Raw genomic sequence first — 144,179 nt, forward strand, 5'->3', positions numbered from 1 at the left:
CTGTACCGTTCCAATTTTAGTATATGTGCATGTGGAAGCGCGCACTATTTATAACTTTTAAGAAGCTAGACCAAAGGGTTTTAATTCAATGTGTCACCTTATAAAATTAACATTTAAGTCAGTAGACTTTGAATAAAGCAGATTACTACCATAATATAGGTGAGTCTTAATCTATTGATGCCTTCCGACCCAAACTGCCACTCTTCTCTTTATTCTGCAACTACTATAAGCCAAACTCCTAAAATCTCTCTATATATACACAGATGGTCCCTAACTTGTGATAGCTCAACTTTAGAAATTTTCAGCTTTACAAAGGTGTCAAAGTGTAGCTGTACAACTATTCTATTTTTCTCTTTCAGTACAGTATTCAATAAGATACAGGAAATATTCCATACTTGTGTAAAACAGGCTTTGTGTTCATTGATTGGGCCTAACCATAGGCTTATAAGATTGGATGGCTTGCTGTGATGTTTGATGGGTTTTTGTGCCTTCGGGCTTTGGATATTTTCAAGGTTCATTGAGACCATTATCACTTGAAGGGCATCAGTACATGTCACTAGTTATGTTTCTGAAAGCCAGGCTAAAATAGACTTGAAGCAGATTGCTCACATGTTCCAGGGCCTTGAAGGCATCAGAAGCTCCCAAGATGGGATATTCAGACACAGCCCAAGGCCCATGCTGCTATGAGAGAGCAGGTGGGGCCAGGGAAGCCAGGTCTTAAAGGCTGCCAAGGAATCTGGCTTCCTCTGCGAACTGTGGGAGCTGCCTGCTGTCTTGCACCTCCTCACTTTTTGCTGGGGTATAACATCACACTTCTCTGGGAACGGAGCCTCCACCCCCTCCACCCCACTCTAACCAAAGGACTTGCACAAAAAATATGTTTCTCTCATTCTTCTCCCCGAACACTGGTGATGACCCAAGACAAGCCAATTGGAGCTCTTCATGGAATTTTTCAATGACACTTGAACCAATGAATGGGACAGTTATCAATCTTCTACACAATAGGAGAAGGGCCTAGAATTTGTGATCTGCCACATGTGCAAAAAAACATCAGACTGTAAACCACCTGTACAACTCAGTGGGGAAGGAGGGAACTGGGGAGGGGAAGGTGGGAGCAAAATGAGGGAGGAGGTAACAAGTTTGATGAGAAATGCACTCACTGCCTTACGTATGAAACTGTAACCCCTCTGTACATCACTTTGACAATTTAAAATATATAAATAAATACAAAAATAATCAATAGACTGATGAGAGAGAGTAAAGTTGATAACAGAGGAAAGCATCAAGGATAGAAAGCACTGATAGCCTTTGAACACCTGGTTCCATTTGATCCTGAAGTCCTGCTGCATCCCAACTCATCTCATACTTTACTTATCCAGCCTTTCCGTAGATTCTTTGATGCCCAGACTCCAGATCTGCCTGCATCAACTGGGTTTCTGTGGTTGAGATAAAGGGTCAAGACTAACATAGGACTTCCTATGAGGTTCATGAAAACACAGAAGCGTGTTTTTGAAAGTTTCTGGTGGCTTTGGTTTAGAAAATGAAGAGAACTGGACACACAGGGGCATTTTAGCTTTTGCAGCAAGCCAGACAAGGAAACAGTGACTTGCATTAGGAAAGTGACAGTAGCTGGCATCTGAGCACACAAAATACTTCTTGCACTTAGTGTGGACAGAAGCCCTGCTAGGCACCAGGTAGGCAGTGGTCTTAATGTAGTAGAAGGACAAAATAACAAACAATGCATGGCCTATTTCCTGAAAGCAAATGGTATGGCAATAACATCAAGTGAAAGACAATGTGTACTGTTTTAGATTGGATGGCAGAACAAGGAATATATGAGCAGAGACCCAAGAAGGAAGGAAGAGTAAGTCATCTACTATGTGCAAGGCAGGTATTGGGAGCATCAAGAAACTCTATCTTGGGCTGGGAATATGGCCTAGTGGCAAGAGTGCTTGCCTCCTACACATGAAGCTCTTGGTTTGATTCCCCAGCACCACATATATGGAAAGTGGCCAGAAGGCCACTTTCCATGCTGTGGCTCAGGTGGCAGAGTGTTAGCCTTGAGCGGGAAGAAGCCAGGGACAGTGCTCAGGCCCTGAATCCAAGGCCCAGGACTGGCCAAAAAAAAGAAAGAAACTCCATCTCTCTCTCTCTCTCTCTCTCTCTCTCTCTCTCTCTCTCTCTCTCTCTCTCTCTCTCTCTCTCTCTATGCTGGTTCTGGGGATGCTTGAAGTCAATGCCTGAGTGCTGTCCCTAAGCTTCTTTTGCTCATGGCTAGTGCTCTACCACTTGAGTCACAGCACCACTTCTAGCTTTTTCTGAGTGGATAAGAGTCTCATGAACTTTTTTTTGCCATGGCTGGCTTCAAACTATGATCCTCATATTTTAGTCTCCTGAATAGCTAATATTTCAGGCATTAGACACCAGTACTCAGGGTTCAGTCTTCTCTTTGCACATAGCAAGCTCGAGCTGTTGATTAGATACCTACTGACAATTTCCAATATGAAATACAAAATACAAATTCTGAAACTCAGGAGAGAGATCTGGTTAGACAGAAATTGGGGGTTCATCAGCAAATCTAGACTCTCAAGTGCCTCTGAACTGAATAAAGCCAATCAAGGAATGAGAGTAGAAAAAAAGAGGACTGAAATCTGATCCCAGAGGCCTGAAAGCTCTAGAGATGGAATACAAGAGTATTGCTCTGGCCTCTCCACTAGAGAGAGACACTAAGTGGAGTTTGAGAGAGATGCTAAAAGAGCCTTTCCATAAAATAGAGGTGATTTATGGGGAAAGGTGGTTGAAGCTAAGGTCAAGCAGCGGAGGCTACCTTGTTGGATTTTAGTGCCTCCAGTGGTACTTGGAGTGTAAAGATTTACTAGGATTTCTCGGCAGCAGATAGATCCAGACATCTAGTATATATTTATAAGAAGAAAATTAGGCCAATGTGAAAATGGAAAGAAAACCTCAGGGGAGAGCTTTCAGAAGAACATACAATTGTCTCTAAATAGCTATGGGAGATTGCTTCCAAGATCTCTCAAAGGTCCTCAGATCCAAGGCTGCTCAAGTCCCATACAGAATATACCATGCTGTTTTCATACGACCTATGCATATCTCCTAGACATTTAAAAGTATCTCTAGATTGCTCAGAATAACTAGTACAATGGAAAGGCTGTGTCATTTGTTGTTTTCCTGTGCTATTTAGGGAATTCCAACAAGGAGAAAAGTCTGTTGTACATGTTCAGAACAATTTTACTTTTCTTTCAACATTTCCGGTTTAAAGATGTGGAGCTAATATACAGAGAGGGCTGTACATGAAATATAGTGGTCAGAAAATGAGAGGAAATCAGTGCAGAGTCCAGGAAAGTATGCCTACAAAACAAAAGGGGGGTGGGGGCGGATATACATTGAGATTTAGTGTATGCAAAGATGCTATGCCTATGGCTAGGTGGAGTAAGGTTGGTGTTATAAGATGGTAGGCTGTAAGTTTAGCCCCACCATTTCATAATGGTATGTTTGTCTGAACTGCTGGTCACCCCCACTGAGAATACCTGTTAAAAGTCTTCCCACTGAATCTGCAAGCCTATGAGGAAACTCACCTGCAGCCAGGCCTAGGGTGTCAAGCCTCCTGGCTCTTCTATGCTGAGTGTTTCTGCCATCTGGTGGTGATAATTGGGAACTACACTCAATAATGTAACATGGTTGTCTTGCCTGGACCCATCAACTCAGGATGCACTACTTCTCTTTAAATCCCAGTGCTTCACATTGAGTAATGCAGAAGCAACTGCCTGGACTTGTAAAAATGTATGCCAAATGATCTTTGTGGCAAGGAAATTAATAAAACCCAGAACTTGTGCCTGTGGGTAAGGCTTGAAGTATAAAAGAAGGGGCATAGTATAAAATGCAGGATGAAAAAGGGAAAAGGAGATCATTTTCAAGGCATAATAAATTCACTTAGCCCATAGGTTCTGTAGAGCTCAGTTGAAGCCAGAGTTTGGGATTCCATATACACTATTAGGGAGCATGGCTGGATTCTAACCACACAACTCACCGGCCTAATTTCTCTAATTGACATCATTGTGAGTATTTTAGTTTGTGTTGTTCTGAAACAAAAGCAGCCATCTTAGTGACTCACAGGCAGCATGTGCTGTTATTGGTGGCTTTACTTAATGTTACTGTAGAATAAATGACTCAGAGTATCAGAATTGTTTTCTTAAAACTAAGCAAAAGCTCACCACCTCCTTGGTTTATGGAAAGAGAGAGAGAGATGATGATGAAATTTTAGGAAGGCTCAGATATGCAGAGGAATCTAAAAGAAAAGTTGGAAGTGTAACTTCATATTTATGTTCAGCATAATTTTGAGATTGTGTGTGTGCGTGTGTGTGTGTGTGTGTGTGTGTGTGTGTGTGTGTGTGTGTGTGTGTGTTGGTCTTGAGGTTAGAACTGAGGACCTGGGCACTGTCCCTGAGTTTATTTTTACGCAAGGTGTTCTACCACTTAATCCACAGCTCTACTTTTGGCATTTTGCTGGATAATTAGAGATGAGAGTCCCAAGGACTTTCTGGCCTGGATTGGCTTCAAATAATGATCCTCAGATCTCGGTCTCCTAAATAGGATTGCAGGTATGAGCCACCAGCACCTGGCTAAAAAATGTTCTCTTGATTGTGGTGAAATACACAAAAGTCCTTTTATGATTAGCTTGTTTCACTTAACATAATATCCTCTAGGTTCAGCATGTTATACCACATGCCAAAATTTCCTTCCTTTATAAAATTGAATCATATATTATTGTATCCATCTATTTATGAAAGGACTGGAGATTTGGTTCCAGAGTAGGGTACTTTCCTAGCCAGCATAAAACCCTGATCTCAAACCACATCATCATAAGTATGGGACAATGGAAACCCTTCCTTCTTGAGTAAAGAATGACACAGGGCATCCACTGTTGCCAAGATAATTCAAGAAGCAAAAACATGGGAGGGCAGCATGTCAGAGCTCCCGAGCAAGCATCCTCTTTCGACACTGCCACTTCTGCTCTGATCCTGGCATGGTTTCCAGGCCAGGGGTGCTTCTTTCCCTCAGGAAGAGCTGTGGCCTCTGCCCACTGGGGGTGGGGGAGGAGGACAGAGCAACAAGGCAGACAGGAAACAAATAGGAAAGGAAGAAATGATCCTTATTCACAGATGATGTGACTCTATATTTAAAAGACCTTGAACTCCACTAAAAAACTTTGATCTTGATAAATACTGTTAGTAAATAGTAGGAGTTAAAAAAAACATTAAAAAATCAGCAGTTTTTCTATATACCAATAATGAACAAAACTGAGAAAGAAATCAGAAAACTAATGTCATTCACAAGAGTTCCAAAAAATTAAATATAAATAAACCAAACTAAGAAGTTGTAAACCTTCTACAATACAAAATATAAAGCATTAAAGAAAGAAATTAAGGAATACACTAGCAAATGGAACAACCTCTCATCTTCATGTATGGGTAGACTTGATATTGTGAAGTTCTATATTATAATTTGCAATATACAAATTCATTGAAATCACCATAAAAACCCTAATGTCATTCATCAGGGAAATAGAAACATCAATCTTAAAATTTATTTGGAAACATAAGAGATCCCAAGTAGCCAGAGCAATCCTGAGCAAAAAGAGTAAAACTGGAGTTATCACCATACCTGAAGTCAAATTATACTACAGAGCCACAGTAACAAAGTCAGCATGGTACTGACACAGAAACAGATGGACCAAAGTAATAGAATAATAGATAAAAAATAAGCTCACACAGATAGAGCTATTTTATTTATTTATTTATTTTTGTCATTTGTGGGGCTTCACCTTAGGGCCTAGAGGCTGTCCCTGAGCTCTTTTGCTTAAGGCTAGCACTCTACCACTTCGAGCCACAGTGCTACTTCCAGGTTTCTGGTGGTTAATTGGAGATTAGAGTTTTACAGACTTTCTGACTAGGACTGGCTTGGAACCACAATCCTCAGATCTCAGCCTCCTGAGTAGCTAGGATTACAGGCATGAACCCCCAGAGCCTGCCCAGTATAAGCTATCTGATTTTTTACAAAGGCACCAAAAGCTTAGATTGAGAAAACAGTCTCTTCAACAAATGGGTTGTGAAAACTGGATGTTCTCATGTAAAAATTTGCTTGTAAAACAGAACAATGCCCGCCACAGTAAGTGCTTGGTATGATTGTAATTACTACATTACTATTATCCCTGAGCCCCTACAATCATTTGAATATGATATTGTTTGACTATGGCTCCCCTCAGAAAGTCCTGTTGGAATTTAGAGTCTACTATGAGATACTAAGAATTGGGATCAAATGGAAACTAGAAGTGATGACTACAATTCTGCTCTTTGAATTAATGGGTTAATGGGTTTTGTGTGTTTCAGTTCCAGTGCTTGAACTCAGGGACCTAGCACTTGTTCAACTTGTTTGTTTGCCTCTTGAGCCATGCCTTCTGCTCTGTTTTCAGGCTGGTTATTTTGGGAAATGGAGGAGCACAGAGTTTCCTGCTTGGGCTAGCTTCTTACCATCATCTTTCAGCTCTCAGCCACCTTAATAATAAAGATTACAGTTGCAAGCACTGTAATTAGCACCCAGCTAATGGGGTACTTGGCTTTGGGTCTGCTGAGGAAGGCAGAGGACTCTGCTATCAAGGATGGCACAAAATGTGGTCTGTCAACCTTAGGCCTGAACAGTGAACCAAATACACTTAATATACCATGTCTGGAGTATTGCATTCCTAGGAACAGTAAACAGATTCAGATAGCCCCTAGGACCAGATCAACTTCTGCTACATATAACAATTCACAAAGTAACACACACACACACACACACACACACACACACACACACACACACACACACACATCATAGACTTGGCCACTTGAAGATTTAAGTTGGAGGCTGCTTGGGCCCTTACTGAGGGGTCTTTGGATCCACCACCTAACTTTTCTGTGTTTTATTTTCTTTGACTTTAAGTACTAATGACCTCACTATAGGTTGAAAGGACTGAGTAAGTAATATCAGTTGCATATATGTATGTAGCTTAACTTGGATCATTGACCTGTTTGATGGCAGTCCCTTGTCCTTGGAATAAAAGCTGAACTCCTCATCACAGATTTTGCTTGGGAGATGTTGTCCCACGACTTTCCTTTCACTCCCTCTACATACACTGACCTCATTCTGTCCATCAAGCAACTGAGTGTGCTCATAGCTCAAGAATTCTACACTTTTGTTTTCATCTTCTTCCTTCAGATATTCTCAAAATTAGTCAGTTAGCTGGTTGATTGGTTTGTTGGATTGATTAATTGCCTGGACTAGCTGGCTGATTGGTAGATTGATTCACTCATTCATTGGTTAGTCCATTAGTTGTCATGTGGTTGTTCATCTGGCTAATTAGTGGGCTGGCTGGTTGGTTGTCTGGTGGTTTGGTTGTTTGGTTGAGTGCTTGATTAGTTGGTTAGTTGTCTAGCTGGTTGGTTGGAGGGGTAGGTGGTTGATTCATGGGTTAGTTGGCTAGTTGTCTGGCTGGTCAGTTGACCGATTAGTTGGGTGGCTGGCTGGTTGGTTGTTTCATTGGCTAGTTGGTTAGTTGTCTGGCTGGTCAGTTGTCTGTCTGATTAGTTGTCTGTCTGGTTGGTTGGTCTTGGTCATTGAGGTCTCCAGTGACTCTGCTTACATACATGGAGCTGCCTCTACTTTCTCTGTATCATCTGCTCTCCTTTTTTATTTTCACTGTAGTTATCATCATCTAAAGTTGTTTTATTCACTTACTTCCCTTAACTATTTTCTCTGAAGTCAAGGACCATGGGTGTTTCTTTCACTGCTCTCCCTTGTGTCCAGGGAGTGCTTGAACTATGGGAGGTACTCACTAAACATTCGTGTTTACATGCATATTTTGTAACGAACATGCTGAACTAGGAGATGGGGATCCTGGAGGGTGCATTACAGTAGCTGCGATGGCCAGGAAAGAGCAGCTCCATTAGTGAGCGATCTTCTTAGCGATGCTAAGTACCACTTCAGATAAAATCAAATGAGTGCCAGGGCAAGAGGACATGGTTTTTATAAAGATTGCTGTGAACCCTCCCCCTCTCAGGAAAAAAGGGAAGGAGTTTCACATAGTACCCATAAAAACCAGAAATCACTGGATAGGGAAGTAACATCCAAGGGACACCACATGAATATGTCAAGCATAGGACCAGAGGAGGAGCAAAGATGTGTGGCAAACTGAACCTTTAATGGTGACCACATGGTGGGGGTCTGGCTGTGGGACTGGGGATCTCTCTAACCCCAACAAGAAGGTCTATTTGCTCACTAGCATTGTGTACAAGCATTAGCCCATGGTGCTAAAAATAGCAGACTGACTTTTAGTCAGCTTTATCATGGCTATCAAATTCTTTACAGATGACACAGCCCCTTATTGCTTGCATCTAGATTAGGGAACACATTTTCATAAACCCCTAGCTTAAAAATAAAACATTCCCTGGCATTTGTCAACTAAAACATTGACTCTTTCTGGGCCTCGCACTTCTTTTGTCTGCTGGCACTGAGGCTTGAATTCAGTCTAGGCACTGTTTTCTGAGCTTTCTCAATCAAGGCTGGTGCTCTACCACTTAAGTCACAACTCCACTCCTGGAAGACTCTGACTTTTCTTCCCAGGCTTTGAATCTCCATCTTCGGATCTCATCCATATACACATATATTCCAGAACTGGATTTTTGCCAGTGATATACAGCATTAGTGACATTTTAATGTGGTTCTTACAAAGTTACTCTGGATAAAACATTATGACAAGTCTCCAGGAAGTAGAAGCCAGGCTGTATGCTATCTGGCTTTGACTTTTTTAGAGAACGTTGATGATGCTATTTAGTGAGGATGCTTGATTTCACCCCCAAAGTCATCCACAATTATACTTGATTTCATTTCAACACTGGGCATAGTGTCAGCAGCATGAACAAAAGGATTCAAAACAGTAATAATCTGCTCTCTCAGTCAACATGATTGTTGACTCCCTGTTGTAGCACAGAAGCAGCCCGGGTTTAGATTCTTCACTTGTAGAAACTTGTTTGAGAACAGATGGATCTGAGGTCAGACCCCTTCAGTGGTTTCTGCTGGTTGTTCCCACCAGTATTCCTAGCCTCCAGGCCTGTGTGCTGGCTCTTCCTTCCTTTTGACAGGTCAGACTGCTCCGAAGTCTTCATATGTCTGAGCCTCATCATTGCCCAGGGCTTGGCTCAAATGTTATCTCCTCACTCAGATCACAGTAAATTCCTGGGGAGTGACAATCTACCTGTCTTACTCATCCCCTTGGCCTATCCCACCCCCCACCCCCCAGTAAAAGCCTTTCCCACCATGGCTTTTCAAAAAGTATCAACATGTCCATTAAATGCCATGTAAGTTCTTAGCTGGATGTAGTGGTACATGCCAGTAAGCAAACAATAGGGAAGGAAAGACAGGAGAATGGAGAGTTTGAGACCAGCCTGGGCTATAGAAAAATCAAGACCAGCCTGCTCTCTTTTTGAGACCCTGTCTTGATAAATAACAAATAAACCCAACCAAAAAAAAGTTATGATATTTTTGTTGGGTTATTTATAGTTGCAAGTCTCTGTCGCAAAGATCTCCACTAACTACATGATCAAAATTTTCTACTTAGTTTCAAATTAAGAGCATTGACTTTAGAGTAAATGAGCAGGTTAGCACTGACTGACATTTCTTCTGTGATCTTGAGCAAATTATTTAAACCTTGTTTTCTTTCCATTTCTCATTTAATTGCCTTTAAAACTCAAGATACTCTATCTAAAAGCTTTATTGCAAGGCTTGGTTCACACCATGTTCTCAAGCAATTCAATCATTAATGTTGTAAAGTAATAACTGTAATTGATTGTGCCTCCCAGTTTTTTTAAATTATGCACTTTGTCCTCGGGTCAATTTGACCTATTGAACTCTCCAGGTGATGACAGCTCACTCCAGTGCTCATTCAATACTCTTCAGCTCCCCCCAACTTGATTATGAGGCTATCCCACCATGAGAGTGTCTGAAAGGACCGGTGGGGTTTTGAGAAGCTGGAGTTGGGCATTTCATAGTGAAAGGAACTTCCTGAAGGAAGGACAGAGTTAGGAAGTTGCAGGAATGGCAAGATTATGATTTCTATACAGTCATATGTTCATTTGAGAAAACATTTTTTCAAACGTGTCTTTATAGAGGCACTGTGCAAGAGACTGGAATCAGAAGGGATGGAATGTGGCCCTTGTCCTTGAGTAGCTCTGTGTAGACCAAGGGCACACCTGTGAGTAGGCACATTGCTGTCTGCTGTTTCTGTTCATGAGCAGCCTGAACAGAGAAGGAATCGGTAGTACCTTCCCGTGTGGGGAGGACATAGAGCCACGACGGAGAAGCAGCCCTGCCTTCCATGCAGACACTGAAGACAAGACATTCCAATGGAGAACCACTGAGAGGTTTTGCATCCTAACTGCAAGAAGTAGCATGGACCAGTAAATACTCGTTTTAGAGTACCCTCATTTTCACCCATATGGAAATATTGGTCTTGGAAAGCCAATCACGATATCCTTTAATGTGTTCAACCTGGAACCTCCCAAGTTGACCATCACAGAGGTCTTAGAAATGTGGACTTTCTGGCCTTTGTGCTCCATGGGTGTTTGGATGGCACGGCCTCCAGAGGGCGCTGTGGCCTGCCGTTCTCCCAATGGAGCTGTGGTCCTCCATCCGGCACCGCATTCATCCCTGGGCCCCATCTCATATACTAGGTTTCTCATCTACTAAGTTCCGATGAGACCCAAGACTGTACATTACTAATACATACCCAGGAATCTAAAACTTTACTCAGAAACATGGGTGAGATGGAGCCAGCATTTTGAAAGGGAACCTCCTCAAAAATCTCTAGAGAGAGCACAATACATAAAATAACAAAACTAGGGGTTGAGAGTGCAATTCAATGGTAAGAGCACACACTTAGCATGTCAGAGGCCTTGGGTTTAGTCACCAGCACCAAAACAAGACAAAGACAACAGAGTGTGAAACAACCCAAGCAGACAATGTGACTTATACTTAGTGGCTCCAGCATCTTTCTTCAGGGTGTCTGTACACTCCTATAAAAATAATAAGAGGTTTAACCCATAGTGTTAACAGGAACAAAGCCAACAAGACAAAGCACAGAATACAACACCAGAATTGTATTATCTGATCAAACAATGTACACATAAAGCAGAAGGCAGCTGCCATTTCCTTAGTAGCCTCTTATTTGCGTTGTAGCTTCCTCCAGTTCCTAAAGCCCAGCTTTTTGCCTTGCATGAGTTTAATAAGTAGCCAAAATTACTGGAGTCAGTGTATTAACATCTCTGTGTGCACAATCTGTTTTCCCAATATTACTCATATTATATTTATCCAATGAACTTTGAATCATTTATTATTTTTAACATAGCTACAGCTTCCCAGATAGTGCCCAGGCTCAATAAATACACATTTTGACTTCCTTATCCTGGTACTGTGTCTTCATTGGGTTGGTACCTTGCCAAAGATTGAGAAATACCACTCTGAACCCTGTGCTCAATGACCACTCTTGGGTTTATATCAGTGTCAGAGCTTATCATGGCTATAGATTTTTCTTGAAAGAAAAAAAAATTATGCTTACTACTTCTCCTCTGCTTACCCTCAAGTTACATAGCTCAATTTTTACATAATGTACATCAAATACTGCATTTGCCAATCTTTCCTCCCTCCTTTCATACATCCCTCCCATATTCTCTCCCCTGAACATATTTCCACTTCTTGGTATTTATATTCTTAAGCAATTTATTAGTTGTTCAGAAGAGTTTAACCATTGGACTCCTCCTCTAAGTACATCATCATTTAGTCATCATTTGTTTGTGCATTTACACATAAAAACCTGTATATGTTATCATGTAGGTTTGTACTTTAGATCTAGCAAATTGGTCTCTCTGAGCCTAACTTACTTAATGTAACAGTTTCTAGGTCTATCCACTTCCCTGCAAATGACATAGAATTATTCTTCTGATAGATGAGTAAAATTCTATGATGTATATATACCACATTTTCTTGATCCATTCATCCATTGTAGGACATCTGGGCTGTTATCATAACTTTGCTATCCTGAGTAGTCCAACAATGAACATGGATGTGCAAGTGTCACTCTTGGAATGTAAATTAGTGCAATCACTCTGGAAGGTGGTTTGGAGATTCCTCAAAAATCTGAATATAGAACTAGCCTATGATCCAGCCATACCACTCTTGGATATTTAATCAGAACATTACAGGAAATACAGGACAGAGAATCTCAAAGACAAGTCATCCCTGAAGAGACTAAAGATTATGGTTATGAATCAAAGTATAGCCCCGTGTTCTAGCACCAGTAAATTCCAAAAGCAATTCACGACTGACTGAATTGAGAGGCCTGAGGCTATCTAGGAATAGCTTGGCCACACGGACCTCTTTCCTCTTACCTTTCCTCCCATTGGCACATCTCTCTCGTCTTTCCTCTCCCCACACTGAGCCATGGCCAGCAAAGGCTTTTGAGCCCAATATAAAAACTCAATTGTTCTCTAACCCAAAGTTACATAAAACTACAGTCTGGGCTGGCTGCATTGGATGTACAGCATCAAGCTCACAGGTGTGTATTTTGTTGGTAGATTGACTGACTGATTGATTGATTGGCAGTGCTAGGATTTGAAATTGGAGTCTCTAGCTTGCCAGGCAGGCGATCTACTTCTGGGCAGTACTTCTAGCCCTTTATGGTCATATTTTGTTTGACCTGAAAAGCACTTAACAACCCTTTTTTAATAAAAATCCCTTTTAAAACAAACCACTAAGGATGGGTGCCCTGGCCTGTCATTCCTGAATGACATCTTCTGGATTTGGTTTATGCTTGTAAGGGGCTGAAATTGTCAGCTTCTGTTGTCTGCCCGTCTGGCCCATGGGTGCTTTAAGTTTTGGGTTGTTTTTTTTTTACCGTAAGATCCAGATTCCCAGATTTTTTTCCCCCAGGGCTTGATAAATAATCAGTTTTCCAGACTTTTCACTTGGATATTCTCATTTGGTAGTACTATGAATTGAAGGTGTGTTCCCCACACCCTAAATTTATATTTAAGGTTTTAATCCTAGCACCTCCAAACACCACCTTATTTACAAATGGAGTTATTGAAGTAATCAAATTAAATTCTAAGATATGGAAACAAGAGGTTCCTACTAGGTTCTGTATATAGTTTTGGGTTTTTTCATTTCTCTTGGTTTTCTGCTCCTTGTGTCTTGTATATAAGATTATTCGATCTGGGGAAGGGAAAGAGAATCATAGAAACAGCAGGAAAAGAGATGTAGTAATGCAAGAGTGATACTTAGCACTGTTGGATATAAACCTTTCAGCTTGGGGAAGAGGGGAGGCAGAGGGGTAAGCAGGAAAAAATGAGGGAGGGGGTAACTGTTTAAAAAAATGTATTAGTTGCCTTACGTATGTACTGTAAACCCCATGCTCATCACCTTTCAATAAAAATGTAAAAACGAAAGTCACGGGAGAGGCCTAGGATGGATCTTTCCCTCACAATTCACAGAAGGAACTAGGCCCTGGTGGTTCACGCCTGTGATCCTACTTAATCAGGAGGCTGAGCTCTCAGGATCACAGTTTGAAGCCAGTCCAAATAGAAAAATCCCCACGAGACTCGTTTCTACAATTAACCACTCAAAACCCACAAGTGGACCTGTGGCTCTAAGTGGTAGAGCCACTAGCCTTGTGCAAAAGAGCTCAGGGACAGAGCCCAGGCCTTGAATTCAGGCCTCACAACCAGCCCCCTTCCCCCAACAACAACAAGAAAAAAAAAATCATAGAACTAATCCACTCTGAATTAATCCACCTTTAGTTTGGACTTGTGGTCTCCAGAGAGAGCTGTGAGACAATCAATTGCTATTATTTAAGCTAGCTATTTAGAGCAGTTCATTATGGCAGCTTAAGAAAACTAATTGAGTGTGTTTAGTACCAAATCTGGAAATTTGTACTTTTTGTAACCACAGCAACCAATATGGCTGTGCAACAGTAATGACCTACACGATGGTAGAACTGTATTGAAAACAGAAATGCCTGTGTCCTGGCTTCTAAGAATCTGACCTAATTCACCTTGGGTGAGACCTCAACATCAATATTTTTTATGTACCCTCCGGTGATTCTTTGACCACAGGCAGCCATGGTCAGAAACTACCAGTTGAGGAATACAAGATATCAGTTAACATTTTACATTTCTTAGTTGTCTCACCTCTAAATAATTTTAGTAGCTACCACTCATGGAGCTTTAACAAAGTATTGAAGGCCACATAGGCTCCTAAGTAGCTGTCTCTATATATGAGTGTTTCTCTCCATTTTGAAATTTAGCCTTCCAATAAAAAAGGGGATAAGCCAAAAGATTCCTATACATGTATTTAGCTAAAAAACACTTTAACATCAAGATTCTTTAAAATGTTTTATTGATGTCTCTGTCAATAGAAACTGTGTCCAGAATGTCTTAACTATAAGTGATAAAATACATTATTTATTGTTCATTTTCAAGCATTAGCAATTCACTAAAATCTATTTCAGAGATAAGGAAAAGTAAAAGCATATTATAGCAAATGAACCAGAGATGAGGCAATACTAGGTTGAAGCTCCTGAGATTTATTCTTTCCAACATGCTTAGTTAGATGTAATGGTTTCAGTACCATTTCTCTTAGTGGGGCCTGAGGTTGTTCTCTGCCATATACAGAAATTTTACCAAAGCCATTTGTTTAAAAAAGTTTTCATTAAGGGGCTGGGAATATGGCCTAGTGGTAAACTGCTCACCTCCTATACATGAAGCCCTGGGTTCAACTCCTCAACACCACATATACAGAAAAAGCCAGAAGTGGCGCTGTGGCTCAAGTAGTAGAGTGCTAGCCTTGAGCAAAAAGAAGTCAGAGACTGTGCTCAGGCCCGGAGTTCAAGCCCCAGGACTGGCAAAAAAAAAAAAAAAAAAAAAAAAGAACAAAACAAAAAGTTTTCTTTTTTTTTTTTGGCCAGTCCTGGGCCTTGAACTCAGGGCCTGAGCACTGTCCCTGGCTTCTTCCCGCTCAAGGCTAGCACTCTGCCACTTGAGCCACAGCGCCGCTTCTGGCCGTTTTCTGTATATGTGGTGCTGGGGAATCGAACCCAGGGCCTCGTGTATCCGAGGCAGGCACTCTTGCCACTAGGCTATATCCCCAGCCCCAAAAAGTTTTCATTAAAACTTAATTATATCTTTCTTCAGTTTCTTGCCACTCAGTTTCCAAAAGAACCATGATATATCTTTGATAGTTTATTCATCCTGCCTCATATTTATTGTATGCCAGACACTCAGGTTCTGAGACGCAACAAGGAAATCAACTGTTAAGTAAAGGCCCTAATTTTGAGGAATTGTAGAAAAAATAAAAATGAGATACCAAAAACTAGGAGGGGACACTTTAGGTAGGGTAGTTAGGGACAAGCTCTTCCAGCAGGGGATATTGAAAATAAAAACTGAAAATTCAAAGAAGCTGAGAACCAAGCCGCATGCCTATAATTCTAGCTACTCAGGAGGCTGAGACCCAAAGGATCAGTTCAAAGTCAGCCTAGGCAGGAAAGTCTGTGAGAGTCCATTTCCAAAACTATCTAGCAAAAAAAAAAAAAAAAAAAAAAAAAAGCTACGCAGGAGGCATGACTCAAGGTGTAGAGTATGAACTGAACAATACACTAAGCAATGCTAGGAAGCTGGTTATGGTGTTTCATACCTGTGATTTTAGCACTGGGAAGGCTGTTTCAGAATCTCAAGGGCTGGAGATGTAGCTCAACAGTAGACTACTTGCCTTGTCTACCTTTAGGCCTATATTTGACCGCCCCCAAACCATGAAAAATATCCCCCCTAACAATATATTTAGCAACCGTGTAAGTATAAAGCTGGATATAATCTAGGACAAATTCATTTTAAATATTATTATTAATCACTTTGTTTTCATTTTTGAGACAAATTAAAGTTAAAACCTTTTGTGGGGGCTAGGATGTAGTTCAATGGCAAAACATTTGCCTAGCAAGTACAATGTCCTAGGTTCAATCCCCAGTACCAAAAAAGAAAAGACAAAAAAAATTACAGTAAAAAAAAAAGTGTCCTGGGCCCTAGGTACCGCACTTACTCTGCCTAATGGGAAGTCCGTCCACTGATTGCCTGTCAGACCAAGTGCTAACTTTCTGTCATGAAATTTCTAGACTCTCACAAGATGACCTCTGACTTCTTTCCACTGTACATCTCTCTGACCTGCTTTTCCCAAAGGATGTTTTTTGTCTGTCACCATTCTTACAGTCGCTTCTTTCCTTTAAACCTCCTTTACAAGAAATCTTTACTGTAATTTGTACCTGTCATACATATGAAGCCCAATTCTATTTCTGGCAAGGGTGGGGTTGAGGGGTAAGAGAAGGAGAGAGTAAGGAGGGAATATGGTAGGGGCAATAGAATATTAAATAGATTAATATAGGTTGGATTCTAACTCAGCCCTGAGCTAAACTTTCCTTAATTCTAATAGGATAATGCATACCATCTCTTACAATTACATGAGCTAAAGAATAAAACAAAATACTTTGGTAAGGTATCTGACAGAGAACCATTCTTTTCCCATTCCCACTCATCTTCCTTCTAATTGTGTAAGCTTTCAATGATTTATTTCCCTGTGGAAATATCTCCTTTCTTCTCCATCCTGCCTCTAGTACTGTCAAAAGAGAGCAGGTAGCATCCTAGCTATGTAACTATCATGATTACAATGCTAATACTACAGTGCTCAGTCTCTTCCATGTTCTGTTCTCTTCCTTCAGGTCCTATCAAATTCTCACATTCATAATCTAAATAATCAGAATGGTGTCATATGCCAAGGACAACGTGTGCCTCATTACTTATGAGTAAGAAGATATCATTGTAATCTTTAAATCATGACATTCCAAACCCAGAAACCCACCCTACTGGCTTTCTCTTAAAATCATTTATAGGAGCAAATTTTGTCAATGTTCAGAAAGAAACAGATGATAGGAAGTAAATAGTTTTTTCAAAAAAACTTGATAAAGGTACTAATTTTCGAGGATGTGGGTAGAGTACAGGCAATCCACAAAGCACAGTATACAGGAATACCACGAAGTGATTGGCAACAATACCATTAGCAACCCAGAAGACTGAGAGGTCATTATATGGAGGATAAGCTAAACACCCATCCACTCACCATCCACCCATAATATTGACCTGTGATTTTAATCCCACAGGAAGGGAGCAGGGGGCTCTTCTTTGCAAAGGTCCCAGGGACTGAATTCAATTAGTAGTCAAAAGACAAGGATATCCATCAATACCCCCCATGTAGGTCAAGCTCTTGGATATACAGCAGAGTAAAGCAGGGTCAATAGAGGATCTGAAGGGAGGAATAAAAAAGTGATTTGTGGTTTTCATCTACAAAGATACAAAAATATATCCTTTAATATACAGAGTTTTCTTACGTTAATACTGGAGATTTGAGCCCAAGGGTCCACACATGCTAGGCAAGCACTCGACCACTGAGCTGCATGCCCAGCCCTCAAAGAGCTTGTTTCACTGCAATTACAGTATTACTCAGACGCTCCATGTTTTATTTATTCTCCTCTTGTTAGATATTTGAGCTGCTTTCCACTATTTGGCTATTCTCAATTGCCATTTCCATGATAATACAGCAAGACATAGGAAATGGGTTAAATAATGGCTTCAACAACTTCCAGAGAAGTAATAGCACCATTTCCAGGGAAAGCACTGCCCTGGTTCACTATTTATGTCCTGAGGCTTAAAAAAAAATAACTTCTATGTTTCAGTGTTGGATCTCTCCCACTAATGACAATTTTTTTATGGGAAGCCTTCAGATGGGACAGCCTAAATGAGTGAATGAAGTTATTTTTAGACTCCGAGCTATGCCATAGCATGACAAACCTACATATAAAGTAAACAAAATTCTCATTTCCCTAAATGGTTTATCCAGGTCCAACAGAAAGACCACAGTAACTGGTAAACAATGGCACACCACACAACATCTCAAAAGGACTAGATCAGGTGACACTGACAGTTTCATACAGTCACCAGCAAACGAAGAGTCTGGTTCCTCTTGAATGATTTCCTAGGTAGATATCAGCCAGCCTAGGCCCCTGCTTTTGATTTAACAGCACTTAAGATGTGCTCCTTGAAATCAAATCACCCAGCTTCAGCTTTAAAGTGATCACTAAATAATGGATGGCAATTTCCCATCTATTATAATGACTCCTTTGCCAACAAGATTTTTGTGCATTCTGCTAAGTGACTCTGCTTTTCATTTTCCTAACACATTTTTCTTCCCTAGGTGTCCTTCAAATATGCCTTGTTTTGGTGGTGAATGACTGTACAATTTGCAGGGATGCTACAGGTAGAATCTTCTTATCTCACTTGATGTTTTTGATAGAATGCTTTTGACCTCCTGTCTCTGATAAGAAAGGCAAGGTCTCCACCAGCAGGTAATTAAGACTTATTACAAGATGTAAGGAAGTGCTAGCAGAGGGTTTCTGCAGGATATGTAACTTCTAGAGTACTGTGTGCCCAGACACCTTCAAATATTCAAAACAGATTGAGGCGTTAAAAAGAGGCCTTTCACAAACATAAAGGGGATCAAAGTAGGGAAAGATAAAGTAAAACTCTCCCTCTTTGCAGATGACAGGATCCTGTATTTAAAGAACCCATGGACTCCACTCCCAAGTTATTCGAGCTAATCTAAAACTTTGGCAAAATACCAGGGCATAAAATTAACTCTCAAAAATCAATGGCTTTCTGTCCACAATGAGAAGAGTGAGGCTGAAAACAGGAAAGAAACTCCTTTTATAATAGACAAAAAAAAAAAAAAAAGAAACCTAGGAATTAAGTGAAAGACCTCAATGATGAAAACTTTAAAAACCTGAAAAGGGAAATTAAAGCAGAACTAAGGAAATAGAAAACCCTCCCATGGGCTGGGAATGAGGCATGCATGAAGCTCTGGGTTTGATTCCTTAGCACCATATACACAGAAAAAGACAGAAGTGGTGCTGTGGCTCAAGAGGTAGAGTGGTAGCCTTGAAAAAAAGAAGCCAGGGACAGTGCTCAGGCTCTGAGACCCAAGCCCTAGCACTGGAAAAAAAAAAAAAGACAGAAAGACAGAAAGAAAGGAAGAAAGGAAGAAAGAAAGAAAGAAAGAAAGAAAGAAAGAAAGAAAGAAAGAAAGAAAGAAAGAAAGAGAGAGCAAAGAAAAAAGAAAAACCTCCCATGCTCCAAGATTGAATTAACATTGGGAAAATGGCAACACTGCCAAAGGCTGTAATACCCATCAATAACTGCATCATTCTTTAATGAAATAGAGGAATCAATCCAAAAGTTCATATGGAGCAATAAAAGACCCTGAATAGCAACAACAACAAAAAATCCTTAGCAGCAAGAACAGTGCTGGATGAATAGCAATACCAAACTTCAAACTCTATTATAATATTATAAGGCGGTAGTAATAAAACAGCTTGGTACTGGCATAAGAACAGGCCTGAGGAAGAACAGAATAGAACCGAAGACCCAGAAATGAACCCACCTAATCTTCGATAAGGGAGCTAAAAAAAAAAAAAAAAAGGATGGAAGAAAGACAGCCTATTCAACAAATGGTCCTGGCAGAATTGGTTAAACACCTGTAGGAAACTAAAGTTAGATTCTAACATATCACCCTGTGCCAGAATCAATTCCAAATGGATCAAAAACCTCAAGATAAAAGCAGATATCCTCAAAACATTACAGGAAGGAATAGGAGAAACACTAAGGGCTCCTTGGCACAGGTAGAAACTTTCCTAATAAAGACTCAGAAATATAACAAATCAAAGAAAGGTTAGACAAATGGGATTGCATGAAACTTCAGAGCTTCTGCATGGCAAAGGCCATAGCCAGCAAGATATATAGAAAGACCACAGATTGGGAGAAGATCTTCACTAGCCGTACAACAGACAGAAGGCCTCATATCTAAAATATCCTTATAACTCAAAAACTTAAATCCCTCAAAAAAATCCTCAAAGAAAAATATACCCATTAATAACTGGGCTAAAACTTAAAGAGAGACTTCTCTGAAGAAGAAATAAGAATGGCCAATAGACACATGAAGAAATATTCAAGATCTCTGGCCATAAAAGAAATGCAAATCAAAACATTGAGATTCACCTCACCCCAGTTAGAATGGCCATTATCAAGAAAACTAATAATAACAGATGCTGACAGGGATGTGGCCCAAAGGGAATGCTAATACACTGTTGGTGAGAGTGTAAACTGGTTCAACCACTCTGGAAAATAGTGTGGATGTTCATTAAAAGACTCAACATAGAGCTCCCCCATGACTAACCCATCCCAATTCTGGACATTTACACAAATGACCACAAACAAGGGCACACTTAAGCTGCCACCACAACCATGTTCACTGCAGAATTATTTACCATAGCTAAGATATGGAACCAACTCAGTTGCCACTCAGTAGATGAATGGATCAAGAAAATGTGAGATATATACACAATGGAAGTCTATGCTTCTATCAGAAAGAATGACCTGGCTCCATTTGTAAGGATATGGAAAGTCTTGGAAAAAATAATTTTAAGTAAAGTAAGCGAGGCCCAAAGAAACAGAGTCCATGCTTTCTTTCACTGTCTAGGATAGTCCTAGCAGAGGATCATAGTAGCTCAATAGCTATGCTATGTACATACAATCATATAAGATGATGCTAATTGAAATGAACTCCAAGATATAGAAACGGAGGATTTTTCATTGTTGTTGTTCACATAATGTACTATGTGAAATTATTTCTTTTTTCCTTTGTTTTTCTTTCCTATAGTTTATGCTATGTTGTCATTGTATTTGATTTTGTTACCCTGTGTATTTTATATAGGTTTATCTGAATTAGGGAAGGGAGGGGAACAACAAAATGGTGAGACAAAGGACAAATGGTGAAACAATGAAACAGTGATACAAGAAAATAAGTTGGAAATAAACTTTACAACTTGGGGGAGAGATGGGGCAGGAAAGTGAGAGAAAATGAGAGTGGGGATGAGAGTGTTCAATAAGAAATATCTTCACTACCTTATGCATGCAACTGCAACCCCTCTCTACATCACCTTCACAATAGAATTAAATTTTAAAAAAGAGGCTTTTGAGCCATTCTGATCCTCTGCTAAGAATATCCTAGACATACTAGTTATTACAAATGAGGAAACACATGCAGCCTATGTTTCTTTGGGTCTGGCTTCACTTAAAATGATTTTTTTCCAAGTCTTTCCAAATCCTTATGAATGGGGTAATGTCATTCTTTCTGAGGGAAATATAGAATTTCATTGTGAATATATACCCGCATTTTCTTGATCCATTCATCTATTGAGGGGCATCTCGATTGATTCCATATTTTAGCTATGGTAAATATTGCTGCAATAAACATTGTGCTGGTAGCTTTAGTCAGGATGGGATTTCTGGGTCATAGGGGATCTCTATGTTTAGTCTTTTAATGAAACTCCATACTGCTATCCAAAGTGGTTGAACCAGTTTACATTCCCACCAACAGTGCAATAGCATTCCCTTTTGGCTGTCAGCATCTGTTATTATTTTTCTTGATTATGGCCATTCTAACTGGGGTGGGATAGAATCTCAATGTTGTTTTGAATTGCATTTCTTTTATGGCCAGAGAACTTGAACATTTCTTCATGTGTTTATTGGTCATTCTTATTTCTTCTTCAGAGAAGTTTCTCTTTAAGTCTTTAGCCCGGTTATTAATGGGTATATTTTTCTTTGAGGATTTGTTTTTGAGGGGTTTAAGTTTTTGAGTTCTAAGTATATTTTAATGACACCTTTTGAAATGAACTCCAAGAAATGAAAACAAGAGATTTTTTAGTGTACTGTTTGTAGTTATTTCTTTTTTTCTCTTTTCCCCCCCTTTGGCTTATTCTCTACTGACACTTTTGAAAATTTCTGTACCTATTGTCTTGTATATAAGTTTATCAATTTTGGAGAATGGCAAAGGAATCACAGAAATGGTGAGATAAAGGGTGAACCAATACAACAGTGATATTCACTATACTCTATGTTGGAAATGAGCATTACAACTTGTGGGGGAGATGAGTGGGGGGGAAATGAGGGAGGGGGTAACATTGTTCAAAATGAAATATACTTGTTACCTTACTTATGTAACTGTAACCTCTCTGTACACCACCTTTACAATATTTTTAAGAGGTCTTTGAGCTGTGGATGTGGATTAGTGGGAGAATAGTTGCCCAGCATGTACAAGGATTCCTAGCACTGCGAAAAGTCTAATTCATTAAATAAATACCATGCCATTACTTTCACAACTTGAGCCACAGACATTGATATAAACATTTTAACTTATTTTTAATATGAAATTCAAGTGCTATGTTCATCTCTTAATTACCACAGATGTCACATGTCACAAAATAATTGTCTACCTAGTGGTAGTGGGATATATGCCAGTTATTTCCCATGAGGATTACATTTCAATTTCTGTAAATATTTATCAGTGAAAAGTAACATACATGGTAAAGTATATATACAATTTGAGAGTGTAGCTCAGTATAACATATACACACATATACATGCATATACATATATACACATATATACATATATAGTGTATTTTTTTTTTTTTTGGCCAGTCCTGGGCCTTGGACTCAGGGCCTGAGCACTGTCCCTGGCTTCTTTTTTCTCAAGGCTAGCACTCTGCCATTTGAGCCACAGAGCCACTTCTGGCCATTTTCTGTATATGTGGTGCTGGGGAATTGAACCCAGGGCCTCATGTATATGAGGCAGGCACTCTTGCCACTAGGCCATATCCCCAGCCCCTATATAGTGTATTTTTGTGTATCTGTATATCTATAACCTGAGAATCATGGTTCAAAGCCAGCCTAGGTAGAAAAGTCTTTGAGACTCTTATATTTAATTTACTAGAAAAAAGCTGGAAACAGAGGTGTGACTCGAATAGTAGAGTACTAGCCATGAGTAGAAAAAACTGAGTGAGAGTTCAGGATCCTGAGTTCAAGTTCAAATACATATGTCCGCATGTGCACACACAAATGAACATACACACAAGGAACCACACCCATACTATATTACATTTTTAATGCTATATATCAAACCTATACCCTTCTCACACTTAGCAAGCATTCTATCACTGAGTTATATCCTCAATCCATGTCCAGTTGTTAGTTCATAATTATATTTTGATATTCATGTCATCATACATAAGTTTCTTTCTTTTTAGTGAATATTTGATAAATAGCACTCAAGATATAAAACACATCATATCCTCTTAAAATACATTTTCCTCTTCCATGTACATTTCCAAAGGCAGAGTTCTGAAAGTGTCTTTTCTTCTCTATTATAGCAACACCTAGTGGCTTTTAAGCCAGCTACAAGTCTGGGTATATGCATTCAAAGCTCAAACCCTGACTTTCAGTCTGGAGAGACTTCACATAGCATCTTCATGTCCATTAGAACCACATAACAGTGTCTGGACTCCACCTCAAGCCATTTCAATCAGAATTTGGAGAGTGGACCCAGATTTGGTAGGTTATAAAAGCTGCACAGGTGATTTTTAACATGCAGCCAAGTGAAAAATCTAGAAGAGCAGTTTTTCACCTTCTATAGAGCACCAGAATCACCAGCAATGCTGGGTCCCCACTCCATAGTGAGGGGTCTTGAACAAACCCCCAAATTTCCATGTTTAACAAGTTCCCAGAGGTGCTGATGTAGCCATTCTGGGAACCATATCATGAGAAACACTAATGGAAAAACTGATGTCACACAGCTGAAGTAATCTGTAGGTCAGAAAGAATTCGAACAGAGACTCCACACTTTCATCAGATTTAACAAGGGTTATGGCTGAATGTTGTGTCATCTGAAGCTTTGTGGACACCATGCCCCCCCCCCCAAGCCCCAATGGTTTTAAGGGATTGGAGAGGTTATGCTCCCACAAACCTTCATAACTTGCAATACCTTGGCCACTGGAGGTTGTGGAAACAGATCATGTACACTTAGGATGAGAGATGTGGGAGCAGTGGCCCTGGTGTTCCTTCTGGCATCCTGAATGCTAATTAATGCTGAGGAAGGGGTGTCCCTGTCTTATGGTACCCCTCTATCTCCTTCAGCCACCTCACAGAGACTGAGCTGAACCTGGCACATGTAGACAGGGGCAATATGAAAGTCAACAGGTTATCTCTCTGTTCCCCAAGTCTTGAAAATGAGTTATCACAATGGGAATGAGTTATTGCATTATGTGGCTTCTTTTGTCCACTCTACCCAGCACCAGTCCATTCCACACTCCTTACTCTTCCCATACTGTAAGGTCAGCTGATGTATTTTCTGCCATGAGGGCCTCACTAGAAAGCAAGCAGATGTTAGCACTATGCTTTTGGTCCTCCAGAACCATGAGTTAGAATAAATCAATTTCTTTCAATTATTCTATCTGCAGTTTATTTGTTTTGGTGGTACTATGGCTGGAAACTGGGATCTACCCATGTCAAGCATTTGCTTTACCATTGAGCTACATGGGCACTTGGCTGTTGCCTTAGCAACAGAAAATGGACCACAGTGCAGTATAATCTTATTTTTAATTTATAGCCTAAAAATTGTTTCTCACTGCAAAGGAAGTGATTTGCATCATTATGATTTACACTATCTTTCTCTATGGCACCTAAGTCTCACATTTACCTCTTACGGTAGGATTTTCCCATAGGTTAGCCTTGACCCTGACAGCTGTATCCCACAATTGACACTGTGACAGCCTTGTGCCTAAGGGACTGTGAAGCAACAGCTGTCAAGCTGGGCATGAGTCCATTCTCCCAGCTGTGGCATAGGACACAATACACTGACAGCTTGAATGCTGGACTTGGATGCCAACTCAGCCATTGGAGCTGCAGAGCCTATAACAGGGCCTTGCCTTGGTGGTGTCCCAAAGGGCATCAACACACAGCATAGGGGAAAGCCTTGCTAAAGGGCAGGGAAATTTATATTTTAAATTCATGTCACAGGTGATTATACTGGACATTTAATGAGTCATCATTATCCCTTTAGTTGCTGCGTTGAAGAGTTGTGTGTGGTGTTTTTTGTTTGTTTGTTTGTTTGTTTTTTGTCCCTGGCTTCTTTTTGCTCAAGGATAGCACTCTGCCACTTGAGCCATAGTGCCACTTCTGGCCGTTTTCTGTATATGTGGTGCTGGGGAATTGAACCAAGGGCTTCATATATACGAGGCAAGCACTCTTGCCACTAGGCCATATTCTCAGCCCCTAAAGCTGCTTTTTTAATTGTCAAAGAATGTGGCTCACCATCCTTCCCCATAGTCATGCTGGTGATACCCAAAAGGGAAGAGAAAAATTCTTAAAATTATATGCTACCTTATCTATTGAGGCAATGATATCATGCACATATTATATTACATGATATGTACTTCAATTTTGATAACTGTATTTGAAACTTAAAAATCTCCTTAATAAACCAAACCTGTACATGTAACCAGCTGTGGCAATACACATCAGGAAGCTGAAGAAGGAGAGGATCACAAGCTAAAGACAAGCCTTGAGCTATTTATTTCTGTTGCAAAGCAAATAAGCCAAGAATGATGGCTCATGCCTGTAATCCCAGTTACTCAGAAGGTAGAGATTAGGAGGTCACAGTTCAAGGCCAGCCTAGGGCAAAAAGTGAGACTTTATCACAACTGAAAAATCTGGGAATAGTGATGGGCACCTTTAATCAAAGTTAAAAAGACAAATAGGTAGGAGAAGAGTGGTCTAAGGCCTGATCTGGGGCACAAAGGCACAGAGTCTATTTTTTAAAAACAACAAAAAACAAACAACCAAACAACAACAACAAAATCAAAGTAAAAATGGACTGGGAGTGTGGTTCAGATCATAGCCCATAGTTCAAACTCTAGTAACAGACTCCAAATCTACAAATGATGGTGGATCTACATTTTTCATGCAGCATGTTGCAAGAAGGGATAGATGGTGCTGTCAGGTTTCAGAACACCAATCCTCCACCAGTATTACTCATAGGAATATTGCAACATGTGGAGGATCTTTTAAAATTGGTATATAGCAAGCCTCAGACTGGTAGAAAATATTTTCAAGTCCTATCTGATAAGGCACTTATATCTAAATTGTACATAAATAAATCCTGTAATAGTAATAAAAAAGAAACAGTCCAATTCCTTAAATGGGTAATATAATCTGAATACACATTTCAGATCCATGATTAACTGGTAGACACAAGAAAATGAGCAGAGTCATTAGAACATGCAACATAGAACATCAGTGAGGTGCTGCGCATGTCTAGCATGGTAATAATCAAGATGGACCAGTGGCAACCATCGTTGAGACTATAGAAGCTCCTCCTGGGGGACTTTACACATAATGGATTGTAAAATGGTACAGCAACTTTGGAAACTAGTCTTGTGGTTTCTTAAAAAGTAAACAAATTTATTATATCAAGTAGTCTCCCTTTTTGGAGTACGTATCAAGAAAAATTAAAATGTGTCCAGAAAAAGACTTGGTGAACAAATGTTCACACTGCTACTTTCATAATAGCTCAAAGAGGAAAAAAACACCAAAATATGAATAGGCGAACAAAACAACTGGCACATTATAAAAGAAACTACCTTAAATGTAGGTTAAATGAAAGCATCCAGACTCAAAGGTAACATGCTTTAGATGAAAATTTTGTGGTTTTTTATAGACTCAGAAAGTAGATTTGTTGCTTGAGGCAAAGATTTGGGAATGAGGAGTGAATATAAGCAGGCATGATGGAACTTTGTGAGGGGAGGTTTTAAAACTCGACTGTGGTGATAATTGCCTACCACTGTAAGTCTACCAAGTTCCTACATGACACACTTACATGGGTGGGTTCTATGTTAGGTAAATTATGCCTCAATAAACCATTTCAAAACTATGGAGACAATTATCACTACATTACAGGAAAAGCTTTTATAGCAACTTACAGATTGCATAGCACAACAAAGACTTATATTCTCCATCAGTGGTTCCCAACTGTTCCCAGACCAAGAATCCCTTTCTAGCAGGAAAAACAGTCTTGCAACAGTTGAACTGTACCTTAAGTATACATTGAGGAAATACATAATTTCAGGAACACTGTGAACTTAGTAAAATAATGTTTACTTGACTTTACATTTAACTAGCCACAATCACCATGTATAAAAATACCAGACATGTAAGACACAGACTCTGAACAATGCCAAGTACATGTGTGGAGAGAGGTGAGGTCACTCAAGGGACAAAACCTTGAGTTTTAACTTGCCTCAAAAAAAAAAAGTTTTATTGCTCCCTTAATGCAGTATTGAACAAAGGAAAGCAACCTTTCTACCTTCCCCTCTATGATAGGCTTAGTCATCTGTGCAGTCAGCTTGCAACTGGGAAAAACATGATTCAGGACCAAGGCATAGCCCAGTGTTTAAGCAAACGATTCCTTGACAAGGTCACAGAGAAAGAGGAAACTTTATGACTGGAGAAAGATTTGAAGGTTGACTGCCCAGATGCTTGTTCAAACATACTGTGGAGCTGCTTTGTGGATTCCTGTTCTGTCTCTGGTCTTGCCCCTAGGGTCAATTGGATGTCTCACCATATCTGTAATGGAATGCTCATGACGCTGCAGGGACAGGCTGCCCCTTCCTCTAGGATTTTCATTTCCTGTGGGATATCCTCTCAAGTTCATACAGTAGCTTAAGTATTTCCAGCAGTCTGAACAGAGGACTTCCCATACATCCATCAATCCCTTAGGAGGATCTGAAAGGTACCATTTCCATTGCCAAGAAATAAATTAAAAAATCCTCTCCTAATTAATTATAAGGAACACAGAGTCAGTCTAGTTTTTGTTATTGTCCACTGGCAGCGCATCACCCTGCATCTGCCTGTCAGCTGCTGGCAGCCACAGTGTTGTGAAGGCAAGAAATGGAAGAAACTTATTTTTAAAAAGCTTGTCATTGTTCTGTTATACTTCCAAGTTCTACATTAGAGGGCTGGAGGTACGGCTCAAGTGGAGAAGCACCATATAGTATGTTTGGTATGTTTTTCAGGTAAAGAATAATGAATACAGTAGTGTCTCTGTGCTTCAGATTTTGGGAACTCATTGTACTGTATTACAGTTCCTCCCCCCCCCCCCCCATAACAATTGGACCTTTTGTTTACTACTTTACCAGAAAACATATATGGCTATACAAATAACAGTTGAAAATTCTTTTTATGTTTCCTGACTTTGCAGGAATATCCTCTACTAGGGAACATCACAGCTGACTTGCAGTAAATCAGTTTTCCCAACCTTAAGTGGTGCAGGCAATTCCCACAGGGCCAATTCCTTTCTTAGATCATTAGGGTTATTCTTCTCATGTTACCATGATTTTCCTTAATAAAGGCTAAAATAAAAAAGGGGTAGACTAAAAAATTAAAGAAAACACAATCTACAAAGAAATTTGTGACTAAGCAAAGAAGGGAACTAAATAAGATCATAACCAATTAGCCAAAACATTTAATAGGCAAATTAATAATTTAAATAAAAAATAGTATAGTAGACTGCTTTTCTAATTCATTTTGTGTTTTTTATTTATCACTATTTAAAAACTGCTGTCAGAAATACTTTTTCTAAAGCTTACTGGTACACTCATTTGTGTAAGTGGTATTAGTGGAGAGTCCACATCTCACAAATATTAAAAATAGCCCCTAGCAGGCTTGACACATCCTATTTAAGTGTTCCCATTGGAAGGCTTCACTTCCTCTTTGCGTGTAACAGGAATTCTGTATCAGGTCCGCAGGGCAAGAGTTCACAGTTGACCTGCATCTCACACTCACAAAACCTGAGTGTCACCTGAAATAAAATGTCTAAACCAAAATTTAACAAGTAATATTTCCCATGTGGAATATTAAAACAAAAACAAAAACAACCTGAACTCATATTGAGGTCATCAGATGCTAGGAAAGTAGTGAGCCAGGAAGGAAGAGAAAGGTTAACCCAAGAATACTAAGTTATAGTTAGATATTACAAGGTGAGGGGCTTATAGATAATGCTAAAAACTGTGTATACCAGAAAACTAGAAGGGTTTGAATGCTCTTATTATAAAGATACAGCAAACATTTAAGGAGACATTTAACTGGATTGAAACATTACAAAAATGTACATTTATCAAAAGGCATGGAATTTCAAAAATATGTAGATTTTTAAAAGTTTTTATTAACCAGTTAAAATTCGTTACTTAAATTTCAAACATTTAAAAGAACCAGCGTCCCAGAGGCTGGGGTAGGAGGGCCTGGAGTTCTACCCTGGAATGCATGAACAGATCTCCCTCTCTCTCTCAAAAAAAAAAAATATATACATTAAAAAAAAATTGAATAAAGCATCTCTCTATATGCCAGGAGTTTTCTTTGCATTTATTCCTACAGTAACTTCCCACAACAGTTACCAGAGTCCTTATTTGACCAACTGGGCACAGACCAAGTAACTCCACAAAGGCTAAGGAAATTCTCAGGCTAGTCACAGACAGTAAGAGGCAGTAGTGGGGCATGGACATCTTTTTGATTGTCTCTGCGCCAGTCATTTCACCACCTGCTCTTGCTCCAGGCAACATCTGAGGAACAGATTTGACAAACAGATATTGTATTTTAATTGAAGTAAAGTTGACAGCTGACCTGCTTTCCACACCCACAAAATCTCAAGAGAGCTTGTAATAAAATGTAAACCAAAAGCCATACTTGACCTAAACAAATATAATATTGTATAGTAATATACTTTCCTACATGGATATATTTTTTAAAATGGAGCCTGAATTGCTGAATTCATTACAAGTATTCTGTCACTTTTTTATGACGAGAAGTTTTCAGTAAACTTTTCACACATACAAAGTGAACTCATGGAAGTTGAGATAACCAGATGCTCAGAAGAATGGGATGGTGGGAGAAGAGAGAATGACGAAAGGGTGGTCAAAGTGTTAAATTTTATAATTCTGTACCGGTTATGTATCTGAACTAAGAAGCAGGTGTTTCCAGAATTCTAGAAGCCTCCCTCAGGTCTTTTCTTGTCTGTTTCAAATCTCTAAAAGGAGTCACTATTCTGACATCTGTCATCATGTTACTTAGAACTATTGTTGACCTTGAGTTTCACATAATGGATTCATAAAGTGTGTCATTTCTTATGTCTGGATTCTTTCAGTTGTAGTGTCTGTGAAGTCACCCGAGAAAAAAATGTTACATTTGAAAATGCTGACTACAACTTAACGTTGAGTTAGAAGACATTTGAGAAAAAAAAATTTAACATAAAATTGATTTTGAAATATTAGTTCACACATTTTATATTAAAATTTTAATTTATGCACTCAATGTTGCTATACATCACAATCTTACAAGTTAGGTTTGAATGTAATACTGTCATTCAATCAGCCAATGTCTGAACACCTAGGGTACTATTTCTTTTCCTTTGTTTTAGTTTTTTGAGACAGTCTCCTATGTTGACCCGTCTGGCTTGGGACTCCTGGATCAACCAATCCCCCATCTTAGTTTCTTTAGACAGACATGCACTATACTAGCTGTTGTTTTTGTTTGTATTTCCATAATGAGGTTATTCAAAACTTCACTGGAGCTGGATGTTAGTGGCTCACACCTATAATTCTAGATACTCAGGAAGCTGTGATCTGAGGATCTTGGTTCAAAGCCAGCATAGACAACTACAAGTAAGTCTTATGTTCAATAAACCAGCAAAACAGTGGAAGTGGAGGCATGACTCTAGTGGTAGAGCACCAGCCTTGACCAAAAAAGTTTAGAGATAGGGTAAGGCCCTGAGTTCAAGCTCCAGTACTGGCAGAAAAATAAATAAGATCTCATCAGTACCAACAAAATGGTAGTAAAAATGATTTCTTCTGTGAAATACATTACTTTTTTGATGATTTTTAGGATTATTACCATATGATCCATTTTTTATTGCTCTAACACCTGAGGGCTGAGATGTGGTTCCGCAGTAGCGAGAATGCTTGTGTAGGATGCACCAGGTCCTGGGTTCCATTCACACTTCCACAACAAAGTACCATGAGGTAGTTTTTTGAAACAATAAGTTTATGAGGCTTATAGTTCCAAGCACGACACTGGCACCATGATTTCTGGTGAGGGCAGAAAACATAACAGCTGGTATCACATGGCAGGAGAGTAAGGAAGAGAGGCCCCCAGGTTAATGCATGCACAAGTCAGGAGATGGCAAAGGGAACCAGACATATGTTATAGCCACTCCATCCCATGAGGATTCATCCACACTCAAGAAAAATAAGTATCATGAGAAAGACATGAATCCTTCTGAAATGCCCACTTTCCAACATACCTTGGCAAACACATCTCAATGTGAGCTTTGGTGGGGACAAACTACATCTAAACCATAGTATATAAGAAGGTGAGATGCAACCTTCTGTGTAAATTTGTAACACATTTTTGAAGTCTGGTTTTTTAATTCCTTCAAAAGTCTTAAGTATGAAGTTGGGGGGAATACAATTTTTTCTCATATGCATAATGGCTGATAGAATGTGGGACACAACTGTAGCACAGAGCTGAGTAAATAATCTCTATGTATTTCTTCAAAGCCATAGGTTGGTCAACATTGTGTAAAGTGGTCCTGAAACATTCAGCTGCTAAATATGAACAAAACGAGTAATGACACTTGACAGATACCATAATTATAGCAAGATATGTTTTAATGTTTCAAAAATGCAAGAGCAATCATTCAGTACAGAAGTATTATAAGGCATAAAAATATATTTTTCTGTTTACCTTTAGAAATCTTTGAGATGTGATAGGGTAATAACATAGTACAATAGTTAAAAAGCAGACTATAAACAGTGTGATTCTAAATCCTAGTATTGTCACTTATTAGCTTATGACTTGATCTAATTAATCTTTCTATGCTTTGATTCTCATTAGGCTGATATAGGATTAAATGTGCTTACATTAATGCATGCAAAATGCTTGAGAGTACTACACTTGATAGTATCATCATTTCTGTGTAGTGAGTTTTTCTGAATTCTTCTGCAGAATGAAATCACACAACTAAACTGGTAAATCTTCATGGCCAATTAATAACTTTTAATGTGTTAATTATCTAGTTGCCACAGCACATAAAAAGTTCTATAGGAACAGAGGTTACCAAACGTGCTGGAATTTTCGGCTGGAATGCATCTGGCTGCAAGTAACAGGCGTGTTGATGGGCAGCAGTGGCTTTTATTTATGTAATGAGAACTGGAGGGGTAGCTGGGCCCATAGTTCATTAGGTTAACAGCTTCACAAGGTCAAGGCTTTGGATTACTGTCTCTGAAGATTATTTAAATTTCCCATTTTTCCTGTAAGTCCTAGACATCATGTCTTCTCAGAACCATATCAGGCAGGAAGAGCCTGGCAGGGGAAAAAAAAATGCTTTCTTTTTTTTGCTGGTGAGCTAATTCTTTCCCCGAACCCTCCAGTGAGTCTGCTCATATGGCTGGCTACCACTAGTTGCAAGCCTGGCTGAGAAGGGTAAACTGTCACAGAGGTCCTGTGTTCTGATAGATAAAAAGAGGTGAGGGGGTGTGAAAATGGCTTTTTGCAACATTCAACTAATACTTTGTTGTAGCTGATGACTAGAATCACAGAGGTTTTGAAGGAAGAAATTCTGGGCTGTACTCCAGAACAAATGAATCACAATATTCTAGAAGTTAAGAATTTTCTTAAAGTACATCACAAGAATTATTTTAGAATATTTTAGAATAACTGTTGCAGTCTTGATAATTTGCTATCAAGGTAGAATAAGCAAATCCACTACATTAAATTAAGACGATTAGAATAAAACAATCCTTCATTTCATTTCTACATACTGAGTCCTAATAACAACTAGTTTTCAGATTAGAAAAAAATAATTACTAAAGAAATATACAGGAATGAAATAAAACAAAGTCTGCTTAAAATAAACCAATTTTCTTAGTACTAAACAATGAAATGGGGGGGGGGGGGGAAGATGGGAAAACTGCAATTCATCTTCAATGGACTGAGATTTTTTTGTGACCTGCCTGATATACACTGCCAATAAAAGATGATTTGGGCTGAGAATGTGGCTTAGTGGTAAGAGTGTATGCAAATAAACAGAAAGCTGGAAGTCACACTGTGGTCAAGAGGTACTGTGCTAGCCTTGAGCAAAAGAAGCCAAGGACAGTGCTTGGGACCTGAGTCCAAGACCCAGGACTGGCAAAAAAAAAAAAAAAAAAAAAAAAAGATGATTTGAAGGCAAAGATGCTGGCAATGAATTTGACATCTGCTTTACCTCAGTGCAGAAAAAAAAGCAATTAGGACCCTCGGACAGTGCTGGAAGCCATTGACCAGAAGTGGTTGCAGGGGGCAAGGACTTGGCACCTCCATGAGCCACACTACGGGGGCTTGACTGACTTCAATAAAGCAGAAACTGCAGTTAAGCATGGTGAAGCTCAGATGAAGATCTTGAGGCGCTCCTATGAGGTCCAACACCTCTAAGAGAGCCTGACACCCCCTCCCCCGCTTTTTTTTTTTGCCAGTCCTGGGTGGGGCTTGGACTCAGCCTGAACACTGTCCCTGGCTTCTTTTTGCTCAAGGCTAACATTCTACCTCTCCAGCCACAGCGCCACTTCTGGCTTTTTCTGTTTATGTGGTGCTGAGGAAGTGAACCCAGGGCTTCATGTATGGGAGGCAAGCACTCTACCAATAGGCCATATTAGCCCTGTGACCACGCCTTCTGCAGCAACAGCAGTAAATCACAGGTATAAAGATCTCACCAAGAGTCTGAAAGATACCCTCTGGAATGAAGAAATTGTCTCCCAGATCAAAGAAGAGTTCTGATTGTAGCCCAGGGCAACAGCCTCTGGAAGGTCTCTCTGAAGTGATCATCATGGAGCAGAACCTGCCAACTGGCATTTCCATTGTGATTCCAATTCATAATTGGATAGGAACCTGAAGCCCAACAAGCCCATGCAGTTCCTGGGGGATGAAGAGACCATTCATAAAGCCATGGAAGCTGGGGCTGTCCAGCGTTAGGCCAAGAAGGGAGGCAAGCAGGCTGCTACCCCATGGAACACCTTCCCTGCCCACTCCTTCCCCTGCAGCTCACACTGACCACTCTGTACATCTTAAGTTGCCAGTAGCTACAGATAGGGACCAGTGGCTCCTGTTTTCATTCTTAGCATTGTCTCTTGTACCTACTTCCTTCATAGAATCTGGTCAGAGTGGCACTTTTGGGGTGCATGTTTGCAGTCTGAGCCCAGGGAAGGCTCCTCTTTCAGGAGGGTTCAGAGATAGTATTTCCAGGTTTCTCTAGTGTTTTGTTTACTAAGGACCCGTTTGAATAGTGGCTAAGGAGGAACCAAGCCATGGCATGGCAGTGAGAAGCCAGAGTTCATTGTGAGCCAGGACCCAGTCCTCAGCTCTGATTATGATAAGCCACCCCTCACACCAGAGGCTCCTTCTCAGAGGCTCCTTAGCACAGGAGTGTTTCCTTTTCTACTTAAACCCCTCCTGCCTTGTTCTGCAGCAGTGAAACACCTCTTGATCATGTGCAAGTGTTTCATTGTTTCTGGTTTCTGAGTCATGTTCCAGTTGCTTGGCTCTTGTCACATGGACTCTATACTCACTGCAAGTATCACTTCTAAATCTTCTTCCAGATCACTGTAATAAAGGAGTGATGTGCAATTAGGAAAAAAAGAATGTTACTGATACATATCCTTAGGTGATGCTCTGTTACAATTTTCTCCTGGTAGTCTAAGGAATTACAATACATTCACAAGGGAAAGATATATGCTAGATCTAATAATAACTTTAGCTTTTTAATCACAAAAGTTAAACTTACATAAGAAAATGAATATGTAAAAATAACTTTGTATATAAAAACAGAAGTCACATAAATTAATGGGAGAGAAATGAGGACTGGAGGCTTAAATACTGAGATTTTTGCATTATGAGCATGATACCTGTCTCCACTTTTGTCTCCATTTTTCTTTAATGTCTTAAGATTTTATATGCTTTATTGACAGAATTCTTGAGTACTTTTTAAAAATTTAATCCTAGCTAGCATTTTTGATGGCTTTGAAATATTCTCCTTTACTTTCATATGTTCAAATATTTTAATGAAAACTGACACTAAGCTCTTAAATATTTCAGTATGTGATTCTAAAAGCAACACTATTAAAAACAGCAAAAGTTATTTCTTAGTATTATGTATTACCAAAGCTAAATAACCAGTAAACATAGATTAGGTTGATTAATAGATTCGTAAGGGCAGGAAATACTGCTGTTTACATATTAAACTAATGTAAATCTAAAATTCTAATTATTAGAAAGGATTAAGAACCCTGTAACTTTATGCTGCTGTAGAAAAGGGGTAAAAATTCCTCTGAAAAAGGGTTATATACTGCATAGTAAGAGTGAATATCTATCTATCTATCTATCTATCTATCTATCTATCTATCTATCTATCTATCTGTATCTTATTCCCTCTACCCCTGGTAGAGTCTACATTCCTACAGAAATGCATACCTGTACCAGGAAACTCACCAGTATTACCAGCATTGTTTGAAACAGGAAAAAAAAATCAAAATAATTCAAATGTACCAACATTGGACTGTATTAACAAAGTATACTATGCAAAAACATAGAACAACACATAATAATGTAAAATTGAACAAATTTCAGCTTTTCTAGCATGGATCACTTCCAAATTTTGTAACAATGAAAAACCGAAAAGATACAAAATACCACATACAGTCTAAATATGTTTAGAACCCTAGCTTGGCTTATTTTAAATGGTTGAGCAACCACTGTGACGTAAAGAAAACATGTCAAAATGCTAACAACTGGGGATCCAAGTGAAGAGAATGCAAAGATTCATTACACAACTTTGCTACTTTTCAGTAGTTCTGAGGTTTTCTAAAACAAAGGTGAAAGAATAATCAGAGAAAAACTACTTGATATTGTTAAGAAGTACAAGGAAGGTAGTCATGATATAGAAAACAATCATCAAAATTCAGGATGATGTCACTTCTGAGAACACTTGAGCTTGTGGGAAGAAAGACTTGTAGGGAAACTTTTGATACTAGAAGCTTTCACTGATGTGTGTGTACACATACACATATACATATATGAATATACATATAGTCATATTCTGGGTTCTTGATTTTTCTGGATGGATATTTCACAAGAGGCAAAAGGGAAAACATTGTAAAGAGGAATACAGAGATATGTTCAAAGAGCAATTGCTAGACATTTGCTGAACATTATTGAAATTTTTTTGTAACAGGTAAATTTATGTAAAGGAGAGGCTTTGCTATAAAAGGCACTAATGTGATATTGACCTATCAAAAGGCACTCACCATGATTAATTTTAAGACTAGCTATCAAGTGTCATTTTATAAAACGGTTCTGATATAAACAATTCGGAATCATTTGGCTTGATATTCAATAGTACATAATTTTAAGTAATACTCATTTATTCAATATTCATTTTAGCTAACTTTCTAGTATTTGCTACAAGAAAATCTGGATAAAAGTTTCCTAATTATTCAAACTTTATATATACAATTGATATAGTTGATAGATAAATTTGGCTTATTTAGGTAGTTTAATTTCTACTTCCTCATTAGGACTTCACAGTATTTTTGTTGAAAGCCTAATTACTAGTGGGCTGGAATTTCCCACTCTCAACGTTACTTGGTAGTTACATTAGTTCACTGTGGGGTGAGCAGCTGTGTCATCTAAGTCTCCAGTAAAATCTGAATCATCATCACTTTCATCATTTCTTTTGCAGTTTCTTCTATGAGAGCTTTGATCATTTTCACCATTCTCTGTCCTTTCTGGTTCTTTATTAAACCTAGAGATAGAAGAAAAAGTGTCTGATTACTTCACAGACCTTCATTATTTAACCACAACAGTAAAGAAGGCCTTTCCCACTGAAAGATCCCACTGAAAGATTAAAGACTACCGAAGAACTAACCAAGAAATCTACTGTCCCCAAAGTAGGCTTGGAATTAATAAAAAGGTACCCATTGAAGGGAAATAGTTACACAATGCGTAATTATTATGAATGTAAAACTCATGGCCAATTAGTTGATGTTCTTAAAAATAGCAAGTGTCACTTTAACTGCAATAAAGTTTAAAAATTAAGATTTTCTTGTTATGTAGAAAATTGTCTCCATTAGTGTGAATACTATACCTTCAGAGTTACTAAATGTTTCATTAAAAGAAAGCCCAAGTACCTTATGCAAAAGGAAATACTTACGGAATAACAATGTCTTCTTTCTTTCCACATTTTGCACAAACTTCTAGTTCACAAGCACATGGTCTACAAATTATGTGGTAAGAATCTTTCACAGTCTTCTGTAAACATTTAACGCTAAAAATGGAAGGGGAAAACAAATATGTATTTTTACTAATTGCTTAAGACTTATTTGATGAAATAAGGGGATAGAGCTAAATATCAAAGTGAAAAGCCCTCAAATCAAAACTCCTGGATTTCAATCTCAGATTTAGGTTGGGAATAGTGGTGCACAGCCTGTAATCTTGACACCTGAGTCACTGAAGCAGGAATATTGAGTGTCTGAAGCCAGTCTAGGCTACCTAGGAGATTCTGTTTTGAAAACCAAAAAAAAGGAAAGATGCTACAACTATTGTTAACTATAACATGACATAAAGAAACATCCTGGGGTAATGAAAATTTTGTATCTTTATTGTGACATTGGTCTCACATTTTATACCTATGTTAAACTGTATACTATAAAGGGTAAATTTTATCCTGTATATAAAATTTATTTTAAGATCTCCAATTAGGACAAATAAATTATAATTAAAAATTAAAACAAAATCCCTCTTTAAAAATAATTGAAAAGATGATGAGCAGGGAGTTTACAGTTACAAAAGGTAATGAATACATTTAAAAAATAATTATTTATTGTCAAAGTAATGTACAGAGGGATAACAGTTTCATACATAAGGCACTGAGTACATTTCTTATCAAACTTGTTACCTCCTCCCTCGTTTTCTCCCACCTTCCTGCCTCCCCAATTCCATCCCCCCACCCTGAGTTTTACAGTTGGTTTACAGTATATTGTCTTAGAAGTATTGCTGTTACATTGATTCACCTTTTGCCCTTTGTCTCAGCATTTTGATGTTCCCCTTCCCTTCCCTGGTTCTGATAATTGGACATACAATACTCAGGGTGCCAAAATAAGTTACAGTGACATGAGGGGTAAAACCATAGGGAAGAAAAACAAAAGAGAAAAGGGCATTATTTCACATAGGGTGTTGAAAAATAACAGTAACAGTGATAAATCACCTATTTCCATAACTTGGAGTTCATTTCTCTTAGCATCATCTCATGTGTTCATATGTACATAGCTACTGAGCTATTGTTATCCTCTGCTAGGACTATCCTAGACATTTACTAATTATTACCAATGAGGGAAACCTCAAGTCTATGTTTTTCTGGGTCTAGCTCACTTCACTTAGTATGATTTTTTCCCCCAAGTATTTCCATTTCCTCACAAATGGGGCAATGTCATTATTTTTGATAGAAGCATAGAATCCCATTGTATATATGTACCACATTTGCTTGATCCATTCATGTACTGAGGGGCATCTGGGTTGATTCCATATTTTAGCAATGGTAAATAATACTGTGTTGGTAGCTTTGGTGTGGTCTTGCTTATGATCCTTTGGGTACATGCCCAAAGGTGGGGTTGCTGGATCATAGGGGAGCTAAATGGCTTTTCTGTATGCCAACAATGGGAAGAGTGAGGTTGAAATCAGGAAAGCAAATCCTTTTGCAATAGCCTCAAAAAACAAACAAACAAACAAAAAAACCTAGGAATAACCTTAACCAAAGAAGTAAAATACCTCTATGATAAAACCTTTTAAAAACCTGAAAAAGGAAATTAAAGCAGAACAAAGGAAATAGAAAAACCTCCCATGTTCCTGGATTGGAAGGATTAACATAATGAAAATAGCAATACTGCCAGACTATCTACAAATTCAATGCAACAGCCATCAATATCCCAACATCATTCTTTAATGAAACAGAGGAAGCAATCCATAAATTCATATGCAACAATTAAAGATCCCGAACAGCAAAAACAATCCTTAGCAGGAAGAACAGTCCTGGACGAATATCAATACCAAACTTCAATCTCTATTACAAAGCTATAGTAATAAAAACAGCTTGGTATTGACACAAGAACAGGCCTGAGGGACAATGGAATAGAACTGAAGAACCAGAAATGAACCCACAGACCTATGGCCACTTAATTCTTGATAAAGGAGCTAAAAAAATAGGATGGAAGAAAGATAGCCTCTTCAACAAATAGTGTTGGTTAAACACCTGTAACAAATTAAATCTAGATCCTTATATTTCACTCTGCAACAGAATCAATTCCAAAGGGATCAAAGACCTCGAGGTAAAAACAGATACATTTGTTTTTAAACACTGTTATCCTATCCCTCATTTTCTCCAGCTTACCCCTCCATACTGCCCCCTCCCCAAGTTGTAAGGTTCATATCCAACATGGTGACATGGAATATCAATGTTTCATTGATTCATCATTTGTCCTGCTGTTTCTGCGATTCCTTTTCCCTTTCACATATCGAATAATCTTAATATAAAAGACACAAGGTACAGAAAATTAAGAAAAAATAACTACATGCAGGACGTAATAAGAACCTCTTGTTTTCAATTCATGTAGCTCATGTTGATAGGCTTTACTATATATGGCTCTATGCACAAAACAACTAGGTTATTGAAATCCTCTGTTAAGAATATCATAGACATATTCTAGTTCTTACAAATGAGAGAAACTATGCAACCTATTTTTCTTTGGGTCTGGCTTACTTTGGTTAATAAAATTTTTCCAGGTCTTTCCATTTCCTATGAATGGGGCAATGCTACTCTTTCTGATGGAAGAATAGAACTCCACGGTGCACGTATACAACATCTTATTCATCCATTCATCTATCTACTGAGGGGCATCTGGGTTGGTTCCATATCTTAGCTATGGTAAATAATACTGTAATGAACATGATAGCTTTGGTGGAGCCTTGTTTGTGGTCATTTGGGTAAATACCCAGGAGTGGGATTACTGGATCATGGGGGAGCTCTATTTTTTCCTTGGAGGTTTGTCTTTGGGGTATTTAATTTCTTTATCTATAAGTATTTTAGATATAAGCCCCTTTTCTGTTGTATGGCTAGTGAAGATCTTCAAGTCTGTGAATGTATCTTACTAGCTATGTCCTTTGCTGTGCAAAAACTCTGCATGCAATCCCATTTGTCGAACCTTTCTTTGAGTTGTGTTTCTGGGTCTTTATTAAGAAAGTTTTGACCTGTGCCAAAGAGCCCTAGTGTTTCTCCTATTCTTTCCTGTAATATTTTCGGGATATCTGCTTTTTCCTCAAGGTCTTTGATCCATTTAGAATTTATTCTGGTGTAGGATGATATATAAGGATCTGCCTTTAGTTTTCAACACGTGTTTAGCCAATTCTGCCAGCACCATTTGTTGAAGAGGCTGTCCTTCCATGCCACATTTTTTGGCTCCCTTGTCAAAGATTAGGTGGCCAAAGGTCTGGAGGTTCATTTCTCGGAAAAATCCCTCTTTGATGTTAAGCTTAGTGAAGATAATTATTAAAATTTCTAGTTACATTATCTTGGTATGTTTGTGCTTTAACATTCCCTAAAACTTTACTAAATCACTCTGTAACAAAAGGGTAGGTTAGGGCTGGGAATATGGCCTAGTGGCAAGAGTGCTTGCCTCGTATACATGAGGCCCTGGGTTCAATTCCCCAGCACCACATATACAGAAAATGGCCAGAAGTGGCGCTGTGGCTCAAGTGGCAGAGTGCTAGCCTTGAGCAAAAAGAAGCCAGGGACACTGCTCAGGCCCTGAGTCCAAGGCCCAGGACTGGCAAAAAAAAACCCACAAAAAACAAAAAAACAAAAGGGTAGGTTAAATAGGTTAAATTTTTATATACCACCATAATTTACATACATTAAAGTTCCAGTAACTCATGGGTTAGATAATTTTCACAGTTCTTTTTTGCCTTAAAAATTAAGACCTCAAGGAAACTAGAATATAATGTCTCATAAATATTTTGAGGGTCTCATGCTTGAGGTCCTTGGTGTACACAAATCTTTAAATATTTAAATTACAAATTTGGGGAACTGTTACTGTTAAAATTTACATGTAAAGTAAGTTTAAAATGGATAGTTTTGTTTTGGTGTTTGGAATCAAAAGGAAGCATGGTTTCTTAAGACTCAAACACCTGTACAACTTGTTGAACTCAGACTCTTGGGCAATGTGTATTATTTACACAACCAAAACCTAAGAAATGTATACCAAGAATATGTTAAACACTACAAGAAATTTTTATGATTAGAACCATGCGCAACTTCTTGACCTACAACAAAATAATACTGTCTTAATACGTTAGAGGAAAATTTCTGTGTTCCCATGCCTGCTGACACTAAAGGGACAACCTCTGAAAACAGAATGAATTTTACTGCTAAAAGCAATTATGGACTTTCAAATTTAAATTACTTTTGAAAACCAAGTTTCCCTAAGGTAGTAGCTCTATATAAAAAGATCTATCTTGGGGCTGGGAATGTGGCTTAGAATGGTAGAGTGCTTGCCTAGAATGCATGAAGCCCTGGGCTCCATTCTTCAGTAGCACATGTACAGACAAAGCCAGAAGTGGCACTGTGGCTCAAGTGGTAGAGTGCTAGCCCGGAACAAAAGAAAAGCCAGGGACAGTGCTCAAGCCCTCAGTTAAAGCCCTAGGACTGGAAAAAAAAAAAAAAAAAAACAACCTATCTTACAGCACAGCAAAGATACACATACCCTGAAAATGACTTTTTTTTCCTTTTATAAAGGTGACATGTTTGTGAAAATATGTATGATAACATACATAGATATGTATGTATTTTTAGATATTTATAAACCTCTACTTTAAATAAGTGGGACCTTGTTAAGTATGCCTTAAAAAAAAAACCAACTCTTAATTAATCCGGGCTTTTGGTGGTCTGCAATCAATAAAGGTTGGTACATATGTAATATATGTGTATATGTTATATACATATGTTTATAGTATATATGCTATATATTATACTATATATGTATATGTAGTATATATGATATATATTATACTATATAGTATGTGATACTATATATAGCATATATATGTGTGCATATATTTTAATATATATATTTTTTAACTCAGAACAATATTCACCAATCCAAAGAATCTTAAGTATGAGTACAGTCTGGGTATCATTGAAAAAATATCTTTAAAACATCTTTAAAATATCTTTAAGCCATATATATGTCTTAAATAGTACTTTTTCTTACAAAGTTTATATAATTAAGAAATAAATTCAAATTCACTTAAATATAAGTGCTCCTCAGTTTTCCTTGAAAACTGCTATATTTTCTGTACATTGTGCTAAGAAATTGCCAGAGATATTAAGTAATAGTTTTAACCTCTTTTCATTGCTCTAAAGAATACAGTTTCCAGAAACAATGGCTCAAAGAACCTTGGCTATACAGTTATAAAAACACAAGATTATGCCACAAGTCATGTTTATTGACAAAGGAGGCAGTACAACGCATATCTTTAAAATAGTGCTGGATTATTTCTACAATGCAAAAAAAAAAAAAGGAGAGAACAGTTGAATAAAGCTAATAAATGTCTACTATATACTTAAAGAGCCCCTGAATTTATGTACAGGAGGTAAACTTTCCCTAGTACTCTCTTAAGTTTCCCACTAGGACTCATATAAAACAGGTTAGTACTGGATCGGCCCTGAAATTGCTTTCTTTCCTGGCTACAGCACTTTAACCTTTACCATAATTCATGCCCATGTGTGGTATTCTCATATGTATGATGACTAGTTGTTTTGGTAAACAGTGACTTGTAGTGCTCCACCCTCTTGATATACAAATAGAAACTCAGCATGGATTAAAGTATCAGTCACATTTCCTGCAGTGGCTCTAAGCATACCCATGCTCAAAACAGGAAGCTTCTAAAATCACACTGTAAGATTACATCACATGCTACTCATATAAAGTGCTTTTTAAGGAAACAATATCCTCCATTCCAAATACCCAGGAGTACCAGTAGTTACAATTCACTTCTTTGTATCTCTAGATTGTGTATGTGGAAGTGAAGGGAAACACTACCTTCCTCTTATTGTAGTAGTAGGTTGGACTAAATTATTTTTCATTTTTTATTAATGTACCCTAATTGTACAAAATGATAGATTTCATTATGACATTTTCATATATGTATAAAATGTACTTTGACCAGATTCTAGAAAATTTCCTTTATAAAAAAGAGTACAAAATATTTGCCTCTGACCAAGAATTGTTTATCAAAATAAAAGGAAAACTATTTAGGCTAAGGAATTTTTTTTTTTTTTTGCCATTTGTGAGCCTTGGACTCAGGGCCTGAGCACTGTCCCTGGCTTCTTCCCGCTCAAGGCAAGCACTCTGCCACCTGAGCCACAGCGCCCCTTCTGGCCATTTTCCATATACGTGGTGCTGGGGAATCGAACCGAGAGCTTCATTTGTAGGAGGCACACGCTCTTGCCACTAGACCATATTCCCAGCCCATAGGCTAAGGAATTTTAAATCAAAGGTTGTTGCACCAATGTAAAAAAAAAAAAAAGGTAGATTCTATGTCCAATTGAGCGATGGATCAAAGTAATCAAAACTCCACTTTAACTTTGGTGTGTGTGTGTGTGTGTGTGTGTGTGTGTGTGTGTGTGTGTGTATGTGTGCGATGTTCCTGGGGTTTGAACTCGGGGCCTGGGCACTGCCCCTAAGCTTTTTTGTGCCAGGCTAGCACTCTACTACTTGAGCTACAGCTCTACATCCAGCTTTCTTTGGTGATTAAATGAAGAGTCTATAGACTTTCCTGCCCAGGCTGGCTTTGAACCGCAATCCTCAGATCTCAGCCACATAAATAGCTAGGATTACAGGTATGAGGTACCAGTATCCAGATCTGCTTTTACCTTTTAAGGCCATGAGGAGCAGAGATCCAGAATAGAGCTGGAACTTAAAGTCACCGTACAATACAAAGTGACATAAAGAGCTATCTATGACTAAAACTCTACTGTAGGACATTTTAATACTCCTGGAATGCAGTGACACAACTCTCTCATCACTGAGCCTTAGCCTATTATAAGAAATGGTGGAACTGAACAAACACAGCTAACGAGGCCAACCTAGATAACTTATTGCCACATATTGGTAAGGTAAGAGGTGCTTAAAGGTTGCTTTTGCTAGGCCTACAAACAAATTCAAAGCAGGGGATAGGTTGGCATTTCTGCCTCTACTTTATGTGTCTTTACTCTCAGTCATTCTCTCTGTAGTTACTTTACCTTAGAATATGGGAAGCACAGGACCTTCTACTGATCAATGACATCTTCAGGGGAACCTGATAGGTCACAGCACCTACCAGGAAATGATTTGTTTATCTTGACCAATGATGACAAAAATAATAACTTCTCTGGATCTTATCCAAAAATAAGGACTGCAATAATGATCAACCAGGCCATATTTTGACCAGGACTGTTGCACAATTATGTTTACCACCCCTCCTGCCCTCAGTTTATAGCTCACAGCTATACCCTGAAGATATACTAAAGTGTTGTCTTCTTGTAGATACCTGTACCACATAATAAATCCTTCTCTGCTCTTCACTATGTCTCTTTATTAGGCATACAGAGGTGAGTGGCTTGATTAGACAGGTGTATCTCCTGGAGTTTGGGCCTGGGGTCTACGACTGTGGTGAAGGGACTGATAGATCTGCAACATAAAACACTTCGATATATGCATCAACTGAAACATGTTTACTTTAGTTTTTTTAAAAAAACCACAAATTTAAAGGCTCTTCCGCTATACATTTTCTGGGAAACTAAATATAGTCATGTATTACATCATGATATTTTAATGAATGGTGAACTATATATATATACCAGAATGCAATTATATTGCTTAGACACATCTTAGAAGGCTTAGCTTATATTAAGTATACTTGATGGAGTACACAAAGTCACTTTGTGATACATCTCTGAATTTATTCTTATGGTCAGGTGATATACAATTATACAAATATTCCCTACTGTTTCCTTCTACTTTAGTTGGTAAATAAATCTTTCTGTCTTTCCCTTTTAAAGAATGGAAGTTAAAGGAAGTAAGTTTTTCTGGTCATAAAAATATTAAGAACTGAACTGGGCATCAATGGCTCAAGCCTGTAATCCTAGCCACTCAGAAGGCTGAGATCTGAGGATCATTTGAAGATAGCTTGGCCAGGAAAGTCCATAAGACTCTTATCTCCAATTAACAAGCAAACAGCTAAAAGTGGCACTGTGGCTCAAATGGTAGAGCACTAGCCTTGAGCACAAAAGCTCAGGTATAGTGCCCAGGCCATGAGTTCAAGCTCCAGAACCAGCATAAAAAGTTTTCAACTTCTAATTTGGGCTACTGAGCATAAAACTGTTTACTAGTGTTTGCTTCTTTGCTATAGTGCTGGGGATTGAATTTAGACCCAGACATAGTAGGCACATGGCTCTACCACAAAAACTATGCCACTAGTCACCAAAGGTTTGTTGTTTTTTTTTGTTGGGGAGGGGGATATATGGTAAAGTACAGGAAGAAAACACTGTAAGATCGACACAAGAAACCTATCAAGGGCTTGGAATATGGCCTAGTGCCAAGAGTGCTTGCCTTGTATACATGAAGCCCTAGGTTTGATTCCCCAGCACAACATATATAGAAAACAGCCAGAAGTGGCACTGTGGCTCAAGTGGCCAAGTGCTAGCCTTGAGCAAAAAGAAGCCAGGGACAGTGCTCAGGCCCTGAGTTCAAGGCCCAGGACTGGCAAAAACAATAACAACAACAACAACAACAAACCTATCAAGTTGTCTAAATGGAAGTCAACAATACTTAAAATAAAGAACATGCAATGAAATTCTATTAAAACAATATAGCATGATACATATGCCATTACAAAACAACAAAATGTGGTATATATACCACCAGTAAAGTAAGTAAGAAGCTGAACTCACCATTTCTTAGGTTTTGATAGTGGTTTGTATTTGCTGTATTTTACACGCCATTCAAGAACTTCTTTACAGTGCTGACATACTCCATCATGAAGTTTTGCATTAATTTTCTAAAACAAATACAATGCCACATTGAGAATTGCACCCAGGAGCCTGAATACCTCATAAAAGGTACATGATAATTTCAAGAGTTAAACAAAAATCCTGGCTTAAAATAAGACAATATATATTTTATGTATATTACCCAATTTGGTTCTTTACAAATACAATAGATCTTAAACCACTTTATCTCAGAACCAACTAGAGAGTTTCTTTAATCTCCTAGCATATTTGAAAAAGTCTTCACTGATCCTGATGCATATTATATTCTAAAGGAGCAAAACTCAGTATACTGTTAAGATGCTTTTAATTTTATTGCATGCAAAGCATACCTCAATAAAAATGTAATAATAAGAAAACCTAGTTTTAAGGATAATTTTAAACCTACTTTTAAGATTTTGGGGGGAGGGGGTAGTCCTAGAGCCTAGGCGCTATCCCTGATCTTTGATGCTCAAGGATAATGTTCTGTCATTTGAGCCACAGCTCTACTTCTGGTATTTTGGGTCGTTAACTGGAGATAAGAATCTTCAGAATTTTCCTGCCTGGGATGGCTTTGAACCATGATTCTCAGATCTCAGCCTCCTGAATAGCAAGGATTACAAGTATGAGCCACTGTGCACCTAGCATAGTTTTTTGGTGTGTTTTTTTAATGTGTGTTTTGTTTTTGTTTTCTGATTGGAGGGGCTTGAATTCTGGGCCTGGGTGTTATCCCTGAGCTGTTCAGCTCAAGGCTAGTACTCTATCACTTGAGCCACAGTGCCACTTCCAGTTTCTGGTGGTTAACTGGAGATAAGAGTCTCAGAGACTTTCCTGCCTGCGCTAGCTTTGAACCACATCCTCACGTCTCAGCTTCCTAAGTAGCTAGGATTACAGGCATGAGCCACAGGTGCCTAGCGCCTGGCACGGTTTTAAGACTTATTTCAACAATTCTAGCCTCATCAGTTAGATAAATCATAAGTTCTAAATTATCTGCTGGGAGACCACAAATGAACAACTTTTAAAAGTGTAGGAGAGGGCTGGGGATATAGCCTAGTGGCAAGAGTGCCTGCCTCGGATACACGAGGCCCTAGGTTCGATTCCCCAGCACCACATATACAGAAAACGGCCAGAAGCGGCGCTGTGGCTCAAGTGGCGGAGTGCTAGCCTTGAGCGGGAAGAAGCCAGGGACAGTGCTCAGGCCTGGAATCCAAGGCCCAGGACTGGCCAAAAAAAAAAAAAGTGTAGGAGAGGAGCGAAGTGGGCTAGAAGCCCTTTTATTAACCAGTTTAATCTTCTAGCATTCCCATGAAAGGGAAAATGTTGTACAAAAGCTCCTTCCCCCAATTACTTCCATTAAAGTAGAAATTAGATATGTGCATGCCACTAGCTTGGTGAATAAAGGGCTGAAAGAGAGAAAAAAACATTTTTAATTATAACCTTATTCTCAAAAAGTGCTGGATTTTTAAAAAAGCAATGGCAAAATTTTAAATTACTACATAGTCTCTGTAATAGTATTATGTTGTGTAGCAGATTAATTTGACTCAGGATTTAGAAAACACACATACATACACACACACTACTCGACTTCTTTTGGCTAAGGATTGTTTGTCTTTTGCCCAGTGTTGGAAACAATAAGTAGAGGGCATTTTAATATTTTAAGACATTTTAATATTTTTCTTATCTTTATTCTCTTTCTATTTGTAAATTTCTCTAGGCGAGAAAAACATATCACAAAGATGCAGATTCACCGGAAGGCTATTTGATAGCGAGTTAAAAGCCTAAATTTAGACTACATCATTTGAGAAGTGCTTGATATTCTTGAAAGCTCTCAATAAGAAGGTGAACTAATTTGATAAAACACTTATTCAAAGAAAACACAATTCAAGGATACTTTCAAAAACCATAATTTAAGCTGTTGAACACATTAGAGTTTAACTCAATCTTAAACCATATTGTATTACCTATTAATAATGTATGCGTATTTTCCTTTCTGACCTGAAGAGTTCCTGGGAAAGCAAGTTTTGCACCCAGCAGATCTGCTTACTTCACTGTGGTTAACTATAACTCTGCCAGAAAAAAAGGGAAATGAATGCAAATACACAGACTTGTCTTCCTTTCAACCTTGATACTCAGTCATCATAAAAGGCTGGCTAGTTGTCTAGAAACTTTACTAAAAGCATTACTTATACTTTCTCTATTCTAATAATACTGGGTTAATAATTTTGAACTATGATTCCAAGATGAAAGTAATATAAAGTTCTTAGATGGAATATTCTTAGAATGCAGAACATTTCATTATCTGAAATTTTATTACAGGTAGTACACTGCTCGTTAGCTACCTTGTTAACTAGGAAGCATTATTTGGTTTCTTGCTTGTTTCCGTATTCCATTTCTGACCAGTTTATCTTGATTTACAAAGCCTTGCATAGTTTAGAAACTGGTTTCTTTAGGGTGGATCACATAGAACAAAACAGGTCTTTGTGGGAACTTGTCTTGTGAGTGATGTGTGAGGCAGAATAAATGAGATGTTGTGCAGAGTTCACGTGACCAATTGGCACCAGGACAAAATTAAACTTGATTTTTGTGTGTTAAGACATGGGTGAGGGTAAGGATGGAATTAAAAAGTATGTTCACTTATAAATAGGAGCAGAAAGAAAAATTTTGCGCTGTATTTATTCTATTGTAGAAGTGACTCTCAGACAGATGGGAGCATGTAAGCATAATCCTAGTTCTAGAATTGTTCTACCTTTCCCTTACATCTACGTCTACAACTAACCTCCTTTTGGCAATTCATTTTAGTACACACTTCATGACAGAAAGTCATAGTTTTTAAGGGCAAGATTTAATTAAGTATGCCCAAATATAAAATCAAATTTGAGTTTTATAAATCAAATGGTATATATTATGTAGTTCAAACAAGCTACCTTCTAGGTTTCTAGAGAAAAAAAACTTATGAATCATCTAAATAAACCATATTTTAAATTTAATTAATCAGTTAATTAATTAATTAGGTCTCCCTCACACATAGGGAACTGTCTTAAAGACATACATAGAACTCTATGTAGGCCACCAGTCGGTCCTCAAACTTTATCCTTGCCTCAGTCTCACAGTGCACAGATTACTGGACATGTACCACTCATTATGTCTGGCTTTAAAACTGTTATTTTTTTAAATTAAATGAATAACTTTTTTAAGTTAAGAATAAACTGAAGCACATCAAAAGACACCAATAGCTTCAAAATGTCTCCACCATCATTAACTGTTCAAAATACATATTTACAGTAAGTGTTATTATCCCTCTTGCTGGTAGCCCATTGTCACAGAGCACATATCTGGTGATATAACAATGATCCCAAACAGAAGGGGAGTGAGGACTTCAATTCCTTGGAAGGTTGCAAAAGCAAACTGTAAATGTAACACATGTATCAATATGCTGATGCTAAAAAATAATTCATAAGATTCATAGAATGATTTAAGACAGAAAATACAATGTGAGAGAAAAGGGATTTGAATACTATTCAAAAGCCAAGTTAAAAAAATTCTTTAGGACTTTTTGCACCTTATAATTCTTTCAAGAAATGAAAAAGGCAAAACACTATAAATGGCATATTTTACTTCTCTTATCCCAAAAGAATGAAAAAAACAAAACTCCCAAAGGAAAATACCAATTCCAACTATGGCTTAAACCCCAGGTCCATGTGGCTAGCCTGGTCTTTACTGCTCTACTACTCCTGGCATTATTCTTCCACTCAAGTAAGAAAATGTACCTTAATAAAGCTACAAGAGGGCTGGGGATATAGCCTAGTGGCAAGAGTGCCTGCCTCGGATACACGAGGCCCTAGGTTCGATTCCCCAGCACCACATATACAGAAAACGGCCAGAAATGGCGCTGTGGCTCAAGTGGCAGAGTGCTAGCCTTGAGCGGGAAGAAGCCAGGGACAGTGCTCAGGCCCTGAGTCCAAGGCCCAGGACTGGCCAAAAAAAATAAAAAATAAAAAAAATAAAGCTACAAGAGTTCAATTTCAGAAAATGGAAACTTATATCTTATAAAATGGATCCCTGAATTTGGGATCAAGAACTTCAGTAATAATAATGCAAAAATTTTGTCTTTGACCTCTGCGATGAAAACCTCACAAATCTGAAAAAGGAAATAAAAGCAGATTTAAGGAAGTAGAAAAACCTTCCATGCTACTGGATTGGGAGGATTAATGATGCGAAAATGGCAGTACTGCCAAATGCTATAAACAAATTCAATGTAATACCCATCAATATTCCAACTTCTTTCTTTAATGAAACAGAAAAACCAATCTATAAATTCATATGGAACAATAAAAGACCCTGAATAGCAAAAACAATCTTTAGCAGGAAGAACAGTACAGGACGAATATCAATACCAAATTTCAAATTCTTTTACAAAGCCATAGAAATAAAAACAGGTTGGTATTGGCACAAGAACAGGCCTGAGGACCAATGAAGTAAAATATAAAAGACCCAGAAATGAACCTGCAGACTTATGGTCACCTAATCTTGAACAAGGGAGCCAAAAAGAAAAATAGGATGGAAGAAAGACAGACTCTTCAACAAATGATGCTGGCAGAATTGGCTAGACATGTGCAGAAAACTAAAGTTAGATCCTTATATATCACCCTGCACCAGAATCAATTCTAAGTGGATCTAGGTAAAAGCAGATATCCTGAAAATACTACAAGAAGGAAAAGAGAAATACTTGGGCTCCTTAGGACAGGTCGAAACTTTCTTAATAAAGACTCAGAAACACAACAAATCAAAGAAAGACTGGATAAATGGGACTGCATTAAATTGGAGAGCTTCTGCATGGCAAAGGACACAGCTAGCAAGATAAACAGAAACAGAGAAACAGAGACTGGGAGAAAAGCTTCACTAACCATACAACAAAGGAACAAAGTACCTCATATCTAAAACATACCTACAGCTCAAGAAACTAAATTCTCCCAAAACAAATCCTCAAAGAAACAACCACACCATTAAAAAGTGGGTTCAAGACTTTAAGAGAGAGTTCTCTGAATAAGAAGCAAGAATGGCCAATAGACACATGAAGAAATGTTCAACATTTCTGGCCAAAAAAGAAATGCAAATCAAAACAACACTGAGATTTCACCTTATACCAGTTAGAATGGCCATTATCAAGAAAACTAACAACAGATGCTGGTGGGGATGTGACCAAAGGGGAATTATACTACACTGTTGGTGTAGTGAAGTGCAAATTTATCCAACCACTCTGGAAATCAGTATGAAGTTTCCTCAAAAGACTAAACATAGAGCTCCCCTATGATCCAGTAACCCCACTCCTGGACATTTACCCAAATGACTACAAACAAGGTGATACTAAAGTTACCAGCACAACCATGTTCATTATAGCATTATTTACCATAACTACGATATGGAACCAACCCAGATGCCCCTCAGTAGATGTGGTATATATTCACCATGGACTTCTTTGCTTCCATCAGAAAGAATGACACTGCCCCATTGGTAAGGAAATGGAAAGACTTGGAGAAAAATTATATTAAGTAAGCCAGACCCTAAGAAATGTAGGTTGCATGATTTCCCTCATATGTAAGAACTAGAATATGTCTATGACATTCTTAACCTTGACTTCCAACTACGTTATATTTATAGATTTATATATTGTTTAATTGTATCCCTTTAATCTTATCTACTTTATACCATAATTTTCTTTATTTTTATTATAAAGAAAGGACTGCATTTTTTATGTCGTTTACAATATGTGGGTCTCTATTTTCAGATAAAGAATTACATGTTCCCTGTTACAAATGATTTATCTTTGTCAGAAGCACCAATTCGGTTAAAACAGTTCATTTGGATGAGATATTCAGTCTTCTAGAATTCTACTTCCTGTTCCTATTTTTCTATATGCCACGGACAAAGGATTTAGTCCACAGTCTCCTGTGGGTTCAGAAAAAACACTACCCCCGAGTTGCTTTCCACTTGAGCCACAGCTCCACTTCCGGCTTTTTCTGTGTATGTGATACTGAACAATTGAACCCAGAGCTTCATGCATGCTAGGCAAGCACTCTACCACTAAGCCACATTCCCAGCCCAAGAGCATTGTTTAACAGCTATTTTCACATAGATAAAATATTGTTAGACATACTAAAGGTATGAGGCAAAAATAATGTCAAGTAGAGAAAAGCATGAAGCATTTAGGAGAAGAAAAACTATTCTTGTTACCAAAATCTAGTTTCATCTTTTTTCCAAAAGGACATCTTGTGATAATGTAAGCAAAGCTGCTTTTCAGGCTTGAATTTAGGGCCTGCACACTATCCCCAAACTTTTATGCTAAATGGTAGCACTCTACCACTTGAGCCACATTCCACTTCTGGCCTTTTGGTGGTTAACTGGAGATAAGAGACCCACAAATTTTCCTTCTCTGGACTAGCTTTGAACCTTGATCCTCAGATCTCAGCTTCCTGATTAGGTTCAAGCCTGAAGAGCAGTCGAAAAACAAACAAAAATGCATTAGATACATCTCTTGTTGCTATGATAAAATATCTGACAGAGAGCAATTTAAACAGCTTTTACTCTAACTCATGGCTTAAATGGTTTCAGAGGTCAGTCCATGATTCCTGGTTCCACATACTTAAAGAGAAGGTTCCTCACCTCTTTGCAGATAGACAGGAAGCAGAGAAATGGGGAATACAAAGAGGGCAGGGTAAGCCACAGCTGACAGAGAGCTCCAGAGACTTATTTCCTCCAAACAGGCCCAGCTTCTACATTTCATCACAATGGCATCTAGTTATGAATCCAGCAAAGGACTAACCATCAATTCATTACGTCAGAGTCCTATGAACTAATCATCTCTAGAAAGACTCTCACAGACACACCAAAAGTATGTTTTTCTAATCTCCTCAAGCCAGTCAGGTTGACAATCAAAACTAGCCATCATGAGGGCTGGGGATATAGCCTAGTGGCAAGAGTGCCTGCCTAGGATACACGAGGCCCTAGGTTCGATTCCCCAGCACCACATATACAGAAAATGGCCAGAAGCGGCGCTGTGACTCAAGTGGCAGAGTGCTAGCCTTGAGCGGGAAGAAGCCAGGGACAGTGCTCAGGCCCTGAGTCCAAGGCCCAGGACTGGCAAAAAAAAAAAAAACAAAAAACTAGCCATCATGAAATAAACTGTGAGCTTAGTCAGTCAGTTTAGCCTCTATGAATCTGACAACCAAGATCTACAACATTCTTATCTAAGTTTCCTGAAGTCCACTCAGTTGTCAATACCCTGGAAGACCCATCCTCCACAGACAACAATAATTTTTGAACTTTTACTTCTACAGAATGTGGAATGATAGAATTTAAAGTCACTTGAGGAACTTACTGATTTTCATGAGTGAATGTTATTTTGTTGTATGAGTGTATTACAGTGTTTATTCATTAACTAAAGGAAAGCCTGAGTTTTGTGTTGTGTGCTCATAGATATCTGTATACAAGTTTTTTTGTTTTTGTTTTTGTTTTTTTTTTTTGCCAGTCTTGGGCCTTGGACTCAGGGCCTGAGCACTGTCCCTGGCTTCTTTTTGCTCAAGGCTAGCACTCTGCCACTTGAGCCACAGCGCCGCTTCTGGCCGTTTTCTGTATATGTGGTGCTGGGGAATCGAACCTAGGGCCTCGTTTATCCGAGGCAGGCACTCTTGCCACTAGGCTATATTCCCAGCCCTGTATACAAGTTTTAAGTGGCACGTTTTATTTGAGTTAATACCTTGGACCAATATTGTTGGCCTTATGATAATTTTTTAACTATAAAGATTCATTTTTCCAAATGCTTTCCAGCACTTCAAATTGTAAATTTGTGTGTGTATGTGAGTGGGGGGGGGAGAAGGGGAAGCAGAGAGGGAGGGAGGAAGAGGAAGAGAGAGAAAAAGAGAAAGAGAGAGCGAGAGCGAGAGCGTGCACACACAGTGGGGGCTTGAACTCAGGTTCCACTTCTTAGTTTTTGGTCGTTAACTGGAGATAAGAGTCTTGTGGACTTTTCCTGTACCCGATGACTGTGAATTATGATTCTTTTCCTCTGAGTAGCAGGGGCTACAGGTGTGAGCCAAAAATGCCTAATGGTATTTTACTTTATTTGAAGAGCACACGGTGTCATTGTTATGTTTTAAATTTGTGTTTCTCTAGTAACTGTTGATGTTGAATATCTTTTCTTTTGATTAGTTGCCATTGTGCATTCTCTTTAGTAATGTACCTGTATATGGCTTTTGCTCGTGTGTGTGTGTGTGTGTGTGTGTGTGTTTGCTGGTACAGGGGCTCAAACTCAAGTGCATTTTGATTTTTCATCAGTGCCTTTTGGCCTTTTGGTGGTTACTTGGACATAAGGGTCACAAACTTGAGTCATGATTCTCACAGTAGCTAGGATTACAGGCAGGAGCCACCAAATCCCAGCAAATTTATTTCAAATCTTTTAAACACCAGTAATAGGGAAGTAAAAATACATATTAGAAATACTCAAAATGCTTTTCATGGGCAATGTGCTTACAATGTAAGTTTTTCCTAGAAGTCAAGAGATAATATTTGATTCCTTCCTCCCACTTTGTTGCAGCTGGAATCTTTTGCCAACCTTGTCTACAGTAGTAAACAATCACATTTCATCCAAAGACTGAATATGTAATATGTAATGGCCACACAAAACAAAGGACTATTCTCTTCATTCACTGGTAGAGATACTGTCAGTTGTAATTATAAAGAGAAGGTCTATGCACAAACCATTTACTGTTTGCAGAAGGTCTATGTACGAAGTACGAAGTATCTGCTGGTTTATTTTAACAACCAAAGTAGCCAGAGTTTTCACTGACAAGTTTAATGCAGATACTTACTTAAATGGAGCTACATCTGCCCAGAGGCAGAAACACATGATGGCAGTATTTACTATCTTTTACTGGCAGAAGAAAAGTGCACTAAAACAATTTCATTAACTAAGTTATATTTCACCTGTTTGGCTTTTTTTTTCCCATATTGCTGGGGACTATACCTTGTTCATTCTAAGCAAGCAATACTATTAAGGTACATTCCCAGCTCTATTTGCTCAATTGGAAGGGAAAATTAAAGTAAGCTGAGATGTGTGTTTTAACAAATAAAAATAAACAGTCTGGATGAAGAATTCTAGTATGAAGATGTTTAATTCTCTCCATTCTGGGCCAATTTAGAAAAGCATAATAAACATTAGAAAAGTTCCTTTCTGTGGTGCTAAGATTGAATCTAAGGCCAGGAGCATGCTAGACAAGCACTCTACTTATAAAAGTTATACATAGTATCTTAGAGAAAGAATCCATAGCAAAGCATGAAAAAGAAAGTCTAAGAACACAAAAGGAATTATCTCTGGACAACAAGGGTAAATTTTGCCTTGGTTAAAATATTTGGTTTAAGATTATGTTTACAATTATGATTGAGATAAATTAATTATTGACTATGGGAAATTTGTGGTAAATAACCCTGAAAAACCATCTGTATTGTCAGTTCTATGGGAAACAAGCCTTTTCTTCAAAATCAGACTGTAAATATTCAAACTGTCTATGGATAGCATTCAGTTTTTGACTCCTGGGTTCACTGCAGGATTTTATAAGTGTTTTTGTTTTTTTATTATTATGATGAGGTAGTTTCCTTTAATATCTAGGATTATGAGGTTTTTTTCTTTAATGAAATAACATTGACTTTTGCTAACTGCTTTTTCTGTATCCATTGAGATGAACATACAGTTTTCTTTCATTCTGTTCATATGGCATATATAACATTCATCGATTTTGATAGGTTCAACCTTCCTTGAATTCCATTATGACAAGAGATAAAGGATGTTTGGGGATAATTCTTTACCTCACAAAATACAGTGCCAGTGCCTGGAAAGCCCTGGGGGGACCATGAGAAAGTACATGGACCATTTAGTAAACTGCATAGTTAAGAAGGGCTGGACAACAGGAAAATGAAAGTAATGAGATAAGACAGACCTGTTTCACAAACTAAAGACTGTAGACTCTCAGGTAGGGAAGTTTCTAGCAGGAAAAGATGCTAAGTAGCAATTAAAGACAAAACTAATAAAGGATATGGAGTTGGGAAAGGAAGTTATTGAAGTGTGACACACTAAAATAGTAACTTGGCTAGAGCTGAGGGATAGAAAAAGGTGCACAAATACTAAAAAAAAATCTATATTCAGTAAATGGTTAGTGAGAAGATGGCTTTTCTCTACAGTTGAAGCAAAGCCTTCAAGACTGAGAAGCATGACTGTTTCTAAGCCAGTTCTCAAGCTCTACATAAGACCTAACTACAGAACATATTACAAAACAGGTTTGCAAGACCCACTGTCAAGCTTGTGATTCTGTAATTCAGGAGTTTCTGTTGCACAGACCACACTGTGGGCAAGAAATTGGGAATATAATAGAGCAAAGTATAATTAATGCCATGAGTGAGCTTAGACAGGATGAGTGTCTATGATAAAAATCCATTCTCCCTCCCTCATATTCAGCTTTACACGGTAAGGCTTACAGGGTAAATCTATAAGCACAAATTAACCAACTCTGCACTTTGTAGAGTTACTCCAAGTAACTGAAGTATCAGATCTAACTGGGGAAGGCATTTACCTTCATACTTTCATACATGGTTTCAAGACTGTGTCTATTGGAATCATCTTTGAGACCTGTTAAGAATGATGACTGCTGGATTCAGTCCCAAGATATACTGATTCATAACTCTTGGCAGCTCTGAATCTACATTTTAAACAAGCTTTGAAGATGATTCTCAAGTGCACACAACTTTAAGAATCTTTGCTCCAGGTGAATTAAATGGTTGAAATATCTAGAATATGTTTGCTACCTTACCTCTGCTGCTAGAAACACTACTATTAAGGAGGCAATACACTTTTCCTTAGCAATTTACCATATAGTGGAAAAGGCACAGGTATAAGCAAAAAATAGTAAATAGCTGACAGGTATTCTACTGTATATCTGTAGCTACCATCAAGCTAATTGTCAATGGTTGTGCTTAAAAATTAATTTCCACAGTTAATTATATTTCCTTACAACTTTATTGATGGATAAATCTCTTAGTTCTATTTTACAGAAAAAGAAACAAATCCAGACATATTAAATAATACAGTTAAGACTAAATGTATACCAGATATTAGAACTAGAGCTTAAGATCATGCGGGCTGAATATGAATTTCTTACTTGGCCCTACCTTTTCATATGTTTTTCTTTCTTTTTTCTTTTTTTTTTTTTGCCAGTCCTGGGCCTTGGACTCAGGGCCTGAGCACTGTCCCTGGTTTCTTTTTGCTCAAGGCTAGCACTCTGACACTTGAGCCACAGCGCCACCTCTGGCCATTTTCTATATATGTGGTGCTGGGGAATCGAACTCAGGGCTTCATGTATATAAGGCAGGCGCTCTTGCATCTAGGCCATATGGCCAGCCCCTCATATGTTTTTCTTTATTTACTTTTTCCCCCTAGATATGGTCTTGCTATGTAGCCCAGGAGGCCCTTGAATTCACAATCCCCTGCCTCAAACTTTCCAATATTTTGATTACAGGCATATTCCACCATTCCTGGTTTGCAGTCTTTCTATTAGAGAATAAATCCCAAGCTGATTTTACTTTCATCATTGAGAGGACTATTTCTTTGAAAATATATTTTTAAGTTCCAAACAAGTAATCTAAAAAGAAATTTATGAGACAGTGTTTACAGACTAAACTGTATGCAATAATAGTGTAGCAAATACCTGAAATGATCTCTAAAATAGCCTTGGAACTGACAAGAAAAGTTATATTGGGAGTATAAGTCAGGAATCCAGAGGAGCTGTTATTTTAAAAACTTTATATCAAAGATACTACCGTCTGGTAATACAGGCTCATGCCTGTAAACCTAGCTAACTCATAAAGCTGAGAGCTGAGAGCCAAAAAGGGCAAAATAGTGTGAGTGATTCCATCTGCAATTAACCAGCAAAATGACAGACTGAAGGCTCAAGTAGTGGCTCAAGTAGTAGAATCTGTAATCAAAAACGTCCAGCAAAAACATAGGCCCTGAGTTTGAGCATCAGTCACCCAGTCACACACACACACATACATACACACACACACACTCTCTCTCTCTCTCTCTCTCACACACACACACACACATACACACACACACACACACACACACACACACACTGATAATCCCTCAAATTTTATTTTTTTCCTTTTTTTTTCTTAACCATAGCTCCACTTCTGGCTTTTGGTAATTAAGTCTCATAGACTTTCCTCCCTGGTTGACTTTGAACCGCAATCCTAAAATCTCATTAAACCTTCTAAGTAGTATTATAGACATGAGCCACTGGTGTCTGGCTTTTTCCCAATTTTCATATCTGAATGTAGTGTTTGAGTGGTTTCGCATGCAGGATGTGTGGCTGTGTGCTGGTCAGGTGACTTAGGAAAAAACTGTTTACACATTTTAGTAGAAAACAGGTCATTTTGGTTGTTTTCCATAAAAGAGTTACCATGAATTTATAAACCATATTCTCCACCCTACATAAAAAAAAATTTCCCTGCCATTTTTATAGCATTCCTGTGGCTAGGGCTAGACATAATTATACTCATTTTGCAGACAGAAACCTGAGACTAAGAGAATTAAGAGACTGGTTTGAGGTTTCAAAATTAATCAGGAACAGCAGAGGTTAAACCAATAAAAAGATGCCTTTTAGTTCATGGCAACAATCACTTTCTAAATATTAAAAATAACAACAATAAAACACACAGTAAGTTTTGCAGTGTACACACTTCAATCTGCAGTGTTGTAGCTTATTCTAACAATGGCATATTAACTGCTTTGCAAATATGGTGAAATATGCTGGCTTATCTCTAAGATAAACTTTGCGGCATAACAATACATTGTTTGTTGAAAGAACACAAAGAAAAATAAGTTAAAAAATTTCATTTAGAGAAAAAATAACATTGTTGTTAAGGAATATTCTAAGTGAGGAGAATTTACTTTTCTATCATGTTCACAATTTTTTAGTATCTCAAGACCTAAACAATGAAGGGTTACTAAGTGGTTAGCAACATGTGCCATCTTGTGTACAATTCAACTGGAATGCAAAAAGCCCGACTCAAGCCACAACTGTGAAGTGTCATGAGGCAATGCACCTGTTTTTATAATCACTCACCATAAATTAGTCACGATTTGTGATCATATCCAACTGGGAGGCATGTCCCAAGTCAGTGACCTTACATGAAACATTGACTGGCCATTGCTTGGCAGACACTAAATAAATGAAGAATGATATTCCCTTCCTTCAAATGATTAGTTTTAGGAATTGTTAACTTTAACTCTTTTAAGAATAACTGGTAATATCACAAACCAAATTTTTTTTCTTTTAAAATGTCTCCATCTTAAAATGATGTGCTACTTAGAAGTCTGCTCATAATTATAAATGAGATCTTTGATCTGTACCAATCAATATGGCAGCCACTACCCAAAGTGGCTATTTTGAATAAATTAAAATTCAAATCCTCGGGTATGTTTACCACATTTCAAGTACTCAGTAGATACATGTGGTTAGTGGTTACCCCAATGGATAGCAGCAATGAGGACTACATAGTTCATTACAGAAAGGTCTACTGGATAGCACCATATAGATTAACGAACATTAACACAGAATAATGTGTTACTAATGAAAATGAAGAATCACAACTCCCTTGGAAGCAGATTCAGAAATGAACTACAATTCTTGTCTTTGATTTAAAGGATAAGATCTATGATGCTTGCTTTAATAGGCAGAGAAAACAAGCTGCTCCCAAGCACAGGGCTTCCTTGTCAAGCTCTAGGACCAAAAGAATTCAGGAATACAGCTGTGCCATCTTTGTTAACAGCTGTTCCTTTGCTATTGTCTTAATCTTCTTCTGAAGTCTGGCTGAAAGCCAGGTGTGGTGCCTCCCAGCTACTGGAAAAGGTGGCACCAGAGGATCAAAAGCCTGAAGCCAACCCAGGCAAGATTGGTCACAACTTACCTCAAAAAAGCAAAATCAAAAATCAAAAGAACTGAACACATTGCGCAAGAGAAAAAGCATTTGCCTAGCATGGATAAGACCTTGGGTTTAATCTCTAGCATCACACATACACACATACACACACACACAAACAAAATAAAATGTGATCAGAAAAACCTTGACTTCCAACTACTTTATATATAGAGAGAGAGATAGATAGATTCATATATTGTTTAGTTGTATCCCTTTAATCTTATCTACTTTATACCACATTTTTCTTTACTTTTTTTATAAAGATAGGACTTCATTTTTTAGGTTGTTTACAATATATGGGTCTCTATTTTCAAATAAAGAATTACATGTTCACCTGTTACAAATGATTCATCTTTGTCAGAAGCACCAATTCGGTTAAAACAGTTCATTTGGGTGAGATGTTCAGTCTTCTAGAATTCTACTTCCTGTTCCTATTTTTCTATATGCCATGGACAAAGGATTTAGTCCATAGTCTCCTGTGGGTTCAGAAAAAACACTACCCCTGGGTTGCTTTCCACAATGCTGTTGACAGCACCTTTTTCAGTTTTCTAATGCCACATTTTATTTTTCCCTTCTGCCTTTTCACTGAAATGGGGGGAAAAGAAAAGATAGGTGTATGTTTCCAGTCAGCCATTTTAAATTAGAAACCTTAGTGAAGCCTGATTTTTTTTTTCTGGGTATTAAAAAAGGAGGTAAACACCTCTCTATAGAAAACAGAGTTAATAACCACTGTGAGTTAGGAATTTACTATTTAAATATACTAGAGAACCCCTGACCTTGAGATCACCAAGTTAGGGCCAAAGAAATGTCTATGGTTCATTAATAATGAATGTAAATTCAAATATCATTGCATATGTAAAAGTAACCATATGTTCTTTCATAGAGATAACAAATGACAGCTTACCCCACATGACTATTTTAACTTTATTAAAAACTAAATGTAGAACTATTATGTCAGTTCATTTCATAAGATATGTGATAACATATTACTGAAGTGTCTTATGATAAAGGCTAATGATGGTACAATGAACATACACATACAAAAGTATATTCTATGATGTCAAATTGATGACTTCAGTGACATGAGTAATTTCAAAACAAACAAGTCAGCCACCTGGTAGGAAAGTGCTGAGCATTTAATAATACATAAATCTTGATAGAACAAAAAAGCATTTAAAGTAATCCCTAGCTTAGTTTGGTATGCCATATCTATGATGATGTAAATTACCTACAATAGCAAATGCTCTTCAAAACTCTGAGTAATGGCAAGGTATAATAAAATTCCTCCACTCATGGAGCATATTTGAAAATTATTGTACCCATATACTCTTGTTAATGTTATGTGACTGCCAGAAGAAAAACAAGAATACAACTTAGCTCCAAAAGGAAATTTGAATAGTATAGTACATTTAGAAGATAAACTTGTCTTCTAACTAGTAATAAACTTGATAAAGTATAATGGAAGTACCCACTATAAGGTTCAGTATCATGACTTACAGAATTAAGATTGCAGTTGAGATACTCAGGTCTAAAGCTATGTGGATAGTCCAAGTTCACTCTTGATAGTTCTAGAAGCCAAAATTTGTACAGAAACCAAATTAACCAACAAATTAGACTGATTTCTTTCAGTTTAAAATAGGATTACCTAAATTTTGCTGTACCTATAAAAACGGAAGATGATCTACCCAGATGCGTTTCCAGATCTACAAGCACTACTTTTGAACAGAGGCTAACCATCTGAGAATCCGTACCCTCTACCTTGCCCTAAAAGCTAGGATTCATAACTTTGTTTTAAGATACTTCAACAAACTGAGTTGTTTATGCCTGTTATCCTAGCTACTCAGGAAGCCAAGATCTGAGGATCAAAGTGCAAAGCCCAGGTAGAGAAAGTCCAGGAGACTCTTATCTCCAATTTTCCACCAAAAAGTTAGAAGTGAAACTGTGGTTGCCCAGACCCTAAATTTAAGCTCAAGTACTAGAATGAAAAATAGAAAAGAGAAGAGAAAAAAAAAAAGAAAGAGAAAGGGAGGGAGGGAGAGAAATAGGAACAAGGGAAGGAGGGAGAAAGAGAGAAAAGGAAGGAAGGAAGGAAGGAAGGAAGGAAGGAAGGAAGGAAGGAAGGAAGGAAGGAAGGAAAGAAGGAAGGAAGGAAGGAAGGAAGGAAGGAAGGAAGGAAGGAAGGAAGGAAGGAAGGAAGGAAGGAAGAAAGGAAGGAAGGAAGGAAGGGAGGGAGGGAGAGAGGGAGGGAGGGAGGGAGGGAAGGAAGGAGGGAGGGAGGGAGGTAGGGAGGGGATGGGGAGGGGAGGAGCAGAGAGAAAAAAGAGGAAGGAAAGAAGGAAGGACGGGAGGGAAGAAGGAAAGAAGGAAATCCTTACACTTGAGAAAGAGAACTACTTTGATCAGGAGAAATCAATGACAGTCTCTTGATCTGGATGGTTCTGGGACTGTGTTTATCTGTGGAAATTCATTAAACTGTTTATTATCAATATATTTTTACATGCTTGTAAGCTAGACTTCAACTAAAGGTTATTAAATAAAAATGCTCCATATTTACCTTTTTCCACTTAAAAATTAGTAACTAGACTCTTAAATGAAAAATTCATCATTGTATTGATCATTATCAATGTTTGGTATGTGGTAGTGTCTCAATAAAGACAGATGAATAGATTAAAAATCAATTACAATATGTCAATAAGAACTGCCCAATTCTATTCTTTCATGCTACCTCAAAGGCTGCTAGATGATGTATACTATATACCAGAAAAGTGGCTAAAAATGCCAAGTCTCTGTATTTAGGACATAAAGAGTATTTATTTATGTGTGCGAGAAAGAGAAAGAAGCCAAGGCATGTGCACTAATAACTAATGTGACATTCATCATGTGCATGGAGAGGTTAATATATGTTATAGGTTAGGGAAGGAGAGAGACATTCCAGCCAAGTCCAAGCAGGAAAGGCATAACTCAGGGAGTAGCCAGCATGTGACAATAATGAACTGACATTTACAAGATGTTTAACACTCTGTGTCAGGTGCCATATGAGCATTTCCACAAAGCTTAACACAGTATAGCTAACACCTGAGAACTTAGGTCATTTGTCTACAGTCATACAGCTGGTAAACATCAAGGATTTTGATCTAAATTTGTTTACTACTATATCAAGTCTTCCAACCACACTGTGTTGGGCTTGATACTTTCTGTCAATAATTCAAAAACCTACATCATTGGGCTGGGGATATAGCCTAGTGGCAAGAGTGCCTGCCTCATATACACGAGGCCCTAGGTTCGATTCCCCAGCACCACATATACAGAAAACGGCCAGAAGCGGCGCTGTGGCTCAAGTGGCAGAGTGCTAGCCTTGAGCGGGAAGAAGCCAGAGACAGTGCTCAGGCCCTGAGTCCAAGGCCCAGGACTGGCCAAAAAAAAAAAAAAAAAAAAACCTACATCATTACCCTGACCAAAATAGTACTTCTTTCCACCCAATGCATCTGCTTAAAAATGTCTTTTGTCTTCACATTTTACTGACAGAAGCCAAAACAAAACTATATGTTTATTTATATGAATGGTGACTTAAGTTGACAGTATGAGAATTTTAATTCACAATTCAAGATTAGTCCAATTAATTGGCCTTAGAGGCTTTAGTGTTCATGTTTTAGCATCTTTGTTGTGGTAATTGGCACACACATCTAATTGTAATTTTGTTACGCTATAATCACAAGGGAAAGAAACTTACACTCTTGTTTATTTTAAAGAGAAATTTAGTATTTACTCAAACATTTCTGAGGCGCTATCATTGTACCAGGAGCTCTTCCCTCAAGATAAGAAAAAGCCCCATTTTCAAAGCATTGTCCAGTACAGTAATTTTACCTGAACATTTTCACTTTATTTTCCAATTAAAGACATCCTACAAACAATATGCACCCATTCTTCTAGTTGGTGCCAATCAACTTCTCCTTGACTTCTCACCCCCACAGTCTACGCTTTTTAAGAATAATATTTTATTAGTTATTCCCTTCTTCCCCATTTATCTCACAATTATAACAACACTAGCTATGTGCCAGGGACTCATGTCTATAATCCTAGCTAGTTTGAAGCTAGCAAGGGCAGGAAAGTCCTAAGACTCATCTCCAATTAACCATCAAAAAGCCAAAAGTAGAGAATAAGCTTAAGAGGAAACAATTAAGAGTTTTGCTTCAGTTGTTTTTCTTTTTGCCATATTATGTTCAGATGTTTATGAAATTCAAAAACAGAGGTCAAGGAGGTCACTAAATACAAAAACAAACAAACTGTAGCTCAGGAAATCTTCTGACCTGGACTGCCAGATCTGAGAGTCAGTTACAAGCACAAAGATGACATTTTAAACCACAGACTAAATTGAACAAAGAAATTATTTCAAAACAATGGGAGGCAAATGCTGCTGACAGAGCATTATCATTTTTGTATCATTCTTAGAGCTTGGATATTTTTAGTTTCATAGAAAAATTGAGAAGATCACACATGTCACATATACACGCACATGTACAAGCAAAGAAAAAAAAGTAATTTCAGTGAAATTCTAAGAACAATGTGGAGAGGTTGAAACAACAGAAAGTAAAGAAGTGAAGACCAAGAGATTTTCTATAAAGAAGAAGAAATAAATGGGGGGATAGAAAAAAAGTTACACAATACCCTATAACCTATTTTTTTTCCCTCATATGAAGGCTTTGCACATACTAGGCAAGTAGCCTACCACTAAGCTTGCTAAATAGGCTAGGTTGGCCTTGAACTTGCAATCCTTCCACCTTAGCCTCCTAAGTGATTGGGATCACAGGCATATACATCCATGCTTGACTTCTAAGGATAATCTTTTAAAAGAAATTAGGATAAATAATACAGAGACTGATGATACAAGAGTGCATGGAGGGCTGGGAATGTAGCTTAGAGGTAGAGATTGAGGAAGCAGAGGTATATTCACAAGAGCAGTTAGATCGATGGAGCCTGTACTCTAAGTTAAAGAACAGAAACAAGAACATGAATAAAAAGAAGGATGAGGGCTGAGAATGTGGCTTAGTGGTAGAATGCTTGCCTGGCATACATGAAGCCCTGGGTTCAATTCCTCAGTACCACATATACAGAAAAATCTGGAAGTGGTGCTGTGACTCAAGTGGTAGAGCACTAGCCTTGAGCAAAAGCAGCTCAGGGACAGTGCCCAGGCCCTTAATTCAAGCCCCAGGACTGGCGCAAAAAAAAAAAGGATGAAGAAACAGGAGTATTTACAGAGGTAAAAGCATGTTTTGGAGGGTTACGGGAGCGTATAAACAGATGACATTATGGTTTGAGTATGAAATCACACCAGGATATCATGTTGAATGTTTGGTCCCCAACTGGGGGTGTTATTTTGGAGAGATGGTAAAACTGTAGGGTCCCTGGTGGCATGCCTTTGAAGATTACATCTGGCCATGGGTTCCTTGCTTGTTCCAACCACTATGCACACTGGGCCAGGTGACCACAGACTGCCTCCTCTGAAGCCAGGAGCCAAGAGAAAGAAATCTTTCTGCTTTGAAATTGTTTTCTCAGGTATTTAGATCACCATTGTGCAAAAGGAACTAACATGTATGATGGTATTTTAAGTTTGTAAGTACAATAGATGCCAGTGACAATGGAGTTGGACCAGAGAACAAACGTCTGATAGGCTGAGGCGGTTCCTACAGGCTGACTAGGCAGAAACTGGCTGGATTATCCATGCATATGTAGCAATTACAACCTATAATGACAAACTATGTTAGTAGGAGGTTTATACAGATCAGGAGGGGATCCTGGTCTACTACTGTGTATTTTAGAAAAGCTAATTTTTTTTATTGTTAAACTATTTTTTAAGTTTTTCTTTATTTCATTTCTGTGGTACCCAGGAATCAAACCCAGGGCCTCATGCATGCTAGGCGAGCACTTTACCACTAATCCATATTCCCAGCAACAGTTTTTAATTGAGGAAAAATGAGTTAACCAGGTAGAGCAGAAAGGGTTCTGTCTGGGGAGAGGTGAGGACATAGAGCAAAAAACTTACCAACCAAGGCTGAAGAGGCCTATTGGGAAACATGTTCTTGGGAACAGTCAGATCAGGCAACAAGTAAGAGAAAGAAAAAAGAAAAATTAGCACTGTATCTCTGCTTAGTGATAATAAACTATAAAGCCCAGAAGGTGAAGTGGAAGGGTTGAGTGAGAGAAAATTATAAGGCTGAAAGACTTCATCATGTTTGGTTCTGTACAAAGCTAACTAGGGTAAGATTTCCCAGTAATGATGGATAATCTGGCAATTTCAGACACTACAAAAACCCACAAAGCAAATAAGCAAAAGCCCCACGTAAGTTTCATGAGAGTAGCTCAGTAGTTTTCCTTTTCTGTTTAAGTTAATCTTAATATCTCCTCCCCCTTTCAGTCTTTCTTTTCATAAAAGTCAGCAGTGAGAAAGGGAAGTGATCATGAAGAACATGGCGAGCCTGCAGCAGGAATGTTCTGAGGACAAGCGAGTTCCCCAGCACCTGTGACCTCACCATAACACTTCTGCAGGTGTGGAAGGAGCCCTACAGCTTACAATAACACATGCCACAGCCTGTAACTTGCAGCCCAGTTCTTTGTCCAACTACCACACCCTACTACTGTGCTTGATAAAAGGAAAACAGGCTCTTAGGGAAGCATCCAGATAAATCATAATGTTCTCTCAGGTGAACTAATGTACTTGGATGAAGAATTCTAAGAATTACTAACAATGTATTTATCCATTTTATGTAGAAATATGTATTGATGGTATAAATATAAATTTCATAATTAATATAACGGAACCATTCTCTATCTTATTGCATCTAATAGGAAATGTTAAAGACATGATTAATGCAGAAAAAATAGTATCGGGGGCTGGGGATATGGCCTAGTGGCAAGAGTGCCTGCCTCATATACATGAGGCCCTGGGTTCGATTCCCCAGCACCACATATACAGAAAACGGCCAGAAGCGGCGCTGTGGCTCAAGTGGCAGAGTGCTAGCCTTGAGCGGGAAGAAGCCAGGGACAGTGCTCAGGCCCTGAGTCCAAGGCCCAGGACTGGCAAAAAAAAAAAAAAAAAAAAAGAAATTACTTGCTGAAAATCCATTACGTCCCACGCCATATTTATATATCATTTACCTAGCCTCACAATAATCCTATCATATTTCTCATTTGACAAGAACTCACAGAAATTAAATAGGCCATGTTTATAATCCTAGCTACTCTACTTGAGGGGTAAAGATCAAGAAAATCATGGTTTGAGGTCAGCCAGAGTATTAAATCCCATCTCAGCCAAAAAGTCAGATGTGACGGTTCATGCCTATGATCCCAGCTACACAGGGGTTGCAGGTAAGAGGATAATCCAAGTCCCAGAAACAAACAAACAACAACAACAACAAAACCCACAAGACCACATTCAAAACATAACTAAAACCAGAGGGTTGGGAGTATTGCACAAGTGTTACAGCTACTGCCTAGCAAGAGTGAGGTCCTGTGTTCAAACCTCAACACTACCATAAAACAACACACAAACAATTCAAGCCACAAATCTATTTTAACTTCACTTTATGTTAGTATCAGATTCATCTAATGCAATGCCGGCCTCTTATATGACTTTGTCCTTAATTATCTCCTCTCCAATTAAGGTAGCAAGGAGAGAAATTCAGGGCAAATTAGTAGTGATATACAACCTCAACCTTCTGGTTGGTCTAAACATTCTGAATTTTCTTCTAATTTACAGAAACTCCACTTAAATAACTTTATAAACAGCAAACCAAGCATTTTTCTCACACGTCTGTCAAAAAACAAAACGAAAGAAACTCATTTTGTTGGTGAGGCTAAAAGCAATTATTTACATACTCCCAACATACCTAAAGCAATTAATATTCTCCACAAACCTATGAGTTTGGCGTTCTCCAGAAACACCTGGTGGATGTATAAGCTTGATGCCAACTTGGAAAGACACTCATGCAATAAAAAAAAAAAAAATAGTGATCCTGATGCCAGGGTTCAATGTCTCAGTTTCCCCATTAGCTACGCGAGATAGGCTTGAAGGTGCTATGCACTCTGCACACAGAACTAAGTACGTTGGCCATGAAATAAACTTACGAGGAGATAACATATCCAGGTCAAAGAAAGGGCGTGGGAATAACATTTTGGAAAGGGTGGCAACTACAGCCAAAACTAACTCTGGGCAGCGATCCACAGCCGCCCCCGCCGCCTTCTCCCATTTACTCTCTCCCCTCACGATGAATCATTTCTTCCTAGAGTCAAGAGTCCGTACAACAGGCTGGTTCTCACCTTGGTCAGAACGCTCTTGTCAAACTTGTCGTTTTTGAAGCTAAACGTATTCTGGTGCTTCTGAGGCCTGGAACGAGCCACGTTGCCCTTCTGGGAGCTCATCACCGAAACCGCGGTCACCTGGAGCCGGTGCAGCCAAATTTCCCAGCCGAGCAAACACCTTCACCAACCTGTTCAAGATGCCTATTTTGACCCGGAAGGAAACTCGTCCCGCCTTTCTTCTCCCGCCCCCCACTCCTTGCCCTATCCAGCCCACGTGACTTCTCCGGAGGTGAAGGGATTTCGGCTCTCCCGCAGTGTTACTCCACGCGCACAGCTTCCAACCTCCCACCCTCCGCTTGGCCCTTTTTATCAAACCACGTGAACAAATCCCCTTTTCCTTCGAAATGAGAATCTCGCCTCCCATTGGTCCGAGCAGGGCAGTCAATCACAGCGACAGGGGCGGGGCCTAGACCTCAATTCCCATTGGCTCTACTTTTCCGCAATCCCCGCCTTCTGCCGAGTTCGTTCACCCTCTCCTGAGGCTCTTAGCATGACTGACACTGATGACCAGCTTGTGATTGGTGAAAATTGGGCAAAGCTGGGTTGGTTCCGCCCCCTCCCGCTGGCAGGCTGGAGCCCGGGTCAGTTTTGGCACCTTCCCTCAGTCAGTGAGCAGCTTAGGGCTTGTAGAGTACCGTGGTCTCCCCTTCAGTCCTCCTCCGGTTCTCTACTCCCGCTGCGGGAGCATGTCCAGCGCTTGCTGAGTTTAGGAGGAGAGAAGAAAGGTGGACTAAAAGAGAAGAAAGACCCGACCGGGGACTGGGTGTTGTCTACGGCGCCAGGAAAGGAGGTGGCGGCGGCGGCAGCGACCACGGCCGCGCGGGACGTGAGGCCCGAGATCAGCCGGCGGCGGTGGCCGCCGCTCCCGCGTCTCGCGCCGGGGCCGTTAGTCAGCAGAACGCAAGCTCGTGTGGAAGAGCTGGGCCGGGAAGAGACAAGACTCGGGAACGCGAGCTGGGCTCCCTCGGGCGCCGCTGTTCTAGCTCCCGGCGGCGGTGACTGCAGCAGCCCTCATCCCCTTTCTTTGGCCGGGCCCGTCCGCAGGCTCTGGGGAGAGCCCGGCGGCCGGAGCGCGTGCCGCGGCGCTTTGGGGACGACCCCGAATCGGTGGCCACTCTCTCCCGTTCTCCCCCGCTCAGCGTCTCGGCCGTGGCCGCTCCGGAGCAGGTGCGTGGGGGGCCGCGGGGCTGGGCGCGCTGCGCCGGCGGGGAAGGGAGGGAAGGAGAGGGGAGGGGGCGCTAGGCCCGTAGCCGCAGCGCGGGAGGGCCGGCGGGGGAGGGGAACGGGAGGCGTCTTTGTTGTTGGCGACCAAGGTGGGGGGGGGTTCCCTCTCCGCGCGAGGTACTGCCGGGAATCCATTCGCGATCGAGTCCGTATATTTGATTCTCCAGTAAGTCGGTGATGGGTAGGTTACGGGCGGGGGGGGGGGTCCCTGTAATCGATGAGGGTAATGTAGTCCTGGGGGCCTCGGGAGACCCAGACACGCTCTGGAAGCTCTCGAGAGCAGGGGATTTCTTCTTCCTTTGAGATTCTCCCAGTGGACTGAAAGATGAGGTCAGGTTCCCACCGCCTGGCTCCAGCGAGATTACGCGGGTGACCAAAAAGCTCTCCGTTCGATGTCCTCACCGAAAGCCTCGATCTCTGTCTGATTGAATGTGTTCCTAGTTTGGTTGATTTCTGTATTCTGCTCACGCTGTCACAAGGTTCTTTTAGATGGTTGAACTTGAATCGTCTCAGTGGTAAAGAAGTCTCAGGTCAGCTCGTCAGAGCTTTTTTTAAATTGGAAATTGAGAGCTTTTGTTTGCTATTTTCTTTTACCCTGAACCCAAGAAAGTTGTATCGAATTAGAGTATATATACTGTGTGGAGGGCGTTCGTACTCTTAAGTCCCAGCTTCTTTTCTTTTCTTTTTTTTTTTTAAACCAGTGTTCAGAGCTTTGATCCATGATGGGATTTTTTTTTCTGCCAAAGGCAGAACAGAATGGCTTAAAAAAAATTCATTGATTTAAATCAGTGTGGGATGCATTTGGTAAGCGAAGGATGAATAACGGAATGCAGGGAGGGTGACCTTTAAATTTTGGCTGTGCTTTTATGGAAGATGTTCCTACTCAATGTTTTGTTTATAGTATTTATTGCTTGATCCATAAAATAATTCATTGACTTTTCTTAAGTCTCCAATAAATAAAAGGAATTTGGGACATCTTGGGTCAGCATTTGAGTCTGGCTATAAAATCGGGTACGAGCTGTAATAACATTCGTTTGTTTACATTGAACAAGGCAATTTACAATAAATGAACTTCTCTCCTTAAAGAATTTGTCTCCGTGTCTTATCACATTAAATTCCATTAGGTAGTATAATCATGACAGATGCATCTTAAAAATGAGCTTGACTGCCAGTGTTCCAATCTTGGACTCCCAAACTGGGTGATTGTTGGTAAATTTGATTTGGGGAGAAGGGGTAGTGTTATTACTTAAAGGAAAACAGTGAAGGTAATTGTGTTATAACCTACAAAAGATAAAAACTCTGTTGTACCTTTATTGCAGTATTATTTCAGGTCCAGGAGGGAATGAATAGCACTCTCAGCCATATTTTGACCTCTCTTTTCTCCTACTGTAGTACTAATAAGGTTAATTGGCAAGGACAGGATTAGGTTTTCAGCAGGCTAGGCAGTTTTAATTTTGTCCCTTGGTGTACAATACTTTAGTTGATGTGTGGCTTGTTTTCTTGAGTATCTTTGCTCATTTTGACATGTGTATGAAATAAGTGACAAAAAGATTTATTTAATCAGTTTTCAACTCGCTATTCCTACATCTGAGTCCATTTCTTCGTGTGTAATATTGGATTAATAAAATGCACCACCTGCTCACTGTATAGAAAAGACAGTAAAAAGTGTACCAGCAAGTTACTCTGGTTATGTGACATTTATTTTAGAGTAGTAATTGATCACTAACACTTCCTTCCATATTTGTATCCTTAGAATTACTGATGCCAAGAAGAGTACTTGCTGAATTTTTGTTAGTTTATGGGTAGTTTTTTTTTTTTGTAAGCCAACCAAAGTTTTTCTCTTAATTCTCAAACTTACTCCTAATTTTTCTACCATGGTAGGACTTTCTCGCATACATTACAGTATTTGTCTCTCAAACCCAGCCCTTTACGTAGTGAGTAGAAATCGTTTCATGACTATTACAGCTGAAATAAATAAAGCCTGGAGAAATTGATTTCTTGAATTAGCAAAGGATAATCAGTTCATTAAAAAAAAAAAATGAGACTAAGCTGGGTACTGGTGGCTCATGCCTGTAATCCTAGCTACTCAAGGCTGAGGTCTGAGGATCACAATTCGAAGCCATCCAGGACAGAAAAGTCCCCATGAGACTCTTATCCCTAACGAGTCACTCAAAAACCAAAAGTGGCACTGTGGCTCAAGTGGTAGAGCTAGCCATGAGCACAAACAGGTTCAGAGACAGCACTCAGACCCTGAGTTCAAGCTCTAGAACCCACCAAAAAAATAAGGCAGTGAGACTAAAACACGATTCTTCGGATTTATAATTCCAAATTATTTGCTTTGGGGCAGTATCTTCCAAACTATATATCTGTGTCCAGGAGATTTTGTCAGTGTAGGTATGCAGCACTGTAAAAGTACCTGCAGCTTTCAATATAATGACTACTCATGTACCTTCCACCCAGTTGAAGAATCAAAACTGGAAATCAAGAGGAACCTTCCTTTGTACCATGTAAAGTCTATAAAATCCTATTTCTCCCTTGAAATTGGCATGCCTCCCTTTTGCTTCTCTTAAAACACTTTAAATATGTTTGCATCCTTCTGTAGTTTGCTTTCCTTACTCAACTCAGCCAAGCCTTAACTACTTGGGTAGCTCTAGTTTATTTTCATTGCCACTTGTTATGTGCCCCATTATGTGACGCTGTCAAGTTTTTGTAGAAGATCATATTATTTTTTCCAGTTTTTTGCTATTAAGCAGTGCTATAAGTAATTTCTCCTTGTATACAGTCTTATGCCATATGACTTTTTGCTAACTGTGGACCACATATACAACAGTAGCTTCCTAAGATTTTATCATCTAGTGATGCCTTAGGTGTCTGAGTTTGTGTATGTGAACTCTGATATTTTCACAACATAATCACCTAACAGCACATTTTCTAAAATATCTCCCTATCTTTTGGGGGAGAAGGAGGAAAGGGATGACATTAATCAAGGTGTATTGTACTCGTAAACTGATTTGTTGAACTGAAACCTCTTTGTACAACTGTTTAACAATAATATGTATGTGTATATACATATATATGTGTATCTTCCTGTCTAAGCAGTATATGACTGTGTGCTTTGGGTACTTGTACAAGACTTCTTCAGAGCAGTGGTTCTACATTCCGTTGCTATAGAAAATAACTTGAAATTTCTCCTACACTATCTTAAAATGATAAAGTTTTTTTTAAAAAAGCATTTTTCTTACTAAAATATCAGAAGTAATTTGTAGCATGTGCTGCACTATGTGAATTGCTTGAGCTCAACTATACTCTCTACACCAAATGTGATGGTAGACCAACAGCAGCAGAATCACCCGGGAGCTTGTTAGGTAGGTAGAAGCTCAGGTCCTACCCCATTGACTGAAATGCTGAAGGTTAATAAGATTCCCAGGTGATTTGTGTAACCACAGCAGTACTAGTGCTGATGGCAATACTTGCTGTATATTGAATTTAAAAAAAATGACATTAGTGGTAAAAAATGATTTTCTGAAATAACATTATTTTCAGTAAAGTTTAATAGGTAAAAAATCTTCCATTTCTCTTCTTTTCTTCTTAGCTTGTGAGGTTTCTTTTTTAATTTTTGTGGGGTTTTTTTCTTTTCTTTTTTTTGAGACAGGGTCTTGCTATTGTAGCCCATCATTTCCTGTTAAGTGCAGGTTAAAATTATCTAACCTCTCGCTTGTTGGTGTGTGTGTCTGTATTTCTCGCTGTCCTTTTTCCTTCTATGATTGTCCAGCAAAATAGCCAAAAATGTTAGAGAATGTGGGTCAACATTAGCTTTATGCAGGAAGAGTGCCCTGGTATCCCTAGCTTTTGATTTAGTAGTGCATCATTCATTATAGCAATCCAAAAAGCTGTTATTGAGAAACACTCTACCCTGGAATTTGGTAGTTGGTTGCTTGCCCTGGGGGATTTGAGCTTCTTTCACCTTATTTGATAACTGCCAGTTTTATCTCCGAAGTAGTTGTGCCCGTAATAGATGTTAGGGCCTGTTCTTTCCACTTTACAATACTTGAGGCTGCTTTTTCTCTGGTTCTTTCTTTTTTTGTATGTGGGGGAGTGTCATTCTAAGGACTGTGAAATATCCAGTGTTACTGAAGCTTTCATTTGTATGCCCAGGTACTTCTATGGTTGGTAATAGTTTCACTTATTTTTTTTTACCTTTTCATACTCTTATGAATTGCCTGGTCAACTTTTTTTTTTCTTTGTTGTTATATATTCTAGAAAACAAATTTCTTTTTGGTTGTTCATTTGTAGTCATCTTTATATGTTCTAGATAACAATACCTGGTAGGCTTTAAAATTTCTTCCAATCTTTGGTATGTCTTGTTTATTTTCTATCTTTGAGTGACAAAGAATTTTCTATTTTAATGTAAAATTTATTATACTTTTTTTTTTTTTGCCAGTCCTGGGCCTTGGACTCAGGGCCTGAGCACTGTCCCTGGCTTCTTTTTGCTCAAGGCTAGCACTCTGCCACTTCTGGCCATTTTTTTCCTGTATATGTGGAGCTGGGGAATTGAACCCAGGGCCTCATGTATACAAGGCAAGCACTCTTGCCACTAGGCCATATCCCCAGCCCTATTATACTTTTTTGATTTGTGCTTTTGCTTTTTAAATAAAACTTTAGAAATGTTACTTTGTACATTTATATTTGAAATTCATGTGGAAATATTTTCATTTAATGCAGAGCTTGTAAATTTAGTTAATGAAAATAGCTACCTTTTTAACAGACTAAAATTTCAGAAATAATTTGAATACTTAAGTGGAAATTTGACTCATATATAGGGTCTATCTTATTTCCCCAGGAATTAAAAAATGAAATTTTGAACAAGTCCTTACATAAAGCTATCAGTGAAAAGAAAGGAGACGTGGACTAGTGTCTACTGTGTATATACTAGACCCTCTTCTAGAATTTGTGTTGTGTGGAAATGCATATATGAACAAAAGAAGAAAAGGCCTCTGATTTCCTAGAAATTGCTGTCTAACTGAGTACCATAGGCATTCAACAAGTAACATATCTAACGTGTTATTAGAAAGTGATACATATCTTGGAATAAGTAGAAGAGGGTCCAAGGGAGCAGTTTAACTTATTAAATATGATGGTTATGGCAGGCCTTATTGAATGGGGGAGAATGAGCAAAGATGTCCAGTCAGTGAGGTAATCAGGAATATGGAGATTAGCAAAATCCAGGAAAAGTAGACAACATACAGTCTTCATCTTAGACCTGTATTCCTGGCTCTTCCAGTTACAAGTTGTGTGAACTTGGACAACTTAATTAACCTAACAACCTCAAGTCTTAATTTCCACAAGTATAAAAGGGTGATAACCTGAGGAAAGTATTATTAAGATTAAAAGAGATAACTAGTGAAAGGGCCTGCCTCCCACTTTGTTCTCATATAGTACTCTATACTTTATTTTCATAATATATATCACAGCTTATAATGATCTGTGTCATCCTTTGATTAATGTTTATCTCATCTGTCCTGAAATATTGACAGGAAGAACCAGTCAGTGCAGTATTATATTTCATAACATTCAGTTGTTCATAGACAATACTTAAACCATTTTTTGTTTTATTTACAATGTTTAAACTTTGTTTCATTTGAAAGTCATCTCATTCACATTTCTTTTTTTTTTTTTGTTTTTTTGTTTTTTGTTTTTGGCCAGTCCTGGGCCTTGGACTCAGGGCCTGAGCACTGTCCCTGGCTTCTTCCCGCTCAAGGCTAGCACTCTGCCACTTGAGCCACAGCGCCGCTTCTGGCCGTTTTCTGTATATGTGGTGCTGGGGAACCGAACCTAGGGCCTCATGTATCCGAGGCAGGCACTCTTGCCACTAGGCTATATCCCCAGCCCTCATTCACATTTCTTTAGAAAGCACTTGTACTATTGTGTATTTATGCTAGAGCTTTGGACTGTACTTTAGGTATTAGCTTATTAATCCTTACACATTAGCTCTCTGATGAAAACACTAGGTATTTATCATCTTGCACTTGAAGGAACTGAAGCAAGAATTACTGCCTAGTGACACAAAATGAAAGTAAATTTAGATCAGATCTGCTTGCATTTTCCCCAATGGTGCTTTCCCTCCTATTTTGTAGCTAAAATTGACTTTCTTTGAAGTAGAAAAGCAAAAATCGATATATTGTTAGGTTGTAGCCTATGAGAGGGAAATCATAGGAAACATGCAATTAATATTCTAGTTATGACTTCATTTTCAGTTTTCTCTCATGAAGCTTCTTATATCTGAGAAAGTGATATTAGAAATATCAGTAGAGGGGCTGGGGATATAGCCTAGTGGCAAGAGTGCCTGCCTCGGATACACGAGGCCCTAGGTTCGATTCCCCAGCACCACATATACAGAAAACGGCCAGAAGCGGCGCTGCGGCTCAAGTGGCAGAGTGCTAGCCTTGAGCGGGAAGAAGCCAGGGACAGTGCTCAGGCCCTGAGTCCAAGCCCCAGGACTGGCAAAAAAAAAAGAAAAAGAAATATCAGTAGAGCCACTGGCTTGTTGCTCACCCTGTGCTACTCAATAGGTGAAGTCTGAAAGATAAAGTTCAAAGCCAGGCTAGGCAGAAAAGTCTGTGAGACTCCCTCCTGTCCAATTGGCCAGCAAAAACCAGGTTTGGAGGTATGTCTCAAGTGGTAGAACACCAGCAAGTAAAGTGAGTTTGAGGCCCTGACTTCATGCCTTGGTACTGACAAAGGGGGGGGGGGGCAGGGAAGAATTAGCAGACTTACAGTCCTTTACCATTAAAAATACCATGTGCAAAGAAGTTCTTTGTGGCTGACTTAAAAGAAGCTAAGAATAGGGGGCTGGGGATATAGCCTAGTGGCAAGAGTGCCTGCCTAGGATACACGAGGTCCTAGGTTCGATTCCCCAGCACCACATATATAGAAAACGGCCAGAAGTGGCGCTGTGGCTCAAGTGGCAGAGTGCTAGCCTTGAGCGGGAAGAAGCCAGGGACAGTGCTCAGGCCCTGAGTCCAAGGCCCAGGACTGGCCAAAAAAAAAAAAAAAAAAAAGTTAAGAATTTTTAATTTTGTTTATGATATTGTCATATGAATTGTTTAGATTATAGTATAGGGCTTCAGGTAAAAGCTCTATGGGAGAGTCCTTGCCAAAAATATAAAAGACCCTGGGCTCAATCACTAATACTGTAAAATAATATTTTTACAGTATATGTTTAATGTAGATCAGGTTGGTGTAGTCAAGTCTCTTCCAGTCCTAACAACAAAACAAAAGAAGGTGCCTGCAGTAACAAAAATAGAAGATGTTATCTCATCATTGCAATAAACTTGTTTGACCTGAGTTTAGATTGTTCTTAAGTATGAAAGTTAAAATAAATTGACATCATTCAGATTAAACTTATCCAAACAAATGTCATCCTCGCATTGTGACCTAGATTTTTTTATGATCAATGTCTTGCATAGTATGCTAATATTCTTTCACTTCTTAACTCTGTGATCCCACCTGCAAAGTGAACTTGTTTTCAGTACATCAGTTATTAGCAAAGAAAATAATGTAATTCCGTAATTCCGATAGTTGGCAAGCCTATATCTAAAACACTGCAAGTGTTTGTTCTTTTAAGCTAGGGCTTAAAGAACAAGTTCAACTCCAATGTGCACGGATTCCCCTGTCTCAGCCTTGGATAAACCTGATACTACAGGCAGGTACCCAGGTTACAGCTTACATTTTGTTCAGAACTTTTTTTGACCTTAATGTTATTGATTAAACGAAGATTTAGGGCAAAAAGTAATAGTAAGGATGATTTTTTTTTATACATAAAAGACATACTAATACAATCCAACAGGATGATGACTTCCAATTTTTATGTATATGTGCATAGATGTATATTTACTTATTTTGGGTTAGTTATAGGGCTTGAACTCAGGCCTGGGTGCTATCCCAAGCACTTTTTTTTTTTTTTTTACAATTTTTTTTCTTTATTTTCAAAGTAAGGTACAGAGGGGTTACAGTTTCATATGTAAGGCAGTGAGTACATTTCTTGTTTAACTTGTTACCTCCTCCCTCATTTTTCCCCTGCCTCCACCTCTCCATTTCCCTCTCCTCCCCATGAGTTGTTCAGTTGGTTTACACCAAATGGTTTTGTAAGTATTGCTTTTGGAATGGTTGTCTTTTTATCCTTTGTCTCTCGATTTTGGTATTCCCTTTCCCTTCCCCAGTTCTAATACACATATATACAGTATCCGGGTTCCTAAGCCCAGATACAGTGATAGTGGGAGTAAAATGGGAAGTGAATACTAGAGAAGAAGAAAAAAGAAAAAAAGGGGGGTTACAATTTCTCATAGCATGTTGAAAATAATTACAACAATGAAATACCACTTGTTTCTCTGAGCACTTTTGCTAAAGGTTAGTGTTCTACCACTTTGAGCCACAGCTCTGCTTCCAGTTTTCTGGTGATTTGAGATATGAGTCTCACAGACTTGTCCTGTCCAGGCTTTGAACCGCAATCCTCAGCTCTCAGCCTCCTGAGCTAGGATTACAGGTGAGGGTCACCAGTGCCCTAATACGTAAAGAGTATCTAAGTCAAGCCAGTCACCAATGTCTCCTGCCTGTAATCACAGCTACTCTGAAGGCTAAAATTGTTGGGATCATGGTTGGAAGCCACTTTGTGTGGAAAAGTTCACAAGACCACTTCTCAATGAAGAGATAGTATGTACCTGTTATGCTACTAAGTACTGGGGAGCCTAATATAGGAGGTAGATTTCACCAGGCTTGTTGCCAGGGCAGGAAGTGACACCATGGTTCAAACCCTAGTACTACCAAAAAATTAATAAATTTTAAAAAGATTATCTAAAGCAGCCTATATGGAATGATTTAGGGGAGATTTTTGTTTTCCCTAGAGAACGAGGTTGAGCTTAAACAGAGGCTTAAAAGCAATTTGGGGGGAGTAGTGAGTTGAAAAGGATTTTACCTACAGAATATGAAAAATATGTGCGAAGACACTGAAGAAAATATTTCTTAATTCAGGAACAGCAAATTCCGTAGAATGAATGAGTAGAGAAATGCTTGGAAATAAAAGTAAAGATCAGGAAGTCAACAGGTACAGGGGACTCGTGTATGGCATACTAACAAATGAGGCTTATTCAAGGAGGGTTCTGAGATCCATTGCCAGACTGTAAACAGGAAAATGACATCACCTGGTAGCAATGTAGAGCATGAATTAGACCATGACATAGATATTAGCCAGTGATTTTATATAATGCTCAGTGAAAAATATGGTTAAAATGTGGCTGATTAGACCAGGGCGAGAGATACAGAGAAAAGAGGCTTTGATTTATTTTTTTCCAAGTAGATTGTGTTTGTTTGTTTGTTTTAAGGTACTGGCGTTTGCACTCCGGGTCCTGGCATTTACTTGGCTTGCTGGCTTTCCTGATGCTCTAGCACTTTAGCCATACTTTCAATCTAAGGGGCCTTAATTTACTGGAGAAAATGGGAAGAGGCAGGGAAAGAAGAAAATGTGGCATGAAAGATTCCGGGTCTAGATTTTAAGAGAGATCTTAAATCTTAAAAATTAAGATCATTAGATTTAGGCATCATTGGTATATAAGCAGTAGTGAAAGCACTGAATTTGAGATAAAAAGATAAGAGAAAGATAAAAACAGAGAAACCAAGGTAACTGGGTGGCCTATTCTGAGTGATAGAGTATCTGCCTAGTTAAGTTCAGGGCCCTGTGTTCAAACCTCAGTTATACACACATACACAGTCTTCGTAAGCAAAGGACTGATAGTTACATGTCACATACTGACTACATTATTGAAGGTGAAAAATGCTTATTGTACTTTTCACACTGTGAGACATGATCAGTGCTGCTGTGACATTTAAATTACAATTCTTTGGAAGGTGTTACTGGTGAAATGAGGCAAGGAAATTTGATTCTGGTGGACCTCTGATGGACAAAATAGACTAGGTATATATATATATTCACATACTTTAAAAAAGAGGTAATTTTGATTGTGTTTATAAATGAAGAGAAGCTAGAGAGACCAGCGCTACAGATGGAAAAAATGATTCTTTGGTGGGTCTCTAAACAAGGCTTTAGTAATAAAATCCTCCAGGATCTACCCAGGGATTGGTTATTAGGGAATAAGACTATTTCTCTGGAGTAAAAAGGCAATGATGATTTGATTGATTTAGGGGCTCCAGAGGAGATCAAATACATAACTGCCTAGTTAACTAGAAGGACATTTTTTTCCCCTGTATCTAGTATAGACAGAATTTAAATGTTATTTAATTTAATCTTAGCAACTTGGCAAAGCTTATAGGTCAGAAAATTGAGGTCCAGAGAAACTTTGTCTTAATGTACACAACTAGAACGTACTAAGTGTAGTTTGGATTCATTTATATCTAGTTCAAAATATTAGTAATTCCAAGACCTTTGTCATGAGACCAGTTAATTTCAAACAGGAGAAGGCTACAAAAAGAAAATTTGCCCCCAAAAATCCCTTCAAAGAAATAACACCTAGTGTCTTCTACCATTATTTTTTTTTATGAATTTTCTTTTCTGCCTAAAACAAACACTTTTAAAAGAAAATGGTTGTAAGCTGGGTGCTGGTGAGTCATGCCTGTAATCCTAGCTCCTCAGGAGGCTGAGATCTGAGGATCACGGTTCAAAGCCAGCCTGGGTTCATGAGACTCTTATCCAGTTAACCACCAAAAAAAAGGAAAGGAAGTAATGCTGTGACTCAAGTGAGTAGAGCACTAGCCTTTAGCTGAAGAGCTCAGGGACAGCTCCCAGGCCCAGAGTTCAAGCCCCATGACTGACGTGTGTGTGTGTGTGTGTGTGTGTGTGTGTGTGTGTGTGTGTGTGTGTGTGTACACATATATGTATATATATTTGTATTTCATGTTATTAATTTTTTTTTGACCAGTCCTGGGCCTTGGACTCAGGGGCTGAGCACTGTCCCTGGCTTCCTTTTGCTCAAGGCTAGCACTCTACCACTTGAGCCACAGCGCCATTTCTGGCCATTTTCTGTATATGTGGTGCTGGGGAATCGAACCCAGGACTTCATGTATACGAGGCGAGCACTCTTGCCACTAGGCCATATCCCCAGCCCTTCATGTTATTAATTTTTAAGGGTTCTGCTCATTGTCAAACTGCTTAGAAATTTCTAAGGGAGTGGGGTAGGTTGATGCCTGAAGTTTGCTTTAGACAGTCATAGCCCTGAAAAGCAGTAAAAGAAAGTCAATGCTCTGCTCACAAACTTGCAGCCATTTTCTTCTCTTCTTTAGTCCTCAATTTCCTAAAAGTGGAAATGATTAGCAGAGCACAGACTAGTATCCATTTATGTTGGGTGCTAAAAAGGGAAAAGAAGGGAGGAACTTGGGTTCCCAACATTGCTTGAACTAGAATAAGCTTGACCAGCAGCTGCTGTTGATCACCCTGGACAAGGAAAGGAGAGGCAGATTTTCTGCTTTTGATAGCATGCTTAAGGAATTGATTAATTAGTACAGCATCACTTAGAGACATTGTTCCTAAGACTGCAGGAACAAATTGTTCAGTTTTTTAAATGTTCCACTTATCAATAACTGAATACTTCAGAAATATAAATACTTCTCATTAGTGTACATTTCAAGAAGCATGTTTACATTGTTTTAAAAGAGACTCCCAGTCAAACATACAGGAATGGTCAAGGAAATTTTTTATATTGCAGCCAATGGGCATGCACCAGATAAAACAAATCTTTACTTGGAAAAATAGTAAATTGAACATGCATTAAAATTATCCTTGCCTCAGTCGTCTATTTATTTGCTTGCCTTATGGATTTTAAGTAATCAGAAGGTGGATTTTTTTAACTCAAAGAGTGCAATGTAGATATAAACTTAATTTGTTAATTACTACAGTTTTCAGAAAGACTCAAGCCATAAATTACATTAATATTTTGAATTCTGGTTCAGAACAATACAATAGCAAAAGAAAAGCCCCTCTGTTATGTGTAATATTAAGTATTATCTCAGTTTATATGTTGTGGGTCTTTATAGCTACAGGTTCTTACTTTGCTTTTTATTTAGTTAACAATCAAATAGATTCAGTATGGCCCCATGTAAGTTCTAACTGATACATTATTCATTTTCACAGAGCTGTAAGTCTAGTAAAGACAACAGGCATTAATCAAGTAATCCCACAGTGAATACATGACAAGAATATGAAGAACTTGTTGCTATGAGCAAATAAGCTAATTTAGATATAAGAGACAGATCCTTTTGAAAGAATGGCATTTGGGACTGGAATAGAGAGGGAGTAAAGAATAGTTGCATACACTAATGTGGAAACAGCTTCGTTCTTTCCAGGAATTAAAAGATGGTGAATGAGACCTCAACAATAGTTAGGGGAGGGGAGAGTCTCAGGATACCGTTGAGGAGCAAGCTAAGGCCAAACTTACACAAGGCCTTAAAGGACTTGTGGAAAAGTTTGGTTTTATTAAGGTACAGAGGAACATTGCAGATTGCAGAGGGACATCAGCAGATTAATCACATTTAGACTATCTATACAAGAATGTACAGAGAGGAGAACATTAAAATGAAAGTTCATTTACTCTCAAGTTTTTTCTTTTGTTTGCTCATGTTTTGAATTGTTCCTTCTGTTTACTTGCTCAATATTACCCTAATCAGTTCCTTTTCTCAAAGCCAGAAACTACTATAATAGTACAGAAAAGTTAATCTCAACAAATACAAGAGCTACATCAGTTACTCTTCTCCTGATATCCCCTATGGATATCAGAAGTTAGATGACTTCCCATTTGCACTTTTTGAAAACTTTTGGTCAATGTTAATTTCCCTCCTATGTGATAGCATTTTGTCTTGTTTTCAACATTTTCCCCAAAATATTCCTTTAGAAATAGTCTCAATATTTTTAGTAGACTTTGGAATCAGATTTCTAGTTAACATAGAATATATAATGATACTTATCTTAAATGCTTGCTTTTCTTCTTCCCAAACAAGACTTACTGAATATTGAAAACTAAAGATTGAAGCTCTCAAACTGAGTTTTTAGTTCTTGGTAGGTCTTCTTAGGTCTACAAGTCTAGTATATTCTCAAAAGAAGTTCTGTCAAATATTTTTACAAACCTCTGTTCCCCTTACCTTTATTCCACATTTCCCGTTTGTGTTACTTAGTTTACAACTTGAGCAATACTGTTGAACTCAGTCAGCTTTGGCTAAAATAATTTTCAGACTTATCTTAAAACTTGGTGGTAAAAAGGGGCAAGAAAGTTGTTCTCATTATATTCTTACTCCTCTTTTCAAGTCATTTTTTTTAAATTACTGAAATGCCAGCAAATCATGATTATCTTCATTTTATATAGTAGAAAGTTATATTGTTACTAACTTGAAGAATTTAGAAATTTGGAGAAGTACACTGAAATATAGTCAGTTGTTTCTATTTAACTGAAAGATATGATTATACAGTACAATATAAATTATAAAGAAGACATTTGTTAGCTTTCTATTTTAGTAATGTGTGTTTGACTTATCTTTGTGGATCAGGTTGAGATGTGTTTCATTTTCACAATCTTAAATTTAAGATCTTGAAATTAAAAACATACCAAGTTACTTTTCTGCATTGAGTCCAAGTCCCTGTAGGCTTAGGTGCAGTGACCTAAATGAGTGCTTCCCTGTTCATTCTGAAAAGAACTACAATAGTTTTCTATACATCAGCTTCATTTATTATCCACTATCATATTTTACATGTATTTATATCCTAGCCTGAAGGGTTTTCCTTCTGAGATTGGAAAATCCAATCTAACCCTTATGACTCTATTGTGGTCTATTTTCTTGCTGGCTTCTCTATATTACATAGTTATATAATAATATGTAGTTGTATATCAGTTTACTAAGAGGCATGTGCATTTACAATTTTATGAATTTGTTATTTTTTTTTAAACTGGGCATGAAGGCACACATTTGTAATCCGAGCTACTCTTCAAGGTTGAGGCAGGAAGGTTGTGATTTTAACACCAGTGTAGACAACCTTAGGAGAGCCTGTTGAGAGAAAGAAAGAGAAAAAAGAGAAAGGGAGGGAAGAGAGGAGAGAATCCTGCCTGAATAAATTTTAGCCCAGTTGCCTTTAGTTTTCAAATGAGGATACAGACACCAGAGCTGTAATGATTTGCCCAAGATCTTGGAAGAAACAACCGGCTTACAATTTTTAAGTGTATTGTTCTTCCTTTAGGCATTTAATGTGTTCTTCTTGGAAATGTTTATTCCAGTTCTTGTTATCTGCTTGAAGAAAATGTGCAAAAGGCAAAGTGTTGACTTGCCAATGCCAGGAGGTAATAATAAACAGTAACAAGTGTTTGTTACACATCTTCTAAGAGCAGGGATACCTCTTCGGACATTTCTTTTTTCTTTTTCTTTTTTTTTGGCCAGTCCTGGGCCTTGGACTGAGGGCCTGACCACTGTCCCTGGCCTCTTCTTGCTCAAGGCTAGCACTCTGCCACTTGAGCCACAGCGCCCCCTCTGGCCATTTTCCATATTTGTGGTGCTGGGGAATCGAACTGAGAGCTTCATGTGTAGGAGGCAAGCACTCTTGCCACTAGGCCATACTCCCAGCCCTCTTCGGACATTTCTGTAGAAGAGTTTGACTAAGGAGTAGCATCTGGCAGCCAATGGAAGAGGAGGTGGTAGCATACAGTTTATATAGTCAAATTGTATGTAGGTAGACAAACTAGAGGCCACATTGGTAAGGACTGGCATGTCACTCCATCTTTGTAGATAATGTGTGCATACTGTATTGAAACTACAAATAGACATTTTTTATACGGAAAAGTAATTGGCAAATAAGAGGAATATTATTAGAAATTATTTCTCCTTTGCAGGATGACTTCTTAGCTCATATAGAACAAGGTTATAAGAGGTTTAATAATGTAGAGGTGGTCAAAGACTTCTAAGTCAACTTTATTAATTTTACTGTTTTTACTTGAAGCTGCTACTTAGAAGGAAGAAGTTCTTCATTGTAGATCATTCTTAAGTAAAGGTGATAGATCAACAGAGTTTCTTATTTCTTGTTCTCATCCTACTTCTTTTTTTCTTTTTTTGCCAGTCCTGGGGCTTGGACTCAGGGTCTGAGCACTGTCCATGGCTTCTTTTTGCTCAAGGCTAGCACTCTACCACTTGAACCACAGCGCCACTTCTGGCCTTTTCTATATATATGGTGCTGAGGAATCAAACCCAGAGCTTCATGCATGCTAGGCAAGCACTCTGTGTTAAGCCACATTCCCAGCCCCTCATCCTATTTCTTTTTGGGTGTCCACTTGGATGTTTTAAACCTTATTTTGAGAAGTTTTCTATATAATGAGTCCTAAGGCTACTAGAAGAGGTAGATAACATTTTCAACTTAATTTTGCTTCTTCATCTCAGAAAAGTAACCTTTTTTGCACCAATATGCAAATGTAAAGGATTTTGATAATTTTTTTCTATTCTGTTTTTTCTTCTGAATCATTTAATTTGCCATTTAAATAGTAAGAAGAGGGATAGGTCTGTGTCCTGAACAAGGTTTGTACATGCATGTTTTGATTGAAGACAGAGAGGTACTTATCTCCTATTTCTTTGGCTGATATTATAATGACAATCTTGCTACCTTTCTAACAGATCTCCTAGGAAAAACTAACAGCCTTATTTTAATAGTCTGGCATATTTTATATCCATTGGCTGAAATTTCAACTCTCCTTTCCTCAGTGTCTCTTAAGTAAGAGTTCATAGGAACATACAACCCCAGGCCAAGAATAAGAAGTGAGTTAGCAGAATTATAATCCAGACTGTGTATACATAATATCCAAAAGGGAAAAAAAAATAAAATTAGGAATGTAGGGTACAAATCCGTAACTGAGAGCTGAGAATGTTAATCATATTTGAAGTAGCTTGAAACTGATTATTCACAGAATCAAGATGTGAGTAAATAAAAAATCCACTCTAACTCAGTTTGTAACAGAAAGGTCTCAATATAATCTTAACCATAGATCGGGGATCACAGACCAGATCAAAAGAGAAGGAAAGATTCTTCTAGCTTACCAAAATATCTCTGTAGAAATTAAAGTGTAACATACCTTAGTTCAAGAATTTCCAGTCTTTTCAGGATGCTATTAGGTATTTTGGATTCTATGTCCAAACTTTTGCATATAGTTTCAGGTACTCTCTGTAAACCAGACACCTTTAACAATGTTGCAAGTGATTTTAGGTTTCACCCAAAACTGTTGTCATAGTAACTGATATCAGTTGAGTTAAATAATACTTACTTCAGAACCAAATAGACAAAGGTTTGCTCAAAGTCATGTTTCAGGGCAACACATATTCATAATCAGTATTAATCCTGGTACTGTTTTCAGATTTAGGGTATTGTTTCAAAACAGTTTATAAAGCATAAAAACTTTGACAAGCTAGCCAAGGAGGCTGAGAGACCTGATCTGTTCTTCAAATTGCCCAGACTTAGAAGGGAAGGTAGCACTTTGTTTGAATCTATAGTGGGTTATATACAGCCCTCTTCACTAACAGATTCAATTTCATCAGTACCTAGAAACTCAAAACTAATACAAGAGGTCAAAATGAACAGCAAGGAAAATAATTCCTGAATTGTCACTTTTTAAAATAGGTGGAGCTGAGGTTAATCACACTGGTTTCATACAAAAAGGAGAATCTTTGCTTTGAGACAGTCTTCTTGTGTCCTCAACCTCAGGATCCTCCTAAGGCAGAAAAGTCTTGAGTCTAAGGTGCCAAAACAGATAAATCATCCTGAGAGACAGTAGAGTATCTTTTTCATTTACAGACCTTGGGCAGGTAAGTACTAGTTGTTGTCAGTCTTTAAGGGGTTATAATTTCTTGGCTTCTAGATCTAAGGATACCTCCCTGATAGCAACCTCTGAAACCCATAAATACACTGTTAACATTATGGGGAGATAAAGACTAAAACTTCCAAGCAGTATGTAATCATGGGATTGATGATGTCTATTCATCCAGCCTGGACACTCACTGAAACATATTGAGAGAGCAGCATAAAAACATACTGCTCCTCAAAGCTTCTCCTAGACCTCTAGGGTAGATTTCCTATGTAACACATTTATGTGCATATCCACCCACTACTACTCATTAAATGGTAGCTTGTTGAACACTGATAAGTTTTAATCATACTGTAAGTATACCTTTAGTACAGGTTCTACAAACTTTCCAATGCTTAAGACTAAGGCAAAGTAGTAGCAAACCACATCTAGCTGTGTACTAAAAACATATATATATATAAAATACATTTAATAATATATTTAAAGTACATTTAACATGTACTAAAGATACATATTATTACTTCAGTTATTGCAGGAACAGAAGATTGGCTTTGTGTCATTTCTTTAAAACTGAAAATTTGGAAAAGAAGGGAACTATTTTAATTTCTAAAGCAATATCCATAAAAATTCTGTAGGAAAAAAATCATTAAAAGCATTAATTACTATCCTTAGGCATAGTGGCCTGCAGTTCCATACTCATTAGTATGATCATGAATTTGAGGCAAGACTGGACTACATATTGAGGCACTGTATCAAAAACAAAGCCACTATTATCACTTTACCTTAAATACCAGGCACTTACTGGAATCGTAACAAGTATGGTTAGAAAAGAAAAAAATAAGCAAATAAGAATTTTATAGTACAATGATGAGACCCCTTAGTTACATTCTTAACCAAATATTTAAAACTGTATTGTGTTCTAGAATATTTAGGACAAATCCTCTGTTACCTAGAAAATGATTATCAGAACACATGTTTTCCTCATAAGTAGATATGGGGACAATGTGGATATATTAGAAGGCGGATACATAAAAAACGTGTGTGCATCTTCATGGGTACACCAAAAGCACACAAGAGTAGGAGTCAACAAGTCTACATAAAAATAAGTGAAATATGAGTCAGATGCTGGTGTTTCATTCCTGTAATTCTAGCTATTCAAGAGGCTGAGATCTGCAACTCAAGGTTCAAAGCTAGCTAAAGGCAGAAAAGTCCAGGAGATGCTTTTCTCCAATTAACCACCAAAAACCCAGAAGTGGAACTGTGACTTCAATGGTAGACTTCTAGCCTTGCACAAAAATGCTCAGGACAGTGCCTAGGCTTTAACCTCAAGACAGACAGATAACACACACACACACACACACACACACACACACACACACACACACACACACACACACACACAGAGAGAGAGAGAGAGAGAGAGAGAGAGACTCAGTTCTTTGCTCATAAACAAGAACAATCCGGAAGCAGTGAAAGCCCAAGGTACAAACACTTAACACAGATGATCAAGACAAACAAAAATATTTAGTATTCTAAAGTTGAGAGGATTGCATATATACAGCCAGAGCAAACTATTGTACCAATAATATGACATGGGGGGGCAATATTAAAGTTGAATCCTTTTGGCTTAGTTTATTTTTCATATATGGTCTCTTGCTATGTTTGCCTTGGGGCTGCCTAGAACCAGGATTCTCTTCTTCCCTCTTAGCAGTACTGGATAACAGATTTGACTCATCACACCCAACTCAGCTTTCTTTTTAAAGAAGGTTGTATTCATCGTGCATATTGTTTTCTAAAATGTTGACTAGTATTGATTAGATTATATTGTACTGTAGATACTATATGCTATGAAATATGTTCTATATTCTCCTGAAAAGATTCTTAGAAATAATTTTTAGTTCTTAAAAAAGTGAGGAGGAACTAATGTGCATTTGTGGAATGCTTCTAGAGGCAGTGTGATATAACAGCTTTTGTGTGAACTTTGAAGATACACACAATGGAAGTTGTACATTGAAAGTAACAAAAGCATGATGTTTAGGGAAGAAATGTGTCTGTTCATGTTTTAGCTTATACTCAGCAACTTATACTCAGTAGAGGTGTGTCTTTGACGCTCTGAGATGATAGTACTTTATGGTCACCAAAAATTTTATGAGAATTTGGCATTAACATATGCAGAAATCCTTAACCTGTCTTTCTGCTTAATCAGGAAGTCTTGATTCACTTGTTTAGGGCATTGCTCAGGTGGACCATCAGGATTATAAGTGTTTAGAATACTGTTTGGAATATGTCAAGAAATTAGTTGACTAATAGTCACAAGATGATTTTCAGTGGTTTGTTTGGCCAGTTCTCAAGTTTGAACTCAGGGCCTTGTGATTTCTTAGCTTGCTTCCTCAACTGCTCCCCCACCACTTGAGCCATAGCACTTGAGTCTGACTGTTTGCTAGTTATTTTGGAGATGAAATCTCAAAGACTTTTCTACCTGGGCTGTCTTCAACCTTGTCACCTCTAGTTTTCAGCCTCCTCAGTAGCTAGTATTATAAGTGTAAGATCTTGGTGCTTTTTATAGTTTAAGATTTGCTTGCAGCTTCACCTTGTAAGGAACATGAATCCTTCTGATAACTAACCAAAACCGTACATTGAAACATACAGATAGCCTAATTGGTTTACATTGTGTATTTTTAAATAGCTTTTACATTAGAATTAGGATAGAAATAAGTATATTATATTTTCATCAAGAATCAAGTCTTGGGCTGGGGATATAGCCTAGTGGCAAGAGTGCCTGCCTCGGATACACGAGGCCCTAGGTTCGATTCCCCAGCACCACATATACAGAAAACGGCCAGAAGCGGCGCTGTGGCTCAAGTGGCAGAGTGCTAGCCTTGAGCGGGAAGAAGCCAGGGACAGTGCTCAGGCCCTGAGTCCAAGGCCCAGGACTGGCCAAAAAAAAAAAAAAAAAAAAAAAAGAATCAAGTCTTCTAAAATAGTGTCATGTAGGTAAACTCATTTACTTATATATACTTTATCAAAACTTTCTATGTGTACTTTGAAAAAGCCACAACCCAGAATGGAATGAGCTCTAGCTTTTGATACTAGTATGAATATAACATGTAAGTTCTTGCTTTGAATTGCCTGTATTTCTAAAGTTTCAGTTCAGCATTGCCCTATATAACTTGGAAATGTTCATTCTGTGCTGTTCAATTTGGCCATTTGTGCTGTTCACTAGCCACTTGACAGGAGTGATAAAGAACTAAACATTTAGATAGCCACTTGTAATGAATGGATTCATATTAGGAAACGCCTCCTAATACTGAAACTGAGGGAAAGAGCTGCGGCAGTTCAGGAACTCAGTTTCAGCTCATCTACATTAGGCTTTAAGTTTTGTAATCAAAATAAGTATCAGAGGGCAGAACACTTAGCATGTACAAGGTGTAAGGTTCAATCTGCAGCAACACTGAATGGATGAATGAAGAGTGAATGGTTATGAGAGCCAGGAATAGTGGTGCATACCTATAATCCTAGGACTTAAGAGACTGAGGCAGGAAGATCGAGAGTTCAAGGCCAGCCTAAACTAGGTAGTAAGACACTGTCTCCAAAGAAGAAAAGAGTTAATGATAGTTGTTTATTTTAATGAGAGCAGACAGACTAGTCTTTATATATTGTATAGTCCTGTTTTCAATTACTTTGTCTTGGAATACTCAGATTTGTATATAACTCTAAAAAGATGTCCTCAAAGTGTTTCTGTTAATGATCACTGGAATTTGAAGAGGCTTCACTTATTTGTTTATCTATCTCTGGTTCTGAAGGTTAAACTGAGGGCCTGGGCACTGTCCCTAAGTTTTTATGCTTAAGCCACAGCTCCATTTTTGGCTTTAGGTGGTTAATTGGAGATAAGAGTCTTATGAAGTTTCCTGCCATGACTAGCTTCCAACCACAATCTTCAGATCTCAGCCTCCAGAACAACTAGGATTTACAGGCATGAGCCACCAGTGCCTGGCAAGAAGCCTGATTTTTAAGAGTAACTATGAGTTAAGTAGAGTAGTCATAAAAGAATTTGTTATAACTATCTTGAAATAGTTGGAGGTTCTGTAGAAGACATGACCTTTTTGATCTTCTGTAACACAGAATGCAGGGTATCATTTCTCCCCATATTTATCCAAAAGTAGAGTTAAATCCTCAGCAATTCATATTAGGCTTTATGATGTATTCCTCACATGACACCTAGTATATCAACATTTAAGTTGTTTTAGTATATCCTAGTTGTACTCCACATGACTCTCAATCAGCACGGATACCATTGAGAGCATAGCTGTCAAAATACCACAGAAAATGAAGAAAAAGATCTAGGCATTCTTTTTAGTGTCTAAGCCTAACTTAAGAGACTCGTGAGTACTAGTTCTTTCCAGTACATCAGAATTTTGAATCTTTTGAAAATCCATTGTTCTATATAAGTGGTAGTAATAAATTGGTCTATATTACCAAGAAACTATTAAAAGGGGGTTTTATCATTAAATTATTACAGCAAAAATTTACAGGAGTCATTTTAGTAATTTCCTATGTTATGAGAGGAAGCAGATACGGTAAGTTATTCTATGTAAGTACATTTTAAACATTAGTCTTTCTGTTTTGCTGAAAAAGAACTCAAATATGCATTCTTTTCCTTTGTCATCGAGTAGGAAAATATTATTAGGAGAAGCACATTCTTAAATTATTTCACACAGTTTTAGGAAGTATCTCTCTGCTGTTGGTAAAGTAAGACCCTTCTGTGGAGGGTGAGATTATATATAGTAGGGTGCCTCCCTAGCTTGTACAGGTCTGGACTCTATTCCTAACTCTCCTCCTTCCCAAAAAAATCTGTAAAAGAAAAGGCTTTATTTTCCCAGTGGCTGTCTCTCCTAACATCAAGGTGACCTTTCATTTTAAGAGGAATGAAACTCGGGGGCAGGGGGGTGGTGGGGGGGAGGCTGGGCACTGTCTCTAAGGTTTTGTGCTCAAGGCTACCCTTATACCACTTGTGCCACTGCTCTACTTCTAGCTCTTGGGTGGTTAATTGGAGATAAGAGTTACATGGACTTTCCTGTCCAGGCTGGCTTTGAACTTTTGTTCCTCAAATCTTAGCCTTATGAGTAGCTAGCATTACAGGCATGAGCCACTGGTGCCTGTCTTAAGAAAAATCGTAATCATGAAATGTTTGCTTTCTTTCTCACATGTACATTTAGCTTTCACTTTTATAGGAGTTCTTAGATGAATTGTGTTAGTCTTACTAATTTACTAACTCATTCAAAAAATTTTACTTTATTGTTCTCATGTTCCTTACTAGGTGCTAGAAATCCAGTTATAAGCAAGCAGATGTGATTGTTGTGCCCTGGAACCTTAAGGTGAATTAATGGCACGTTATCAGCCTATGAATGTAGGCTCTATACTTACTTTACTTAATTTTAAATATTTCCTTTTACTCTCCATCCTCTTTCATTCTTAGCTATATATTTTTCCTTAAGGCATATGATGTTGATGTTAATAGTATTGTTAGATCTCAATTTGTTCACCTTTTCCTCCCTGTCCTGTACTTTTAAGCTCTGTCAAAGTCATTGTAACAGCTATTTTTAGGTATTTAATGGAATCTCCATTTCTTAATGTTCTGACACAATACTGCAGTGATGTGGTGCTAGAACTTGAAATAGGCAGTCCTTCATGCTGAGCAACTGCTGTACCACTGAGCTATACTCCCAGGCTGCCCAGGCTGGTTTTGAGCTCATAAACTCAAGCAATCCTTCTGCCTCGACCTCCTGAGTACTAGGACTGTAGGTTCATGCAGTTACGCCTTTCTAGATACTCTTTATTTTGGATCAAACTAAATCTAATATTTTGTTTTTTGTCAAGATCTATGTCATTGTCTTTTTCATATGGTATTTGTGTTAGTTCTACCACTATATAAATACCTGAGATAGTCAACTTAAAATGAGAGAAGGTCTATTAATTTGACTCATGTTTTTGGATGTTCCAGTCCATGATCACTTGACCCCATTGCTTTGAGCCTGTGGCAAGGCAGAGCATCACAAAATGACAGGAGCATGTGATAGCTCAGTTGCTCACCTCATGCCCATAGAGTTAAAATAGAAAGGAAGGGATTGAGGTCCCACTGTTCCATTTCAAACCCCACACTTAAAGACCTGGCACTAGGCCTTGCTCCTGAATGTCTATCATCTCCTGATTAATGCCACCCTGGTCATAGGCCTTTGGGAACCATTCAAGATCCAGACTGTAGTATTTATTTGCCTTAGACTTACAAACAGTGTTGTCTGAGTATTCTTTCTACTCTGTGCCTCTATGTCCTCAATTGAAAAATGAGCATAATGATAGTCCCTATGTCGGAGTTTATTGAAAGGACAAAATGAGTTACTATATGAAAAAGAAAAGTCTCTCGCACTGAGATACTCAGTTCATACTTGCTATTAGCAGTAATGAAAGTCTTTTCTAAAAAAGTAGCTGTTTATTCTCTATTTTTTTTAATCTTTGCTGGTTTTTGTTTCTTTGTGCTTACTTATTTTTAATTGGGTACTCTGAAAAATATCGTTTAATTTTTTTGAAAGTAGACATAGCTACTTTAGATGTACAAACTTTTTTTTTGTGGTTATAATTTGACTGATTATATCTGACAGGTACCCCAGCACATTTTCATCTTGAATATCCCTAACTTGTCTTCCAATTTTTTGCATGTCAATATCCCCAAAGTTTTTATTTATTAATTGTTTGACATATACTTTGCTATCTTTTAAAGAAAAATGTCCTGCTACTATGTCTATACTTCTACACACTTGTCTGCTCCTTGATTGTATCTCAGATAGGAGTTCTCTTTGATTTCTTGATGGAGTTTGTCCTCGAGTCTTGACTTGGTAAACATTCTGAGGTTTTACACGCCTATAGATATATCTTTTTTTATACTCTCACCAAATCAAAAGGGTGTATTTTAGCTCTATGTAAAATTATAGGTTCCAAGTTCCATTTCTTCCTTACTTTAAAAATACCCACCACTGGGGCTGGGAATATGGCCGAGTGGCAAGAGTGCTTGCCTCATATACATGAAGCCCTGGGTTCGATTCCCCAGCACCACATATATAGAAAATGGCCAGAAGTGGAGCTGTGGCTCAAGTGGCAGATTGCTAGCCTTGAGCAAACAAGCCAGGGACAGTGCTCATGCCCTGAGTCCAAGCCCAGGACTGGCAAAAAAAAAAAAATACCCACCACTGTCTTTTAGTTTTACTGTTGCTATTGAAAAGATGTTCATCTGATTTCTTGCTCACCTGTTCATAGTCTTTTTTTCCCCCTTTTTAGAAATGTTTAAGGTTTTTATTTCTAGTGTTTTTAACCTTTATTACAGTGTTCCTAGTTGTGAACGTTTTCGTAAGTAACCTGATTGGCACTTTTTGAAATATTTACATCTGAATTACTCTAGTTTATTCTGAGAAATTTTTATTTTCCTATTTGTTTCCCCGAGACACTTATAGTATAGTTACTTCTCTGTGTTAAACATACTTACCTATTACTTTTTCTCTATTTTCTATCTCTTCACCTCTTGCAAAATTCCATATTTTAGAATTCCTCAAGCTGATTTTACAGCTCATTAAGGTATTCTTTGGCTGTTAATAATTCTCTCTCCCAACCCATCAGTTCCTTTATTTCTCTGAGAGATTCTGTATATTACTAGATTTTTATTCATGACAGTTTTTCCTGCTTAATCTTTTAAGTATTTTTCCCTTTTAAAGTGGACTTAAGGGCCGGGAATATGGCTAGCGGTAGAGTGCTTGCCTTGCGTGCATGAAGCTGGGGGTTTGATTCCTCAGCACCATATCAACAGAAAAGGCTGGAAGTGGCACTGTGACTTAAGTGGTGGAGCACAAAGAAGCCAGGGACAGTGTTCAGGCCCTGAGTCCAGGCTCCAGGACTGGCAAAAAAAAAAGGAGGGGGTGGACTTAACTATGTCTTAAATCCTATTTTATGGCTCAAATTTGTGCGTTTTCTGCTGCAGATTGTTCAACTTCTGTCTGTTTTGTGATTTTCGTATGCTCTCTTATGTCCTACTGTTTTATCACAACAATTATTCACTGCCTTGTCAATAATAACTGGTGACTTTTATTCGAATGAATTTTAAAGTTGAAGATAAAGTTTTCTAAATTTGCCAAGTTATTTTATTAATTAAATAAACTCAAGAGTAAGATGTTTTTCCTATGTAACAAACAGCTCAGATCATGCTAAAACTTTGTTTTGTTTTGTTTGTAGTTTTTATGGTGAAAAAAAATTAAACTTACAGAAGAGGAGACAATTACTTTTTTAAAGTAGAGCAGTGTTGCAGGCCTGTTATTTAGAAAGTGATCATTTGTGAGTTGTCATTAAATGGTTTCTAGTAATCTGGATTTGGGGCAGTAGAAGTATGAATAATTTCTTCTGCCACCATTAAGAAGATCAGTTTGTGCTTTCATTAGACAAAACCCTGGTGCAGTGGTGTTTCTCCTTTCTGCTTCTTTCTCTTGGTGTTCACTCACAGAAGCATAAATTGAATATGGTCAGTCGGCCAGATTTATTTCAAAACTAATTTATTATAGTATATAAAATCTTCATAGTTAAGAAGTAGGAACACAGTCTTGGTATATATGATTTAGTCATTAATCAAGCTTTTAATTGGCTTTGGTGGATCAGCAATCGATGACATGTAAGGCAATTGAGGACAAGAAATGATACAGGCAGATTACTGAGCAGATCACTTTGGGGTCTTGTTTTTCTCCCAGTCATCGCCTTTGGTACACATCCTTTGAACTCCCTTCCCTGCCACTTTTTTTATACTCTTGCACAGGATTGTAAATCAGTAGCAGGATAGACTCCACACTTATTCATCGTACATTATTTGCCCACGAAGCCCTACAAATACACTTGGAATTCTCACTGCAGTGTTTTGGGAAGCTAGTGAGGCTTACCACTAGAGAGGACACCTAGCTGTCATTTCTTTTCTAATTCTTGTTCTATCCCAGCCAACACATTAATTTAGTAAGTCTATATTTGCATTGAAGGCAAAAAAAGGAATAAGCACAGACTATCAAGTAAAACTATTTTCAATACCCAACAAATTTTTCCCTTACTCATCTTTTAGAGCCTTGTGTGCCTAACTATTCTTGTCTTTTTCCATGTTACTTCTGCTTCCTCTTCCTACCTAATGTGCTTAGACTGGGAAATGAACACACTTGTATTGAGTATTGTCCTATAAAATATTTTTAAGTAGTTTTTGATTCAGTAAAGAACATTCCTTTCTTTCCACACACTGTCAACTTCCCCAGAGGTGATTTCGTGTTTTTAGTTAGTGTGTAAATCTTTTTCCTATCCCTGTATTCAAATATTTGGGAGAAAATGTCTCCCAAATTGAAAATATTTCCAAAACAAACATTTGGAAAGCATTAGTTTTGAAAGCCCTTCTACAAGTAAGTGCTTGTCTACTTTTGCTTTTAAGGAAAAATAAGATAATTTCAGAAAGGACAAGATGGAAGGATATGCTGATTAGCAAATAAGTATTGTCCCTAAGCTAGCATGAGCTAGATTCTTTTAAGATATTAATGGAACAGACATAAAAGCTAATCATTCTTGAGTATGCCAACTATATGTAACATAGCCATTGCTATGTTAATATGCCATTATCACATCATTTATTTGAACTTCGTAAGCACTCTATTGACCGCAGGCCTTGACTTCATTTATTTAAAAAGAAAATGAAGATCAAAGATATAAATGACTTACTTAAGGACACACATCTAGTAAGTGGTAAATTGGGATTCTACCAGCTCTCTTGACTTTGAATCTCCGGCCCTTCTTCATTCAACTTTACCAATATTTGCTTTCAACAGATTTTTACCTTTTTTCCATAGTTGCATATATGCATAATTGCATATTTTCCTTTTGGTTTGTTCAATGTCTACATACATATCTAAGCAAACATTTGTTCTTTATTTGAGCCACCTGCACTGTGTCTAAATGATAGGCATTTGAAGGATAGGGTTACATCACTGGTCTGCACTGGCTAAAGGTTTCAAAGGCCCTATTGCTATGAATGTAGGAAAGACTAGCCCTACCTAGCCCTTCCCAAGTAGTGGAGAAGTGGGAAGATCACAGTTGGAGGCCAACTAGGCAATGAGTTAATGAAATTGCCCATCTTAGTAGTAAGCTGGCTATGGTGGTTCATACCTGTCATCCCAGCTATGCAGGAGGCCATTGGTAGAATCACCATCTGCGTTTAGCTCTATGTAAAAACCTTGAAACCCTACTAAAATGTTATTGAAAGAAAAAAAAAAGCCTTCCAATTCTATCATTGCCTCACCTTCCTCAAGTTTTTTTTTTCTTAAATCCACCTATAAGTTACTTTGAGGATTAAATAAGTGAAATTTATATACTTATTCCTATTAGTGCTTTCTTCATAAGTGCTAGTACTGATTTTATCATATATAACTCCCAAGCTTCTCAGTGAGATTCTGAAATTTTTTATTTACTTACACAGTAATCTAAAGATATTAGCTCCACACCTTAAACATTTTTGTTAAGTGAGAAACTAATCACTAATAAATCTTTGGTATTTATCTGCCTACTGGCCTGGAATAGTTGTCTTGCTCCAGGATTTAAAGTATCTTTAGAAAGATGCCTAGTATCTATTGGGGAGGATACTTGACATTATTGTAATAATAAGGTTTACTCATGTTGTTTTAACCTGCTTGTATGAGAATACAAAATCCACACTCAGTTATTAAAACTTTTGCTGTCTCATTTTCTCTTTCAGAAGATGAATAATCTTTCATTTAGTGAGCTATGTTGCCTCTTCTGCTGTCCACCTTGCCCAGGGAAAATTGCTTCAAAATTAGCCTTTTTGCCACCTGATCCAACCTACACACTGATGTGTGATGAAAGTGGAAGCCGCTGGACTTTACACCTATCTGAACGAGCAGACTGGCAGTACTCTTCTAGAGAAAAAGATGCTATTGAGTGTTTCATGACTAGAACCAGTAAAGGCAACAGAATTGCCTGCATGTTTGTGCGTTGCTCCCCCAATGCCAAATACACATTACTCTTCTCACATGGAAATGCTGTAGATCTTGGTCAGATGAGCAGCTTTTACATAGGACTGGGATCACGGATTAATTGTAATATATTCTCATATGATTACTCTGGATATGGTGCAAGTTCTGGGAAGCCAACAGAGAAGAACCTGTATGCAGATATTGAAGCTGCTTGGCTTGCTCTTAGGACAAGGTAAATTTTGATTTGGACTTAGTTTTTACACTTAGGGTACTTTACTAAAACTACTACTGAGGAATAAACCCTTTATTATACATGTCTTGACTATAAAGATTACATTTGCCAATATTGAACAAAAAATTTTAACTGCTTGGGTTTGTATAGATGAATTTTTTTTATGTTTTAAATTCAGTGATAGTGGGCTAGGAATATGGCTTACTGGCAAGAGTGCTTGCCTCATATACATGAAGCCCTGGGTTCAATTCCTCAGCACCACATATATAGAAAAGGCTGGAAGTGGCTCTGTGGCTTAAGGTGGCAGAGTGCTTGCCTTGAGCAAAAAGAAGCCAGGGACGGTGCGAGTTCAAGCTCCAGGACTGGCAAAAGTAAAAATAAAATAAAAATAAATTCAGTGACAGTGTTTGGCTTTATAAATTTCATTACTAGAGTATGACATAATATGTTCATTCAAAATTGTAGTGTCTCAAGGGAATAAGAAAAAACAGTGACTTAGTTTACTCACCCAATCTATCACTAATAGTGTTATAGTGGGGGGTTTTGTTTAATTTAAATCTTAACCAAAATATGTACTATGAGATTTTTCACTTTATATCCTGGACTTGTAAAATTGGAAGCCATGATATTAAATTTTATTCTCTGTAAACCAGAGTTCCCGTAGGAACTAGAAATCACATTAATCCTTTCTATTCACTTAGGGTACTTCCAGATTTTTATTTTATTTTATTTTTTGCCAGTCCTGGGGCTTGAACTCAGGGGCTGAATCCCTGGCTTTTTTATTGCTCAAGGCTAGCACTCTACCTCTTGAGCCACAGTGTCACTTCTGGCTTCTCCTGTATATGTGGTGCTGAGGAACCAAACCCAGGAATTCGTGCATACTAGGCAAGCAATCTATCACTAGGCCACATTCCCAGCCCCCAGATTTTTTTTTTAATGCCTCAATTTTATAGACCCTAGTGCATTTTCTCATCAGTCAAGTTAGTGTACAATAAATACAATGATACCTTAATATGTTATGTTTCATATTATACATGGGGACCTGACTTCCAGAGTATTTTAGACTAAAGCTTAAGGGCATAAAATTCTTCACTATTTCTAATATTAAGAATACCCAGAAGAACCTTTAAGTTTAACATGTTTCTAAAAAAACTTCTTAAAATAATTATGAGTTCCAGGCTTACCTAGTGTGCATAGTGAGACTGACTGCCTCAAATAAGTGGGAAAGAGAAGGGAGGATGAGAAAGAAAAAAAAGGCCAAAGAAAATAATGTATTTCCTTTTTTCTCTAAGAAATACAACAAAGTTATGCTTTCAGTAATATTTTGTATAAAGAAGATTCTTAAAACAATTGAAATACGAAAACAAATTTAAAAAGAAAAAAATACTGAGTAGTAGAGAGTTAACAGTAACAATAGAGTACTGTTTAATTTGTAATTTTTTAACTGCATTATATAAAATCTTTATGAAGTCTTTTTAAAAATGAGTATCCACATTTAAAACCTACCAATTGAATGTAGGGTAGATATCAGAAGTTAATTTTAATATTTTAAAATATTGAGACACTTCAGTATAACATTAGTGAAAAAGTGTAGACTTCAAGGTGCTAAGAGAAAGCATTTTTATTGAAATAAATGAATATTCACTCAGTATTCCATGTATGTTTTTTAACATGCTTGGTGTGGCTACCAAGTGAGGAACGAATTCAGAAGACATTCTTAAATAATCTCACTATTTTAGCACTTTCATATTTTCTCTCATATTCAGACTTAAATACAGTTGAGAGATTTAGTAATCCTAAGCAAACTTTCCTGAGCATGTTTTCCTCATTGGTTTAATGAAGAGGTTCAGTGATCTCCTAGATCTTTTCTGGATCTGGAATTTTATCCTCCAGTGAGTTGCGTATAATTAGAATATACGCCTTGTATTTCTTTTACCTGATGCATATAACAAGGGTTAGCTAACCAGAAAAGGAAAATAAAAAATGTGACATTGTAGTAGAGTGCTTGCCTGGCATGCGTGAAGCCCTGGGTTCAATTCCTCACTACCACACAAACAGAAAAGGTCAGAAGTGGCACTGTGGCTCAAGTGGTAGAGTGCTAGGCTTGAGCAAAAGAAGCTCAGGGACAGTACCCAGGCTCTGAGTTCAAGCCCCAGGACTGGCAAAAAAACAAAACCAAACCAAAAACCAAGAAAGAAAGAAAAGATTAATGAACATAAAGAATTATTTGAGCCATGCACCCAGTGGTACTTGCAGTCCTTACTATTTGGGAGGCTGAAATCTGAGCGTCCCTGTTTGAAGCCAGTCGAAGCAGGAAAGTCTGTGAGACTATTATCTTCATTGAACTGCCCAAAAGTCAAAAGTGGAGCTGTGTGGTAGGGCTCTAGTCCTGAGCTAAAACCTCAGAGACAGCACCTAGTCCCTGAGTTCAAGCCCCAAGTCCACACTAAAAGACAAAATAAAAAGATTACTTAAATATCTCCCTTTCCGAAAATTTAAGTATCTTTAACAATCCCAGTTTTTGATCTTCTATTGAATCCACAGAAAGTGACTCACTGAAACCTTCCCCTGCATCCTCTGTGTGCTGTCATGAAAAGAGCACTGGACTTGGAGTCATTGTACCTGAGTTCTAATTATAGGTCTGTCATTAACTTATTGTGAGTTTCGGAATGTGCTCCTTAAGCAACTCAACTAGATTTGATGATCTCTAAAGTTCTTTTTATATAGTACTGTTCAGAAATTGTTACCATATAGAATTCTCTGGTGAATGATTGGCAGCTGTCCCTTCTACTCTAGAGCCTTGCTATTGCTAGCTTTAGTCCATAACCCATGGCCATCATTAATCCATCTGGGAGCAGTAGTACAGTCCTAAGAGGTATGTAGATGCTGCAAATGTTTGTTCTCCCTAGCTGCTGCTGTTTTTTTTGTTTGCTTCTTTGTTTTATTTTTTCAGTACTGGGATTGAATTCAGGGCCTCATGCTAGCTAGGCAAGCTTTCAGCCCTTGAGCCAATCCTCCAGTCCTTTTTGCTTTTAGTTTATCTTTTAGATAAGATCTCTTTTTCCCATGCTGCCTCTGACTGTCGAATAGCTGAGATTTGACCACCATTCCTAACTTTTGTTGTTGTTTGTTTGTTGTTGTTTGCCAGTCTTGGGGGCTTGAACTCAGGGCCTGTACACTATCTCTAAGCTTCTTTTGCTCACATCTAGCACTCTACCACTTGAATCACAGCGCCACTTCTGGCTTTTTCTGTTTATATGGTATTGAGGAATCAAACCCAGGGCTTCATGCATGCTAGACAAGCACTCTACTACTAAGCCACATTCCCAGCTCCTCCTAACTTGCTTTTGAGATAGGATCTCACTAACTTTTTCCTGGATCCGGTCTCAAACCACAGTCATCCTTACTCTACCTCCTGAGTAGCTAGGATTACAGACATATGCCATTATGCCTGGCCTAGCTGCTTCATTTCTGTAAAGTATGTACAGCTAGATCTACAATAAAGATAAAAACTTTCCTGAGTTTTATTAGTCTTAGAATTAATAGTAGATGAAACCCTGTCTCTTGTTTGCACCACAAATATTTGTAGAGAACTTGATTAAACTACCTGGGTAATGCAAATAGTCTGTGTCTCCTAAAAGAGAACACATGAAGAGTTTGCCTGCACCACCCTGATTCAGATTCTCAGAAAGCTCTCATATACTTCTGAAAAATTAGAAGCTCCTATTGTATAATGATCCTGGCTATCAGAAGTGACTATGGTTTGCTTTTTTAATGGAAAAGCATTTTTAAAGTCACTATAATCCTTACAACAACATTTCATTAGATCTTGTAGCACCTCACCTATATTTGAAGTTATTCACATTTGGCATAATTACACTGTAGACAAATAAGAGTTCCTAGAACATAGTAAGTAACTAAAAAATACTTACATCTATAAGTTCCCATATTTAAATATGTATAGTAATGTTAACAGGGAAAAAACAATACTCAAGATGTTTTGGCATGAAGTCTATTCATAGTTAACTAGTATGATGTTTAGAAGTCTAGTTTGTTCATCTTTCGAACATTGACCCATTTTTTTACAAGTAAGGCAAGTTTCAAGATCTTGATCTTGACTAAAAGCATGCATTATTATTCATTCCATACCATAGCTATATGTAGAATTTTAGAAAACAATGAAGTTAGGCACCAATGGCTCACACCACAGGAAGCTGAGATCCAAATATCTAGATTTGGAGCTAACCCAAGTAGACAAAGCCTTAGACTCTTAACCTTCACATAACCAGGAAAAAATTGATAATATGGCTCCAGAGAAAAGTATGAGTAAGAGCATGAGGCCTTGGGTTGGGAATGTGGCTTAGTAGTAGAGTGCTTGCTGAGTGTGCTTCATGAAGCCCTGGGCTCAATTCCTCAGTACCACATAAGCAGAAAAAGCCAGAAGTGGTGCTGTGGCTCAAGTGGTAGAGTGCTAGCCTTTAGCAAAAGAAGCTCAGGAAGGGTGCCCAGGCCCCAAGTTCAAGCCCCAGGACTGGCAAAAAAAAAAAAAAAAAAAAAAAAAATTGAGGCCTTGAATTTGAGCCCCAATACCAACAAAAAGGAAAAAACAGAAAAGTAACAGCCTTTCTTGATATTTAAAAAAAAAAAATAACTTTTGTTACATTGAATGGAAAGTAACCATGTACAATAAGTGTCCATTAATCATCAGTCCATTGAAATATTGTTAAGTCCTATATCGCCACCTCTGTCAACAATATATGATAGGTTGGAATACTGGAATAATAAATTACTTTTCTCAAAGCAAACAGGCAAAATTAGCTGAAAATAGAGTTGATTGCAGCACTACAAATGATGGTTATAACTAAGAAACTTAAATTTTAAATGAATGATACAACATTTCTTTACAGTTCAACTTGTTTTTTAAATTTCTGAATCTTGTAGATATGGTATTCGTCCTGAAAATGTGATTATATATGGCCAAAGCATAGGGACAGTACCCTCTGTGGATCTTGCTGCTCGGTATGAGAGTGCTGCTGTTATTCTTCATTCTCCTTTGACCTCGGGAATGCGAGTTGCTTTTCCTGATACCAAGAAGACTTACTGTTTTGATGCATTCCCAAAGTAAGTAATGGTACTCAAAATAGATCAAAATTTCTTGTAAGAAATTAAGAGAATTTCCTTCAGGAATTGAGACACCATCCAGCCATGATCTGTGTGTTACATTTCTTACTGTGAGAAACAAATTTAAAGAGGTTATTGGCAGGTGACCACAATAAGGAGGTTTCAGTGTTTGAGCTATAGTGTTCTACATGAAAAGCGAATCTTAAAGTCTAGGAATCAGCACTGGTATTGGAGAGTAGTATTAGAAAATGTATGATATAGGCCTGGGAATATGGCCTAGTGGCAAGAGTGCTTGCCTCATAAACATGAAGTCCTGGGTTTGATTCCCCAGCACCACGTATATAGAAAACAACCACAAGTGGCACTGTGGCTCAAGTGGCAGAGTGTTAGCCTTGAGCAAAAAGAAGCCAGGGACAGTGCTCAAGCCCTGAGTCCAAGCCTCAGGACTGGCAAAAAAAAAAAGAAAGAAAATGTATGATATAGAACTGACAAAAATTACTGGCAGAATAATGTAGGATGCTAAGAAGAAAAATTTGAATAAGACTTCCCATGTGTTTGTCCTAAGCAGCTAAAAGAAGATGGTATTCAATGAGGTAAATAACAGTGGAGGAAACAAACGGGGGAATGAGTGCATGATATCTAGCTATAATGATGCTTAATTTACAAAAAAAAAAAAAAAGTAAATGCAAAAGTTTGAATCTTAAGTGAAGTATTACTATCACTAAATCTACAAATAAACACTAGACAGATTTGAAAGAAGGTCAGCTATATCATGCTTTTTCTCATGGAACATCATTGTTACCTAAGCTGGACACTAGTGGCTCATGCCTATAATCCTACCTACTCAGGAGGCTGTGACCTAAGGATTGCGGTTTGAAGCCAACCTGGGCAGGAAAGGCATCTCCAGTTAACTACCAGAAAACCAGAATTGGCACTCAGAGGAGTAGTAGTGCCTCAGAGTAGTAGTGTGCTGGCCTTGAGGGAAAGAGCTCAGGGACAGCACCCAGACTCTGAGCTCAAGCCCCACGACTAACTAAAAAAGGTTGATGGCCTATTTTTTTCTCAAAGAGAAAACAAGAAGGAAGAAGCTGGCAAATTTCAGTCTTCTTTTCTTCAGTTGGCAGCAATACAGAAGATTTTTGTGTAACAAGCCAAAAGCCAAGTTACCATTTGAGTTTTTTTTAAGACTAGCAAAGGTTATTTTAAAAACAAATTTTGTCACTATTAGCTAAAAGGAGTCACATTAATAGGGACACTTAAGAAAGCAATGGTTTTGATGAATATGGTTGGCTATGGGAATTTTATTAGAAAAAGCTTTGTTTTTTGTACTAGGGATCAAACTGGGCTTTGTCCATAGCAGTCATTCTACCACTGGAGTTTTTTATTTTGTTTGAGTTGTACCATTTCTCTAGCTGAATGGTAGGAATTCATATAGGCTGTTAAGTGAGATAATGCTGCTTTATATCTGATATGCCAACAGAAGGACCGTCGTAAACTGTTTGGAAAAGATCATAGAGGATTTTTTGTTTGGGGGATTTTGTTTGTTTTTGTTGCTGTTTTTGTTCTGGTGCCTGGATTTGACTTTACTATTCTTTTTCCAATAAACCTCTCATCCTTTTATTTATTTATTTTAATTTTATTTATTATTATGAGCAGTGTCCCTGGCTTCATTTTGCTCAAGGCTAGCACTCTGCCAACTTGAGCCACAGCGCCCACTTCTGGCTTTTTCTGTGTATGTACTGAGGAATCGAACCTAGGCTTCATGTATACGAGGCAAGCACTCTTGCCAGTAGGCCATATTCCCAGCCCTTGGCTTTACTCTTGTTGGGCTTTGTTGCTCACAGCTGGTACTCACTCTACCACTTGAGCCATATTTCCATTTTGACATTTTTGTGATTAATTGGAGAGGAGTCTTGCTGACGAAATTTCTGCTCAAGCTGACTTAGCACTGCCTCTCCTGAATAGCTAGGATTGTAGAGTTGACTTGTTTTTCGTTTTGTTTTTGTTTGAAGTTTAAATTCCTTACTGTTAGACAGCTTGTAGATAGCAAATAGTTCAAAAAGTATAGTCTCCTGACAATTATAGCCCTGGGTTATTTCACTGGTGATTTTCTTCCTTTGTAAGATTCCATTCTCATTGTTATTCTCCCAGAAACTTTACAAGCATTATGGTGTTTCTGTGATGTTTCTTTTCTACAGAGCTTTTTTTTCCTTCAAGTTGCCTTGTTAAAATTCTATTGGTTTTGATCTCTATCTTATGTTTCAAATGCTTTCTTCTGATGTCTGATAATTCTTGGCTGTCTATCTGCTCGTGTTTAAGAGTGAAGAACTAAAGAGTTGATTAGATGTCGTATCTAAAGAAAGGCTTTCTAAACTCTTTGGTTGATGAAGCCTACCTACTAGCATTCTTAGGAGGCAAGTAGGGATGACAGCAGTGTGTGTGTGTGTGTGTGTGTGTGTGTGTGTGTGTGTGTGTGTGTGTGTGTGTGTGTGTGTGTGTGTGTGTGTGTGTGTGTTGATGCTGTAAACTCAGACGTCCTGCGTCCACAGACCTTCCTGCATTGGAGAAAAAACAAGTTACAGTTACTCAGGTGCTTCAGGAGGTGGAAGAGACCTGGGAAAGGTAGTCTAAATATATTTTAAACAAATTTTGAACTATATTTTAGCCACCTGCCTTCATTACCTGTCAAAGTGCCCTAGCCATCTGGAATATTCTGTATTATAAATTGAGTTACTTTTTTACTTTACCTTTTATATATTCTCGTATTTCTTCTTCTTTTTTTTTTTTTTTGGCCAGTTATCTCTTTCTAGCTTCAGAACATTTCTCCTTTTGGGTAGAATATGCCTTCAAACCAGAACAAAACCAAAACATTTTTCTGTAATTTTAGTAAGAGATTACATGGGAAAATATAGTAAGTACAGAAAGTGATAAATGCATCCTTGAAATCCATTTTTGTTTTCTATTAAAAGCTAAGTTTCTCTAACCTTAAAAAAAGGTCATAGAATCTCTGAGTGACTATTAAGTGGTTCCACCAGGGCAGAAAAGTATGTAGATAAAATCTTCAGTTTCTAAAAATGTAAAGGCAACTTTTGAATGTTATTCAGATCTGAGTTACCCATCCTTCAGAGCTGATTTCATACAGTCCTGGTATTTTCTGTTACAGCACACATGCACAAAAAACGTTTCTTTGTACATAATTAATTGGTTCTTTTTCCTCTCCCCTTTCTTTTCCTTATAGTATTGACAAAATTTCTAAAATAACCTCTCCAGTATTAATAATTCATGGGACTGAAGATGAAGTCATTGACTTTTCACATGGCCTCGCGTTGTTTGAGCGTTGCCAAAGACCTGTGGAGCCTCTGTGGGTTGAAGGAGCAGGACACAATGATGTGGAGCTTTATGGACAATACCTTGAAAGGTTGAAACAGTTTGTGTCACAGGAACTGGTAAATTTGTAAGATATTCTGTAAATTTACATACTGGGTTTTCTTTTCTTGCTGAACTGCACTCCTTGGTAAATAACATAAAACCTGAAGGTATTGTTTGCAAATCATGTCAGTTGCCTTCATAAATGTACAGGTAATGATTTGTTAACAGACTTAATGAAGGTTTTAATTACCAGAACTAGAAACTGGAACTAACAGTATCATGCAGTCAGGCTGTGTAATTTATATATTTTCTGTCATTTTTTTTAAAACATCAAGATGAGTACTGTATGAAATTTTAATTCTATAAAATCAAATGCTGTAAAAGTATTGCCAAATGCTTTTGCATATCAGAAACAAGTTTATAAGTATTTTTAAAACATCTCAATGTACTAAACCTTAACCTGGTATACAAATGTAATATTCTTTCAAACAACTGTATATCTAAAGCAGTTCGAGTACTCAGAATAAACTGTAAAAACAAGGAAAAAAATAATGAAAACATGAAAGGTAACTAGAGTTGATCTAAACCCTGTTGTACAGGGATAGAGGCTTACAGTGGTTATTTTATTGTAAAATACATTGACTTTTCTGTATTTTCTGGTTACTATACATTTATTCTTCAAAAAAATGAAGTAAGTCTTAATTTTTATGCCATCTGTTAACTTACCAGTTAGTTATCTTATAAATGAGAAGTCATGATGGCACTGAATTTAACTAGTTTGGTACTGTGAGGCAACTACTTAAAAGTTTGTTTAGTTATTTAAAAGGCATCTAGGGCTTCAGCAATGATTTTGTATGCAAAATTGTTTTCAATTTTGACTGCTCTCATAGAATGTAGTGATCTTCATTATATGAAAATGTGAAAATCCATTAGTCGTTCTTTAAGACCACAAGTAGACTGGCTCTTTGGTCCCTTTTCACTTTGGCAGTTTTTGAAAATAGGACCTATTCTTTTGGATTACTATCTGAGAATTTCATGGATTTACTCCTGAATATTGGAGTTAAGAAAACATTTAATTCATAAGTTTTTATATTAACCAGTATAGTAAAAATAAAGTAAAATAAAGCTCACACACAAAAACAAAAACTAAGTTGCCTTTCCTTGAATGAGTCCTGCCTGAATAAAACAATGAAAGAAAATAAAAAATAAACGGTATGTAGTCTTAATTTGTAATGAATGAATATTGACATAATACACACTGTGGATATATTTTAAGGCCTTATGTAGTTTTAATTGTTCTGCTTGTTCTGTGGTTATGTCTAAGACTATATGATTCTCTTCAAAGTATATCAAGTATTGTGAATGCTTTGGTTCAGATGTGTCAAATTAACAGTAAAACAACAAATGTACCACTCAGCTGTGCTTGCTTGCCTTCTTCCATCATCCTCACCTCCACACTAAAAGTGTTACAGGACACATTTCTCGGGTTTTCTACATTTAAAAATAATTGGACATTTTTATTAATATTAATGGTACTTAGTGTGGTTTTCAATACATGCACATAGCATGTACTGGTCAAGTCCAGCATCCCCTGCTCTACCCTGCCTGCTCTGACACTCCCCCACTCTCATTTCCTTTTCTACTTTCAAGTCAACTTTTCTAGCTCCCACAAAGGGTAAGGGACATGCCAGGCCTGCCTTTATGTGTCTAGCTCATTTAGCATTATGTCCTCCAATTCCATCCATTTTACTGGAAATGGCAGGCTTTCACTCACCATCAGCACATAAGAATTTCTTAGCACTGGGTCTGTACACCTATCGATCCCAGCCATTTGGAAGCAGAGAAGGTGAATCAAGGTTCAAGTCAGCCTAGGCCGAAGTTAGCAAGACCCCCGTCTCTATAACAAGATGGAATTGTAAGGACAACCAGGAAATAACATCTGTCACATTGATTGGGAGGATTGATTCAACTGATTAGACTGGCTGGGTGGGGGTCGTCTTTCTCCCCTATCCTTTCATGTCTTTCCCCAAACCTGTGTGACCAGTAAGAGAGAATAGCCTACCTTGATAAAGAAGGACCATTTTTATGTCCAGGGTGTATGTAGCCATAGCTGCACTCTCCTGCTAGAACCTTTATAAGCAAGTTCCCAAAAACTATCAGGACATGGGAGCTCATGTCTGTGTTCCTGGGTTCTGGTCAGGCTTACATATCAGCCAGCCAAAGTTAGCAATGAGATCCAATTTGTAAAACTACAAAGACAGAACTGGAGATATGGGGGTTAAGTAGTAGACTACTTGAGTTTAATCCCAGAACCATAGAGGGATAATTGGGTTGATTTATTTTTGCAATAGTCTCATGGTATGAGACTCAAATTTGAGATCCTTCAGCTTGGGCCTTCTGAGTTCACTGGTTTTGATTTGCATTTCTCTGGTGGATAAATGATACTGAGCATCTTTTCACACTTGTTTGCCAATTGTATCTCTTTTGAGAAGTTTCCAAGTCATTTATCCATTTTTAAAGAGATTGTTTTTTTGACATATTTCTTAATTTCATGTTCATTCTGGATACTAACCTGTCAGATGAAAATGTGGCACACATTTTCTCCTTATTAGATGACCTTTGATGTACAGAAACTTTATTTTAATGTATTTCATTTATCAACTTTATTGACTTTTGTTTCCTGTGCTTTGTAGGGTCCAATCCAGAAAAATACTCCTTCTACTAATATTTTGAGGTGTTTCCTGTATTTTTCTTTCTATGTTTTTTTCTAGTAGTTTTTAGTCTTTGTTGTTGCTGCTGTTGTTGTTTTCTAGTTGGTGGTCCTGGGACTTGAACTCAGGGCCTAGATGCTGCCCCTGAGCTTTTTAGTCAACACCAGCATTCTTCCACTTGAGCCACAGCCCCACTTCTGGCTTTTTGCTGGTTAATTGAACACAAGACTTTCATGGACTTTCTTGCCTGTGCTGGCTTGGAACCGAGTGCCTCAGACCACAGCATCCTGAATAGCTAGGGTTACAGGCATGAGCCACCAGTTCCAGCTGTGCAGACAAGTGGGCTGGCTATCAGCCTTTCCTTCCTTCTTCTTTCCCTCCCTTCCTCCTTCTCTTACCTTCCTTCCACCACAAAATGGAATCATGTCTATCTTATACATGTTGATATCCAGTTTCCCCCAACACTATTACTTCTCCATCATGTGTTTGTTTATGGTATCTTCGTTGGGAGTCATTTTGCTATAGATGGGTGAGTTTATTTAGTGGACCTTTTTCCTCTTGTGACTGTGTCTGTTTTAATAGTTGTAATTGCTGAAGTCTTTTACTTTCTTGTTTAATCTATTGTGAATGGGTTTGCTTTTACATTTTCTTGAACTGGGAATCATTATTGGTGTATAGAAGTTACTGATTCTTGTATCCTGCTTACTTGACTAGATTTCTCAATTATAATTTTATTTACTTATTTATCTGTTTCCAGTCCTAGAAGCTTGAACTCGGGGCCAGGACACTGACCTTGAGCTTCTTTTGCTCAAAGCTAGCATTCTACCGCTTGAGCCACAATGCCACTTCCAGCTTTTTCTGTTTATGTGGTGCTGAGGAATCGAACCCAGGGCTTCATCATGCATGCTAGGCAAGCACACTACCACTAAGCCACATTTTGTAACCCTCAGTTTAAGTCTTTTGGTGATAACTAGGTTTTCCCATAGAATCATCATCACTTCTCCTTATTTGATTTAGAATAATTAGTTTCATCTTTTCCTATTTGTGGGCCTTTATTTCTTGCTCTTGCCTACATTTTTGGCTGAAATTTTGATGGCTGTAATGAATAAGAGCTATGAAAATAGACGTTTTTTTCTTGTTCCTGATATTAGATCAAATTCTTTCAGCTTTTCCCCATTGAATATAAATGTTGGCTGTGGGTTTGTCATATAGAGCCTTTGTTATATTGGGATACAGTCTTTCTGCAGCTGATTTGTTCATGGTTGTTATGAAAAGATGCTGTATTTTATCTAATTTTTTCTCTACTAATATGACCTTTGGTCACTATAATATGTTTAAGTTACTGATTTATCCATGTTGAATTTTAAATAATCTTTGTGATGTACTGTTGAATTTGACTTGAGGTGCTGTTGGATTTGATTTTCTAGGTTTTGTTTGTCTTATTGCTAGGTTTTCTTAATTATCGTATCTGTTTAACAACAGAAATTTATTTTCTTTGAGTTCTAGAGGCTAGAAGCTCAAGACCCAAGGTTTGACTTTAAGGCCTCCCATTGGCTGGCAGATTGCAACTTCTGCCTTTTCGCAAAGCCTTTTTTTGTGTGTGCAGATGCATGGTTGAATTACTAGTCATTTGGAGAATTTTTGCGTGTGTATTCATCAGCAATGTAAGCCTATAGTTTTCTTTTCATGTTGTATTTTTGTCTGGTTGGATACAAAGGATGTTGGCCTGATGAGTTTGGAAAGGCTTCCCTGCCTTTCTCTGGGGCAGTTTGAGAACAGTTAGTTTGCTAAAATTCAGAATTGGCATAATTTTTATAAAACTCAGCAGTGAAACCATCTGGTTCCCAGTATTTTCATCTTTGGAAGAATTTTAATAACTTTAAATCTTATTACTTATTATTAATCTTTTTAGGGTTTTTGGTTCTTATGATTCAGTTTGGGTAAGTAATATGTGTCCAGAAGTTTGTCCATTATTTTCTAGGTTTTCAATTTGTTAGCATCTATTTTTTTTTCATCATAATCCTTGATGAATCTTGGTGTTCCTGTGATACTGATTGTAAGATCTCCCATTTTTATTCATTTGGGTCCTCTGGTTTTTTTCCCTTTAGTTAATTAAGCTAAAGGTTTGTCCAGTTTGCTTATCTTGACACACACACACACACACACACATACACAAACACAAACTAGCTAGGAGTGGTGTCCCGTACCTGTAATCTCAGTGTTGTAGGAAGCTGAGACAGGAGGATCAAAAGTTAAGGCCAGCATGGACTACATATCAAAGACCTTGTGTGGTTTGTTTTTTGTATCTGTTTCATTTATTCCCAAACTGATACTTGTTCTTTTTCTTTCCTTGGCTTTAAGTATTAAATATTTAAAATTTAAAATATTTTAAATCTCCTTTTCATTAACCTATTGTTTGTTCCCTCTGTCTATTGTCAGATACAAGTATAGCTTGTTTTCCTTAAAGGTTTTTGTTTGTTGGTTTGTTTTTTACTCTCTGTTATTTTGGAGAAATTGTGTGTCTCTCTGTCTCTGTACTGGGACATGAACTCAGGGCCTCATGACCTCACTTGGCTTTTTTGCTCAAAGCTCTGTCACTTAAGCCACATTTTCCCTTCTGGGATTTTGCTCCTTAAAGGGAACTAAATCTCATGGATTTTTTTTCTTTCCAGTCTGGCTTTACACATCAGTCTGCAGATTTCAGTCTGCAGAGTAGCTAGGGATACAGGCATGACCCACCAGCACGTAGCATATAACATGTAAAAGTTACTTGGGAGGCGTGGAGGGAATATTCGATGAGAGGCAGAGCAAGGAAGAATTCCATGAAAAAGTGGTATTTGAATTGAGCTTTAAAGTGTAACTACGAAGTGACTATATCTGGATAGAACAGAAGAAACACTGGCTGAGAAGAAAAGTTTGAAAACATTGAAGGAAAAGGTGCATTTGAAATGTAAGAAGCTAGGCTAGATAGAAGTCATAGGGAAAGGGTAGCTTAATAATGATGGGCAAGTTTGGTGGCCCACACCTATCATTCTAGCTACTCAAGAGGCTGAGAATTGAGAAACATGGTTTGAAGCCAGCCCACGCAGAAAAATCCATGAAACTCTTATCTGCAGTTAACCACCAAAAAGCCAAAAGTGGAGGTGTGGCTCAAGTGGTAGACCTTGAACCAAAAGGCCAAGCAAGATTGTGAGGCCCAGGGTTCAAGTCCCAGTACTACCACCATACATATATACATACATGAGGCTGATACAAGCCAGTTAGGGATTCAATCATAGATGGGCTCGGGAACTTGTCTTTTTCCTAGAAACAATAGAAAGATACTGGTAGAAGTAGGAGCTATTTGTACCGAAGTATAGATTAAAAAATAATGCAGAAATTTTAGCTTACTAGAAATAGCATAAACCAAGTGTTTGGAAACTAGTCAGGGTGCTATAGAACACATTACGAGGAACTAATGGCAGTATGCAAAGTAGTAAATGCAAGAGTTATTAAAGTAGGCAGCCAATGATGGAGAACACCAGGCAATATTCAAGCTGTTGCCATACTGCTGGCTTTCGGGCAAGAGAAGTCACCCCTGGGTGATGCATTATCTAGGGCAAGGTCAGGGAGGTGTGGCCAGGTGGATTAGGATGTGACCTCAGAGAAGGGGGAGGTAACTACCTCCAGGTGTGCCAGTTACCTAGGTAACTGGACAGAGACTTAAACAGGAGGGGGCATCTGCTTGGAGCCTTCCCGGGGGTGGTCATTACAGTAGGGAATTTGATGTGCATATCACAATGCAATGGAAGGACAATGGAAATCCTCAAGTTACTTGATTGGCAAGACTCCATGAACTGAAACCGAAAGATTAGCTCAGAGGAAGGAAGATCACTATCTTTGAATATTTGAGAGTAACTGTAAAAGTATTCTTTTAGGCATTCAACAGAGCTAGGAAATGTCAGAGTACAATGTAAGAAAAAATAGCCTTATGGTTCTATATCCACCAGAGGAAGGTATTGCTGCCTAGAATTAGCAAACAGCTTAGCAATAGAAGCAGAAGCTGAATGACATCTGTCATTTATATTACAGGAAATTCCAAATTTAAATAGGAACATGGAACAAGATGTACCAAATCTTTGAAGGTTTTATATTCTGTTCAGATGGTTCCTATTTATTCCTCAGAACATAATTTGCCCTGCATTTTCTAGAAGATTGTGATATAAAACTGAATTGGCAATCAGAGCTGGGGTCTCCTTCCAGTTTGTCGAAATTTGTTGTGACTGGAGGAAGTACAATAACGAGAGACCAGGTGAAGAACTCAGGTTTTGGGGGACCAGGGGACTCGAAGCGGTTTCTGCTATTGGATGCTAGGACCCTGTTAAAGAGGGTTTTTATTGAGTTTAGTACAGGCAGAGGGAACTGAAGATACCTGCAAAAGCTAGAGTTACAATCATTAACGTGAGGCATAATTTGTATATGACGTCCTTATTTCTGAACTAGAGCTAAACAGTAAAGAGCTTACAAGTTGCATAAACCTTAGGCTACCCCCAGGTTCCCAGGCAATAGAGTAAAATTAGCCCACAGCCAGAATAGAAATCTGAATTCCTGTTAAGCTAGGACTGATTGGACTTTCTAGGAAACTCTAGTAGTTCTGAAAGGTTATGTTAGGGGAAGGCCTTCCAATCTCCAAATCCTTTCGGGTCTTACAGCTCAGCTTTTCAGGCTCTATTCACACAGCTGACACTAATAAGACCTGTGACCTTGGTATGACTTGTGACCTTGTGTAAATCATATCTCTGGACATTTGTTTCCTGACTAGAGATGTCCTGAATGTAACCTGTAAAACCTTGCAGTTCTACTCACATGTGATAGTTTACGTGAACAGGACCAGGGCTTGAACTCAGCCTCTGTGCTGTTAGTTGATTTTTCAGTGGTTATTATAAATATTTCTACAAGTCTATAAATGTTACCTTAAGGGAGCTTAATATATGGAAAAACTTCTATAAATTATAAACTGACAGCAACTGCCTTGTAAATAGTGATATTCTTGGTGTATTTATATGTTCTGCTACAAAACATAGAGGTAAGAACTTCTCATGAATAGAGCTACTACAGAAAGCCAGATTAAATCAATTTAGTGATGATAATACCCTAATCTGTTTTTTTTAATAGATGTAGAAACAAATCCAAAGGAGGGAAGTTGTAAGGCCCACCCCCTAGAGTGCTTAATGCAGATGTGCCCCCCCCTTTAAGTGTGCACCCAGTACCTGTGTTACCTAGGTAACTGGCTCACCTGGAGGCAGTTATCTCCCCCTTCTCTAAGGTCACATCCAATCCACCCAGCCATTCCTCCTGCCCTTCCCATATAATCCAGCTCAAAATAAGTCCCCGCTGTCTTTTCTCTTCTATGCTCTCTTGCTCTTGCTCTTTCCTTTTCTCTTCTCGCTCTTTCTTTTTCTCTCCTTTCCCTCTTTTTCTCTTCATCCTTCCCCTCTGTCTCCTCACGCCTCCATCTTGTGTGGGCTGGCAGTTTGCTCTCCCTCCAATAAACTCCTTTCTGCCTGAACCATGAGGCAGGTTTCCTTTCTGGCAAACCTTACAGAAGTGACTTTCCCAAAGTCAGAGAGCTTATTACCAATGGGAAATGAGGCACTATATTCCTTGGTTTATGATGTGGTCACATCACATGTTTTTTGTTTTTGTTTTTTTTTTTTTGGCCAGTCCTGGGCCTTGGACTCAGGGCCTGAGCACTGTCCCTGGCTTCTTCCCACTCAAGGCTAGCACTCTACCTCTTGAGCCACAGCGCCCCTTCTAGCCATTTTCCGTATATGTGGTGCTGGGGAATCGAACCGAGAGCTTCATGTGTAGGAGGCAAGCACTCTTGCCACTAGGCCGTATTCCCAGCCCCACATCACATGTTTTTTCTGGAGTTTTCTGGATTCCACTGTTCTGGGTGAGGAGGACGGTGTTACTTTGGTTCACTTGTAAGTAAATTCCCTTGTAAGTACCCTCACTTGATTTTCTGTTGTAAATTACAAGATTACTCTTTTGTCTCCAACCTTCAGCACTTACTGTGTGTAATTGGATATGTGCATTTATGAATTTCATTGACTTTTTTTTTTTTTTGGTCAGTTGTGAGGCTTGAACTCAGGGCCTGGAGGTTGTCCTTGCGCTTTTCCCCTCAAGGCTAGCACTCTACCACTTTGAGCTGCAGCTGTGCTTTCTGTTTTCTGGTAACTAATTGGAGTTAAGTCTCACAGACGGTGCTGACCAAGACTGGCTTTGAACCCTGTTCTTCAGGTCTTAACCTCCTGAGTAGCTATGATTACAGGCATGAGCCATGGCACACAGCTCCTCATAGAGATTTCTGATGTGTAAATCACTGTTTCTTAATAAATTTAGGAAAGTTTGTACCTTTTTTTTTTTTTTTGGCCAGTCCTGGGGCTTGGACTCAGGGCCTGAGCACTGTCCCTGGCTTCTTTTGCTCAAGGCTAGCACTCTGCCACTTGAGCCACAGTGCCACTTCTGGCTATTTTCTGTATATGTGGTGCTGGAGAATTGAACCCAGGGCTTCATGTATAGGAGGCAAGCACTCTTGCCACTAGGCCATATCTCCAGTCCCTAGTTTGTACCTTCTTTCTTCCTTTCTTCTTATTCTTTTCCTTTTCTTTCCTTTTTCTTTCCTTCATTCCTTTCCTTTCCTTCCTTCTTTCCTCCCTTTCTCTTTCTCTTTCTTTCCCTCCCTCCCTTCCTCTCTCCTCCCTCTCTCCCTCCCTCCTTTCCTTCCTCCCTTCCTTCCTTCCTTCCTAGCTCCTTTGTCTCACTATATAATTCAGGCTGGCCTATTTACCACTCTGATACCACAACCTCCCAAATGGATTATAGGCATGTGCCACCAAACCTGGCTTCTTCCTTTATTTCTTCAATAATTCATTCTTTTCTTCCTTTGTGGGGTTTGGTTGTTTTTTATGCTGCCTGTGACATATAATAGCATTCTATATATGCATATATAAAGCTTGCATCCATATTATGTTTGTTATGTATATTTATATAGACACTCCCACATATATATGACCTAAGTAAGAAGAGGGCCTGCTTGAATAAATTCTATGGACTAAGTATCCTCTGCCAATCCACTAAATTGACACATTAGCAAGAATAAAAACTCCCTTAAAACCATCTAAAACTAATGTGTGGTATCATATTCTTTTTTTTTTTTTTTTGCCAGTCCTGGGGCTTGGACTCAGGGCCTGAGCACTGTCCCTGGCTTCTTTTTGCTCAAGGCTAGCACTCTGCCACTTGAGCCACAGCGCCACTTCTGGCCATTTTCTGTATATGTGGTGCTGGGGAATCGAACCCATGGCCTCATGTATATGAGGCAGGCACTCTTGCCACTAGGCCATATCCCCAGCCCTCATATTCTTTACTAGTAAACAGATCCACTTATACAACAGTAAAGCCATATGTATATATACATATATACATATTTATGTTTATATACATATGCATATTTATACATTTTCTTTTATGGGAGGGTAGACAAGGGAGTTGAGATAGCCTCATTTGCGTAACCCAAACCTGGAACTCAGGATCTTCCTGCCTCAGCCTCCCAAGTTACTAGAATTACAGGTTTATAATACCAAGCTAGATTCCTCTATAGTCTTATAGTCTTTAGAGCACTCCAGGTGTTCTCATGATTTGAAGCCAGCTGAAATCTACTACATCCATTTTTAAAATAACGAGCAAACAATCGGCTGGGCTAGAGGCATGGCTCAAGTTGTAGAGCATCAACCAAACAATCAAGCCAAGTAAGTGTGAAGACAAACCTTAACCTTTTGGGAACATTTTTATTCCCTTATATTAGTTAAATCCTCAGGAAGCTTTCAGTTACCAGGAGAAAGGTAGAGAATAAAAGGAAAGCTCTGCAGTAGTTTAGTAGATAAGAAGGTAGCAGGTAATGACTAGAAGAGCAGGCTCATGATGGGAAGAGTCTGTCTTTGAGGATGTTCTCTACACACACTATAGGAACTTTGTTAACTACCTAGAATTGGGGGCTGGGAATATGGCCTAGTGGTAAAGTGCTTGTCTCGTATACATGAAGCCCTGGGTTCAATTCCTCAGCACCACATATATAGAAAAAAGCCGGAAGTGGCGCTGTGGCTCAAGTGGTAGAGTGCTAGCCTTGAGCAAAAAGAAGCCAAGGACAGTGCTCAGGCCCTGAGTCCACGCCCCAGGACTGGCAACAAAAACAAAACAATAACTACCTAGAATTGGTGGGTGGGAAGAGAGTCTTACATAGAACTGCCTCTCCTGTCTCACTTCTTCCCAGAGTAAGGGAAACAAATAAATAAACCAATGTGTTATATATATCATAGCACGTGCTTATTTTTAATAACTATATTGTACAAAGGAGCTTCACTGTGGTATTTTCTCAAGTCAAATACTTTTATCCAATTCATTTTCTCTATTACCATCTTCCTGCTTCAATTCCTTTTTTTTTTTTTTTTTTTTTTTGACTAGTCCTGGGCCTTGGACTCAGGGCCTGAGCACTGTCCCTGGCTTCTTTTTGCTCAAGGCTAGCACTCTGCCACTTGAGCCACAGTGCCACTTCTGGCCGTTTTCCATATATGTGGTGCTGGGGAATCGAACCCAGGGCCTCATGTATATGAAGCAGGCACTCTTGCCACTAGGCCATATCCCCAACCCTCAATTCCTTTATCTTAATCATTATGTTTTGCTTATTTCTCTTAGGGAGAGCCTGTCTTTTCCAAAGCACAAAAATGAGTCAAAATGTGACCAAAATAGGAATAGTGAAGAGATCTGAAGTCGCTAGTCAACCCTCACATAGTGGCATCAAAACAGCTGCTTTCTATCATCACAATCAAAGATTCACATTCTTTATTCCTACTTAAAAGTTTTAAATGTTTTCCTTGTTTGAGACAGGGTCTTGTTATGTACCACAGGCTTGTCATCTTGCCTCAGCAGGAAGTGGTGGGAGTACAGGCATTTGTCAACATGAGCTTGTACCAACCAATTGGTACCAAATGACCAACCAAGATGATAACTTGCTGTCCTTTGCTTCATGCCTACGATATTTCCATATTAGTAACATTCCACTTTTGAGCTGTTCCCTTCATGCATCTGACATAATGACATCTGAAAACCCCATGTGAGAACAGATGGAAGGAGGCCCCTCAGCCTTCCTCACTAGCAACAAGTCCACCAAATGAGGTCTGGCTGAGATTTATTTATTGTGTCCAAAATGATCCTGGCCATCTGCATTGAAATTTTTCTTACTCCCAGGTGGGGGCCCTGCTATAAGTGAAATGAGCCAGACCCAAAGAAACACGGACTATTGTTTCCCTCATAGGGAATAATTAGTACATGTTTAGGCTAGACATAGCAGATCACAATATTGAAATAGCTATGCCCTTATAAACACATAAGATGATGCGAAGTGAAATGAACTCCATGTTATGGAAACAAGTGTTATATCTGTTATATCATTGTAATTATTTTCAACATGCCATGTGAAACCATTCCTTTCTTTTCTCTCTTGTATTCCCTTCCTGTGGTTTTACCCCCACTTTCACTGTATCTCATCTTAGTATCCTGGATACTGTATATACGTGTATTAGAACTAAGGAAGGGAAAGGGAATACCAAAATCGAGAGACAAAGGATAAAAAGACAAATGATTCCAAAAGCAACACAAAGCCATTTGGTGTAAACCAACTATACAACTCATGGTGGGGGGCGGAGGGAAAGGGGGATAGGAGAGGGAGGAATGAGGGAGGAGGTAACAAGTTGAACAAGAAATGTACTCACTGCCTTACATATGAAACTGTAATCCCTCTGTACTTAACTTTGACAATAAAGGGGGAGAAAAAATGCACATTTCCAAAGTAAAGAAGACTGGGGCTTAGAAATGATTGAGTTGATATAAGAACTTTTCAAATCCAAGTTATTTTTATCTGACTTTCATTCTCTCAGTGCTGCTTATAAGGAAGGGCTATTTGACGAGACATGTGATAGTCCTACAAGATGATGTATGTGAAAGAACTCTTCAGATTGTAAGGCAACATTTCCATTCTAATTGCTAGTTCTAGAGAATGTGAGTGACAGTCATGGCTCCATTAGTGAATCCAGGTCTCTCTTCACCCCTACCTCCTCTTACCATTTCAGTGGACACAGCCACAAACCTGCCTGCCAAACTAACTGCCAGCAATACTAGTCCTTCTACGACTTTCTCTTGCTAACTAAGACAGATCAATAGCACTCACTTTTAGCCCCACCTCCATGCCTTCCTAATAGGACAACTGAGTGATGTGTTCCTCCATAGACTCCCAGAGTTTCACCTGGGGATGAAACCAGCCACAGTCTCCACCGGCTGCATATCGCAGACATTGACTTCTATCCTCCTCACACCCACCACCACTCCAGTGACCTCTCCATTCTAGGTTTCCTTCATGTCCTAAAACAAACTGTTGATATTTAATTCTCTGTTTGAGGGTACACTAGGGGATGTCTAATAAGACACCACCATTGCTTAAAGCATACATGTCAACCTGGGTCCCAATGGCTCACACCTGTAATCCTAGCTGCTACGGAGGCTGAGGCCAGAGGATTGAGGTCCAAAGCCAGCCTAGGCAGGAAAGTCCATGAGACTCTTAGATCCAGTTACCCAGCAAAAAAACAGATCCTCAAAGCTGGGAGAGAAAAACTGGGAGAGAATGAAGGGGGTTACAGTGTCCAAAAAGAAATGTACTTATTACCTGACCTATGAATTGGTATGCTTTCTATACATCATGTTTATAATAGCAAATCAATAATTTTAAAAAGTCAGGACTGGAAGTATAGCTCAAGTAGTAGATCACCCCAACCATGAGTGAAAAAGCTCAAGCCCCATTACTCGTACAGACACAGACTCACATACACACACAAAATCATTCTCACTGTCACTGTAGCTGGAAATCTTAATACTTGTTAATGGAAGGGACCTGGGGAAACCAATAATAGAAAGGGAGATTTGGGAACAAGAACTATCTAGATTCAAACCCTACTTTTTTTTTTCCAGTCCTGGGGCTTGAACCCAGAACCTAAGCAATGTCCTTGAGGTTCTTTTGCTCAAGGCTAGCATTCTACCACGTGTGCCACAGTGTCACTCCCAGCACTTTCTGTTTATGTGCTGCTGAAGAATCAAACCCAGGGCTTCCATTCATGCTAGGCAAACACTCTACCACTAAGCTACATTCCTAGGCCCAAACCCTACTATTTACTGTGTGACTCCTTAAATTTCATTGTCCTCATCTGTAAGTGTTTACAATATAAATCTGCCCAGTTTCACTTTATCTTTTCTGAGAACAGAAAACAGGAGAAGGAAGAAGAGAACTGAAGAGGGGAAGAATGAAGGGGAGGAAAAGAAGAGGGGAAGAAAGGAAAGAAAATTGTTGGAAAGCTTTAGGACATGGATTGAAGTTGGAAGAATTCAAGGTCTAAGGCAGGTGGTTGCCAGGCATTGGTGGCTTACACCTGTAATCCTAGCTACTCAAGAGGCTGAGATCTGAGGATCTCAGTTCAAAGCCAGCCCAAGTAGTAAAGTCCAAGAGACTCTTATCTTTAATTAATGACCAGAAAACTAGAAGTGGCTCAAAATGGTAAAAAAAAAAAAAAAAAGCCTTGAGTTTAAGCTCCAGAGTTCACACACACACACACACACACACACACACACACACACACACACACACACACATACACACACACAATAAGACAGGTGGTTGCTTCTGGGAGCAGTGTTAAATTTGAAATGACTTTGTTTTCAGAATGAGCAAGCATAACTCTAGTCCCTTAAAGCCTGAGCTAATGGGTGAGAGAGAATGGAGGTCATTATGTACTGTTTGTTTTGCAATGCTGGGCAAGAAAGTCCAAGAGATTCATATCTCCAATTAACCACCAAAAAGCTGGAAGTGGAACTGTGGCTCAAGTAGTAAAGCATGAAGCTCAGGGACCGTGCCCAGGCCCTGAGTTTATGCCCCAGAACCAACATACACACCCCCTTGATATTACATATCTTTGCCCAGTAAAGTTCCTTGGCCATTCCTGCCAAATTTTTCAGCTTGTCCTTTCTCCTTAAATGGGATTTCTAAATTTCTCATTCCATCTATGTGAATGAAATCTTTTAGAAATTTTGACTTCCTTTTCCCTGAGGAGCTCATTGTTCAGGGTGTCACTTTCTATCCTCAAGCAATGCCTCCTGGCCTTTTCTAAAAGGATAATTAAAAAAAAAACACACACACACAAAACCTGACAGGCATCTGGGAATATGGCCTAGTGGCAAGACTGCTTGCCTCCTATACATGAAGCCCTGGGTTCGATTCCCCAGCACCACATATATAGAAAATGGCCAGAAGTGGTGCTGTGGCTCAAGGAGTAGAGTGCTAGCCTTGAGCAAAAAGAAGCCAGGGACAGTGCTCAGGCCCTGAGTTCAAGGCCCAGGACTGGCAGGAAAAAACAAAACAAAAAAAACCTGACAGGCAGAGAGATGCGCTCCTCTAGTTTCCCTTCAAGGCAACCTGGGGCAAGAGCAAGGTTGCCTGACCACTTCCAGCTGCCAAACGTTAAGGCACACTGTGGCCTTCACACAAAGCCTGTGCTTTCCCAGGCTGCCTCTAGACATTGACTGTAAGGCAAGTTGATTGAAGTGGTCTCTTCTTGCCTGATGGGAGACTTCTCTATAGAAGCCCCTTGGAGATGTTGGTCAAGGACTCCCCATGGGTCTGGCCAGAGTTTCAGAGGTCTCTGCTACAGTTTGAGGCTCTTCTTAGTAATCCTTCATGCCTGGTCCCCTTTCACAAGTATCAGAACACCATCACACTCGGAAGCATCTGCATTCCCTCCTCTTCTGTATCTCCCTTCCCTACTAAAATACCATTCCATCTGCTTCTGGGAAGATGTGAAATAAAACACTCCCTAGAAAGAATATGCTGGCTTTTAAGATTATATCGTCCCAGCCTGCCCCATGATGATGATCACAGAATCTCTGCTGATATTAGAAATTATGAGTGACATTTGTTTGCATATATAGGAGTACGTGTCTCCACAAAAATCAGAAAAAGGTGAAGAAAATAGTGAAGCCAGGCCTGGTGGTTCATGCCTATTATCCCAGCAGTTGGTAGGTTGAGACAGGAGGATCACAGGTAGTGCAAAGCCAGACTAATCTAGTGAGTTGAATGTGAGTCTGAAGTATATGGTGATAGGACTGAGGGGCTGGGAATGTGGCTTAGCAGCAGAATGCTTGCCTAGCGTGCATGAAGGCCTGGGTTTGATTCCTCAGTACCACATAAGCAGAAAAGTAGAGTGCGGGGCTGGGAATATGGCCTAGTGGCAAGAATGCTTGCCTCCTATACATGAGGCCCTGGGTTCAATTCCCCAGCACCACATATACAGAAAACGGCCAGAGGTGGCACTGTGGCTCAAGTGGCAGAGTGCTAGCCTTGAGCAAAAAGAAGCCAGGAGCAGTGCTCAGCCCCTGAGTCCCAAGTTCCAGGACTGGCCAAAAGGGGTGGGGGGAAGCATAGGACTGAGAATGTAGAAAGTTTGTGCAGATATTTTGTACAGAAAGTTTGTGTAGATAATTTGAGAGTTTTGATCCTGAGCACTTGGGGGAGCGGTGCAGGCAGGGGATTGTGAGATCCTTGTTCGCAGTCCATATTTGAAATCAACTCTCAGTGACAATGCCAACAATGGCTGCTGATTGTACTAATGGCTCCATATTACTGTTTCCCCATTACAAGAAACTTCTGAAAGTATAAGACTAAGACACTTAATACCTAGTTCAGATAGACCTTTCTATCGGCCTTATAAACGTTTCATAAACTCTGAAACTTACAAGTCTATACAAAAACCTTCTAGTGGTCAAAGATGTGCAGATTTTCTAAATAGGATTGTTATCCTTTTCTACCTTTGATGTGCTCTTTAATTTTCCTGCAGGCTATTTCTTCATCATGAATTCTTTTTTGAAAACAAAATCTCTGCAGTTGTCCTCAGGGATAAGAACATCCAGGATACACAGGTTTGCTCATTCTTTGGGGACCAGAGTGGTGAGACTCACCAGAGGCGTGAGTACAAGGCTGAGAAAAACAATACAGCAAATGTTACAGATGGCCACTGTGCTGCCGTAGTATCCTATTCATGTATCCTAGTTTTTGTATCTTCTAGAGGCTGAACAGTTGGACAAAGCAGTTTGGATGTTATCATCAGCTCCAGGCGATCCCAGCAATACCAGCCTCTCTTCCTAGCAGCCACCTGATAGGGGCTCATCCTTGATCTTTCTGTCATAGCTTGGAAGAGACAAAATGAGTAGATAGCAGAGACTATGACTCCCAAAAGACTTGGGAGTTTGCATAGTTCAACTATCCACTTTACAATGCAAATAGCCCATTGGGGTAAAGTTTTGGCACAGGTCAGAAAAGTAACATTTAGGAGCATTTTTAGTGTGAATCTCCTGGCTCAAAGATACAGGAATATAGAGAGAAATGAGACAAAACAACAAAAACACAAAAGAAGGAGTTATACCTGCAATTAGTCTTATTACTTTTACAGTCTCTGGATAAACTTGGATATATTTCCTTGTAATCTGAGTCTTTTCTTCTAATATTAAACTTGACATTTGAATGCACAGGTTGGTGAGTTGTCTGCAGGATACAATAAAAATGAACACTGATGACACCAATATGCTGTTAAATATTTACTAATCAGCTCTTAGAGTTGATGAGGAGGCTCTGATATGTAGCAGGTGGTGATTTCCATGATGTATTCTACCCATGATCAATTTCAAGCTTCCAGTGGCTTAATAACTGCCTCATAAAATTCTTCACAATATAACAACAGCATCTCATAAAGTCCACAGGAGCGGCCCCCGCCAGGAGACCACTGAGTATGCGAACACGTGGCACATAGCACTCAGTGCCTATCAGTGGCTTTCTCATCCTCCTGTGTCATGAATTCTTTCTACCATGTGATGTAACTATTGTTTGGCAAGCACTGATTAAATTCCTCAAGATAAGAGAGTCATCATGGTATTTATATATGTTTAAATAAAATTAACTGTCATGTTACAACTCAACATCATGATTTTTGAAGGTGTATTTACCTTCCTTTTTGACTTTGTAGAATGAAGTACAGAGATGCTTTTAGGTCCCTTGTGGTTTCCCAAAAGGTTCATTCACACTACCCGGGCTGAGGTTCAGGTAGAGCCTTTGGGCTACAAAGCAGAAAGAGGAGGTTTCTTCTGGGAGGCTGAGGCAGGAGGCGCCCCTGGGCTACCTAGTGACACCCTATCTCAAAAAGCCAAAAAATTCTCCCCTGAAGGAATAATGAACTGTTTAACAAAATGAATACCAGGAAGTAGAAACATGTTTGCTGGGGAGAAGGGAACACATGAAAGAAGGAAGTGTGGGTAAATGTAGCCATTATATTCAATGTACCTAATGTAAAAATTGAGCTAACTTGATGGTAGAGATTTGAGGGGGAAACAATAGAGAACAATTGAAGGTGACATTGATCAAGAAGCATTGTATTCATAACTTGACTTATGAAATTGAAACTTTTTTGTACAACCAAATAATAAAGGCAACTTAAAATAGCAGAAAAATAAAAACAAACAAAACTGTAAATTCTGTTTTCTCTTAAAATAATTCCCTATCCAGCTTTCAACCCCTCTGTATATCACGTTTAGAATAACATTTTTTAAAAACTCAAAAATAAAATAATTCCCCTAAATAATTCCAGAAGAGTTTGCTGTTCTACTTTGTTTGCTTTCTTGCTTTATTGTAGGCTATGCAGCCCAGATTGGCCTGGAACACATTCCACTTCCCTCTGTCTCCCATGTGCTGGAATTACAGGTTTATGCTGCTAAACTCAGACATTTTAAATTTAAACACGTACTATGACCTTCTATTTCTAGGCAAGAAAAAAATAACTGCTGCAGAATTCTTATCCTAGAATAGTGAAAAACATATAAGAATTAACTGTTCCAACACTGGGGTCATGGTACATTTAAGACAGATTCTTCATAGTAGAGAAACAATTGGAGTAAGTCCCACAATTGTCTTGGACTTCTGTCTCTACAGAAGTAGAGTGTCTGGGTGAATATTTTAAATCTCAAGTAGACAATAAGGTTCAGATTATAACAACAAAAAGTTAGCAGAAGTATTGCTAAAACTCCAAGGTTGTATTTTTTATTTTCTACTTCGGGCAACTTGAAGGCCATTTTTAGACTCTGACACACAAAGAGGAAATCCAAATGGAGTATGCTAATTTCACCAGAATGGGGACAAAAATACTAGTTTGTGAGGCTGAAGTGGCTAAGATTTATAAAGCAGATAAGATTTATAAAGCAGCATGCTGCAGGGGGGGAGCATGTGATATAGAAAAAAATCCTAGAAACTCTACAAGGACCCACTTGATTTCTTGGCTGAGGATTAACTCTATGTATAGCATGGAAGTCCACAAGACCAGCAGGCAGAGATCAAAGGCTGAAGAATTCACAGAGGGCTTAGTGATACTCGAATTCCACCCATCCAGTCCATAAAGACTTCTTTGAGCATTTGGAGTGGATATCAAATGTAATCTGAGAAGGTTTATACCTGAGTAAGAGGATCATATTGGTGCTATAATAAAGGCAACACTAGATACAACAAAGCTTCAATACAAGATGGATAGCTTAGAGGCTGAGCCCTGGTGTAGCATCTGTGAAGCCTTGTATTTGATTCCTGTAGCACATACACACACACACACACACACACACACACACACACACATCTCTCGAGGAAGGTGACAAATTAATTTTAAATTAACTTACTTTAGAAGAAGTTAATTGCCTGTCTAAAGAAATGAATATCCTTTTTGTTTTGTTTTGTTTTTTTGGCCAGTCCTAGGCCGTGAACTCAGGGCCTGACCACTGTCCCTGGCTTCTTTTTTGCTCAAGGCTAGCACTCTGCCACTTGAGCCACAGCGCCACTTCTGGCCATTTTCTGTATATGTGGTGCTGAGGAATCGAACCCAGGGCCTCACGTATACAAGGCAAGCACTCTTGCCACTAGGCCATATCCCCAGCCCATGAATATCCTTTTAAAGGAAAACAAAATGTCAATACTCAAAAATACATCCTGCCTAATATTCAGTATCCAATAAAAACTGGAAATAGCAACTAATATTTGCAAAGTAATAGCAAATTCTTACCCCCAACTGGCAGATAAAAGAAACTCTTTAGAAACAAGACCGAAAGTGATAGAAATAATGGAATTCGGACAGAGGATATAAAGCAGTTATTGTAGATATGTTCAAAGAGTTAAAGGAGCTGGACATGGTGGCACACATCTGTAACACAGGATGCACAGGCAGGAGGATTGTGAATTTTAAGCCTCTCTGAGCTACATAATGAGTCCCAGGGCAGCCTTGGCAACTTAGCAAGATCCTGTCCCAGAATAAAATAAATACTAGACTTAGCACGCATGAGGTCTCAGGTTCAATCCCCAGTATCTTACAAAGCAACAACAAATGAAGTGATTTAAAGGGAAACTATAAAGACATAAATTGGACAACAAATTTATCTTCCAAATACTACTTCACTGGAGGCCGAGATTGTGCACAGAGAGAAATGAATGTCTCCGTAAGAAGTCATTCTCAGGGCTGAGAATATGGCTTAATGATAGAGTGCTTCCCTAGCATGCATGAAGCCCTAGGTTTGATTCCTCAGTACCACATACACAGAAAAAGCTGGAAGTGGCACTGTGACTCAAGAGGTAGAGTAAAAGAAGCTCAGGAACAGTGCCTAAGCCCTGAGTAAAAAAAAAGTCATTCTCAGGATTTACAATAAAATAGTCAATCCTTTATTGTACATCTTTCCAGAAAATACAGATCTAAAATACAAGCTTCAGAGATGGACACCACAGAGTACAGAACCTAACTGACATCATGACTACAGGGGAGGCTAGAAGAATAGAGTTTATACAAGTATCTCGCATGTGACTTTGTATTTTTCTTCATGTTGTTGGGATTCAAACCTTAGGCTTCACCTAGGCTAGCAAGTGCTCCACCACTGAGCTAAAGTCTAATCCCTTCAGGTAGCTTTTTCAGATCCTCTCTTCTCTAAGTCATATGCAAATGTACCGATTTGTATTTTGATTAGTCAACTATTTTACTTACAGATTAGAAAATGATTGAGCCTAGCCTGTTATCCTATTCACAGAGCTGAGATGTGAGGATTGCAATTTGAAGCCAGCTCTGACAGGAAAGCCCTTAAGTCTCTTAAATTAACCACTAAAAGCTAGAAGTAGAACCATTCTCAGTCATAAACGCTAAGGGAAGGAAGTCTGGTGCTGGTGGCTCATGCCTGTCATCCTACCTACTCAGGAGGTTGATATCTAAGGATCACAGTTTGAAGCCAGCCCGCGCAGAAAAGTCCCCATGAAATTCCCATCTCTAACTGACTACTCAAAAACTGAAAGGGGTATTGTGGCTCAAGTGGTAGAGTGCTACCTTGGGCATGAGGAGGCTCAGGGACAATGCGCAGGCCCTGAGTTCAAGCCATATAACCAATTTAAAAAAAAAAAAAGCAAAGGGACAGTGCCTGGACACCAGGTTCAATATCTAGTACTGGCAAAATAAATAAATAAATAAATAAATAAATAAATAAATAAATAAATAAATAAAATGGTGCTTGGGTTGGGAATGTGGCCTAGAGGTAGAGTGCTTTCCTAGCATGCGTGAAGCCCTGGGTTCAACTCCTCAGTATCACATAAACAGAAAAAAAAAAAAATGTGGAAGTGGTGCTGTGTCTCAAGTGGTAGAGTGCTAGCCTGAGCTAAAAGAAGTCAAGCCACAGGAATAGTAAAAAATAAAAACAAGTGGTGCCTTTTAAAATGAATTTTAAAAATGAAACATTTTTCTATTAAAAAATAGTACTTAATAAAACTTAGCCTAAGTTCTAGAATAGGTTCCATGATATTCTCTATAGCTACTATTCCTCTCTCCCCTTTGTTTTTTTTGTTTTGTTTTGCCAGTCCTGGGGCTTGAACTCACTGAGCACTGTCCCTGGCTTCTTTTTGCTCAAGGCTAGCACTCTGCCAACTTGAGCCACAGCGCCACTTCTGGCCTTTTCTATTTATGTGGTGCTGAGGAATTGAACCCAGGGCTTCATGTATACGAGGCAAGCACTCTACCTCTAAGCCATACTTCCAGCCCCCCCTCTCACTTTTCAAAAGAAAAAAAACCTCTTGATTTATCTTTGCCTTTCAATTTTATCCCACTTGTCTCTCCTACTTCCTCCTCTTTCCTTTCCCCTCTTGTATCTATTCCAAAAATTTCCATGCTCAGTCTACAATAGATAATTTTACCAAGCTGTTATATGATTCAGACTTGGAAAATAAACTAACAGTTACCACTAAATCACCTGTGCTTATTATCTTATGGTGAAAAGTGAACTCTCTGGGATCCGGAAATAACTAATTTGTTGATTCAACATGACATTAGAATCCAACCTGTTCAGACACAGCTGTCTTGAGTAAAAGGACTCCCATTTTGTTTATTTAAATTGACTGCTTGCATTTGTGCACTAAGAAGCTGTGGAAGTCACAGAGCCAAGAGAATCCATTTTCTTCTATTGCCAAACTTCAATTCTGTCAGCAAACTAAAAGAGCATGGGAGGACAGTCCGTTTGCATTGTCCTGTCCAATATTTGTTACATCATTTTTTTTAAAATTCAAACACAATTACCACACTCAGACATTAGCATTTTAAAATACCACTTCAGAGAACTAAGAGATCTTGAAGATGGCAAAAATTAAAATTGGGGCAGGGAATGTGGCTTAGTGGTAGAGTGCTTGCCTAGCACGCATGAAGCCCTGAGTTCAATTCCTCAATACCACAAACAGAAAAAGACAGAAGTGGTGCTGTGGCTCAAATGGTACAGTGTGAGCCTTGAGCAAAAGAAGCTCAGGAACAATGCCCAGACTTTGAGTTCAAGCTCCAGGACTGGTAGAAAGAAAAAAAGAAGAAAAAAAATAAAATCAGACTCCAACTGTTTGCCATATTCTTACCAGATTCAGTTAACAGTGTTTTAACAGGGCTGTTGGTGGCTTTCCCACATTCTCTTGTGAACAAGAACTGAAAACAACTGAACAACCTTCTAAGGGTACCTCTTCTCAATTCCTGTAATCAACTGGCATGGGGAGGGGGAGGGCAATAGAGAATTATTATATAGAAGAACTTATTTGGATGGGAACAAGAAGAAGAAATGGACATCAGCAGAGAGAATGACCGTTTTTTTTGTGATTCTTGAAGGAAACGTGTGTGTGTGTGTGTGTGTGTGTGTGTGTGTGTGTGTGTATCCTGTGGTACTAGGGCATGAACTCAGGGCCATGTGTTTTTCAACCTACTTTGCTCATGGCTGGCACTCTACCACTGATTGTTTCTGTTTGAATTATTAGGACTGGCTAGAATGGAGAGCTAAACCAAACAGAAACCTTCCCAGAAGTTGTACAACATATACACCATCAGTAGTTGGTGTTTTTAACTATTCATCGGGCTTCTGGTTTATTAGTGTTATTAGGATGATTATTATTAGGATTATTCTGGGTACTAAACTGAGGATGACACAATGAAGAGCTGCTTTTTGTGACTGGAAAAGGCGGGGAGGGAGGGGAAGAACATATTTTAAATACTCAGAAACACCAAGCCAAAAGCTTTTACAACTGAGATGAGAGAAAAAACTGGTGATGGACTCAAAGTATACAGAAATACAATAAATACTGTGTCCATAATGCATACAAAAGTTTATGAAAATGAGGGAAAATAATGAAGTGTAATTTTTGAGGCTACTAAACATTGAAGAAGCACAATTCTGAGCTACAAGTATTTATTCCAGAACAATAAGTACTTTCATGTATGTTCTGTGTCATTCAATAAAAAAATTTAACTTGGTTAAAGTCAGAATATATTTCCTCCCATAGATTGGTAGCATAGGTGTCTCTGGCCCTTGTCCCTGCCCGAGGAGGATCAGGGCTGGGAATATGGCCTAGTGCTAAAGTGCTCACCTCGTATACATGAAACCCTGGGTTTGATTCCTCAGTACCACATATATAGAGAAAGCTGGAAGTGACACTGTGGCTCAAGTGGTAGAGTGCTAGCATTGAGCAAAAAGAAGCCAGGGACAGTGCTCAGGCCCTGAGTTCAAGCCCCAGGACTGGCAAAAAAAAAAAAAAAAATAAGAGAATGGGAACAGAACTCAAAAACAGTAACAACAGGGACTAAACCAATGGAAAAAGCAAAAGAAAATGGGAAAAGAAGTAACTTCAAACAGTACACAAAAGAAGGAAAGAACCTCTTGTTTCCATTTTTTGGAGTTCATTTCAATACCCATCATTTTATATAGGCATATGCACTTAGCTATTGAGCTATTGTGATCCTCTGTTAAGAAAGTAACCTCCGTATACTTTAGGAGTAATACCTCTTAGATTCTGTCCATCAAGGTGGTATCACAGCACAGCCTGTTTTTCTCTATTCAACATCAATATAGCCAGTAGAAAAACATGAACTTCCCATGCCAAACTTTCCAGGTGTTGAGTTGTTGATTTCTAGCTCAGAACAGGGTGCTTCTACAAAATGAGCACAACAATTACCCACCAGGATAACATCTCAATTCTCAATCAGGAAGGCCCTACCTGCTTTGTTTATTTGTTTGTGGAGACCTGGAGCCTCCTCACCCTTTATCCCTTGCAAATGAGTTCTGTAAGAAGGAACTAATGGCATCTACATTTTGCAAATGTCCTCTCCAGCAACTGACTCAAGCACTTCAAGCATTTAAATCTCTTCTGCTGGCACACACTTCCATTAGCAATTGGGGCTGCCACTTAAGGGAGAGCAGTTTGTGCATTGCACAAGGGCACTCAGCCAAGGGGACAAAAGGGAGCTAAGTCTAGCCAGAGCTCTGCTTGCCAAACCAGGGACCCACAGGGCTGTGTCTCACAGAGGGCTGGGGAGAGGGGCTTTTTCTTTCACATTTGCACAAAGGCTCCCTGTAAGCCATCAGCTGGGCTCTGGACCTAACAATAGCACAATAGCAGTATTGCAGCATCTCAAAAGAAACCTTCTCTTGTGTTCCATAAACTCATTATACTTGAAAATTCAATTGATACTCATACATAATTTATATCATCATCATGTCAAAATAATGTATTTGCAGAATTTTCAGACCTATTAAAGTGAGCTCCCAATCAGCAGAGGAAGGGCACATTACAAATTTTGGCTAGAGTCAAAGTGGCTTTTTTTTTTTGGTGCCAGTACTGAGACTTGTTTTTGTTTTTTTTTATTTTTTTGCTCAAGGCTAGCACATTACCACTTGAACCACAGTTCTGCTTCCAGCTTTTTGGTAATTAATTAGAGATAAGAGTTTCACTCGACTTTCCTGACCTGGCTGACTTTGAACCTAGATCCTCAGATCTCAGCCTCCTGAATAGTGAGGATTTCAAGCTTGAGCCACCAGCACCTTGCTCAAAGAGGCTTTTAAAAAGGATTTCCCATTTTCTGCCTGGAGCAATGCCTTCTGTCTAAGAGGATTATTAGTTATCAGCACTGGGTGGATAACTTGTGATTCCTACTATTCACTATTGGCTGCAGCCAGAACTCCATTTTGGCCAGTGACCCCGTGGCATGTCAGTACGCCCTTTCAAAGCAACTGAAAAGCCTTGCTACATGGAAGAGCCTCTGTCACTGAGTAAATCCTCAAACAGTACTTAAATAATTGTGAGAAGAGGTCTTTTCCTGGCCTGTTTTGTCAGCTAGTGGCCAGTTAATAGCTATCTCTTCTCAAAATGAGAGTTTTAAATTCCTTGGATGAAAAACCCAAACAAACAAACAAAAATATCATTAGTCCCAGTCTTTCCATAAACCAAGGATAGGTTTAGGTGTGACCAAGTTTCTCTCTGACCATAACTTCAATCAGCCTCTTCTACATTCTCTGTTTGACTAGGTGCAGTCTTGAAATTCACCCTGTGTTCTTCTGGAATCAAGTTTTGCTAAACTAGTTTAGCAAAACTATCTACACATCCCCACCCTGGGTGGCTGACCACTCTCCTCAGTTTATCATCCTGGCTGGTTCTATCATTTTTGCCAGAAATCACTTACGTTGATGTTTCTTCTACCTGATTGTTTTTGTTTTTGCCAGTCCTGGGGTTTGACTCAGGGCCTGAGCATTGTCCCTGGCTTCCTTTTTGCTCAAGGCTAGCACTCTACCACTTGAGCCACGGCACCACTTCTGGCTTTTTCTGTTTACATGATGCTTCATGCATGCTAGGCAAGCACTCTACCGCTAAGCCACATTCCCAACCCATACCTGGTTGTTTTTATTTTATTATTATTATTTTTTTTTTTAGTTATTATTGCTCTTTGGCTTTAAGGTATTGTTTTGTTTCTGAGACCAAGTCACACCATATAACTTAGGCTGCTCTTGGATTCTTTATCTATCTGACTCAGCCTTTCTAGGGCTGGGATTACTGATGTCTGCCACCATATTTTCTGTTGACACCCCCCCTTCACATATACAAACCCTGTTCCTTGCTTATAAATCCTTACTTGTCCTTGATGGAGTCCAGTTGAATCCACTCTCCATATTGTTGACTTCTCACTACAGTCCTTCCAGGATTAAGGGTGCCTTCTCAATTTTAATCCTTATTTGGATACTTTCTTTTAAACGGGTATAAAATGGTGGGCTTACTTCAACGCCAAGAGGTCTGGGGGAAAGAGTTCTTGGTCTTGTCTGGGAAAGAATCTAAGAATGGACACAGAGGACATGGTGAAAGCAGGTTTATTAAAGCAAAGTTGAGGGTGCACTCAAGATGGGAGAGTGGAGAGGCTGCCACATGAGTTTTAAGATTTTGAGTGTTTTGGGGTTTTTTGTGTGTGTGTTTTTGCTGGTCCTGGGGCTCAAACTCAGGGCCTGGCTTTGTCCCTGAGTTCCTTTTTGCTCCAGACTAGCACTCTCCCACTTGAGCCACAGTGCCACTTCCCGCTTTTCTCGTGATTCATTGGAGACAAAAGTCAAGTGAACTTTTCTCTTTGGGCTGGCTTTGAACTGCAATCCTCAGATCTCAGACTCCTGAATAGTTAGGATTATAAGCATGAGCACAGGCACCTGGCCTGTGGTTTTCTTGGGGTCTTTGGACCTAGGTAACTGTTATTTTTTGAGGAGAGAGATTTTTCTGGAGTTGGAATATGTATGTGTACATATATGTATGTATACACAGATATGTATACATATATGTACAGTATGTATATATGTACACCTATATGTGTACCATATATGTGTATATATATACATATGTGTCTCATTAACTCTTCCCACATACCAGGTGGGAGACTTTTTAATCCTATATATATGTATATATATGTATATATGTATATAAACATATACATACATATATACATGTACAAATATACATATATGTGTTCCATATATATATTTCGTCCTACGTGCCAGATGGGGGAGTTTTAAATCCTAGATGTTCACATTTGAACTATCATACCACCTGGGTAGGTAGAGATTTTATCTAATGGCAATGCTAATTTTACATGAACTAGCCTAGAGGTCACCTATTAGTCATCATGGTTTCCAGGACTTTCTACTCTCATTATGTCACTGGCACACAGGACACAGCTGTATATGGCAGGTTCATCCACTAATGTTAGCAGGTCAAGATGTAGATATTTGTGAGAAAAAACTTGTTGGTGGACATCAACTTACAGAACACCAGTACAAACTGTAATGTGTTCATATAAAACACTGACCTTTTATTTTCTGGCTTCAAAATAAACTGGTCAAGTGTAGTGGATCATACTTATAGTCCTAGCACTCGGGAGACTAAGGCAGAAGGGTCTCCAGTTCAAGGCCAGCCTGAGTTACAATGTGAGGCCCTGTCTCAAACAGCAACAACAGTAGCAATAACAAAATTAAACTAACCCTTTCCCCCCAATATAATAATTATGAAAATAAGTTGGTATTAGTCCTAGAAGTACTAATCTGGAATTTAGTCCATTTGTTGATAATTTGGCTGGTCTCTAACCATCCACAAACCATGGATACTTGCTGAAGAAACTTCCTTTTTGTTTGTTTTGAGGGTTTTGTTGTTTGTTTCTTTTTGGTTTTTGTAGTACTGGGGATTGAACTCAAAGCCTTGTTTGCTCTACCACTTGAACCATGCTGCAAATCCTGTTGAAATTTTAGTTTGTTTTTTCAAATAGAGTCTTGAGATGTTGTCTGGCATGGCCTTGTACTGAGACTCTCCTATTTCTACCTCCCACCTACCTGGGATTGTAGGATTGTACCACGATGCCAGCCTCCTGATGAGAACTTTCAGCTGATTTCCAAACATGTATACTGTTGTGCCAAGTCGCAAGACCACCCCCAAGAAGACCACCGAGATTCAGACACTCCGAAATGCAAAAGCAAGGCAAGGCTTTATTTAACGAGCTGCCAACTCGGGCCTCGTCCTACCCACCGACACAGCTGAGGTTAGGAGGAAGCCCCGAGCTGTGATTACACAGGGCTTATAAAGGCAAAGAACAAGGTTACAACAATCAGCTGTGCAAGCAAGATTAGAACACAGGTACAAATCTGATTGGCTCAGGGTTCAATTCTAAAATGGGGTTCACGTGGTGGGGCCTGACTTCAAAGTCTGGCACCTCATTTCCCCCTTTTTCTTTTTGGTACCTTGGGAGCCAATCATGGCTCCATTCTGTCCATTTGAATGGCTTGCATGTCTAGGGGATGATATAGAGGTAAGGCATGGGCCAGTAGGGCCAAAAGTAGTATCCAAAGCCTGCCCTCAGCTTCCCAAAAACAACTGCTGGGGAACTGATCTCTGATGACCTAAAAAAATGCCTACATTACCTTTGCAGGTCTTTAACAGATAAGGACACAATCTCAGGTCTACAAGCTTTCTTTCCTAAACAGATGTATCAGCTTAAAATTCTTACTGCCAGTCAGAGCTTTGAGTAAATGCGGGGGGTTGAGATTTCAATCTATCCTCTCATTTTACAAACTTACCCTTACTAACCACTACCACAGATGACTGGCAAGTTCCTGCCCAGTAGACAGACATGGGCATTGGAAAGGCATGCTTATGAACTATTCTTCTAGGACTTCCCGGCTTTGATTAACTTTTGAAAGGCCAAATAGGAGTGACTCTATGATCTGACACCATCTCTGCCATCCAAGCAGTGGCTTACTGCCTCTGGATACTCCATCACTTTTGTCCCAGGAGGAGTGACTTCCCACTGGACTTGGACTCAGGGCCTGAGTGCTGTTCCCCAGCTCTCCAGCTCAAGACTAGCACCCTACCACTTTGAGCTCCACACAACTCTGTTCCCAGCACTCTGCTGGCTGATTAGAGACAAGTCTCTCACAGGGACCTTTCTTTGCCCGGGCTGGCTTCGAACCGCGGATTTCAGATCAGTGAGTCTTACAAAAGGCCACTTTATTCCAATTAGAAGCAACAAGGTGGTCCACACAGAAGTAGTTTTTAAGCATGCTCTCTTACCTGGAACTTATTAAGGGCCAGTATTCGATCTTGACAAACTTGTAGGAATCACCTGTGCTTCTCTGTGGGCCTGCTGGAAACTGTTACAAAAAAAAACTACAAAGAAGCTAGAATGGCAATTAAACATTTTGGTAGCCATAATTCTCCTTTTCTCACTTTGCGATAATTATTTAGGACAATTTTACTTCCAAATTTCTTATCTAGAAATGTATTCTTGATTTCCAAAGCCTTTTTACTAACCCAACACTTTAGCTTTTATCTGCATTGGAAAAACTGAAGCTCACAGGCATTCTGAAACCAGGTGCCGCCCTTTGCCTACGGGCTGCTTGTTTCAAAAGAGCCCCCCCCCCCTTTTTTTTTCCAGTCCCAGTTACTGCATGGCATGAAGACCTTTGAACTCAAATGACAATTTTTCCTTAATGCAAGAATTACAATTAGAAATACTTATCCATTCAGCTTTCCAATATATTAGTGAGAAACATTGGCCCATTTTGCCATTTCTTCCTACATACATAGAGTTAATGAGAGTTTACTTCTATGCCATTAGTTTAATATATATCCTTTTAAATCCAAATTTCTGATACTTAGCTCTGATTTTTTTAATTAAACATTTTTAGCATACCAAATAATTTTCTGCTTAAGAAGGCTGGGTGGGGGTCCCCCCAGAGTTCTTTCTGTGGACACTCACACTCTGATTGTGAACCATCGCCTGTACATCTTTCCAATGAGCTATGCAGGTTTGACACAAAAGAGACTGTTAGACTTACAAACAACACAGAGATGACAGCGCAACATGGTGAGGTCACTCCCTGCCACCTGTGGGTGGCTTGGGCTGGCCCTACGTCCACCCTGTCGGCGGCTGCGGGTCAGGACTTGGACTTGGGGCTGATGCGTCCGTGTCCTGGGCTGTCGGCGCCGGCAAGTTGACTGGGCAAGACCCTCCCGAGCGGAGGGCACAGCTGAAACATTTTCCTCAGAGTCCTCCTCTTGTAGAGTTAACTGGGGTGGGGAGTATGGAGCAGGAAACATTTCCTCCTCTGTGCTTCCTCCCTGGAGGACAGGTGAGTACAATTTCTTCTCTTCCTTCTTGGTTTCTCTCTTGTCTGGATGGCCCGAACGAGGGGTGTAGATTAGGTGTTACAAAGTCCTGATCTTACCTATGTCAAAGCTCCCTCAATTAGCTCCCTCAAAGGTGGGTCATTCTGACTTGCACAGGGTGATCCACTTTTCCTTCTTAAGGGCCACACCTTGGTTCTGAGCTATCTCCTTAACCTCCCTCCAGTGAGCTAGGATCAAGTCCAGGGGAGTGGAAGGAACGTTCCCCATCATCCGTTTGTCAGTCAGGCACAGTGCAAGAAAGAAACACACAAAAATAATCACAGGCACAAAGACCAGACAACACTTACAGACAGACTTAGGGAGCCACGGCTTACAGGTTTGACTGTGTCTCTCCTGCCCCTGTGAGGAGGCAGACCACACAATCTCACTGTGCCTCTCCTGCCCCTGTGAGGGGGCAGACCACACAGTCTCACTGTGTCTCTCCTGCCCCTGTGAGGGGACAGACTACACAGTCTTGAGGCTCTCTCTCTCCCGTTCCTGTGTAGGAGTGGACCAGACAACCTCAAATATAGAGTGGACTAGACGGACACCCATTAGAAGGGCCTCTCGGTCCAGTCCTTCAGGTTCAGGGTGGTAGTGGGAAGCCTGAGCCCCCTGTGGAGGGCTTGAGGTGTCCCCCAAGTCCCTCAGGACTGCCCATACAAGCATGTCCACTCCGGCTCATCCTTCACTACCTACAGGTTCAGATTCAAGCAGCTGGCCTAAACAGAAAACAAAACTACAAATCACACAGACACAGACTCACAGAATGAACGGCCCTATTTTCTTACCTTCGGAGTCTGGGGTCTCGGGGTCTCTGGGGCTATCCCGGACGAGCCCCCAAATGTTGTGCCAAGTCGCAAGACCACCCCCAAGAAGACCACCGAGATTCAGACACTCCGAAATGCAAAAGCAAGGCAAGGCTTTATTTAACGAGCTGCCAACTCGGGCCTCGTCCTACCCACCGACGCAGCGGAGGTTAGGAGGAAGCCCCGAGCTGTGATTACACAGGGCTTATAAAGGCAAAGAACAAGGTTACAACAATCAGCTGTGCAAGCAAGATTAGAACACAGGTACAAATCTGATTGGCTCAGGGTTCGATTCTAAAATGGGGTTCACGTGGTGGGGCCTGACTTCAAAGTCTGGCACCTCATATACAATTTTGTATGCATCCCCAAATGAGGATTGCTTGGATGGATCTTTTGAGTTGCATTTTTTCCATTTAAATGTTTGTTTTGGTTTACTAACACATTTTAAACATTTTTTTATCATGTGCAAATTGATTTTCCATTCTCTACTACTAATCAACGAGATCTTCAGAACCAATAGTTCCTAATTTACAAATGAGAAAAAAAAACAACAACTAGGGATCAAGTAAATTCTGTAACTCGCCTAAAAGCAGGCAAGTCCAAATATGGACTGTTTGATCTTATCAGTTTGATATTAAACAGAATGCTCATGCTATCAGTGCTATCTCCAAAGAAATCCTCTCTTTCAGGAGGAGTACCAGAGGGGGGGAAAATCCTTTTAAGGTGTAAAGAAGGCTTGTATGATCTTAGCATCAAATGAATATCCTAAAGGCTAGGGTTTGTAGCTGAGTGAGTGGTAAAGCACTTGCTAGAAATGCAAATTCACATCTACCCCAAACATATTGGACCAGAAACTCCAGGAATGGAAGCTAGCAATCTGTGTTTTTACAAATTCACCAGATGATTCTGATGCACACTGAAACCCACTGAGCTAAAATACATGACCTTGTAGAATGCAGGCAACGACCCTGAGCTCCAGAGATGGCTGCCATGTCCTACGCTACTCTTCTGACCTAAACATCTCCATTATTAATAGAAGAGAGTAGATTCATATCCCCAGTTTTGAGAACTGATACCCAGTAAAATATAGGAGGAAAAAGCAGATGAGGACAACAAGAACAGCTTTCATGTGGTTTGCTGTTAGTCAATGTAGCAATTTTACTCGTGATGATTTATGTGGGCGATGCCTATGACGACCCAAATTAGAGCATCTTTTATGGAGTCACTCTGAATGCAACTGGCTCTTTGGGAATTTAAAAATTCATTAAGCAGCTTGGAGCTAAGCTCAAAGAAAGACAGAATCAATTAAAAATATGCATTCTGTTTTCTTAGCCCCCACCTAAAGTCATTCCGGGGAGGCTTTCTGGGAAGGGCTCTAATAGATCTTTTGGTAAATTGGCACAAGGAATTGCTCACTTCCCAGGAGTTAAAGCCCCTCCCTCCTCACCCAGGAGATGGCATAGATTTCAGTATCCATTTCTACCAGAGATGACATAGCCAGGCTTTCAGGTAGCCTTGAGACATCATGTTTCCCCCGCTTACCAATGACTCAGCGGATGGCAGAGTGTATGAATGGCCTAAGCACCATGCTGGCGCCAAGGGTCATATTGTAATTATTTATTAAACATCTTACTTGACCCTAGTCCAAGTCTCTGTAACTCCATTCTCATAGAAGTACATGTCTTAGGTCAAAAATCTCTCCATTAGCAGTCTCCTTAGATTAGAAGAGATACTAGTTTTCATCTGTAATGTTGAAGCCACTCAGCTGTCAGCAAGCCATCTGATGCCCAGTACCATTCAGTGAATGAAACCAGACTCTATGAACAGTTTAAATATGATTTGTAAGTAATAGTGGTAGTCATTTATAATCACTTTCTCTGTTTCTTTCATAATGGGGAAAGAAGTTAATACTTTCTTAGCAAGGTGTCATAAGTATTTGAAATAGTGCCTTTATTTCATATCCTCTTTGCAACAATCCTATAAAGTTAGAGTTGTTAGTTCCAGTTTGAGGTGAGAAAATTGAGGCCAATACTTGAGGTCAAATAGCTGCTAGAGGGCTGGGAATGTGGCTTAGAGGTAGAGTGCTTGACTAGCATTTATAACCTGGGTTGGAATCCTCAGTACCACATAAACAGAAAAAGCTGGAAGTGGTGCTGTGGCTCAAGTAGTAGAGTGCTAGCCTTGAGCAAAAGAAGCTCAGGGACAGTGCCCAGGCTCTGAGATCAAGCCCCAGGACTGGCAAAAAATAAAATAAAAGCTGCTAGGTTTCACTCGTCATCTTGGCACTTGGGGGACTGGGGCAGAAAGATGATCAGTTCTAGGCCAACTGGTGCTGTCCCAGAAAACTTTACCTTTGTTGTTGTTGTAAAGAGGGCTAGCGCTAGCAGTGAGTCTTGAGTGGTAAGTGCTTGCTTAATAAGCATGAGGTTCTGAATTCAATCCTAAGTATTGTTAAAACAACAACTAACTCCATGAAAAATTGTTAAAAAAAAAAAAAGATCAACAGCTGATAAATGGCAGAACTAGGACTGGTAGGGTCCTTAGCTTTACTTTTCCTGCCTTGCTAATAGCAGACTTTGTGTATGGGCAAAATGATTTTGCAGAGTTGGGTGTCATGTGGTAGCTTTAAAAGGAGTTGTCACTCAGGAATTATCAGCCTTTATTGACACATTGAGCTTATAAACAGAAATTACTGCCAGGCACTGGTGGCTTATGCCTATAATTCTAGCTACTCAGGAGGCTGTGATCTGAGGAGCATAATTTGAAGCCAGGCAAGTCAAGAAAGTTCTTGAGTCTCTTAGCTGCAATAAAGTTTCCAAAATTAGATTCTTATCTAGATTCATTTCCTCAAAGGTTTCAAAAAACTAGATACATGACTACTGAGTATGGCAGATAGACAAATTGAGAGAGTTGGGAGAACATAAAAGAGTTGTTTGCTCCAATCCTTTTAAGGAAGTGGATGAGAAGATGTTACCTTTTGCCTCCAGACAAGAAAAAGCAGATATCAAGGTAGCCTGAGGAGAATTTGATATTTGTCCAAGGAGATGAGGGACCAATATGAGCTCATGTCATCCAGGCTCTAAAAGTCTACAGGCAAAGTGGCAGGCAGCATCTGCAATTATAGTCAGAATAATCCAGCTGCTCCAGCCGCGTGAGTAGCTTGACTTTTTACACTTAGTGTGGTAGGATCTTCTCCCTTCCTCTGCTTCAATCCCTGGTGGAATTTCACCAGATTTTGCACACTAGAGTAGACAGAGGAAGGTGAGAACACCAAATGGGAGAAAGAGAAGGTTCTGTGACCCTCCACCCATTTCCTCCATGAGCTGCTAGCCCACTTTGGGCCCCAATTTAAATTGAAATCTGTTGTACAGGACTGGGTATTTGTAAAATTTGAATGTACTGTAGTGTTTTCTATTACACAAAAAGAAATTGGGGACATCAATGAAACTTAAATTATGAGAAAAGAAACAGTTACAGGAAAAAAAAAACCTGCAGAAATTGACAGGAAGTTGTTTCCTGTTTATGCTGAATCTTGATTCTCAACAGATATAGCTAGAGAGTGGCAACAGAAGAAATAGTGTGCTGTGGAGGACAAGAATAGCATATGATGAGTCACAAGACTTGGGGATTTCTTTGAGGGCTTTATATAGAGAGCTCTTAGGGAGCTGGGCACTGGTGGCTCATCCCTATAATCCTAGCTGCTCAGAAGGCTGAGATCTGAGGATTGCCATTTGAAGGCAGCCCAGGCAGAAAAAGTCCCCGAGACCTTATCTCCAATAAACTACTCAGAATAATCCAGAAGTGATGTTGTGGCTCAAATGGTAAGACACTAGACTTGAGCACAAAAAGAAGCTCAAGGAAGCACCTAGGCCCTGAGTTCAAACCTTAGGATCGGCAATAAATAAATAAATAGTGGTTAAGCAGATCAAGGTAGGAGAGTTTTGCTCACAAAACCATGATCTTTAAAAAACAAAACAAACAAACAAAAAACCTTCTTTTGATCATCACAGGTTCATGCCCATAATCCTAATTATTCAGGAAGATGAGATCTGAGAATCTTGGTTTGCAGCTAGAGCAGATAGGAAAATCCATGACACTCCCTATCACTTAACCACCAAAAAGCTGAAAGTAGAACTGTCAACCGGTAGAGTATCAGCCTTGGGTGAAAAAGTGAAGGGATAGCACTTAGGTCCTGAGTTCAAATCCTAGTATAGGCACAAACAAACAAAACCCCACAAAATCACAGGAGCACCGACATTTTGGATTGAGATCCTCAATAGTCAACAATGCCAGTTCTGAAGATCAGGCATTCTTCTGACTCAACATGCTTGGAAAATATGCAAGATGCACAAGATCATCCCAATCTTAGTGATACAGTGATGGATATTGGAGAATACTCATGGTTTGCTGAAGTCCACGTATCTCCTTACATGCTGAGCTCATCTGCATTCTCTTTCTTTGTTGTTATTGTTTCTAAGGTTTGAACTTGGGGCCTCATCTTCTCTCTTGGCTTGCTTGCTTATCTCTGGTACTCTCCCCTTGGACCCGGGTCATACCTCTATCCAGCTCTTTGGCTAGTTACTTGGAAATGGAGTCTCATGGACTTTTCTGCCCATACTGGCTTTGAACCTCAATCCTCTAGATCTCAGCTAAGGTTGTAGAAGTGTTTGCTTTTCTTTGTTTTTCTTTTTCTTTTCAGGTATTTGGTTTGAACTGGGGGCCTCCTGCTCTTGCTTTGCTTGCTTGCTTATGGTTGTTGTTCTACTACTCTACCTCCAGTCCTATTTGGCTTAAATGTTCTTCAGACAATAATGATTCAACTCAGCTATCCAGTTTGCTTTAACTGCATTTGGAAACAAATATTCCACCATGTGTGAAATTGTGTGATTGGAAAGGGAATGAAACTGATTTCCAACCTAATCCTCAAACTTCAACATTTCCTCAAACTTATACATTTACCTATTCTGGTCTTCTTCGAATCATGAAAATGTCCCACAAGACACTAGATTTCAATACAATTGAAACAAGTGCAAACTTCCCCTAGTAACGTTTTGTTTCTCACCTAGCTGCAGGATTCGGAAATTTATACTTGAGAGCAGTTTCTCAAATCTTAATGAGCATATAAATCACTTGGGGATCTTATTAAAATACCAGTACGCTTCAGTAGATCCGGGGTGGGGACTAAGTTTTTTAACAAGCTCTCAGGAGACGTACATGTCTCTGACCTGACTTATAAGGAAGTAAGGTCTTACATGAATGCAGAGTATCTTCCTTCCTTCCTTCCTTCCTTCCTTCCTTCCTTCCTTCCTTCCTTCCTTCCTCCCTCCCTCCCTCCCTCCCTCCCTCCCTCCCTCCCTTCCTTCCTTCCTTCTTCTCTCTCTCTCCCTCTCCCTTCCTTCCTTTCTTTTTCTTTTCTGTGTTTATTCTTTGATTTGACTGTCTCTCACTATATAGTCCACACTGGCCTCAAATTCTCCCCCACATCTTTCTGCCTTGGCTTGCAGAGCCACCTTGCCCCATTCAACATTCCCTAAAATAAGCATGGTCACATAGAGAGACCAGAGGCACAGGATCTGGAACCTTCTTAGAAAACTGCAACTCTGGTGGGGATGAACAGAATGAGGTTTGCAGATGATGCTGCCTGGACTTCTTTCTGCTTCCTCAGTTCTTCATTCTGCACCTATCAAGACCCGAGTCTTCCGTTACTATCATAACTTTTCTTTTCCCCTGCAGATTGCCAGCCTATCTTTGCCTAAGGGTAGATTAGAAGGTAGTTTATCTGATGACACTTTTCCTTATTCCATCTTTAGAAATCATCTTCAGATTAACTTGTGTGTGTTTAAGTGTGTGTAAGAGAGTGAGTGTGTGTGTGTGTGTGTGTGTATCAGTAATGAGGCTTGAACTCAGGGCTTCATGTTCTCACTTATTCCTCCCTCCCTCCCCCCGAAGCTGGTACTTTTGCTGCTTAGTTGGAAATAAGAGTCACACAGACTCTCCTGCCCAAGCTGCTTCTGAACCTCCATCCTCAGATCTCAGGTTCTTGAGTAGCTAGACTTACAGGCCATGAGCAACCAGTACTGGATTGAACTCAGGACATCATGTTTACTTGGCTTGTTTGGCTGGTGCTCTACCATGTGAACTATGCCTCTAGTCAAGCTTTTCTGACTTTTTTTTTCCCAGTCCTGGGCCTTGGAGTCAGGGCCTGAGCACTGTCCCTGGCTTCTTTTTGCTCAAGGCCAGCACTCTGCCACTTGAGTCACAGCGCCACTTCTGGCCATTTTCTGTATATGTGGTGCTGGGGAATCGAACCCAGGGCTTCAAGTATACGAGGCAAGCGCTCTTGCCACTAGGCCATATCCCCAGCCCTTTTCTGACTATTTTACAGATGAATTCTCACATACATTTTTATTTTTGCCCAGGGTAGCTTCAAACCACGATCCTTAGGATCTCACCTCCTGAGTATTTATGGTTATAGGAATGAGCCACCAGTGGCTGGCTTGTTTTGG

The 144,179-nt window shown here is 39.0% G+C and overlaps 2 protein-coding genes, 1 long non-coding RNA gene and 1 other non-coding gene across 5 annotated transcripts in view; 2 read left to right on the forward strand and 2 right to left on the reverse strand.

The window, feature by feature from the left end:
• Positions 1–45, reverse strand: part of LOC125341142 — a 108-nt gene extending 63 nt beyond the window's left edge. The window contains exon 1 of the small nuclear RNA XR_007208888.1: positions 1–45. This exon is cut by the window's left edge and continues 63 nt beyond it. This is a non-coding gene — a small nuclear RNA (U6 spliceosomal RNA).
• A 12,999-nt stretch (positions 46–13,044) lies between these two features.
• On the forward strand, positions 13,045–32,044 carry LOC125340717. Its single transcript, XR_007208813.1, has 3 exons — positions 13,045–13,055; positions 23,083–23,092; positions 31,930–32,044. It is a non-coding gene; the product is annotated as an uncharacterized LOC125340717 (long non-coding RNA).
• A 4,237-nt stretch (positions 32,045–36,281) lies between these two features.
• On the reverse strand, positions 36,282–68,834 carry C1H9orf85 (chromosome 1 C9orf85 homolog). 2 transcript variants are annotated; one of them, XM_048332495.1, is made up of 4 exons: positions 68,622–68,834; positions 46,206–46,312; positions 37,377–37,490; positions 36,282–36,968 (listed from the first exon to the last, which is right to left on the reverse strand). In XM_048332495.1, the coding sequence occupies exons 1-4, from the start codon at positions 68,721–68,723 to the stop codon at positions 36,821–36,823; spliced, it is 471 nt and encodes a 156-aa protein (XP_048188452.1). In that variant the 5' UTR covers positions 68,724–68,834; the 3' UTR covers positions 36,282–36,820. The 2 variants fall into 2 exon arrangements, with proteins under 2 accessions (XP_048188452.1, XP_048188462.1); XM_048332505.1 differs by lacking the exon at positions 68,622–68,834 and adding an exon at positions 47,585–47,667.
• A 427-nt stretch (positions 68,835–69,261) lies between these two features.
• Abhd17b (abhydrolase domain containing 17B, depalmitoylase) lies at positions 69,262–107,896 on the forward strand. Its single transcript, XM_048332480.1, has 4 exons — positions 69,262–69,830; positions 97,521–97,990; positions 102,932–103,111; positions 106,350–107,896. Exons 2-4 carry the CDS (start codon positions 97,524–97,526, stop codon positions 106,567–106,569), a joined length of 867 nt encoding a protein of 288 aa, XP_048188437.1. The 5' UTR covers positions 69,262–69,830; positions 97,521–97,523; the 3' UTR covers positions 106,570–107,896.
• The last annotated feature ends 36,283 nt before the right edge of the window (positions 107,897–144,179 follow it).

The sequence above is a fragment of the Perognathus longimembris genome, chromosome 1 (assembly GCF_023159225.1).
Source record: "Perognathus longimembris pacificus isolate PPM17 chromosome 1, ASM2315922v1, whole genome shotgun sequence".
Lineage (NCBI taxonomy): Eukaryota > Metazoa > Chordata > Mammalia > Rodentia > Heteromyidae > Perognathus > Perognathus longimembris.

Bases quoted from the DNA above. Each gene is read 5' to 3' on its own strand.
- C1H9orf85 (XM_048332495.1), bottom strand. From the start codon at position 68,723: ATGAGCTCCCAGAAGGGCAACGTGGCTCGTTCCAGGCCTCAGAAGCAC. The intron at 46,313-68,621 runs GTGAGAACCAGC...TATTTGTTTTAG, and splicing joins ACAAGAGCGTTCTGACCAAG to AAAATTAATGCAAAACTTCA. The intron at 37,491-46,205 runs GTGAGTTCAGCT...TTCCATTTTTAG, and splicing joins CTATCAAAACCTAAGAAATG to CGTTAAATGTTTACAGAAGA.
- Abhd17b (XM_048332480.1), top strand. From the start codon at position 97,524: ATGAATAATCTTTCATTTAGTGAGCTATGTTGCCTCTTCTGCTGTCCA. The intron at 97,991-102,931 runs GTAAATTTTGAT...TGAATCTTGTAG, and splicing joins TGGCTTGCTCTTAGGACAAG to ATATGGTATTCGTCCTGAAA. The intron at 103,112-106,349 runs GTAAGTAATGGT...TTTTCCTTATAG, and splicing joins TGTTTTGATGCATTCCCAAA to TATTGACAAAATTTCTAAAA.